Consider the following 143,572-nt stretch of genomic DNA (forward strand, 5'->3'; position numbering starts at 1 on the left):
AAATTAAGTCAATAAATTTAAATTAATAATAATAATAATAATAATAATAATAATAATAATAATAATAATAATTTATTTATACCCCACCCATCTGGCTGGGCTTCCCCAGCCACTCTGGGCGGCTTCCAACAAAATATTAAAATACCATAATGCATCAAACATTAAAAGCTTCCCTAAACTTCTACTCTGAGTGGAACTGTGTTGGATACAACCCTACGTATAGAGTGATTCTTTGGGAACTTGGTATGGGCTTTTAGCAATGAAAACTTTTTTATATGCATAAAGTTTTGATTCAGCACACAATTTGGCATTAGCACAATAATATAGGTCCACGGCCCAGTTCTTTAGGCTTGCAGTATTTCAGCATGGGGGACCAGCGGTAGCTCACTGTGTAGGAGTTCAGAACTATCAGATTGTCAGAGGCAGGTGAGCCACTGGCTGCCGTTTCATTATGGCGGGGTGAGATTTCATTTCCCCCGCGGTCAAGCTGGGGGATAGTAAAGCTATGCCCAGTTCTTTCATCTCCAAGGTTTGAAGAAGTGCCATTATCAACACCTCCTTGACCCGATTCTTCTCCTTGAGCCTGAACTATCGATCTAGCACCATGTTTTTCATCTGCACAGGATACAGCACTGTGCTTGTCGTAAGCCATCTCCCCTGAAGGTTCATCTTCAACGGCCACTAGGATTGCAGTTGCCTTTGTCATCTCCCCTGAAGGTTCCCCTTTGACAGCAGCTAGGCTGGCAGTTGCACTAGCCATCTCCCCCGAAGGCTTGACACCAACTACGTAAGTACTTGCATGATGATCAGAGCTTGGACAGGTGACATGACCCATCTGCCTTGGATCTTGCTCTTGAATGAAGACTACCTGCCCAGGTACACAAACAACGCCAAGCTGTTCATGGTGTCCAGTGTGTGGACAGGTGCAATTGTCACTTGTCTCAGCCAAAGGTTGCCCTGGAGAGCAAACTAAGTTTGTCACTGCAAAGTGTCCATTTCCATGACTCGGGCTGTCACCGCAGTTCATTCTTCCTAAATACTGATGTTAAATCTAAAAGAAACAAATAACCACATGGAACAGGATTCCAGGGGGAGAAGGCAGAATCATCTAAAAAATCTGAAGGTAGTTTGTAAAGGAGTTAAAGGCTATCAGGTTCTCCTGGAGTCCAAGAGGACAGCTCCCAGGGCTCAGGCCTGAGAAAAATATTATAGGGCTGCCCAGATGTTGTTGGCATATAACTCCCATCAATCCCAGTCAACAAAGCCAATGATCAGGGATAATGGGAGTTGAGGTCCACCAAAATCTGGAGAGCTATAGGTTCTGCACCCTTGAAGTCTGAGAACACCCATATTTCAAAAAGATTTTTGCAGTCCTCAGACTCCTGGTCCTCTTCTTCCAGAATATGTTATTCTGCTTGAAGAACAAATAATATGGTACTCTGAGGTAGCGTGGAACACTTCATTTCCATTACTTAGCTACCACATATCAAGAGCTACTTCCAGGTCAAAGGGCAAAATAATCTGATGCCTTACACCAGCGGTTTTCAACCTGTGGATCCCCAGATGTTGTTGGACTACAACTCCCATCATCCCTAGCTAGCAAGGCCAGAGCTCAGGGATGATGGGAGTTGTAGTCCAGCAACATCTGGGGACACACAGGTTGAGAACCGCTGCCTTACACAATAAGAATATGCTAGATCAGGTCAGTGGCCCACCTAGTCCAGTGTCCTGTTCTTACAGTGGCTGATGGCACCCTCTTGGGACACTTAGAAGAAGGACATGACCTTCCAGCAACTGGAATTCAGAAGCACACTGCCTCCAACAGTGGAGGGAGAACATATCAATCAAGGTTAGTAGCCATCGATAGCCTTCTCCCCTACAAATTTGTCTCATCTTCTTGTAAAGCCATCAAAATTAGTGTCCATCATTGCCTCTTGTGGAGAGCAGATGACTTGCTCTTAACCGTGTCTACTGAGAAAGAACTCCTATTGAATTCAATGGAGCTTGTCCCCAGGAAAGTGTTGCCTTAGTTTAAAAATAATAAGGAAAACCAACTTACCTGTTTCAACAGCAGCAGCTCATGGAAAGCAGAGAAGCTAAGTGATGAAAGGAGGGTTATTTAACACGGGAGAAGCCTTAAAAGTCACTCTGCTCACCCATCCCAGGAAATGAGGCACTGCAAAAAGAATGGCGCAGTGGTACAATTTGCCAGCACAACATGCTTTTATCTGGCGTTTTCATGGTCCGCTCTCTTTCGTTGTGTGTTGACTCAGTCTGTACATCACCCCCACCCCAAGTTTATTATTAAAAGGAATATATTCAGTGCTTCCCATAGACAATTAAACCCCTTTATCCAGCTTAATGACACAGTAGCTTACATGGTAATCATGCCTCCATCATGGGGCTAAAAATACCTTTGGGGAGTTATCCCAGAAGGCATGCTTAGCCCCATTTTCCAGGTAAGATGACCAGTACTTGTATGCTGTTTCTGGCTTGCTCACTGGGATTACGTTTTTAGCCAGATGATGCCCAGTTTACACATAGGAATGCAGGAAGTTGCTTTGTACTGAGCCAGAGCAATTGGTCCACCTAGCTCACTATTGACTACACTGATAGAAGAAGAGGAAGAAGAAGAAGAGTTTGGATTTGATATCCCGCCTTTCACTCCCTTTAAGGAGTCTCAAAGCGGCTAACATTCTCCTTTCCCTTCCTCCCCCACAACAAACACTCTGTGAGGTGAGTGGGGCTGAGAGACTTCACAGAAGTGTGACTGGCCCAAGGTCACCCAGCAGCTGCATGTGGAGGAGCGGAGACGCGAACCCGATTCCCCAGATTAGGAGACTACCGCTCTTAACCACTACACCACACTGGCTCCCACTGACAGCAGCTCTTTGGAGTTTCAGGCAGGGGTCTCTCCTAGCCCTATCTGGGCCTGCATGGAATTGAGCCTGGGACCTTCTGCACACAAAAACAGGAGACATAGGACTGTTTTGAAGCCATCCAAGTTGGCAGCCATCACTGCCCCTTGTGAGATCAAGTTGCATAGTTTATGGCAATTAATGGACCAATGGTCTGACTCAGTGTAAGGCAGGAACCTGAGCCCCTCTATATGTTGTTGAACATCTGCTCCAATCAGCCCCTGCTTGCATGACCGATGGCTGAGAATGATGGGACCCTAATTTCCATCATCTTCAGCCAACATGGTGAATAGCCAGGATGATGGGGCTTCAACTCCACCTGCAAATTCTGCTACACAGTTCTTGTGGGTGGATGTTAAAGAGCTACCCCCCTCTCTCCAGAAGCCAAATCTGAAAACTTTGCAAAGAGGTTCAGACATGCCTCATGTCGTGGAGGACATAAAGTCCAGGCATTCATTAAGGAGTCACTGTATAATTAACTTATAGTGCAATAATACACATGTATACTCAGAAGTGAGCCTCTTTGTGTTTAATGGGACTTACTCCCAGGTAAGGGGCCACAGGATTGCATCTGAGGCTTTCTTGTGAGGAACAGGTGGAGAAGATTTCATGGTCAGAGGGTCATAAGAATGTAAGAAGAGCCTGCTGGATCAGGCCAGTTGCCCATTTTGTCCAGCATCCTGTTGTCATCGTGTCGGCATCCTTCAGGGGTTGAGATGCCAGCTGGCTAGCCCCCGGCTGGATCATGCCCTTCCAGCCGTGATGAACCCCTGACCTCTGGTGCGACGTAAATCAGCGACTCAGACTTCAAAAGCCTGAGCACGCTATATCAGCAGAACATACTGCGCAAACAGAACAGGCATGAGGCTTGTGGAAACATACTAACAAGCTACAGATTTATTAAGCATAAATCAGGACAAAAGAAACATGTCGTCTCCCTTTCTTCTTTATTTGTGCTTCTGCCTTGTGTTTTTATCTTGCGAATCACCCTGAGATCTTATGATGTAGGGCAGTATATAAATCTAATAGATAGATAAATAAATAAGCATTTTTATACCAACCTGGGAGTTAGCTCAGGTGATCACTTACGTGTGATTTAAGCATCTAAAGATGACACAACAAATCAGGTCAGAGTAAGACTGAACACAATGTGTGGCTTGTTGGACCCCAACATTGGCCTTCTCAAACTGGAACCTGGAAATCCTGCTCTAATTCTTGATAAGTATGTCATTTCTGCTAACAGTGACCTCTTTGAGCATCTTTCAAGTGAGGCCAGGGAGCTGTCCAGCAGTGGGAGGCCAAAACTGTAGCAAAGCAGGTGGGGGAGCTGTCCAACCATGACAGAACTGAGAAATATGATGCAGGGCTCACATTTCAAACACACAAAAAGGTACAAAAGTGCTTATATGAGGGGAGAGTGTGAATTAAAATTAAAATATCCATGAAAAATTAAATTTAAAAATCCAGCCCCAAATCCATCCTTAAATTTAGTTCCGCTTTTAGGCATCATTTTTATTGGAAGGGGCTTGAAGACTACTTTGTTAATCCAAAAGCTTCAAAACCCAGGATATTTTGGAGCTGGATTGAATGAATGGGAAAAGACGTTTCGCCATTTGTTACCCATTGATGAACTTGTTAGGGATCTGCAAAGTGGAACATGTAAGAAAGGGGCCACCTGAGGACGGCCCTGGCTACATTTGAATACATTTCACACAGATGTCAGTTTCACATGGGTACCTATTTGGACATCTGGAGGTCTTGTGTTATAGGTTTAAGGGGTCACCAAATCTAAGAGTCACGAGATCTACTCTTAGATCAGGAGTAGCCAACAAGGTACCATCCAAGGGTCTGGATTACAGCTCCCATAATCCCCAGCCATAGGCCATGGTGATGGGGTTTGCAACACCTGGAGGGCACCACATTGACTAACCATCCCCTAGATAATTTGTTCCAGTTTTCCAGAATAATCTCTATGTTAAGAACTTGCCTTGACACCAAACTCCCAGGACATTCCAGTGATGGGTGCAAAGCCCCTTTGTTCTGTCGACTGTAGATTCTTGTGAGCAAAACTGTTTTTTGTTAAGCAATGACCATGACAGTTAGCATCTTGGGTGATTTTGCAATTTTTATTGTGTTTCAATCGACGTAGAAAGTGTGAAGGTGGAAGATAATCCAACCCATCAACAAGGCAATTTTGGCATCATCTGCACTTGCCAACAAACAGGCTTTCTTCACCGATCAGATCATCACCAAAGGCTTTTCAAGGATTAATCTTGCACAACGAGTAGCTGTCACAATGCTCTGTGTTTCACCAGCAATGAAATATGTAGAATGGGGGAGAGGAAAAACACTACATCAGGAAGACGGGGGTGTTGTGCTTGACACTAGGGGTGGCAGAAATGAACATGAGATTGATTTGTGACAGGTCTCATTGAGTTAGTGCATAAAGGGGTTAAGACAATAAAGGTGGATTCATAGACTAGCTAGGTAACGCCCTCTCTTCTCTGATGTAATGAGTTGTGCAGAGCAAGGAATAAGATTGGCTGTTTATGGGGCCTGGTTTCTGATGATGGTCAGCTGACCAGGCTATGGGGTCAGCAGTTAACAGTACTCATCATTCCAGCTGTTTAGAAGACACCAGCAATTCACAGAGCCTTCCCCAAACAAATGTTTCGGACTACAACTCCCACAATCATCTTCAACCCTGTCCATTGTTAATGCTGGATGGTGCTGATGGAAGTTTTAATCCAAAACAACTGGGGGATGAAACTGGTCTCATTTATCTGGCTGGCTGAGAATATGGCAAAGAAGCTTCACTGCTGGCCCTTGGTGTCTTCAAAGTCCCCCTTGGGGCCATGCAGGTAGCCACTTCCAAGGGAAATCATGAGAAATAACCAGTCATAAATCATGAGCAAAGAGTAAAGGTAAAGGGACCCCTGACCATTAAGTCCAGCCGTGGCCGACTCTGGGGTTGCAGCACTCATCTCGCTTTACTGGCCGAGAGAGCCGGCATACAGGTTCATGTGGCCAGCATGACTAAGCCGCTTCTGGCGAACCAGAGCAGTGCATGGAAGCGCCATTTACCTTTCTGTCAGAGCGGTACCTATTTATCTACTTGCACTTTGACATGCTTTTGAACTGCTAGGTAGGCAGGAGCAGGGACTGAGCAATGGGAGCTCACCCCATCATGGGGATTCAAACCGCCGACCTTCTGATCGGCAAGCCCTAGGCTCTAACCCAGCACCACCCATGTCCTAAAAAACCACACACAATGAGTTAGAAGCCCACAATCAGAAATGAGGAGTCATAAGCTATGCACAGCACTCATTATTGACTTCCTATCAAAGTCCCAGCTTGGTTTAGGAGTCCTTAACAATCCTTCCAGGACAAGGAGAGTCAATAGTCAACATCAATGTCTGGAGTCTCTCCAGAGCTTGAGGACACTTCATTGCACCAGGGAATGCCCTGACAAAACAACCCCAGGCAGTGGACACCTCACTATCCAGGTCAGGATCACTCAGTTTCATGCTATTGTTTTCCCAGGCCTGGTGGTAGCAAGCACTGGATCTTCAAGTTTGTGTCACCGAAGATCCAGTTGCTGGGGTTTATCAAACTGCCCCTAACAACATTTCTTTGTTTTGGCCCCACATGATTCAGCAGAGCAAGTTGCTTCTACTGATTGGTAGAACAGCATGGTGATGCTTGCTGGGTGCTGCATGGGCTGCAACAGGATTAGACTGGGATGCAACATGGGGTGCAGCAGGATTTTCCACAGCTTGGAGCACAACAAGTTTACACCAGAGTCCAACAGGATTACCCACTGCACAAGCAGGAGGTTAAGCTGCAGGGAGAACAGTGAGATGGCATGGCAGAGCAGGGCACAGGGCAAATACTACTGCCCCACTAGTGCTGCCGGTGGGTGCACAACAACCAGAAGAGCCCATCTTGGTGAAGTGACAGCAAGTCTAAAGAAGCCAAACAAAGATAACGAAACTGGGTTAATCAGGACAACCAGCATTCGAGTTTCACAGAATGCCTTCTCAGGCAGGACACTTTAGGTCCAGCAAGGCCATGACTTTGGAAACTGTGTGCATGTATGTTTACAGCGCTGTCTCCAACTAATTACAAGTACAAGCATTCAGAATGGACTTGCAGGAATTAATGAACCTAAGTTAGTCATATCTGGAAAAAGTTTAAAGACTATTTATAAAAATATTGTAAAATTAATGAGTGTTAGAAAATGTTGGAAAGGAGTTATATGGCTTTAGTAGAAATGTTACAAGGATTTAAGTACAAATAGATTTTTAGAGTATTAAAGGGAAAATAAGGTTAAAATATGTTAAGACAATTATATATTAAAGGGAAAAATAAGGTTAGAATATGTTAAGATAAATTACAGGACAGAAAACAGAGGAAGATGGAAAGGAATTGCTGAAACAGTTAATTAAAGTGGAATACAAAAAGGGAGGTGTGAGGAGGTCCTTGAAACAAGTGAATGAAAGTTAAGATACTGAACTTATTAGATGTGTTTTAAATTGTGTTTGTTTGGTTTTGTTAATTTAATGTTTTGGTGTTGGTGTTGTGTGGTGTTTTTGTTTTTGTATTGTATTATATTGTTTTGTTTAATTCTTTTTCTCTTCTTTTTCTCTTTTCTGTAGTTCTTAGAATGTTAATAAATATTATTTATTTATTTTTAAAAAGTTAGTCATATCCATCAGTCTCAATGAATCAACTCAGAGTAGGGCTCACATAGGGTGTAATCCTACTTTTTTGTAACAATCTCAAAACAGCTTTCAAAAATAAGGTGGAGGAGGCATCAAAATTCCTTGTAACCTTCAGAAGAAAGCAACCCATAAATGATAATGGAACAGTGACACACAATCTATTCATTTATACTGATTGATCCATCAATATAGGGTTGGATCTAAAGTAGACCTGCTGAAGTGAATGAACCTGTGGTAGCTATTAACCTCAGTGGGTCTACTCTAAGACAAATGTTGGTTATAATCCATGGATAGATGATAGATAGATAGATGATAGATAGATAGATAGATGATAGATTAGATAGATAGATAGATAGATAGATAGATGATATAGATAGATGATTAGATAGATTATAGATGATAGATGATAGATGATAGATGATAGATGATAGATGATAGATGATAGATATAGATAGATAGATAGATAGATAGATAGATAGATGATAGATAGATGATAGATTAGATAGATAGATAGATAGATAGATAGATAGATAGATGATATAGATAGATGATTAGATAGATGATAGATGATAGATGATAGATGATAGATGATAGATGATAGATGATAGATATATATAGATAGATAGATAGATAGATAGATAGATAGATGATAGATAGATGATAGATAGATAGATAGATAGATAGATAGATAGATAGATAGATAGATGATATAGATAGATGATTAGATAAATAGATGATAGATAGATAGATAGATAGATGTAGATAGCGCTGCATCCAATGTTATCCCTATTCATGTTATTTGGGCAATTCTATGTACGCTTTCCTCTAACCTAAACATTTTTTGTTTACTTTTATTGTTTGTTGGAGACCCACACCACAAAATCCCAACATTCCATTTACATCTTGTGAGGTATTCCAAGGGTCATCTAGTCCAATCCCTTGCAGTACAGGAATTACATCTCAAGAATCCCTGACCTCCAATGAAGGAGAATGCACCACCATCAAGAAAGGCAAAGTGTGTAGGTTCACATTACAATGGAATCCAACCCTCATTTCACCAGGATCCCAGAGAGAGCAGACTGAACTGGGTCTGGCTTGTAAAAGCTGAAATGAAAGAAGATAGGGCAGTCAGTCAAAGGCAGATAACCGGTGACCAAAGGAACGTATCTTTACACACTTTATACACTTCCTTTCGCTTTGGAAGTGAGGCATCAGCCAAGAATGGCTAATTTCTTGTTATTAAAGACCAGGCTACCCACTGTTTGACACATATGGAGACTGAACCCCTATCATTAAAAGCAAATATTTTCCTATCGGGGATAATTAAAAGTTCACACTCCACTGAGAACACTATAATTCACGTGCCGTACCAGGATGTACATAGAAAGTTGCGTTTGGCACCAGGATGTTAGGTTTGGTGAATACCGTGGCCAGTTGGGCTCCATGTGCCTGAAAAATCATGATAACTTAAATGTGGAATGTTCCTGGCTGTCCTTAACCACTCTGGGCTGTATCAAACTAAGTCTCACTTAGATGGGCTATAACCAGCCAAGACCCATTGAAATTAATGGACCTCTTAGCCATGGCCATCAATTTCAGTGGATCTGCTGTGAGTAGGACTAACATTAGATACAACCCTCTGTTCTTTGTTCCATTATCATTCAGTAAACCCAGCTGATTCTGCCCTCTTACATATGAATGGCAAGGCTTTGGCTAAATATGTGCAGGGCCCGGTTGCTGGATCAGGCCAGTGGCCCATCTAGCCCAGCATCCTGTTCTCTCAGTGACTAACCTTTTTGCCTCTTCAGTCTGGATGGAAAGAGTCCAGTTGTTACCTTCATGATTCATTTCAAGAGGGGCTTGCCCCCCACAGCAGTGCAGCACTCTCCCAGCCAGCCTTCAGCCAACCTGCCCAAGATGGATCTCTGTCTGCTCTCTCCCTTCTTTCTCCCAGCTGCAAAGATTCTCTTTTCCTGACACCTCAGGCACACATCCCATCACTATGGGAACCTCTGTCAACCCAGGCCCCAAAATTCTTCTCAAATGGACCATCACAGCTTTTGTCCAGACCATGGCTTGGAAAGGAGGCTTAGCTTGTCTATATTCTACTGGCCTACAATCTTCCCTTCAATACAGTGGTACCTCAGGTTACAGACGCTTCAGGTTACAGACTCCGCTAACCCAGAAATAGTACCTCAGGTTAAGAACTTTGCTTCAGGATGAGAACAGAAATCATGCAGCGGCAGTGGGAGGTCCCATTAGCTAAAGTGGTACTCCAGGTTAAGACCAGTTTCAGGTTAAGAACGGACCTCCAGAACAAATTAAGTTCTTAACCTGAGGTACCACTATACTCCAAATAATAAAAAACCCACTATTTATTAATTTCTAGAGTTTAGGGGGTTCCCCCCAAATCTATAATACAATTGACACTAAGAGCCTTCAGTGTAATTTCTTTGTCTTCCGGATACCTAAAATTGATACGAAATATCATAAAATGGAATTCCCATTAAGTGAGCAAGAAATGATGAATGAGATTTGGTAGTTTTGTGTGTGTGTGTGTGTGTGTGTGTGTGTAAGAAGCATGGCTTTGGGTTCATGAATTTTGTTAAAAAGGTCTATAGACACAAACATTATTGCCCTGAATTCTTTTAGCACTGCTGGCTGGATTAAGGACAACCCTGTTATTAGGTTAATAACCCAGCTGAAGATGTAGAATGGCAATGATGACTAGTGGCCCGGTCAAGTACCACATGGCAGAAAATAGCACATGGTCTTGTTAGGGATGTGCACACTAATGGCTAATAAGAGTTTACCATTTGGGGAGGGGGTGCCTCATTTCCTCTGGAAACATACCAGGGCGCTGTATAAAAGGTCCACAACCCCAGACCTTTTCATTCAACCACTGGGTTCCTCAACCTTACAACTCTTCATCTACCACCAAACAAGGTAAGCTGTACTTCTAAATGTATTGTGTATTTGAGAGACACACACACAGTGTGTGTGTGTATACAATGCTCAGAGTAGACCCAACGAAGTGAATGGATATGGCCATCTTTGCTCCATTAATTTAAATAGGTCTACTCTGAATGTAACTTGGGTATAGTTAAGTTGCATACATCCCTTTAACTAAACACCTCTGCATATTATTGCATTTCTGTTCTGTTCTATGTTCTGAGCTGACGTCTGTAGCAAGGCTTACCTCGATTATGAATCAGAGAAACAAACCTGATCCCATTTTAAAAATCACCACTTAAGTCCCATTCCGCAGGTGCTTCTACCATTTTAAATAAGGGGGACAGGTGTTTTGCTTCACAGAGAAGTTTGGGAGCACCCCCCCATGATATCTGATAGCTCACAAATACCTATTTGTTCTTTTGAGTTACGACTCTTTTAATCTGCTCCTTCTAGCGTTATCTTTTTCTAGTATGCCAATTTACTGCATTTTTATTGTCAGTTGCCAGGTGGCTGGAATTATGGAAATATTACTATTGAAATATTTAACATCCAAAAATACCTACCCTGTTAAGAATGTACAAAATTATGAATGTTCCAGTTACAGATAGGTAGCCGTGTTGGTCTGCCATAGTCAAAACAAAACAAATTCCTTCCAGTAGCACCTTAAAGACCAACTAAGTCAGTTCTTGGTATGAGCTTTCGTGTGCATGTGTATCTGAAGAAGTGTGCATGCACACGAAAGCTCATACCAAGAACTGACTGAGTTGGTCTTTAAGGTGCTACTGGAAGGAATTTGTTTTGTTTCAAAATTATGAAATAATAATAATAATAATAATAATAATAATAATAATACAGAGGATCAGAATAGAACTACGACTAATACTGTCACTGGACGACATTAAGAAATTTCTGGAGCTCTGATCAGTGCCAAATGGGTGGGTCTAGCCGCCATTTGGGTTTCCCACAATGCACTGGAATGACACTTCATCGGGTGCACTAGGTGAACGTAAAACAGTGGCTAGAATAGGAAGCTTGGTGCTGCTTGGAACACCGATGCCCATAGCCCAGTAAGCCCGCCAGGCTCTACCATTCCACCAGGCTTCCCTAAACCTGGTACGAGCCCTAGAGCAGTTAGCAAGTGTCAGTTCCGATTAGCCAACCCACCATGGTGCAAATGTAGTTCCTCCTCTACATCACAAACATAATGCATCTTTCACCTGTTTCAGCCTACCTTCCACGCTCAAAGATGGGTTGCTGTGGCTGTGGCTCCAATTCAAACTCTGGACCGAACGTCATTTGCATCCCCTGTTGTGGCGGTTGTGGCTGCGGTTGTGGCTGTGGTTGCGGCTGCTGTTGCTGCCCTTGCTGTTGCTGCTGCCCCAGCTGCTGCTGCAGCAGCCCCTGCTGCTGCTGTCCATGCTGCTGCTGCTGCCCCAGCTGCTGCGGTTCCAGTGGTGGATGCTGTGTCTACTACATTGGGTCTTCTAATGGCTCTTCCAGCTGTTGTGGTTGCTCATAATAATTTGGAAGTTCCACCCGGGCTGCAATAACAGCACCATCTTCCCAGCATCCCAAATGACAGCATCAGCATCCTTCGGGAAACTTGTTGGACGACCTCTTCTCTTCTTCACCAAGCTGGAAACCCTAGAGATTTTCCTCTGTATGTTTATTATAGCACTCTGATTCTCTCGTTCCCTTTAATTTCTTTAGAAGATTTCCCCCACCCATTGAGAAGCTCTAATGTGTAAAGGAAGCATGATGATGGTATAGAATTAGATAGGTAGGCTTTCTCCTCCTTCTCCTTCTTCTTCCTGAGCTGTGGAAATGCCTTGTACTTCAAACTGTTGCATAAATAAAAAATAAAACAAAACAATTATAATATATTTATTGTCTATGAGGTTTCTTGGAAATTAGCTGCTTCATGTGGTAGGGCTGTGTATTGCTAGGTGGGCATTCTACTGAGAAGGACCTTTCATGCTGGATAGCTCAGTTGGTTAGAGCATGGTGCTGATAACACCAAGGTTGCAGGTTTGATCCCCGCAAGGGACAGCTGCATATTCCTGCATTGCAGGGGGTTGGACTAGATGATCCTCAGGGTCCCTTCCAACTCTACAGTACTACAGTACTATGTGTCAGTGTCAGCCAGGCAGGAACCAGAGGCAACACCACCAAGAGGGTTTCCCCTCAGGATCACAGGGCCTGAGCTGGTTTATATTGGGGGAGCTGATCCTTTAGATACTCTGGCCCCAAGGCATTTAGGGCTTTCTGCTATCATGCCAACACATTGAACTAGACTTTGTGGCAGCCTCTGCAGACCTTTCAGGACCGGTGACATATGGTCTCCTCACTGCCATATTTACCAACCTAGCAGCTGCGTTCTGCACTGGCTATAGACTCCAGTCCATCTCTAAGACTAGCCCCATGTAGTGGGCATTACAGTAGTCTAAGTAGGAAGTCATTAGACCATGAGGTCAAACTATCCCAGTACAGGTATGGCTGTAGACATAAGCACTCCTAGTCACAGGAGCTACTTAGGAGTCTAGGAACAAGATGGAATGAAGAATATAGATAGAGACAATGAAAGAAAGAGAGGGGGGGGGGACAGATCTGGGGTAACACAATTTGGAGTGCAAGGGCACCCATAACTGCTGGAGTTTAGTGAATAAATGATAGAATTCAGATAATATTTGGAGTATTGAAGGAAAGATGACAGGCCAGTGAAAAACACAGACAAAGCTTCTTATCCAGGCCAGGATAGAAGTTATTAAGAATGATAAAAGATACTAGAAGCATGTCATTAACCCATCAACGGAAACCAGAAAGGAGGCTCTGCAGGTGAGGGAAGGATGTTGCCCAGGTGAAGGCCGGATATCACAAAGAAAAATGTCCTTAAAAAGAAAGAGAGATATGGAGATAGGGGGCAAGCAGACAGATGTGGGGGATGTGGGGGAGTTGCTTGGAGCAGCCCAGGACTGAAGTCTCAATGTGTGTGTGTGTGTGTGTGTGTGTGTGTGTGTGTGTGTGTGTGTGTGTGTCAAAAACCATCAAAACTCCATCAAAACCATCAAAACCATATCCATCTTCAAAACCATCAAAACCATATCCATCTTCTACTTCTTCCCTAAATCTTTGTATGGAGGTCATTTCCATTCCCATGTGATCTAATCATTTTTAATTGTTCAGCCATGTGGACTATATCCACCAGGTCATTACAGCCAGTGGTATATCACCGAATGAGTCTAGACACAAGCTCATCATGATTGACCCCCTTGTCCTTCAGTGCTTTATCAGTGGACATGTATGTAGATCAGAAATATAGAGGGAGAAAATCAGAAGGCATTGGACACCTTAAGAAGTGGTACAAAATTTAGTATCCTCACCTCTAAGGCTCTAAAGAAGATTCTTAATACATTGGTCCTGCTTTAGAAAGAAGACCACCTAAATCATAAGATACCAAATCTGGGCCAAATAGAATTTCAGCAAGTTTCCTATGTTAGCAAAATCAATCTTTGGCATTACACCAGGTTTGGGGGAACATTTGGTACTACAGTTCCCATGATTCCAGGCTATTGGCCTTGCTTGTTGGGGCTGATGGGAGATGTAGTTTAGCAACATCTGGAGAAGAAAAAGGATCTACATACATGCTGTATAACCTTGAGGATCATGATGGTTACTATATATCTGCCAGCTCTTCCACCTTACCTTTGTACGCTATACATTTTTTGCCAAAGGTACTGCACATTGTCTTCTTTAATGAAAATATAATTGTTGGAAAGAGTCTGCAGGAGTTCCTCACTCCTCCACATAAGCTGCTGGGTGACCTTGAGCTAGTCACACTTCTCTGAAGTCTCACTTACCTCACAGAGTGTTTGTTGTGGGTGAGGAAGGGAAAGGAGATTGTTAGCTGCTTTGAGACTCCTTAAAAGATAAAGGTAAAGGGCCCCTGGCAGTTAAGTCCAGTCGCAGACGACTCTGGGGCTGCAGCGCTCATCTCGCTTTACAGGCTGAGGGAGCCGGAGTTTTTCTGGGTCATGTGGCCAGCAGGACTAAGCCGCTTCTGGCGAACCAGAGCAGCACACGGAAACACCGTTTACCTTCCCGCCGGAGTGGTACCTATTTATCTACTTGCACTTTGGCATGCTTTCGAACTGCTAGGTTGGCAGGAGCTGGGACAAAGCAACGGGAACTCACCCTGTCACGGGGATTCGAACTGCCAACCTTCTGATCGGCAGGCCCAAGAGGCTCAGTGGTTTAGACCACAGCACCACCCACGTCCCTTGAGACTCCTTAGGGTAGTGATAAAGCAGGATATCAAATCCAGACCCCTCCTCCTCCTCCTCCTCTTCCTCCTCCTCCTCCTCTTCTTCTTCAATGTAATTCACATGAACTGAGCCAGCAATGGTGAATCAGATATTTTTTGGTGCAGTAGGTGTTTTCTTGGGTTCATCGATTCTGTTAAGCATGTCTATCGATATAAACATTCCCCTTAATCCTCTTAGTGTCCTTCAGTTAAACTGCGGATAATATAGCTATTACGTTTACTGAGGCTTTTTAAGACACAGTATGGAAATGTTGACCATGAGCCAGATCAAGGTTATTGAAGCTGACAATGGTGCATCATTTGGATAGAGATGGGTACTTCAATGGATAATAAAAAGAATTAATGATAAATTTTTATTTATGTCACGCCCTCCCCAGCCAAAGCTGGGCTCAGAGTGGCTAACCACAAGTAAAAATACCACAGTGTACATAAAATCACACAGTAAATTAATTAAAATACATTCTAAAATCAATTCATAATAAAATTAATGGCAACCATTGGGCTGGTGGAACAGCTCCATCTTGCAGGCCCTGCGGAACGATGTCAAGTCCCTCAGGGCCCTAGTCTCTTGAGACAGAGCGTTCCACCAGATCGGGGCCATGGCCAAAAAAGCCCTGGCTCTGGTCGAGGCCAGCCTAACCTCCTTGTAGCCCTGTGAAGAGTTTACCTCTTTTCTTTTCTTTTTGGCAGTAATGAGCGGTGGTATTCTGCCTGCAAATTTCATCCACTTCTTTGAAAGGGGAAAAATATAACTATTTCCCCAATAGTTATAGCCAGCGCATGAAGCAGACCCTGAAACTTGAATGGCTATCCTTGAAGAAAAGCACTGTGACATTGGACATGATTCATGCTTTCAGAAACAACAATAATACCTGCAAATGATATCCTTACCTGCTTTAAAGGGAATTTAGGGGAGCATTCCTTCTATTATTATTTTTTCTGGGGATGGAGGCTTTTACAGCAAAAAAAACACACACCTGCCCCTGTTTCACTTTAACTTATTAAGCTTTTTACATTCTGAAGAGGCTAGTAACTTTTTCAAGTGTTATCAGTCTTTGTTAAAAGGGCCAGGAAAGTTATAGCCATTTGCAATGCCATCAGTGGTGATGGGGATGAAAATGGTTCATATTAATTCCCCCCAGGGGGTGGGTGTTCATAAAAATTGATGTACCAATACTCAAACCTTGATAAAAGTGTGATGGGTGCCAGCTAATAATAAGAATAAGAATAAGAATAAGAATAAGAATAAGAATAAGAATAAGAATAAGAATAAGAATAAGAATAAGAATAAGAATAATTTATTTATACCCCGCCCTCCCCAGCCAAGACGGGGCTCTGGGAGGCTGGCACCATGTATAAAAACAATTGATTGAAATACAACGTAAAAACAAGATTAAAATACGACATCAAAACATTAAAATGAAGCCTCATTTCAGTAGGAACTCAAATAAAAAACTCTAAAAGCTAGAGATGGGGGAGACAAAAAAACCCCCCAATTTTTAATGCACCACTTCCACTATGGGGGGAAAAAGTGTATTATGAGGTTCCAAATCTGAGGTGAAGAGCATTTCAGAAGGATTTCCATGTCTGGAAATACTGTGTTTGGTTCTAGTCTTTGATGTCCCTGATTGCCACAACTGCTAACACTTCCGCACTGCCATTGTTAAAGACTAGATCTTCCATGCCAAAGGCAGCTTCTCTCCCTTAATAACAATACAATTGGCACTAAGAGCTTACTGTGTCCATTTGCGTTTTGCCCTGCATGTAGAAAATGGATATATAATATCATACAATGGAATTCACACTTAATGGGCCAACAGTGATGAATCGGATGTTTCTAGTATAAGAAGCATGGCCTTGGGTTCATGGATTTAGTTAAGCTGGTCCATGGATGCCAGCATTCTTCTCCATAATCTTCTCAGTACCCTCTGGCCAGATCAAGGACTGTTATTAGGTTTAATCATATTTTAGCTTATTAGGTTTAAGACATGGAGTGGAAATGACGAATATGAGCCAGGTCAAGGGACGTGCAGGTGATAATGGCACATTGTCCCGGTGGGGATGGATTCTTTGACAGCTAATGAAGAGTTTACCATTTTTGCCGTGATGCCTCACTTCCTCCGGAAAAAACAACAGAGATGTATAAAAGGCCCATCACCTGAGACTTCTCCATTCGATCACTGGGTTTCTGAACCTCTTACACCTCTCCATCTACTACTAAACAAAGTAAGTTGTAGTACTTTATATCTGGGATATTTTTTTTTTCTGGTGTTGGACCTACTCTGAGTAGACCTATTGAAATTAATGGATGTGGCTAACTCTTTGGGTTGGATATGTCCTTTTAACTGAACTGACCTGCATATGATTCTATTTATATTCACCTGTAATTTATGACCTTACTTTGCAAATCCCTGCCTATTAACCCTGTACCCTCTCCAGCACCTGCTTAAATCATTTTTGTTTTGTCAAGGCTATTCAGACGTGTTGATGTTGACATGCTTCAATCCTTTTTTTACTGTTAATTTCAATTATGTTTAAATGCGTTTAATTATTTTTAACCATTTTTACTGATAATTTAAATTTTTCTAGTAAACAGCTTAGAGGTTTAATACCATCAAGCAGGATAGAAATCTTGCTAACTAGATAAACAACTTACAAATCAGATCAGCAGGGCTGGTCTCATCTCACTTCATATTAACATCTGAATATAATGCCCTACCATAGATGCCTCCATTATCTCAAATGAGATGGTCCCAAACTGGAGGGGTGGGTGGGCTTTGGGAGTTGTCTTCTGCTTAGGTAATCTACTCAATGAAGATTCTTGCATGGCCTCCCTCTTGCTATCTTTCATGGGCTTTTATTCTTTCTAAGTTTTGAGCTGCTGCTTTTAGTATCACAGTCTTGGGGTTTGCCATTTTCTGTGGTGGATACCAAGGTGGACTGAAGAAACATTTTAGAAATGTTTTAATGAAGATGATCAGTGTCAAGGACCATGCAAGATTCTCTGAAAACCTTACACGGGTTGAGAATAGGTCTACTATTTATCATAATCCTAAACAGTGCTGGATTTACATATAAGCTTAACAAGCTATAGATTAGGGCCGTACTCTCTTGGGCCCCCCAAAAAAATTTAAAGGGGAAAAAACTGGATGTCCATTCCCAAAATATAAGATTAAAAAAAAAAATAAAACCTACACACAGCAAAAGTGTTTTGTGTTGTGTAGGCTCCTATTTGTTATGTGCAAATGGCTTTAGAACCCTATCAAGTCCATAAATTACCATATAACATATATTCAACACACACACAAAAAAAAAACAGTGACAATTTGTTGTTGACAAAGGAGAGCTGGACATATAAAGAGCCTCATAACCTTCAGTAGCTTAGGGCCTCATCCAGCCTAAATCCGGTCCTGACTCTGAGTTCCCATTAAAACATTTCTGGAGCTCCAGTCAGTGCCAAGTAGCTGGGTCTAGGAGCCATTTTGATTTCCCACAATGCTTTGGAACAGCACTACATCAGAAGCATTTGGGGAACTTAAAAATTATGTGTCTCCTTGGAACACTGCTGCCCATTGCCAGGTAAGTCTGCCAAGCCCCACCAATGGCACTGTTGGCATGCAACCAAGGAAGTGGGGGCAATTGGTGGGCCCCCAGCTGGCTCCATCCCACTGGCCGTTGTGCCGGGCGATCTCCAGTCTTTGGCATGAATCTGTGACTTGAGCTTCAGAAGCAAGAGCACGCTACTCAGCAGAGATAACACTACGCAACAGAAGTGGCAGGAGAGGCTGTTTGAGCATATTTACAAGAAGTTTATTCAGCATACATCAGGACAAAAGGAAACATGTCTGATCTCCTTCGTGTCCAAAGCCAGACAGCATAAGCAAAAGCTATACACAAAATGGAAGTTCCCAGCAAGCTGTGCTGGAATGTAAACAGACGTGTGGATTGTCACACGTCTGTTCTTAGAGTGGAACGGAATATCCCAACAGCACTAACAACCCCCCCGGGGGGGGGGTATCTTAAACCTGGAATAAGCCCTATACAAGTCAGCAAGTGGCAGTTCTCAATGGTTAGTCCACTAAATTGTGAACATCATTTCTCCTCTACTTCACACACACACTAAACGTAATGCATATTTCATCTGTTTCAGCCTACCTTCCACTCACAATGATGGGTTGCTGTGGCTGTGGCTCCAATTCAAATTCTGGACCCAACATCATCTGCATCCCCAGTTGTGGCGGTTGCGGCTGTGGTTGCGGTTGCGGCTGCTGCTGCCACCCCTGCTGCTGCTCCCAGGGCTGTGGTTGTGGAGGGTGCCGCATCATCTACATCAAGAGTAACAACAATTCTTCTGGTTGCTGTGGTTGATACTTCGGACGGCCCACTCAGCCTGCAATAACAACACGATCTTCTCCAACATCCAGAATAATATCCACACCATCAACCTCCTTTTGAAGACCTGTTGGGTCACCTCCACCTCTACTCTTTGCCAAGTGGGAAACCCTAAAGCTTTTGCACCTGTCACTTATAATAAGCTGCAAATTTGCTTCCCTTCCCTTTAATCTCATCGGAAGAGGTCCTCCAAGAAGAGACCTAAGAAGCAAAAGAGGCATGACTACTGCATAGAATTAAATGGGTAGGGTTTCACCACAATATCCCCCCCATTTGCTGGGCTGTGGAACTGCCTTCTGCTTTCAACTCTTGCATCAATGAAAATAAAATAAAATATATGCTATAATATAATGATTGTCTCTGAAGCTTCTTGAAAATTAGGTACAGTGGTACAGTGGTACCTCGGGTTAAGAACTTAATTCGTTCCAGAAGTCCATTCTTAACCTGAAACTGTTCTTAACCTGAAGCACCACTTTAGCTAATGGGGTCTCCCGTGCCGCCGGAGCACAATTTCTGTTCTCATCCTGAAGCAAAGTTCTTAACCTGAGGTACTATTTCTGGGTTAGCGGAGTCTGTAACCTGAAGCGTCTGTAACCTGAAGCATATGTAACCCAAGGCACCACTGTATTGTATGTTATAAGGTTGTCTAGCAACTCCAATGGTTTATCTAACACCATCTCTAAGGCATCTAAGCCAGGAGTCATCGTTGATTTTCCTACCAGCCAATTCTACACTGATTCATGTTCAGAGGCAGTGATGCTTCTGAATACCAGTTGGTAGAAACCACAGAAAGGGAGAGTGCTTCTATGCTCAGTTTCGGTTTTCCGGTTTCCTATAGGCATATGGTTGGCCTCTGTGAAAAGAAGATGCTGAACTAGATGCTGAACTAGCCTGACTCTCCTCATGTTCTTATCATCTTTGGATTACATCATGTACGCAGGTTGGGGAAATGTTTCCTTTCCTCTGTCCAGAATCTATTGGCCACGAATCTCAGTTGGCCTCCCAATATCTTCTATAGTGCTGAGAGATCATTACTAGCACAATTTTTTTGGAAATATGAGACAGGGGGCTGATATACACACACAGAACCTGAAGACGACAAAGCTTCATATCTCACATGTGAGTCCAGAAATGCTATTGTTTAGTTCGCGGAACACTCTGTACTTATCTATTGAAAAGTGGAACATATTTGGGTTCTTTCTATTTTCTGGAAGTGAACAGGACTGAGATGAAGAAATCGAGGAAATGTTTCCTCTGAGCTTCCAGTTCAGGCATAGGCAAACTCGGCCCTCCAGATGTTTTGGGACTACAACTACCATGATCCCTAGCTAACAGGACCAGTGGTCAGGGATGATGGGAATTGTAGTCCCAAGACATCTGGAGGGCCGAGGTTGCCTATGCCTGTTTTAGTTCATTGCTGTTTTTCAATTCCTCAAATTAAAGGCACGTTTCTCGGTTATTTAATATTTGCATAGGAAAAAGTCCTGCTGAATCAAGTCAAAGGTCCATTATAGTCCAGCATCTGTGGCCAAGATGTTCTTGGGGAGTCAAAATATAGATCCTAAAAGCAGCAGCTCCCAACCCCTACATACGATTCCCCAAACTAGTATTCAGAGGCACAAAGATTTTTTTTCAAAGTTTCCCCAATACAATAAAATAGCATCGAGAAGAAATAGAATCAAAATAGAGCATTTGACTGCAGTATTCTGTTATCTCAATGCATTTCTGTGGAAAAACACTGTAGGGCCAGAGCCAATACCCACACAGGTGCCTTCCCCTGTACCTCAGTGCTTTAGCAGTGCATAATGTGCTATTTCATAGCAAGTGGGAGACTGTGAAATGCAAGACCTCAAGCCAGGGTGTTGGCCTTTTAAGAATCTGAAGTCTCCACTAGGGGGCAGAGCCTAGAGGAGGTAGTCTCTAGGCAGAGGCTCGACAGAACTCAGACTGCTCTCTGACTCTGTTGGAGCAACTTACTGTATTTTTTGCTCTATAAGACTCACTTTTTCCCTCCTAAAAAGTAAGGGGAAATGTGTGTGCGTCTTATGGAGCGAATGCAGGCTGCGCAGCTATCCCAGAAGCCAGAACAGCAAGAGGGATTGCTGCTTTCACTGCGCAGCGGTCCCTCTTGCTGTTCTGGCTTCTGAGATTCAGAATATTTTTTTTCTTGTTTTCTTCCTCCAAAAACTAGGTGCGTCTTGTGGTCTGGTGCGTCTTATAGAGCGAAAAATACGGTACTCACTTGGAGCTACCTGGCATCCAAGGAAGCTGCTTGTTGGAAGAGTCACGACAGATAAAGCAAAGCACATCTTCATGCACTGCACACAGTTAAACTATGGGACTCACTCCTGCAAGAGGTGGTGGTCACCATTGTGATAGGAATTTTGAGGTCTTAGATATATGTTAAATGTTCATAAGTGTGCCAACCAAGCACATACATAGATCAGCACAGGAAGACCGACCTGGAACCATTTTGATTCCCAAACTGTCCCAAACTGACCAAATGTTTTCTCTGCAAGGTCAAAGGAAAATGGAAAAGCCTCCCCATTATCTTTTCCTTCACAAATCCTGTCTTAAGGGTATGTCTGTGTTTGAATAGGGTGTGAGCCTGTGACCTGGTCCAGGAACTAAGTATTTATCATTACAAAAGACTGGCCAGGCTCCCCAGGAAATCCAATCAAGTAACCTGCCAGACAGGAGAAAAACAACAAGAGGAGAAAAACAACATTCAAATTTCTGTTTTAAGACCGCCTTTTCTGTGATGTAGGTGTGATGTATCTGAGGGTTGGTCTTAGGTTACACCCCTTCTGTGATGTATGTATGATGTTTCTGGGGGTGGTCATGATCTACAGGGTGACAATTTCAAAAGTCTTTATAAGGCCTTGCATGCCATTTTTCTGGGTTCCTCCTCCTCCTCTCCTGTGGGTGAGGAGAGCACCCTGTTGCAACAGATCAATAAAGATCAGCCTTACCAGCTGCTTTGCTTCTCAATATTCTCTGGTTGGCCTCTGTTATTCTCTCCTACCAGTAGGGAACCTATGTAAGGACTCTATATGGGCTCTCTATACCCCATAAGGGAAAAGGGTAATTTTTGTTTACAACACCACCAACTTCGGTAGCTTTAAAAGAGAAATGGAGGGGGGAATCATGGGGGATAAAGCTATCAATGGATACTGGACACAATGGCTATACTCTGCCTTCATAGTTGGAGGTAGTAATTCCTTTGAATATGAGATGCTGTAAGCCACAGGAAGGCACAGGGTTCTTCTGCTTGAGTCCAGCTTGAGGGTTCCTGTTATGTACTGAGCTGAATCCTAGAACCATAGGATCCAGAATGCAGCAGTCTGATTGGTCCGCAGGAGCCACCCAATCAAGCTCCAGGTGAAGTGAATCAGCAGGAGCAGCCAATCAGGCTTCTGGAGGAGGTGAATCCACAACCTGATTGGCCTACAGGAGCAGCCCAGAAAAATCACCATTATATAGTTCAAATCAGGAAAATAAATAGAGTAAATGGACAAAAGCACAAAGATTCACAAGATGTTTAGGGGTATGGGTCCCCCTGCGTCCGTGTCCCCCCCCCCCGAAAAAGCAATGTGCATAGGGACTTGTGTAGAGGAACCTACCTGTTATCAAATGCTATTCAGACCTTTGTAAATTAAAATTGGCATCTTGGAAACATACCAACAGCTGGTGCACTTGGCAAAACAGGAATAGCATTTATTTATTTTTAAATAAAACATGGGCATATTTACTTATGATAGGTTATTATAGCCTTGTTCAGCTAACAAAGATAATCAGATTAGAACAGGGTGGGACTTCTTTATATTCTCTCAGAGGAAAACTGGAACACTCTCATATACTTGCAGTGCTCCAAATCATCAGTGCCCATGCATGCACATATATTTATATGTACATGAGCACTTGTCTAAAGTCAAGAAATATCAATTTCCATCCCAGAGGTTTAACTTGATGGATAGCAACCACAAAGGCCATTGGATAGCAACCACTCCTAAACAGGGAATTCACCATAACTCAGTGGTAGAACATCTGTTTTACAGGTAGAAGGTATCAGATCCCCTGCCTTAAACCACGAAGAGACACCACCAGTCGGTGCAGATAGTACTGAGCTATGTAGACCATTCCTCTCCTGCTCAAGAAAGCATCTTTATGCCATATGTTTGTTTTATCACTGCCAGCTTGATGTCACGCTATCATTCCTTTGTCATACTCCTATAAGTGCTTTCAGCTCTGATTTCAAAATAACCAGGGCACCAAGCCAATGAAGCATTAATCACCCACAATTAATAAATGCCTAGTTGATGAGAGATATGGATTAAGCAGGGGAATGCCAATTGGAATGGAGGAATACAAAAGGATGTCATCACTACATTAGGAATCAGCTGGTGTTTAGAGATGTCTCACTTCCCCTGGGATGGGTCGATAGCACTGTATAAAATAGGAGAGGGTTCTTCACTCCTTCACTGGAACTTGTTCTTCTAAGGAACTACCATTGCTGAACAAGGTAAGGTGTTTTTATTATTATTCATGCAAGATGTGGCAGGGTATGAGAGTTGGATATTTGCACTTCCCCCTCCAAATTCAGCAATTATTCTGTGTTGGGATGGACAGAATTTCAAACTACCCATTAGAGATAGGCATGGAGACCCCCATCTAAAACAACATTGGATCCATGTTCTTCCATATACTTGCTCCTTGGTGACCCATCCCAAAGAATCTGACAGAAAAAAGACAGAATTGCTTTATTGATTCTTTTACGTTTGTATCCTACCTTTTCCCCAGGGATCTTAAGGGAGTGTAGATGGTTCACACAAGACCTCTGTAGAGATTTAGGGTGAAAGAGAGTGATAGGCCAAGGGACTGACCCCCCTGTCAGGGAACTGACATCAGAGAGAAAGGCGGAGGCAGGGCTCCAGAGCGATGCCGGGGAGGGAACCAGTCGGGGGGGAGCAATTCAGCGTGACACCAATAGAGAGGAGAGGGAGATGGAGGAATCGGTGTCAGGGCTCCAAGACCCTTCAACCGAAACCAGCAGAGAGAGTGCAGGCACGCCCTTGCCGTCCCCTTACTTGCGCAGACACGTTCTGCGCAGGGAACATAGGAGGAGACTTGGGGTCAAACAGCTTTTATGCTGGAAGAGGTTCAAGAGACGCCCACTGTCGGATTCTACAAGTGACTAACAGGTCACGGAGGGTGAGCTCTAACCCTAAACATGGCTGAGCAAACGATCTAATTGAACTGGGAGCAATTTACGCACAAGTAACCCACCCACAACCATTACACCCCCCTACCCAGTGAACTTCATGATGACCAAGTGGGAATTTGAACCATGGGTTCCTGTGTCCTAGTCCAACACTTTAACCACTAAGCTACAATGGCTGTAGATGCTGTCTTCAATGCCAGACCAGTGTAGCAAATATGGAGTGGGAGGACAATAGCAGCAGGTGTTGAATAGGTTTGAGGTGTTCATCAATGTCAATCTTTGCCAAGTCTTAAGGTGGGGAGGTAGTCTGGATGTGTCCAAGTTTTCTCAGTCTTTGGGAAGGAGGGGATTGTCTACCAACTGGCAGAAGCTCACCTGCATCTCATGCAGAGGTTTCTCCCAGCTCAAACTGAAGATGTCAGGAATTGAAACTGGGACCTACTGCATGCAAAACAGCCGCTGTGTCATTGAACTATGACTGTTCTCCAAGACATAGAACTGGTATTGAAGGGTGTTGAAGAATCATTCAGAGACTGGTGGATCACACAGAGCACTAGCAGGATCCTGATGAGTCTAATTCCAGTCTATATATCAAGTCTACGTGCAGCCCATCACCCTGATTGCATGGCCCCTAGATTCATGACACAAACCTGACTGTTTTTTGCAATCCCAGTCAAGCAGCGAAGACTGACATCTCATGAGCTCATGGTGGGTCATGATAGGAGACCTACTGGTGGCCAGAATAGAAGCCTGATCTAAACGATATGTTTTGAAAAGTGTTGTGTGGTTCCTCCTCCAACCATCTCTCTGTCTCCTTTACAGGTTCACCCTTCTACTCTTTAAAAATGAGTTGCTGCTGTTGTAGAGGTCGTGGCTGCTGCTGTTGCAACCAACGTAGGCCAAGAGTGGTCTACTATGTCAGGAGGCAGGTCCCCGTTTCATCCAGCTGTTGTGGCCGCCGATATTCTTATGTCCCTTCACGAATTTGCTGCTCTCGTGGATCTCAGCTCCCCATCCAGCAATGCTGCCCACCAGGGAAGAGATGCTAAATAAATCTTTGCCGGCATTGAGAAACACCTGAAATCTCCATCTCAACAGCCGGGTGGAGAAACCCCATCATGGAGAACCCCAATTTGAAAACCTGTCTGTTCACCTCTTGCAATCGCATGTTGCTGAGTTAAATGCTTGAAACCTTCCTCACCACCATGATCACATCCTCTGCTCAAATGAACAATTTCCATTTGCTTTATTCCTTGGAACGAATTCCTGAATTAGTTCCTAACAACTGAATGAGAGGTGATACCATGCTTTTGAGCCACATGGTGTGCAAAGCAAACATTAAAAAAATAAATTGTGAAATTAAATAAGTTCTCATTGTCTTAATACTTCACCCCCACATCATCACCTCTTGTCTGCAAACTACATCTCAGGCCCTTTTAACAATCCAGACAATCCAGGATTTCCCAGGGACAATCCTAGATTTACAGAAGCCGTCCCAGTTTCTGATTTGATCCTGGAATGTCCCACTTTTCCTTTGGACGTCCCTATTTTCTTTGGGGAAATGTTGGAGGGTATGGAGTTATGCAACCCCTGAGCCAAGGAGATAAGTAGCTATACAGCCTTTAGAAGGCATCTGAAGGCAGTCCTATATAGGGAAGTTTTTACATATGTTGGAAACCACCCAGTCAAATGGGTGATGTATTACTATTACTATTACTATTACTATTACTATTACTATTACTATTACTATTACTATTATAGTGGTAGATCTGGTTACGTATTAATTTGTTCCGGAGGTCCGTTCTTAACCTGAAACTGTTCTTAACCTGAGGTACCATTTTAGCTAATGGGGCCTCCCACTGCTGCTGCTCTGCCGCCGCTGCACGATTTCTGTTCTCATCCTGAAGCAAAGTTCTTAACCTGAGGTTCTATTTCTGGGTTAGCGGAGCCTGCAACCTGAAGCGCATGTAACCCGAGGTACCACTGTACTATTATTAAGGCTGTCCCTATTTTCATTGGAAAAATGTTGGAGGGCATGACCAATCAATCCCTTTCACCAGGGAATTCTAGGGATTGTAGCTCTGTGAGGGGAATGCTCAGCACCCTTAACAAACTATAGTTCACGGGTGTCAGATAGGCCAGACTTCAAGGGAATATGAACTCCTTCCCTCACGACTGGATGCCGGAAACAGGAATCAAGAGGTCTTACCAATGTATTTATTTAAGAATCACAGAGAGATGGAAAGTGCAACCACTCGAAAGATGGCATTGCTCCAACTGGGCTGCTCCCCACTCCCTTCTTAACAACAGCGCTTCTCCTTACAGTGGCTGCCAGGGGTCAATTGTCCCTGACTCTTTTGCTCTTGCACTTTCAATGCATGCAGGCAGGGCCAGATTTAGGTTGGATGAGGCCCTAAGCTACTGAAGGTAATGGGGCCCTTTATATGTCCAGCTGTCCTTTGTCAACAACAGATTGTCACTGTTTTTTTTGTATTGAATATATACTATATGGTAATTTATGGACCTATAGGTATCTAAGGGACGCGGGTGGCGCTGTGGGTAAAACCTCAGTGCCTAGGACTTGCTGATTGCATGGTCGGCGGTTCGAATCCCCGTGGCGGGGTGCGCTCCTGTCGTTCGGTCCCAGCGCCTGCCAACCTAGCAGTTCGAAAGCACCCCCAGGTGCAAGTAGATAAATAGGGACCGCTTACCAGCGGAAGGTAAGCGGCGTTCCGTGTGCTGCGCTGGCTTGCCAGATGCAGCTTGTCACGCTGGCCACGTGACCCGGAAGTGTCTGTGGACAGCGCTGGCTCCCGGCCTATAGTGTGAGATGATCACACAACCCTAGAGTCTGTCAAGACTGGCCCGAACGGGCAGGGGTACCTTTACCTTTTTATAGGTATCTAAAACCATTTGCACATGTTGTCATGCAACCAGTCCATGCAGAATGTAGGCACCCTATATATAGAAATGAGCAAACCTGAGATATTTGAGAGAGCAGGCTAGCAGGAGAGGCCCACGACTTACACCGTAGGAGCCTACACAACACAAAACACGGTTGCTGTATGTAGGTTTTATTTTATTTGTTTTTTAATCTTATATTTTGAAAATGTACATCCAGGTTTTTCCCCCCTTTAATTTTTTTTGAGGCCCCCAAGAGAGTGGGGCTCTAAGCTATAGCTTGTTTAGCTTATACGTAAATCCAGAACTGCACGCCGGGTTCTGGGAGAAGTGGGGTCAGGAAGGCTTTCCAGTGCTAACATGTCAGCTGGATGTTCTGGCTCTGTCTCCCTTCTCCCAACACCTCCCAACTCTTCTCTTCACCTGCCTCTGAGCTGTGACCCTTCTCAAACCACTGCTGTAAATCAATACGATTTTCCCCTTCTCAGGAAGGTTCAAGAAGAGGGGGAGGGCGGTCTCCACTATTCCTCCTCAGATCTGTCCTCCTCAGTTCAGCCCCTGACAACAGGCTTCTTTGAGGGGAAAAGGTTATAGCAGACATAGGCAAACTCAGCCCTCCAGATGTTTTGGGACTACAACTCCCATCATCCCTGACTACTGGTCCTAGGGAGGATGGGAGTTGTATTCACAAAACACCTGGAGGGCCGAGTTTGCCTATGCCTGGGTTATAGTTTAAAATTGTAAAATATTGCTTTGGATGTATAGTGCAGATGGGAGCTAAAAGTCACCTGCCAGGTCTTTCAGCTTCTATATGTAAACTTGGGGTTGGTGGATGCCATTTTGTCCATCACAAGGCACGGAGGTAAACAATGGAGCATGTTCCCATAGGCCACCAACATGGATGGCTTTAAAAGAGGATTAGAAAGATTCACGGAGGATAAGGCTATCTCCATGGTCGAAGGCAGCAATGCTTATGAATGCCAGAGAGTGCTCCTGTGCTTGATTCCTTGTGGGCTCCATTTTGAGGCATCTGGGTGGCCATTTTGAGAGGAAGATTCCCCCAAAGGAAGGAAGAACTGTAGCTCAGTGGTAGAACAGCTCTTTTGCATGCAGAAGGACACAGGTTCAGTCCCCAGAGAGCGGCCGTACTGAAATGAAATGAAATGTAATGAAATGCCTCCGTACAAAATGGCTTGAGAATTGGAATTGTCAGTATTTTCTCCTTCTTAAATAACTGAAGGATGGGGGGGGGGATATTGAGGCAGATTTGAAGCAGTAATCATTGGAATCTACTTTTCCTCAGCCCACAAGGTAAACCATCAGCCTTCCACCAAACTGGGCAGTGGGAGAGGGTGTGTGTGTGTGTGTGTGTGTGTGTGTGTGTGTAAGAGAGAGAGACCTTTCAGCCAAAAACAAACAAAACAAAAACAAAACAAAAAACAAAATTCTGCACAGAAATTTATAGGGAAAATAATTGCCCCATCTTTGAAGGGGAATTTATGTGAGGTTCAGAGTGTTTTCATGAGGTAATTTTGAGGGGAATATCTGGGAAAGAATAAGAACAAATGCTTGGGCTAAGAAATTGCCAATAAGGAATTGGTGCATTAGATTTCCACTGAGGGAAAAGAGAAGTGGAGTTTACCTCATCAGGCTCTTTGCAGTCAAGTGGCTTCTAGAACTGAAGGGGGAGGACCGTAAGGGCAAAGATGCCTTCTTGTATCCCTGGTTGTGCATACAGAAAATCTTAATAATAATAATAATGGGGTAACTGTGCCCCTGAAGGACCAGGTGCGCAGCCTGGGAGTCATTTTGGACTCACAGCTGTCCATGGAGGCGCAGGTCAATTCTGTATCCAGGGCAGCTGTCTACCAACTCCACCTGGTACGCAGGCTGAGACCCTACCTGCCCGCGGACTGTCTCGCCAGAGTGGTGCATGCTCTAGTTATCTCCCGCTTGGACTACTGCAATGCGCTCTACGTGGGGCTACCTTTGAAGGTGACTCGGAAACTACAACTAATCCAGAATGCGGCAGCTAGACTGGTGACTGGGGGCAGCCGCCGAGACCACATAACACCGGTCTTGAAAGACCTACATTGGCTCCCAGTACGTTTCCGAGCACAATTCAAAGTGCTGGTGTTGACCTTTAAAGCCCTAAACGGCCTCGGCCCAGTATACCTGAAGGAGCGTCTCCACCCCCATCGTTCTGCCCGGACGCTGAGGTCCAGCGCCGAGGGCCTTCTGGCGGTTCCCTCATTACGAGAAGCAAAGCTACAGGGAACCAGGCAGAGGGCCTTCTCGGTAGTGGCACCCGCCTTGTGGAACGCCCTCCCATCAGATGTCAAAGCGATAAATAACTACCTGACATTCAGAAGACATCTTAAGGCAGCCCTGTTCAGGGAAGTTTTTAATCTGTGATATTTTAGTGTATCTCTGGTTTTTATGGAAGCCGCCCAGAGTGGCTGGGGAAACCCAGCCAGATGGGCGGGGTACAAATAATAAATTATTATTATTATTATTATACAATAGGCTTGGCTACATGCAATAGGCTCCTTTGCTGATGAGAAGGCTGTTGAAGGAATAATAGGAAACAAAGAAGTAGGAGATTCGAAGTAGTGACTGAAGGAGCCTGGTGAGAAGCTTCAGGCAATTCATCCTTTGTAATCAAGTAACCCAGCAGCCTTAACAACCAATGCTGTTGGTCGCTATTCCGGTTGTTGCATCGACTGCTTCTGGACTTTGTTTGACTCTGGACGGTCCTTTAGCACTTCTTGGTGCCACAACCTTTAGTGGCACAGCAGGGGGCACAGCATTTCTGGCTGCAGCAGGGAGAGCAGCAAGATTTGCAACTGCTGCAGGGGGAGCAGCAAGACTGGCCACAGCAGGACTGACCACAGCAGGACTGGCCACAGCAGGGGGAGCAGCAAGACTGGCCACAGCAGGACTGACCACAGCAGGACTGGCCACAGCAGGGGGAGCAGCAAGACTGGCCACAGCAGGACTGACCACAGCAGGGGGAGCAGCAAGACTGGCCACAGCAGGACTGACCACAGCAAGGGGAGCAGCAGGACTGGCCACAACAGGGGGAGCAGCAGGACTGGCCACAACAGGACTGGCCACAGCAGGGGGAGCAGCAGGACTGGCCACAGCAGGACTGGCCACAGCAGGGGGAGCAGCAAGACTGGCCACAGCAGGGGGAGCAGCAGGACTGGCCACAGCAGGACTGGCCACAGCAGGGGGAGCAGCAAGACTGGCCACAACAGGGCACAGGGCAGCACAGGACAGCTGTCCCGCAGGATGAAGAGCAGCAATCGTTACAGCCCATCTTTTGTGGAGTGCAAAGCTGAAAGAGAACCAAAATGACAATAATCCACCAACAGCATACAAATCAATATGGCTAACTTGATCCAAAACACCCACCCACCTCACTCACACACGAAAACAAAGATCACCACAGCCAATCACAAACAAACAATCACATCCTAGGCCAACCCCAACCTCTCTCACCACCAAAGGAACACAAGTGAACAACACAAGCACGCTGACACCAAACTACATACATTAAGCATAATAGAAACACCGCTACCCCACCCCACCCCCATCCATCTCCCCTCCTTCCACCCTCCTTTCTTCTTCTTTTTTCTTTTCTTTTTTCTTCTCCCCCTAATGCCTCAACAAATGAAATGGATTTGTAAAAATGTTACACGGGAAAAAAAAATACACGAGGCATTACACTTACACTGTAAAACAAGAAAACCCTTAATAAAATATATTTTAAAAAAAAAACAAAACAAAAAAACAAAAAAACAAAAGGATACATTCTCTCTCTCTCTCTCTCACTGTCTCTTGTAGGGGCTGCCACCTCTGCTCACCCCCCTCACCAACCCAGCTGTTAATTTCCCTTCCCTCACATTTGGCCAATTCATCCTCCCTTTACACAAAAACCCCTCCCCTTAAATCTACCCCCTCTACTACCCCCTCAAAGCTCATCCCAACCCCAACCCTATTTATCTGAAGAAGGAAGAGGCTTCAGAAAGTGGTTTGCCAAACCGCTCTCTGATGCACCTCCCAGTCTGCTTTAAACAATGCAGTCTACGCCACAACGTTTTGTTGTATCTAGCTTGTTGTGCAAAGTAGAATATAGGAATGCAGTAGAGGGATGGAAATAGGATGCTGTCTTATGCTGAGACAGACCATCATTCCACTGAGCTCAGTATTGTCTGCACTGCCGGATAGCATCTCTCCAGGGTTTCATAACTGGGGTCAATTCCCAGCCCTACTTGGAGATACCGAAGACTGAACCTAGAATCTTCCACATGCAAAGCACATACTCTACCACTGAGCTTCGGTCCTTCCAGGCAGATAATGGGCTGAGCGGAGAGTTCAGAACTCACTTACACTAGATTATCACATTGTGAAGGAAGGACTCCAATTCTGTCAAAGGTTCTTCCCACTTCCTCGCTTTTAAAATACAAAAGAATCAGTGGAACTTACCAGTTGTGGTAGACTGTGAAGTCAATGAGGTAATGTGGGTGTAGGACAGAGGGATGGGAGTCCTTTTATGCAGGTCCACAAGCCCATCCCCAAGGAAGTGAGGCAATGTAAAAGCATGCCCAGCTCTTCCTTGGCCATCCAAGCTCATTGCCATCCGCTGCGCCATCATCCGGTCTGTAATCCTTCTTGGGATCTTGTTGTATTTGTGATGAACAAAGTATATTTGGGGCCTATTATTTAACTTAGGTTCAGCTAATAACACTGTAATTTCCCCATGTGTCTAAGAGGCACTCAAAGGATTAATGTAATAGAAAGAATATTTAGCATGGTGGACATTTCACTCAGTGACAACAGACTCTGATTCATGAGCCGGAAGGTCTTATCCCACTGGAGATGCATGTGCAAAATGTCATCCCCCTCCCATTAGGAGATTCATGTGACTTTTCAGGTAAGTTTTACTTATTGAGGAAATATGACACCTAGCAAAGTCAAGTTGCCAGTGTACATGGGGGGGACAGTGACAATATTTAAATAATCCTGATCTATGGTATTGATGGATGCGGGCAGCACTGTGGTCTGAACCACAGAGCTTAGGGCTTGCTGATCAGAAGATCGGCAGTTTGAATCCCTGTGACGGGGTGAGCTCCCGTTGCTCGGTCCCTGCTCCTGCCAACCTAGTAGTTCGTAAGCACGTCAAAGTGCAAGTAGATAAATAGGTACCACTCCAGTGGGAAGGTGAATGGCATTTCCATGCGCTGCTCTGGTTCACCAGAAGCGGCTTAGTCATGCTGGCCACATGACCCGGAAGCTGTACACCAGCTCCCTCGGCCAGCAAAGCGAGATGAGCGCCGCAACCCCAGAGTCGTCTGCGACTGGACCTAATGGTCAGGGGGTCCCTTTACCTTTACTAGATATATCCATGAAGGATCAGGTTGTCAATTTCTGCTAACGTTGATGACTATGTTCTCCTTCCATTGTAAGTATGCCTGTGAAAGCCATTTATTGGGGAACCTAATTGGATAGAATTGCTGTTCCATTCATATTCAGTTTTCCTTGCCAATTTCCCCAGAGGCCTTTGGTTTACCACCATGAGAAGAAGATGCTAGACTAGATTTATCCAGCAACGCTTTTCTTGTGTAACTTGCAACTTTGCTTATGAAACTTTCCATGCTTGTCATGTGGGAGATTACTGATTACTGTTCGTCAACCTAGCATAGTACTATGAACTGAAACACTTCCTAAAACTTAGTTACATTTCCTGTTCATCTCCAGGACTTGGGCAGGGGAAATTTGGCTGAAATCCAACTAAGTTCTATTCAGCATAGACTCAGTGAAATACGTAATTCATTCCCATGAACTTCAGTGTAGGATTACCAGTGGATACAACCCATAATAAATAACAACAACATATGTTGTTAGTCTCCATTTCACATTGGGTCTAGTTAGAATAGTCAGTGGTCAGGGATGCTGGGAACTGGTGTCCAACAGCATCTGGTGAGGGAGTCTCTAATTTGGGTGATAACAACCATGATATTCAGCCTCGTTGGTTGTTGTTTTTTTGTGTGTGAGCTTCTAATTTACTCCTCAGTCTAGTTCATACTTCTAAGCACATGCTGGTTAGACCTGAGAATTGCTCTGCTATTAGTATAAGATGTTGTTAATGATATGCTATTAGCCAACCTTCTTTTAATGAAAGGTGTGAATATAGACAAAAAGAGAGGAGTGGAATGTGCTGTGCTAGAAAGACATCGCCTTTACTTAACCTGAATATGCCACTGTTGGTGGTATATCACTTCCTAAGGAAGGTCAAGTTGCAGCAAGAACCCTCTGTGTCAGGTGGCAGAGAAACGAACCCCCGCAGCAGGTTGCTAGGAATGGACAAGACAAGGAAAAGTCCTTGCCATCTGATTTTATCCAAAATTCACAGAGAGAGGCTCGGGAATCCATCCTCTTGGAATAATAATAATAACCCTGGCTGAGTTTCCCCAGCCACTCTGGGCGGCTCCCAATCGAGTGTTAAAAACAATACAACATTAAATATTAAAAACTTCCTTAAACAGGGCTGCCTCCAGATGTCTTTAAAAAATAAGATAGCTGCTTATTTCCTTCACATCTGAAGGGAGGGCGTTCCACTACCGAGAAGGCCCTCTGCCTGGTTCCCTGTAACCTCACTTCTCTCAATGAGGGAACTGCCAGAAGGCCCTCGGAGCTGGACCTCAGTGAAGGATGGGGGTGGAGACACTCCTTCAGGTATACTGGACCGAGGCCGTTTAGGGCTTTAAAGGTCAGCAACAACACTTTGAATTGTGCTCGGAAATGTACTGGGAGCCAATGCAGATCTCTCAGGACTGGTGTTATGTGGTCCTGGCAGCCACTCCCAGTCACCAGTCTAGCTGCCGCATTCTGGATTAATTGCAGTTTCCAGGTCATCTTCAGAGCCCCACGTAGAACTCATTGCAGTAGCCCAAGCAGGAGATAATCAGAGCATGCACCACTCTGGCGAGACAGTCTGGCGAGGCAGGTAGGGTACCAGGTGGAGCTGGTAGACAGCCTCCCTGGACATTGTCCTGAGGAAAACCCCACACCTCTTTTCTCCCACTTCCCCATTCATCAACAGCACCCTCCCACACTTTATGGTTGACACTTAGGGCCATCTGTCTCCAAGCTCTTTGCTCTCCTACTTTCAAGGCCCACCAGGTTCTGGGAGATGGTGGAATGCTTTCTACTGATAACGTGTCAGCCAGCTGCTGCTCCGGCTCTGCCTCCTCCTCCTCTACCATTATTTCCCAAATTCCCCCATCATCTTCCTCTGAGCTGTGACCTCCCTCAAACCCCTGTTGTAATTCTGAAGTGTCTTCTTCTCTGGAAGGGTCAGGCTGGGGGAGAAGGTCTCCACCATTCCTCCCCTGCTCAGTCGTTGACACAGAACAAAATAAAAGTTTTGATGGATCAGACTAAGGTGGGGAGGGGATCTATCTAGTTCAGCAGCTGATGTCTCACAGTGTCCAAACAGATGCTTCCTGGAACCCCTCCCCGCAAAAAAGGAATACAATGGTACCTTGGAACTTACTTCGTTCCGGAGGTCCGTTCTTAACCTGAAACTGTTCTTAACCTGAAGCACCACTTTAGCTTATGGAGCCTCCTGCTACTGCCGCGCCGCCGGAGCACAATTTCTGTTCTCATCCTGAAGCAAAGTTCTTAACCCAAGGTACTATTTCTGGGTTAGCGGAGTCTGTAACCTGAAGCATCTGTAACCTGAAGCGTATGTAACCTGAGGTACCACTGTATTCCTGAGGGGTGTTGTGTGTGAGTGTGCAAAGGAATGCCATTATCCTTTTTATTGGTGCCATGAGAAACAATTCAAATGAATAAGAGTGTATTTGCAAGCTTTTATTTAGTCCACAAACAGTACCTAATTACACTATTTATGGAAACATTGTGTTTCTATTTAAAAGTATTGAAGTCATTTGCATAATCAACTGCATTAGTTTTGGCCATAGCAGATAGAAGAACGGAATAGCAGAAGCTGAACTGCAGAAGAACGGAAACAATGACTGTGACTAACAAGGAATGTGACAGATATCTCTGCCTCCATACATCACTAGATACAACCTATTATAGTAATAGTAGTAGTAGCAGTAATAATGTTTTTTAAAGCAATGGTTATATTTATTAAGAGAGAGCAAGCACATGGCCATAGAAATCCAATGCCAGATGTTCTGAGCAGGCTGAGGAATCAATAAGTTTTCAGTTCTGAAATAAATTCATAGGGTTGGGATTGGAAATTGGGCCACCAGGGTATTGTAGGATTCCAGCTCCCATCAGACCTTGCCAGAATGGCCAGCAATAAAGGATGGTGGGAACTGTAGTCCAGAAACATCTGGAGGGGCCACACATTCCTCATCTGTGCCTAAGGTCCTGGACTGACCGAGCAACTCATGTTGTCCATCCATCACTATGAGTGCCATTTTGGCTATGGGGTGAGAATTACAAGGTTAACTACAAAGAAACAGCTCTAATGAAGGGTGTACGCACAGTCAAGGATCATACACCAGATGATGTTGTAGTGGAAGCTAATGCCGTGTTTTAATGGAGACATGAGTATTGTTGAGTAATGGCTCACTACTAGGGGGAGCAGTCCTAGAGCTACATAATAAGGTCCACCACCTGGTAGTTATTCACTCACTCACAGGACGCCATATTTTATCCCGTTCTTACCAGATACTACATGACATTTTTTTTGCAAATAGTTTTTGCAAATAGAGATTGTAGTGGATCAAAGGATTATCCCAGACTGATTTTGTGATGGACCTGGAGAGTTATTGTCCCAAGAACAGGCATGTCCAAAGTCCATTTTGGGGGCCTAATCTGACTGTGGTTGGCCCTTTGGTTTGCCCTCATGGCCCTTCAATTCATCAAATCTGGCCCTCTTTGAAAAAAGTTTGGACGCCACTGCCCAAGAAGTTCTATCAAATGTTCTTATTTTCCAAAAAGGTAAAGGACCCCTGACAGTTAAGTCCAGCCGTAGACAATTCTGGGGTTGTGCAAATTGCTGTGCAAAAAAACTAGAATAGCCTCCTAAGTATGTGTGTCATACATGTGCCCTTCCAATGAGATATGGCCCCCTTCCCAATATTGTATGAGATATGGAGATGTGCTCCTCAAGAACTCAGCTTCTGATCCTTACTGGCCCAGCAACCCTTCAGCTGGAGATGCTTGCCAAGCAGATGACTTATGCAGGATCTATGACACATTCTCCATCTCAAGGCAAAGGAACACAAGAACACTCTACTGTGCTTTAGAATCTTTATTAACTGCCATATGGACATATTTTTCCCCCATAGAGGAGTTATTCAAAGAGATGAAAAGAGAATGACTCCCAGGACCACCATGATGATAAAGAGAAGACAACTGGCATGGCTCCTTGAAGGAAAACAAAGCAAAGTAAGAAGGAGATGAGAAGAATCCAGGGTTGTAGAAGGAGGCAGGAATAAACTTAAGGGACAGAAATAGATGAATCCAAGGAGTCCACCAGCATGGAGGAGGCAGCAGCTCTCAACCCTTCAGTGAACTTCTTCAGCAGCAGCCTTGCTTAGGATAGCAGCAACAGGAACCACAGCCGCAAGAGTTGCAGCAGCAGGGGGAAGAGCAGCAGCAGGAAGGAGAGCAGCAACAGCAAGGAGTGGAGCAGCAGCAGCAGGGGCAGCAGCAGCACTTGCAGCAGGAGGGAGAGCAGCAACAATTGGAGCAGCAGGACATCTTAGCGGTGGAGAGGGAAGGCGGAGCTGAAAGGATTCAAGGGATTTCCCATTAAGCAAACACAACACAATATTAAGAACACCTTTGATAGCCAAACATTACAGCTTAAGACCAACATGAAACGTATGTTTAAAGTTTGCTACACATTGCATCAAGGAAAGGAATGCATAAACTGGCCTCTTCTGAGTCTCCCTTGGGAACTCACTGAAAGTCAGGCTAACATATTTGAGAGGATTCTGTCTGAGCCCCCAACATCCTATTAGGAAACAGATGACATGCTTGGCAGAAAAAAGACTATCTAAGATCCTGTGCAACACAATATTAGGCAAATGTTTTAGTCCTACAATGCTGAAAGAATTCAGGCCTAAAGGCAAGATCCCAACTTCTCCTTGAATGAATAAAAACATGTGTTGTAAGAAATGGCATTTGCAAGAGACCTTCAATCCCTTGCCCCCAAGAGAAAAGTAGGCTTTGAGTTAGAATTAACATCAATTACGCTTTTCTCCATGCACACCTCCCCATGTGGCAGGAGAACAAGATTGGTCACCAAGAATAAGAAATATAGTGAACCAGTTTCATTGCAAAACCAGAGCTGTTACACTACATCCTAAAGACCTGAAGCTCTCCTGAAATCTAGGAAACCGAAAGAATGAAGACAGAACATACCTTTTTCAGCAATAAGATTTGGTGTGGATGTTGGATCCAGTGAGTGAGTGAGGAACTCCTGAATGTTGGGCCTTTATATACCCCTCTGTGAATCCTCCTGCAAACAGTTATGCACCAACCAGTGATGACGAGGTCTTCATTAAAAGTCCTCTACCACACAGTCATCAGGTGCATGATTCTTGACTCTGTCCACAACCGTCCATTTCAAAGGCAGGTGATTAAAGTTATTCTGCAGTTGCAACACGGTAATTCCCAGTTCTGTCCAAAGGGGGCACTTATGGAATTGCTTCAGATGAACAGGCATCATATGTGTTTTTTTTTTTTTTTTTTTAAATAATTTTTATTCAATTTTCAATTTTAAAGACAAAACAAACTTACATAAAAAAAAATCAAAACAAAAGTAAAACAAACACAAAACAAAACAAAACACAACCAAATTTTCATCTCCTTCTTTCAATGACTTCCCCGCACTCCCCTGCCCACCTTCCATTTTCACTACATAGCTCAGCAAATTATTTATTAGGTCTCTTAAAAATTATTCAATTCTTTCCTTCCAATTTATCTTTTCCCCCTTTTTAACTTATCATAATTTTACATGTTCCCTTTCCCATATTGGATCTATTCTCCAAGGTCGGCGTAATTTCTCTCCCACAAATTCATCCTTTTTTTTTTTCTTTTTTTTTTAATATTAAATCTAAAATCATAATATTTCAGTTCCAAATCCCAGGTTTTTACCACCCCAAATTCCCCTCCCCCCTGCCCCCGCTTTGCCCCTACCCAAATAGATAAACAACAGTTTTAGCCTGGATTTCTGACATCCGAGGCCTTCAGGCCCCAGTTAGCCTCTCTCCGCCGATTTTGTTTATAGTCCTCTTTGTTGGTCTTCCCTTCTCCATGAAGTTCTGTCAGCAGCTCCTCATATTTTCTTTCTTCCAAATCAAACAAAGACAGTTTTTGACCAAAGACAACAAATCTCCCAAAGTCCAGCCCCAGAAAGAAGTCCCCATTGAACTTGTTCATTCTTTGTTGATTCAATATTCTGATTATTCCAGGGGCTTCTCTCTTCCTCTGGCCCTGCAGATCTGCAATCCCATAGTCATCCTCCTTGTTTCTTTGATTCCCAAAAGTTACAGGTTTCTGTTTGCATTCTTGTTGAACTCTTTCTTTTTCTCCTTCCCCCCATAGGATTATCTCTCCTTCTGCAGCTGCAAATTTTTTTTCCACTTGTTTAGTTCCATTGACAGAGTCGTTAAGTTTAAAACTGAAGGTCATCAACTGTTCAGTCATAATTGTGTTCTGTTTTTGCAAGGTTCCCACCAGACAAAACATTTTTTGTATCTCTGCCAGTAATTTTCCTTCAGCAGCCATTGCAATGTCATCAGTTCCCTCCAGAGGGATCTCCATCATGAATCTCACCCAACAGTCAGTTACTTTGTTGTTAAGAATTATTTTGTTTCCAATCAGTTCAATCAATTCAGTTTCAATGTAGCATTTAATCCAGAAAAGCAGTTATAACACAGTTCCACGTTTCGGCTAGTCGTTTGACAGCTCTTTTTGACAGCTGTCAAACTCCTTATTCTGTTTCTCGGGCTCCCACACTGGGCGCTACCCGGGTCTGGGGGGGTCAACTTAAAAAGCAAAACCCCCGGAATTCCTCTTTCTTCCACTCCTGCTCAAATTACTTCTTAATTCAGTTTGTGAAAGTTCTCCGTTTAAGCACCAAAGTCTTTCCGACCTGGTGCTATCTCTTTGCTTTAAATCTTTTGGTGGGGAGGGGGAGTGCGGACTTCCTTTTTAACACGTCCCCCCGATCATACTCGAATTCGTAAATAAGAAACTTTTAGTGCCGAAATTTCCTTTTACTCACGGGTTACATTTTCAGTCCAAATTTTAAGAAGAAAGACAGCGCTCTCCGGTCATGGCTCGCGGCTTCGCTCCGCCAAGGCAGCGATCGACTCTCAGCACCACGCCACTCTCCGGTCCACTCCGTAGCCTTTAAAAAGGCTCTTCGCGGGTCAGGGAGGGCGCTTAAGGTGCCCACCGAGTCACCATGTCCGCAGGCTTCCGCGCCTGCGGTTTCTAAGGGTCCCCGTGTCGCCGGCACGGCAAGACCCGTCCTTAGCGGAGCCGACTCCCTCCGGAGCTCAGAGGGAGTCCGCCATTACCCGTTCGCGCTATCCCGGAAGTCCGAACAGGCATCATATGTGTTTCTCTCTGAGATCTGATGCCATAGGGTATTAGTTTTTAGATCATTTACCTGTGGACAAAACCTTTAGGACATTCTTTCTGTGTACAGCATGCAACATGTACTCAGGGCAGGCCCATTAAAGTTCATAGACATGGCTGACTTTGGTTTATTCATTTTAGTGCTTCTACTCTAAGTAGAACTTCTGGATAGAAGCCAATTACTTTTGCATGGCTCAGATGTCTGGTGCAAATTACGCTGTGATATTCTTTCTGTGTGACAGAATCCTGGAAGACAGTCATCGGAGGCAGCCCAAATGTATTGCAGTAGTCTAGCACTTAATTTTTACTGTAGTAAACATTTGTGAAAGCCACATATTAAATAATAAAAAAAAATGGGACTGCTATTGTTCACCCTCCTGGGCAGCTAACCAAACAGCCACAATATGGTGGCAAATGCTATTTCCTCATTGCTCATTGCTGATAAATATGTGTTATGATGATCAAATAACAAGTCCTGTGGATCCAAACGTCAGATCCTTTGAGTTTGGGGCAGAAGGTAGAGTCAGAAGATCTGATGGTATTTCCTGGTAAAAGAAGGTGTTGGATCACGATGAGAAACTCCCACGGCACCCATTCATCTCAGCATAATTGTTTTTAAAAACAGTCCCATAACTGCCCCTTTAGTCAGGGCTGAGAATTACAGTGTTTCCAGAATACAGTTTTAATCATATACTTTTAAAAAGGGGGAGTTGTGAATACAGTCAGAGGTCATGCCCCAGATAACGGTGTGGGGCAGCATCAAGGTTTAATGCAGACCATTTAATTCTTCAGTTGTGCATCATGGATTGTGAAAGGGTTGACCTGTTAACAGGGTACATATTAAAGCAACTAAATGCAGTGGTTTCTCTTAAATTGGTATGAAATATGAATATCATTGTAAGTGGCCATTTTGAAAATCATCATGTAAAAAAACAGAACTTGGATAATAATAAACTAATATTTCTCTAACTTTTTTGTACTGGCAAACATGCAAAGTTGCAGTTGTCATTTCAGATTTGATTTGAATGTTTGTAAGTGTAGGACTAATTGTTTCAATTATTATGAAAAACCTACTAATGTACTCCTATATAGTGAAATGAATGTTGACAACTCATAGTAAAATAAGTTGCCTTTCCCTTGAAATTTTTTTGCTTGAATAAAATATATATATATATATATATAAAGGTCCACCTTCTTGGAATACTTCATCAACACACTGGATCCAATATCCTCACAGCACCTCCTATATTGAACAAAGGTAAGCTCATTTCCAATATTTATGCATTCTTCCTATTTACTGCAGGGGAGCTAAAGGTCTGAGGGAGGCCAGTGACTCTGGTCTTGTAAAATGCATCTGAATCAAATGCACAGAGGAGCCAACAGTCTCACAATTTGGATTCTGTTAGCATTTCAGATTTCAGGATCTCAACCGGCATATTTTAATACATAGATCCATGCTGTTTTAAATGACAGACTCCTTGTAGGTTCTTTGGGTTTTACCTGATCGGATCATCTAATTATCTCTTCAACAAATCTGCGTGATGGATGCTACATTTTCATAAGTTGTAGTTTTGAGGACTGACCACTTCCCTTGCCTTTGGGCTGTTGAATGGAGTCCTTATTACAGTAATGACTTCCCTAGAGATATAAATTTCTTCTCGTATCAACTGAGGAGGAATATTCCTCCCATGATATATATCAAGTATACATCAAAATTACTGATACCTACAACATAAAAAGGTGACACCTGCAAATAACCAGGGCACATGTCACATGTATTGAGCTGTGAGAGAATCAAGATTGTTTGTAGGGCCAATTGCTTTTGTAATGGGGGGGACAAATCTGAGTTTCCTTTCACGTAAAGAGGAAAATGGCCCAGGATTTAGTGTGAAGTTAAAATCAATATTGAATTCTTGGTTGGATAGACTGTTCCATTTCAACACTCAACAGGCAGTCATTTCTCCCATGTTTTATCTGACACACAAATCTTTATGTAATGTAGGCAAATAATTTCAGCTCTGTCTTGAGTAGGAGACAATGTATATGAAATATATAGTGCTTAATGCAAAACACAAGTGAAAGATGTCTTCAACACATCTGACAATGTATCGCTTAGTTAACTGGTGATCCCTTGATTTCCTGCAGCTCAAGCTTACTTCTCTTCCTCAAGATGTCCTGCTGTTGCCAGTGTGGCTGCTCCCCCTGCTGCTGCAAGCAGTGCTGCTGTTCCCCCTGCTGCAGCTGTGGCTGTTGCAAGCAGTGTTGCTGCTCCCCCTGTTGTTGCAAGCAGTGTTGCTGCTCCCCCTGCTGCTGCTGCTGTTCCCCCTCCTGTGGTTCCGGGTGCTGTGGATCTTCCTGCTGTGGCTGCAAATGCTGCTATCCCAAGCAATGCAAATGCTGAAGAACCCCAAGGAAAGCTCTCAATGTTTACAGGGAATCTACAATGGATAGTCCATTGAATAATCCCACCACCATGAGTACTGACTTCAAGGGCTACTACTTGATTCCTCACATTCAGAATTTATATCTCTCTGGAATGTGCTTAATCCTCAAGTTGTGTCTTCCTCTCCTCTTTTAGTTCTGCACTCTTTGACTCGCCTGGATGTTCTCCTAGGAGCCATCTCTAACAAAGCATTTCCCATGGTGTCATCATGACTCTCTCAATGTGTGTGACTCTTTCTCTTTCTCTCTCTTCTACATTTCTAATTCTTCTTTTATTGTACAATCTACCTGCTTGCATGCCAACTAATAAAATGGCAAACCGTCTCCTAAAGTCTTGTTTTATCTTCACTTCAAATTGAATTGAGGAGAGGCTCAATGTGTGTGAACAGCACTACTTTCAATGTACATCATACCCCACCCCAATCAATGGCATTGAATGATCCTGGGGGGTTGGGGGAAATGCACTGCTGCTTGAGTTATTGAAGGACTACTCCAAGATGATGTAGGTAGATGATTCTGGGGTAGGTAGACCAACCATATCATTGGACCATTCACATATATGGTATAGAAGCAATAGCAGAGCAACTGTTCTGTAAGCAGAATGTCCAAGGTTCAACCACTGACATCTGCAGTTAGGAAAATCTTGATCAGCAGTGTTACTCACTTCCAACCTGTGCTTGCATTCTTCCTGAAGACATCTCAATGGAGTCACTGTAGGAAACTCTTTGGTAGTGGAAAAAACTAGTTGGTCATTTCTTCTGGAGGGATCATTTGGAGCAGTCTACTTCTGTCCTTATGACTGTGTTCCAGGTAATTTAAGAACATACAAACATGGGGTTGGAATAGATGACTCTTGACTCCCTTCCAACTCTAAGATTCTATGATTCTAAGAAGAGCTTGCTCAATCAAATCAATGGCCTGTCTAGTCCAGTATCCTCATCCTGTCCTCACAATGGCGAGCCAGATGCCTATAGCAGGCATGTCCTACAAGTAGATCATAATCTACCAGTAGATCACTGGATAGCTGTGGTAGATCACTGGTAGATCGCTGGCTCCTCCAAAAGACTCTGAACAACTGTGGCTCCCCTAAAAAAAGCTCAACATTTTACCTCCTCCCTTAAAAAACTCAACAACTTTGACCTAAACCCCACTGCCACTTTTTAACTCTGTGTGTAGGTCACAGTCTCTTGGGAGCTGGCCACCCCTGGCCTATGGCACACAATCAGAACACAAACACAAGAGCACTGTGGTTTCCAGCAACTGGTATTAAGAACCATCACTGCCTAAAACTTGGAGACATTGCACAGCCATTGTGGTTAGTAGCTCTGGGAAATTCCACCTCCATGAATTTGTCAACTCCTGCTTTAAAGCCATCTAGGTTGGTGGTCAACACAGCCTCCCGTGGGAGCGCCTTTCATTGTTTTAGCTATGCACTGCATGAAGACCTTCTTGTCTGAGATATTCCAGCAGTCAGCTTTTAGACAATGAAAGGTAAAACACACACAAATACACACATGATCTTACATTACCCCAACTGATGGGAGGCTGGGAATTTACCTGGTAGGCTGAGGATAAGTAGACTCAAATGGCTACTAGTTCAAATCAGCCTCAATATCCCTCCATTCTTCAATTATTTAACAAAGAAAGTACTCTCAAAATTCCAATATACCGGTACTACCCATTTTGTATGGAGGCATTTCATTATAAGATGGACACTGACTGGCATCAGCTCTCCGGAGATGAACTTAGACCTTTCTGCATGCAAAATAGATGCTCTACTACGGAGCTATGATCCTTCCTTCCTAAATGCCCTTTGGGGTTTCCTCCCAATTCTATGATTCCTCCAATTCTATGATTCTATGATTCTATTAATTTCTGGTGGCAGGTTCTCCATCTCCATCCCATCATCAAAACACTACAACTGCCAGGGGGACTTTGTCCAAAGCCTTAGTTAAATCAAGGTACACTATTTCCGCAGCAGCCCCAACATCCACCAAGCTCGTAAATCTATCCAAAAAAGAATTGAGATTCACCTGGCATGAACATTTTTTTTTTTGAGAAATCCATGTTGAGTCTTAGTAATCACAGCATCCTTTTCTATATGCTCATAGGTCGACTGTTTAATTATCTGTGCTATAATCTTTCCTGGTATTGATGTCAAGCTGACCAGTCTGTAGCTATGTGAGTCTTCTCCACCCACACAAACTGTTTGAAGATGGGAACAGCATCAGCCCTTATCCAGTCTGCAGGGACCTCACATTTCCACCATGCATTCTCAAAATTTACAGACAGAGGCTCTGTGGTTATATCTGCAAGCTCCTTTAGTACCCTTGGGCGCACCTCATCAGGCCTTGCCAATTTGAATCCATTTAAAGTAGCTAGGTGTTCCCTTGCCACAACTTTTCCTACTTGAGGCTGCAGTTCCTTCCTTGCACCTTTTATCCTGTTGTCACCAGGTTGAGTTCTCCTTTAATTTTAAGTGACGAGAGGGACAATGTAGGGGTTCAGCAGTTTCACCTCCTTCACCCAATAGCATTTCTTTGTCCTCTCCACCCAGAGGACATACCGCTTGCTTGTTCTTCAAACATAGCTGATGAAACCACTTTTATTATTTCATTCTCTCTTGTAAGACCGAGATCATTCTGAGTTTTGCTTGCCTGGCCTTCATCTTGCAACTGTTGGCTACTGCTATAGACCCTTCCTTCATGTTTCTCATTTCCTCCATTTAGCAGATATGCCCTTCTGAAATCTCATCTCATCTCATCTACAAACTACTCATGCAGCCCCAGTGGTTTCTTTAGATGCCTCCAACTTTTCTTTCTTGTTGGTATTGTTTGCATTTGTGCCTTCAATATTTCAGCTTTAAGACTTCCGGGTTGGCGCCATCGCCGAATGGCGGACTCCCTCCGAGCTCCGGAGGGAGCCTGCTCGGTAGGGGCTGGGTCCTACCGCGCCGGCGACGCGGGGACCCTTAAAAACCATGGGCGCTAAAACCCATGGACATGGTGACTCGGCTGGCACCTTTTGAGCCCCCCCCGACCCGCGAAGGAGCCTTTTTAAAGGCTACCGAACGGGTGACGGGGGGGGGTGGTGGTGCTTTGAGTCCTCCGCTTCCCCTGCCGAGCGAAGCCGCATGCCATTCGACGGAGAGCGCTGACTTCTTCCATTGGAAATTTGGACTTAAAAGCATAACCCGTGAGTAATCGGAACTTGGATTAAAAAAGGCGAGAAATTTTTAAAGAATTCGGAACGAGCGGGGGAGGCATAAAAAGGAAGTCAGCCCCCCCCCCCGTTGTAGAGGAGCTAAAGTAAAGGACTTAACATCTAAGATTGAGCGCAACCTTATTTTGATAAAGTTATGAAATTTCGCGATGGAAATTTATAAGATTGAGCTGGAGGAGAAAAGTGGAATTTATTCAAAAAGCAACCCCCCCCCCCCCGGAACCTGGGAGCGTTTTAGTTAGAGCGCCGGGAGAAGACAAGGAGAGGTTTTGACAGCTGTCAAAGAGCTGTCAAAGCAGAAGAACAAAAATGAGAACTTTGTTACGAGGACTTTGCCGGTTATATTTGTTACAAATTGGATACAAAATGTTTAAAACAAGGAATAATAAGTTACTTTGACTGGTGGACGTGATCTGGAAGGGAACTGAGTTACTACAATCCACCTAGAGGAGCCGAGGGATATTACGAGTTGTTGGCATCGAATTTGACAGAACTTTTTATCTCCTGGGAAACTGCAGAAATGGAACATTATTTTGGCTACAGAGGTTTACACACTAAAGTAGACAATAGACTTATCTATTGAAAAATGGAAGGGACTTGGCATCATGTTTCGTTCCTGAATAACAGAGCCTCTGCAGTGGAATTTAGAAGCTTTTGGAACTAGAACATTTGTGCAGGAAAACAGGAAAAGAAAGAGGAGAGAGATTAACAAGAACAACAAGAATAATAAGAATTGGACAAAGTTGGAAGTGGGAACATTTGGGACATCCAGATTTGAAAGGTTTAAGAAATAAAATTGGAGTTTTACTCCCAAGTATATAAAAATCTAGATGGAAAAAATGGGCCTTTTTGAGATAGACTCCTTCCAAGATTGGACATTTAAAATTAAAGAAGACTGGTAAAGGACTATGGTTTAAATAAATGTGGGAGCTCCAGGAAGACATCAGATGTTGATCAATATGGGGAACGCAACCAGGAAAAGGGGGAGGGAAATTTGGAATCCAAAGGCTGCAAAATTATATTTTATTTTATTATATTTTAATCTATTATGTATATTAAAGGGGGGAACGCGCGGAAGGGAATAGGTCGATCTTAGGAGATGGGGAAATATTTTTAAATTGGGTTAATGATAATAAGGTTAAAATTTGGGATAATAAATTGCTGAATTTATTTGTAAGAATTGGAATATAAGAGGGGGAGGGGAGGGGAAGTCCTGGAAAGATGTTACGGAAAATAAGATCTTAAATTTGGATGTTTTGTTTTTTTTATATTGTTATAATTGGAAACTCTTAATAAATATTATTTAAAAAAAACAAAACAATATTTCAGATTTAAGAAACTCCCATCCCTCCTGGACTATCTTCTCTTTGAGTTTTTCTGACTATGGGATCTCACTCAGCAGTTACTTAAGCTTTTTGAAATCAGTCCTCTTAAATCCAGAGTCCATGTTCAAATACATCCAGATTTCCCTTGTCTGTGTATCATGAAACCCAAGAGGACATGATCAGTTCCTTCCAAGGTCCCCAGTACTTCTAATTCAGTGATGAATTCCTGCCAATTGGTAAGGACCAGGTCCAACATAGATGATCCCCTTATTACTTCTTTCACCTTCTGGGCAATGAAATGATCAGTGAAGGTACAAAGGAATTTGTTGGGAATTATATTCCTGTGAGTGTGTGAGTTTCAACAGGTATCCTAAAGCCTCCTCTCACTCCAATTTAAGGGAAAGATACACCAAACTATAAGAGATGCTTTTCCATTTTATTTGTTGCCGTGAAAGCAGGTAGATTCTACAACAGCAGAAGGTTTAGAAATGCAGCAGAGATAGAAAAGAGATAGAAAAGAGAAAGAGTCACAGACATTTCAAATGCCTTCCTTGTTAGAGATAGCTACTGGGCAAATGGCCGAGTGAATCAGGAAGATGAGTGCAAGGAGTCAACCAGCAGCCTTGAAGCCAGAGCTCCTGATGGTGGAATTATTTCTTGGGCTGTGTGCTGTAGACTCTCTGTTTGCATTCAGAGCTTCCCTTGGGGTTCTTCAGCATTTGCATTGCTTGGGATAGCAGCATTTGGAACCACAGCAGGAAGACCCACAGCACCCGGAACCACAGCAGGGGGAAGAGCAGCAGCAGGGGGAGGAGCAGCAGCAGGGGGAGCAGCAACACTGCTTGCAACAACTGGGGGAGCAGCAACACTGCTTGCAACAGCCACAGCCGCAGCAGGGGCAACAGCAGCACTGCTTGCAGCAGCAAGGGGAGCAGCCACACTGGCAACAGCAGGACATCTTGAGGAAGAGAAGGAAGCTTGAGCTGCAGGAAATCAAGGGATCACCAGTTAACAAAGAGCTAAATCGTCAGATGTGTTAAAAACAAATTTTACTGGTGCTTTGCATTAGGAGATGCCTAATTCGCATTGTTTTCCTCCTACTCGTGACACAGCTGAAATAATTTCCCTATATTCAACAAAGATTTGCTTGCTGTATAAAGCAGGGGAGAAACATCTGCCTGATGAATGCTGAAATGGACCAATTTGTCCAACCAAGAATTCAATAATGATTCTGCCTTCATTGTAAATCCAGGACCACTTTGCTTTCTGTGTTAAGGGGAATTCAGAGGTTTCCTCAAGTATAAAATAAACAACAGCCTAGAGGAAATCCAGATTCTATCATAGCTGGATGCATATGGGCTGGTTATATCTATGTGTTACATCTTTTATGCTGCTGACATCAATTATTATATATATCTATATATCAAAAATTCATGAAATCTTCTTCAGTTGATATGAGAAAAAGTTAATATCTCCAGGGAAGTCACTACTTCATAGTTGCCCTGACAACTCCAGTTAACAGCCCAAAGATGGCTTAAATGGTCAGTCCTCAGAACTAAAAATTGCAAATCCGTGAAACAGATATGCTGAAGAGATAATTCGATGGTAACATCTACTTTGGCCTTTGCCGTGCTAACGAAACTATAAAAAGTCCATTATAGAAAACACTTTAGCTCTTTGAAATAAAACATGCCAGTTGGGATGCTTAAATTTGAAAAACTAACAAATTCTAATTTTGAGACTGTTAGCTCCTGTGGAAGTTCCATTCAGAATGATTTTTCAAGAGCAGAGTACCTGCTTAGAATTTTCGTTTCCCTGCAATGAAAAAAACAAGAAGATTGATTAAATATTTGGAAACAAGCTTACCTTTGTTGACTATAGGAATTGGTGTGTGGATATTGGATCCAGAGAGTGACTGAAGAACTCTAGGATTGTGGTCCTTTTATATGCCTCTGTGAACCCTTCCACAAGCCATGAGGCTCTAATCATGAATGAGAAACTCTACATTAAACTTGACATTGGCCTCCAACACACATTTTTAGCTGGTGCGTGATCTGTGACTGTATTCACAACCCCTATTATTTATCTATATAAATACAGAAGAAATTAAAACTACATTCTGGAAACACTAATTCTCAGGCCAGATGAAGGGGCAGTTATAGGATTAGTTTTAAAACAATTAGGCTATGATGAACGGAAATGATGAGAGCTTCTCATTGAGATCCTGCACTGGTTTTTTGAGACAGGAAAAATGCACCAGATCTTCTGACTCTAACTCCTGCCTTAAGCTCAAAACACCTGACGTTTATTCAGTGGTACTTCGGATTAAGTACTTAATTCATTCCTGAGGTCCGTTCTTAACCTGAAACTGTTCTTAACCTGAAACACCACTTTAGCTAATGGGGTCTCCTGTTGCCGCCGCACCACCGGAGAACAATTTCTGTTCTCATCCAGAAGCAAAGTTCTTAACCCAAGGTACTATTTCTGGGTTGGCGGAGTCTGTAACCTGAAGCGCCTGTAAGCTGAAGCGTATGTAACCTGAGGTACCACTGTATTCACGGGTCTTGGAATTTGATCCTCATAACACATATTTATCAGCAATGAGCAGAAGTCAATAGCATGTGCCATCTTTTATTTTAAAAAAGTAGCTGAGGGGGACGGTGAATGATAGAAGGTGCACATGTTTTTATTTAATATGTAGCTTTAACAAATGTTCATTAGAGTAAAAAATAATTGATATATGAACACTTGGGCTCCACAGCCTAATTATCACCTGACATCTGAACCATGCAAAAGCAATTGGCTTGCATCCAGCTGAGTTCTACTTAGAGTAGGCAAACCTATGTCAGCCATGTCTATGGACTTTAATGGGCCTGTTCTGAGTGTGACTAGCAGTGGTTTCAATCCAGTGTCCTTAAAATATCTATCATCCTAAATCATTGTCTTATTAACATCACTTTATACATGCTGCAAGGTTGTACTAAGGAAGAATGGCCTAAATGTTGTCCTTACAGGTAAACAATCTGAAAACTAAATCCCTTAGGCACCAGATATTTCACAGAAGCCCATATGATGCCTGTTCATCTTAACATATTTGATTTCAAGCAATCCTATAAGTGCCCCCTTTGGACAGAAGGGAGAATTAGAGTGTTACTACTGCAGAATAGCATTAATCACCTGACTTTAGAAAGGAAGGATGTGGACACAGTCAAGGATCACGCAGCAGATGATTGTGTGGTAGAGGCCCATATTAAGGTTTAATGAAGACCTTGTCATCATTGGGTGGTTCATAATTGCTTGCGGAAGGGTTCACAGAGGTGTATATAAAGGCCCCCCATTCAGGAGTTCTTCACTCACTCACTGGATCCAACATCCACACCAATTCTGACAACTGAAAAAAGGTAAGTTCACTCCAATTATCTCTTCATTCTCTCAGTTCCAGGAAAGGTATGGTCTTGAGGATGTAGTCTAGCAGCTCTATTTTTTCAGTGCAACTTGCTCACTATTTATCTCTTGGTGACAAATCTTGGCCTCCTGCCACATGGGGAGTTGTGCATGGACAAAAGCGTGTTTTCTTGGATTCTAATTCAAATTCAGAATTTACTTCTCTCTTGGAAATGAGGGATTCAAGATCTCAAAACGGTCTTCTGGATACAAAGCATGTCTTTACTCATTCACAGAGAAGCTAGGATCTTGCCTTCAAGCCTCAATTCTCTCAGCATTTTAGGACTAGAAATTTGCCTACTATTGTCTTGCACAGCTATAAAATGGGGGGCGGGACAGGGCGGGGGTTGTCTTACCAAGCACACATTTCATATTGATCTACAACTATGATGGTTGAATATAATTCACCTGTCAAACATGTATGTTCATGAGGAAACCAGCACTGGCTCCCGGTGGAGAAGAAGGTGGTTACTGAACAATCTGTTGTGCAATTCCTGAAATGGCACAGCACACCTGACACCTGAGCAAGAATCAAGGATCAATGCGCTAGATAAGCAGAAGGGTAGAGATGCATAGCCAAGACAACAATGCATCCCATTTTGCTAACCAAAATGTACTTTTAGGATCATTCAGAGGGAAACATGATGTGAAAATCATGTCTTTTCTGGTCACCTGAATGCAGAGCATCTGTCTACAGTGTTTTTAATATGGATGAGGATGTTGTTTACTTAATGGGAAATCCCTTGAATCCTTTCAGCTCCGCCTTCCCTCTCCATCGCTAAGATGTCCTGCTGCTCCAATTGTTGCTGCTCTCCCTCCTGCTGCAAGTACTGCTGCTGCCCCTGCTGCTGCTGCTCCACTCCTTGCTGTTGCTGCACTCCTTCCTGCTGCTGCTCTTCCCCCTGCTGCTGCAACTCTTGCGGCTGTGGTTCCTGTGGCTGTGGCTGCGGATCTTGCGGCTGTGGTTCCTGTTGCTGCTATCCTAAGCAAGGCTGCTGCTGAAGAAGTTCAGTGAAGGGTTGAGAGCTGCTGCCTCCTCCATGCTGGCAGGCTCCTTGGATTCATCTGTTCCTTTGTCTTAAGTTTATTCCTGCCTCCTTCTACAACCCTGGATTCTTCTCATCTCCTTCTTACTTTGCTTTGTTTTCCTTCAAGGAGGCATGCCAGTTGTCTTCTCTTTATCACCTTGGTTGTCCAGGGAGTCACTCTCCTTTCACCTCCTTGAATAACTCCTCTGTGAAAAGAAAACCTTTCCCTGTGGCAATTAATAAAAATTCTAAAGCATAGTACATAGCCTTGTTGTCTTCATTTGCCCTGAGATGCAGAATGTGGCAAAGATCCCCAAACAGGTGATCTGCTTTGCAATCTCTAAGTATCTCCAGCTGAAGAGCTCCCAGCCTAGAAAGCATCACTAGCTCAGCTCCTAGGGAGCATATCTCCATCTCACATACAATATTGGAAAAGGGGCCATATCTCATTGGGAGAGCACATGCATGGCATCCTGTCAGGGTTGTTTCAGCTGCGGTTCAGCACCACTAAAGTGGCATATTCATGACTAAGTAGCAATGGATATGTCTTTCAAGCACAGCACATCTAATCATCACCTTTGGCTATATCCACACCTTTCATTAAAATGACAAATGAGTTGGAAAGAAGTCCTTACCAGAGAAGAATAGCAACCAAGCTGATGGAATGCAGTGAGATGGCAAAGCTGACTGTAAAACCCAGAAACCAAAAGGATAAAAACTTTATAAAAGAATGGGGAAAATGTCTAAGTTATTTAGGAGACCAATGTAAACAGATGGAAACAAAAGCAGGATTCTGACTCACTGGTAGTGTAAAAAAAATATTAAGGACAATATGGTTTGATATAAGAATTGGAGTATGGATGCAGTTGTAGACACTCAAAACAAGACTCCATGGAGGGATGTCTTGATATTTAGAGAATCTCCTTATACAGAGATGTTCTTATTAAAGTAAAGGTAAAGGGACCCCTGACCATTAGGTCCAGTCATGACCAGGTGTGGGGTTGTGATGCTCATCTCACTTTATTGGCCGAGGGAGCTGGCATACAGCTTCCGGGTCATGTGACCAGCATGACTAAGCTGCTTCTGGCGAACCAGAGCAGCGCACGGAAACACCGGTTACCTTCCCACTGGAGCGGTACCTATTTATCTACTTGCACTTTGATGTGCTTTCGAGCTTCTAGGTTGGCAGGAGCTGGGACTTAGCAACGAGAGTTCACCCCATTCAGGAGATTCAAACTGCTGACCTTCAGATCGGCAAGTCCTAGGCTCTGTGGTTCAACCCATAGTGCCACTCCATGCCCCCTCTTACACATAGGTAAAGGTAAAGGTACCCCTGCCCGTACGGACCAGTCTTGACAGACTCTGGGGTTGGCGCGCTCATCTCACTCAAGTGGCCGGGGGCCAGCGCTGTCCGGAGACACTTCTGGGTCATGTGGCCAGCGTGACAAAGCTGCATCTGGCGAGCCAGCGCAGCACACGGAAACGCCGTTTACCTTCCCGCAAGTAAGCGGTCCCTATTTATCTACTTGCACCCGGGGGTGCTTTCGAACTGCTAGGTTGGCAGGCGCTGGGACCGAGCAGCGGGAGCGCACCCTGCCGCGGGGATTCGAACTGCCGACCTTTCGATCGGCAAGCCCTAGGCGCTGAGGCTTTTACCCACAGCACCACCCGCGTCCCCTCTTACACATACCAGCTCCTAAATTGTAAATTACTTGATAGCCTCCTGTGCCTTTTTTACAACCCAAGCCACACTCAGGCCCCCAGCTGTGCCAGGGTCTGAAAATCAGATAACACTTCATCCTGCCTAGAGTCAAGTGGTAATTGACTCACACTTCTAGAGACAGGGAGTTTTACGTTTAAAGAGACCAAACACCCAATTCCTAGAAGGCCACAATTTTATCTCTCCCACCATGCCTCATTCCTGCATGAACCAGCGTTTGACATACTAAGATTTTCTAACTTCACTACAGAGGGTTTGCAGCCACCTGCAGAAAGCAGCCAGGAACAGGGAGGCTTTGATGTTAGGTAGGCAAAGAAGAGCCGGCAGCTGCAGAAATCAGCTCTTCCAGACTTTGATGGGCGAGTTGATAAGACAGTAGCTGAGAGCAGGCTAGAACACTGCCATAGCACGCTGGAAGATCAAATGGGAGCGAATAGAAAAGGAGACAGTTTATCGGGAAAGGAAGGGGTTGGCACTAATCCAATCTCTCCGAGGAGTTGGCGAGTGGGAGGGCTTCTAGATAGGAAGCAAAAGAAAAGACACAAGGGGCGTTGTTTCAATATATTATTTAGATACCGGAAGGAATCTTCAGAAGGGCCATCATGAGTAATGATGCCAGAGGCTTTGTTAGAGCCATCTAGAGATATCTGTTGGTTTTTGCAATAAACCCTTCTTTCTTTTGAATTATCTATGCTGGGAACCTAGACTCCTGACAGAATGACCCTTCTCTAAGTTCTTTGCATTAGTTGGCAAAGGAAGGAGCCGATAACGGAAGAACAACAACAGCTCCCCATGGTGGGTGCAATCGAAAGACAGAACCTGCATGCAGATCCTTTTCAGGTACTTTGGCAGCAAAATCAGGAGTTGAAGCTTCCACTAACCAGGTTGGAAGGAGTGGGAGGGGGGCAGTCCAGGCAGGTGATGGAGGTATATGGAAGGCAGATGTCCAAGAGCCTCATACCCCCCCCCCCCCGATTTTCAGGAAAGCCTTCAGAGATGTGGCCTTCAAAACAGCAAGGACAGGGTGTCATTCCTCATTAGCCTAGTAGAAGAAGAAGAGGAGGAGTTTGGATTTGATATCCCGCTTTATCACTACCCATAGGAGTCTCAGAGCGGCTAACATTCTCCTTTCCCTTCCTCCCCCACAACAAACACTCTGTGAGGTGAGTGGGGCTGAGAGACTTCAAAGAAGTGCGACTGGCCCAAGGTCACCCAGCAGCTGCATGTGGAGGAGAGGGGAAGCGAACCCAGTTCAGCAGATTACGAGTCTACTGCTATTAACCATTACACCACACTGGCTCTCAGTAGAGGCAGGGGCTCGACACTTTGTGACTCCCTCAGGTTAAGCAATGATGGAGCACTTGCCAATTAGGATGCTTTCATAAAAATGATGGGCAGTATTTATCTAGATCCTTTACCGGAAGAGGCGCTTGCCCAGAAGCTCATGAGCCTCAGACAGGGAAACCAGACTGTGCCAGAGGAGTGGGCCGATTTTCAGATGTACTTCCAGCAACTGGGATGGGAGAGAAAATCTATGCTTGCATTATACAAGGCGGGTCTGAAAGAGCAGATTCGGGATGAACTGGCTGGGATGCCCCTACAGACTACGCTGCAAGGAGATAGGAAAACCTCCTTGCAGCAAGGACTGAGATTGCTGGAGCACGCCAGGGTATGCCGAGGAAAGGGAAGTGGACATGATCACTTCCTTCCAAGGTCCCCAGTACTTCCAATTCAAAGATCAATTCCTGCCTATTAGGGAGGACCACGTCCAATGTAGATGATCTCCGACCTAGCTGCTTCCTTCACCTTCTGGACAATGAAATGATTAGTGAAGCAACGAAGGAATTTGTTGGGAATTATATTCTTGGGAGTGTGTGAGTTTCAACAGGTATCCAGAAGCCTCCTCTCACCCCAATTTAAGGGAAAGATACACCAAAATATAAGTGATGCTTTATCATTTTATTTGTTGCCATGCAAGCAGGTAGATTCTACAACAGCAGAAGGTTTAGAAATGTAGAAGCGAGAGAAAAGAGAAAGAGTCACACACATTGAGAGTGTCATGAAGGCACCATTTCAAATGCCTTGCTAGAGATGGCTCCTAGGAGAATAGCTGTACGATGAGTGCAAGGAGTCAACCAGCAGCCTTGAAGCCAGAGCTCCTGATGGTGGAATTATTTCTTGGGCTGTGTGCTGTAGACTCCCTGTTTGCATCCAGAGCTTCCCTTGGGGTTCTTCAGCATTTGCATTGCTTGGGATAGCAGAATTTGCAACCACAGCAGGAAGACCCACAGCACCCGGAACCACAGCAGGGGGAAGAGCAGCAGCAGGGGGAGCAGCAACACTGCTTGCAACAACAGGGGGAGCAGCAGCACTGCTTGCAACAGCCGCAGCCGCAGCCGCAGCAGGGGGAACTGCAGCACTGCTTGCAGCAGCAAGGGGAGCAGCCACACTGGCAACAGCAGGACATCTTGAGGAAGAGAAGGAAGCTTGAGCTGCAGGAAATCAAGGGATCACCAGTTAACTAAGCGATACATTGTCAGATGTGTTAAAGGCACATTTTAGTGGTGCTTTGCGTTAAGAGCTGCCTATTTCACATCCTTTCCTCCTACTTGTGACACAGTGAAAGAATTTCCCTATATTCAACTAAGATTTGCTTGCTGTATAAAGCAGGGGAGAAACATCTGCCTGATGAATGCTGGAATGGACCAATTTGTCCAACCAAGAATTCAATAGTGATTCTGCCTTCATTGTAAATCCAGGACCATTTGCTTTCTGTGTTAAGGGGAATTCAGAGTTCTCCTCAAGTATAAAATAAATAAGAGCCTAGATGAAATCCAGTTTCTATCATAGCTGGATGCATATCACACATGGGCTGGTTATATATATGGTTTAGATTTTTAATGCTGCTGACATCAATTATTTTATATCTCTATGTATCAAAAATGCATGAAATATTCTTCAGTTGATATGATATCTCCAGGGAAGTCACTACTTCATAGTTGCCCTGAGGACTCCAGTTAACAGCCCAAAGATGGCTTAAATGGTCAGTCCTCAGAACTAAATATTGCAAATCCATGAAACAGATATGAAGAGATAATTCGATGGTACCATTTACTTTCGCCTTTGCCGTGCCAACAAACCTATAAAAGGTCCATTATAGAGAATACTTTAGCTCTTTGAAATTAAACATGCCAGTTGAGATGCTGAAATCTGAAACACTAAAAAAAATCCAGTTTTGAGACTCATAGCTCCTGTGCACGTTCCGTTCAGAATGATTTTGCAAGACCAGAGCCACTAGAGTACGTGCTCAGAATTTTCGTTTCCCTGCAATGAAGAAAACAAGAAGAATGATTAAATATTTGGAAACAAGCTTACCTTTCTTGACTATAGGAATTGGTGTGTGGATATTGGATCCAGAGAGTGACTGAAGAACTCTAGGATTGTGCTCCTTTTATATGTCTCTGTGAACCCTTCCGCAAGCCATGGAGCTCTACTCATGAATGAGAAGCTCTACATTAAACTTGACCTTGGCCTCCACCACACATTTTTAGCTGGTGCGTGATCTGTGACTGTATTCACAACCCCTATTATTTATCTATATAAATACAGAAGAAAATAAAACTACATTCTGGAAACACTAATTCTCAGACCAGATGAAGGGGCAGTTATGGGATTAGTTTTAAACAATTATGCTATGATGAATGGAGATAATGAGAGCTTCTCATTGAGATCCTGCACTGGTGTGTTTTTTTAGCTAGGAAAAATATTCCAGATCTTCTGACTGTACTTCCTGCCTCAAGCTCAAAGCACCTGACAATTGTATTCCCACGTCTTGGAATTTGATCCTCATAACACATATTAATCAGCAATGAGCAGAAGTCAGTAGCATGTGCCATCTTTTATTTTAAAAAAGTAGCTGAACAGGACGGTGAATGATAGAAGTTGCACATGTTTTTATTTAATATGTAGTTTTAACAAATGTTCATTACAGTAAAAAATAATTGATATATGAACACTTGGGCTCCACAGCCTAATTTTCACCTGACATCTGAACCATGCAAAAGCAACTGGCTTGCATCCAGCTGTGTTCTACTTAGAGTAGGCAAACCTATGTCAGCCATGTCTATGGACTTTAATGGGCTTGCTTGGAATAAGACTTGCAGTGGCTGCTACCCAGTGTCCTTAAAATATCTATCATCCTAAATCAATGTTTTATTAACATCACTTTGTACATGCTGCAAGGTTGTACTAAGAAAGAATGGCCTAAATGTTGTGCTTACAGGTAAACAATCTGAAAACTAAATCCCTCAGGCACCAGATCTTTGAGAGAAGCCCATATGATGCCTCTTCATCTTAACATATTTGATTTCAAGCAATCCCATAAATGCCCCCTTTGGACAGAAGGGAGAATTAGAGTGTTACTACTGCAGAATAGCATTAATCAGTGGCGTAGCGTGGGGGGTGCCAGGGGTGCCGGCCGCACCGGGCGCAACTTCTGGGGGGGCGCGAGTCCAGAGGGAAGGGACAAGTTCCTTCCTCCGCCGGGCTCCCCGCCGCCACCGCCAGCCTTGCGCCATAGTGCGCGCGCGCCCCCCGCCGCCGCTGCTGCGGCTGCGCTCCACTCACTGCTCGCAGGAGGAGCAGCCGCTGCAGCAGCGCCGGCGCCGCCACCAACGCCTGGCCGGCACGGGCACCCTCCGCACCCCGCCGCCGCCATCCCTTCGGCCCAGCCACAGGCGGCGGCTGCTTCTGCCGACTGGGAGGGAGGAGAGCTCCGAGGGGCCTCGCCGCGCCCTGCTCTCCCCAAAACCCTCCGAGAGGAAGCCGGCGGGCGGGCGAGGGTCTCCCGGCGGAAGGGGGCGCCGCTGGCTCCGGCTCTCAGCGCAACTCTCAGCTGCGGGGGGTGGGGGTGGGGCGAGGACGGAGCGCGGCTGGAAGCCCCCGGTCCAGGCCGGGGGGAGGAGAGGCGCTCGCCAAGCCCCGATCTGGAGCGCCTCGGAGCGCGGGCTCCACCTACAGCCCAAGGAGAGGAGGGGGCGGGGAGGCGCCCGAGGGGAGGGGGCTTCGGCTGCCTCGGCCCGCAGGGGCGCCGCAAATAATAAATTTAATAAATTCCTGCTGATCCTTAAGGGGGGGGTCCTTGGCTCCTTCGCTCGCCCCCAGCCCCAGTGGCGTAGCGTGGGGGGTGTAGGGGGGGCCGGCCGCAACATCTGGGGGGGCGCGCTCGCACTCGAGTGCTAAAATCCAGGGGTTAGGGGGCGCAAATTACTTGCCTTGCCCCGGGTGCTGACAACCCACGCTACGCCACTGGCATTAATCACCTGACTTTAAAAAGGAAGGATGTGGACACAGTCAAGGATCACGCAGCAGATGATTGTGTGGTAGAGGCCCATATTAAGGTTTAATGAAGACCTTGTCATCATTGCATGGTTCATAATTGCTTGCGGAAGGATTCACAGAGGTGTATATAAAGGCCCCCCATTCAGGAGTTCTTCACTCACTCACTGGATCCAACATCCACACCAATTCTGACAACTGAAAAAAGGTAAGTTCACTCCAATTATCTCTTCATTCTTTCAGTTCCAGGAGAGGTAAGGTCTTGAGGATGGAGTCCAGCAGCTCTGGTTTCTCAATGCAACTTGCTCACTATTTATCTTACTCTTGGTGACAAATCTTGGCCTCCTGCCACATGGGGAGTTGTGCATGGACAAAAGCGTGATTTCATAGATGCTAATTCAAATTCAGAATTTACTTCTCTCTTGGAAATGAGGGATTCAAGATCTCAAAATGGTCTTCTGGATACAAAACATGTCTTTACTCATTCACAGAGAAGCTAGGATCTTGCCTTCAAGCCTCAATTCTCTCAGCATTTTAGGACTAGAAATTTGCCTACTATTGTCTTGCACAGCTATAAAATGGGGGGTGGGACAGGGCGGGGGTTGTCTTACCAAGCACACATTTCATATTGATCTACAACTATAATGGTTGAGTATAATTCACCTGTCAAACATGTGTGTTCGTGAGGAAACCAGCACGGCCTGCGGCTCCCGGTGGAGAAGGAGGTGGTTCCTGAACAATCTGTTGTGCAATTCCTGAAATGGCACAGCACACCTGACCTGAGCAAGAATCAAGGATAAATGTGCTAGATAAGCAGAAGGGTAGTGATGCATAGGCAAGACGATACTGTAGCGCCCTGCTTGTGGTTAACGCTTAGCTGGAATGAAATATTCAACGCAGCAATAGAGAAATTAAAATAGTAATTTATTTGTCAGACAAATAAATGAGAGGCACAGTGGTATATGGTTACCAAGCTCTGGCCTGACCTCCTGCCATTCTGGCCAGCACTTATATTTCCTTAATCCAGCCCCCTTGCTCCTCCTGTGGCTGCCTCTGTCCAATCAGCCTGGTTGAAATTCCTATTGGCTGTTTGCTAGAACCAATCACAAAAGATACACCCATTTCCTTTCGCCCTTTTATGGGACACAAAAAGCTATATATTCTTATATCTATAAATGACAAATAAGTAGTAATATATCTTACATGTGTCTCAACAAGGAATCTTAATTACCAGCTCACCTCTTGCCCTCCTTGCCCTATTGCCTTCCGAAACAGATGGTTAATCTTGAATTTTTATCTTCAAGGATCTTGAGTTCACATCAACATTGAAAGATCTCCTTCATTTGGAGGTTTCTAAACAAAAAGGCCTGACAACTATATATCAGGAGTGCTCGATGGCGTCTCCTGTCTGGCAGGAGGCTGGGCTCATTTGCCCCTCTGGTCTCCTATTGCAATATGACTCTATGAAATAAGAATTTAACATTTCTTTCTTTCTAGATCCTTTGCATAATTACATTTAAGCCACTATATTTAATACATTATCATAGGTAGCCTTTTAAAAGAATTAAACCTTCTCAAAGTGAAAAGGAAGGAACAGTTTCCAGCCTCAAAATAAAAATAGAAAGAAGCTTCTTCTTCTCCAGCCAAGCCAGTTGCCTTTTTCAGTGCTCTTGGCCTTTTTAACCTTAGGAAGAAGATATGGCTCATTTTACTATTTACCAACCCTTAATTTGTAGGGTCAGTTAACCTTGGCTCTCAGCCTGTAATTCCCTTTTTATGACTTTGAGAATTGTTTTCTGCTATAAATCAGGGGGCCCCTTTGTCTAGGAGAAATAAACATTGCCATGGTTTTTTAAGCAGCTGGTTTTCTGCCTGGCATGAAACATTTGAAAATCTTTAAGCTCATTTTAAGATTCAGGCCCTGATCAAAATATAGAAGCTTTGATAAAAAATGCAGGCTTATGATTAGATGCCTCAATACTGCATCCCATTTTGCCAACCAAAATGTACTTTTAGGATCACTCAGAGGGAAACATGATGTGAAAATCATGTCTTTTCTGATCTCCTGAATGCAGAGCATCTGTCTACAGTGTTTTTACTATGCCTGAGGACGTTGTGCTTGCTTAATGGGAAATCCCTTGAATTCTTTCAGCTCCGCCTTCCCTCTCCACCGCTAAGATGTCCTGCTGCTCCAATTGTTGCTGCTCTCCCTCCTGCTGCAAGTGCTGCTGCTGCCCCTGCTGCTGCTGCTCCACTCCTTGCTGTTGCTGCACTCCTTCCTGCTGCTGCTCTTCCCCCTGCTGCTGCAACTCTTGCGGCTGTGGTTCCTGTGGCTGTGGATCTTGTGGCTGTGGTTCCTGTTGCTGCTATCCTAAGCAAGGCTGCTGCTGAAGAAGTTCACTGAAGGGTTGAGAGCTGCTGCCTCCTCCATGCTGGCAGGCTCCTTGGATTCATCTGTTCCTTTGTCTTAAGTTTATTCCTGCCTCCTTCTACAACCCTGGATTCTTCTCATCTCCTTCTTACTTTGCTTTGTTTTCCTTCAAGGAGGCATGCCAGTTGTCTTCTCTTTATCACCTTGGTTGTCCAGGGAGTCACTCTCCTTTCACCTCCTTGAATAACTCCTCTGTGAAAAGAAAACCTTTCCCGGTGGCAATTAATAAAAATTCTAAAGCATAGTACAGAGCCTTGTTGTGTTCATTTGCCCTGAGATGCAGAATGTGGCAAAGATCCCCAAACAGGTGATCTGCTTTGCATTCTCTAAGTATCTCCAGCTGAAGAGCTCCCAGCCTAGAAAGCATCACTAGCTCAGCTCCTAGGGAGCATATCTCCATCTCACATACAATATTGGAAAAGCGGCCATATTTCATTGGGAGAGCACATGCATGGCATCCTGTCAGGGTTGTTTCAGCTGCGGTTCAGCACCACTAAAGTGGCATATTCATGACTAAGTAGCAATGGATATGTCTTTCAAGCACAGCACATCTAATCATCTCCTTTTGTCTATATCCACACCTTTCATTAAAATGACAAATGAGTTGGAAAGAAGTCCTTACCAGAGAAGAATAGCAACCAAGCTGATGGAATGCAGTGAGATGGCAAAGCTGACTGTAAAACCCAGAAACCAAAAGGATAAAAACTTTATAAAAGAATGGGGAAAATGTCTAAGTTACTTAGGAGACCAATGTAAACAGATGGAAACAAAAGCAGGATTCTGACTCACTGGTAGTGTAAAAAAAAATATTAAGGACAATATGGTTTGATATAAAAATTGGAGTATGGATGCAGTTGTAGACACTCAAAACAAGACTCCATGGAGGGATGTCTTGATATTTAGAGAATCTCCTTATACAGAGATGTTCTTATTAAAGTAAAGGTAAAGGGACCCCTGACCATTAGGTCCAGTCATGACCAGGTGTGGGGTTGTGATGCTCATCTCACTTTATTGGCCGAGGGAGCTGGCATACAGCTTCCGGGTCATGTGACCAGCATGACTAAGCTGCTTCTGGCGAACCAGAGCAGCGCACGGAAACACCGTTTACCTTCCCACTGGAGCGGTACCTATTTATCTACTTGCACTTTGACGTGCTTTCGAGCTTCTAGGTTGGCAGGAGCTGGGACTTAGCAACGAGAGTTCACCCCATTCAGGGGATTCGAACTCCTGACCTTCTGATCGGCAAGTCCTAGGCTCTGTGGTTCCACCCATAGTGCCACTCCATGCCCCCTCTTACACATAGGTAAAGGTAAAGGTACCCCTGCCCGTATGGACCAGTCTTGACAGACTCTGGGGTTGGCGCGCTCATCTCAATCAAGTGGCCGGGGGCCAGCGCTGTCCGGAGACACTTCTGGGTCACGTGGCCAGCATGACAAAGCTGCATCTGGCGAGCCAGCGCAGCACACGGAAATGCCGTTTACCTTCCCACCAGTAAGCGGTCCCTATTTATCTACTTGCACCCGGGGGTGCTTTTGAACTGCTAGGTTGGCAGGCGCTGGGACCGAGCAGCGGGAGCACACCCCGCCGCGGGGATTCAAACTGCCGACCTTTCGATCGGCAAGCCCTAGGCGCTGAGGCTTTTACCCACAGCACCACCCGCGTCCCCTCTTACACATACCAGCTCCTAAATTGTAAATTACTTGATAGCCTCCTGTGCCTTTTTTACAACCCAAGCCACACTCAGGCCCCCAGCTGTGCCAGGGTCTGAAAATCAGATAACACTTCATCCTGCCTAGAGTCAAGTGGTAATTGACTCACACTTCTAGAGACAGGGAGTTTTACGTTTAAAGAGACCAAACACCCAATTCCTAGAAGGCCACAATTTTATCTCTCCCACCATGCCTCATTCCTGCATGAACCAGCGTTTGACATACTAAGATTTTCTAACTTCACTACAGAGGGTTTGCAGCCACCTGCAGAAAGCAGCCAGGAACAGGGAGGCTTTGATGTTAGGTAGGCAAAGAAGAGCCGGCAGCTGCAGAAATCAGCTCTTCCAGACTTTGATGGGCGAGTTGATAAGACAGTAGCTGAGAGCAGGCTAGAACACTGCCATAGCACGCTGGAAGATCAAATGGGAGCGAATAGAAAAGGAGACAGTTTATCGGGAAAGGAAGGGGTTGGCACTAATCCAATCTCTCCGAGGAGTTGGCGAGTGGGAGGGCTTCTAGATAGGAAGCAAAAGAAAAGACACAAGGGGCGTTGTTTCAATATATTATTTAGATACCGGAAGGAATCTTCAGAAGGGCCATCATGAGTAATGATGCCAGAGGCTTTGTTAGAGCCATCTAGAGATATCTGTTGGTTTTTGCAATAAACCCTTCTTTCTTTTGAATTATCTATGCTGGGAACCTAGACTCCTGACAGAATGACCCTTCTCTAAGTTCTTTGCATTAGTTGGCAAAGGAAGGAGCCGATAACGGAAGAACAACAACAGCTCCCCATGGTGGGTGCAATCGAAAGACAGAACCTGCATGCAGATCCTTTTCAGGTACTTTGGCAGCAAAATCAGGAGTTGAAGCTTCCACTAACCAGGTTGGAAGGAGTGGGAGGGGGGCAGTCCAGGCAGGTGATGGAGGTATATGGAAGGCAGATGTCCAAGAGCCTCATACCCCCCCCCCCCCGATTTTCAGGAAAGCCTTCAGAGATGTGGCCTTCAAAACAGCAAGGACAGGGTGTCATTCCTCATTAGCCTAGTAGAAGAAGAAGAGGAGGAGTTTGGATTTGATATCCCGCTTTATCACTACCCATAGGAGTCTCAGAGCGGCTAACATTCTCCTTTCCCTTCCTCCCCCACAACAAACACTCTGTGAGGTGAGTGGGGCTGAGAGACTTCAAAGAAGTGCGACTGGCCCAAGGTCACCCAGCAGCTGCATGTGGAGGAGAGGGGAAGCGAACCCAGTTCAGCAGATTACGAGTCTACTGCTATTAACCATTACACCACACTGGCTCTCAGTAGAGGCAGGGGCTCGACACTTTGTGACTCCCTCAGGTTAAGCAATGATGGAGCACTTGCCAATTAGGATGCTTTCATAAAAATGATGGGCAGTATTTATCTAGATCCTTTACCGGAAGAGGCGCTTGCCCAGAAGCTCATGAGCCTCAGACAGGGAAACCAGACTGTGCCAGAGGAGTGGGCCGATTTTCAGATGTACTTCCAGCAACTGGGATGGGAGAGAAAATCTATGCTTGCATTATACAAGGCGGGTCTGAAAGAGCAGATTCGGGATGAACTGGCTGGGATGCCCCTACAGACTACGCTGCAAGGAGATAGGAAAACCTCCTTGCAGCAAGGACTGAGATTGCTGGAGCACGCCAGGGTATGCCGAGGAAAGGGAAGTGGACATGATCACTTCCTTCCAAGGTCCCCAGTACTTCCAATTCAAAGATCAATTCCTGCCTATTAGGGAGGACCACGTCCAATGTAGATGATCTCCGACCTAGCTGCTTCCTTCACCTTCTGGACAATGAAATGATTAGTGAAGCAACGAAGGAATTTGTTGGGAATTATATTCTTGGGAGTGTGTGAGTTTCAACAGGTATCCAGAAGCCTCCTCTCACCCCAATTTAAGGGAAAGATACACCAAAATATAAGTGATGCTTTATCATTTTATTTGTTGCCATGCAAGCAGGTAGATTCTACAACAGCAGAAGGTTTAGAAATGTAGAAGCGAGAGAAAAGAGAAAGAGTCACACACATTGAGAGTGTCATGAAGGCACCATTTCAAATGCCTTGCTAGAGATGGCTCCTAGGAGAATAGCTGTACGATGAGTGCAAGGAGTCAACCAGCAGCCTTGAAGCCAGAGCTCCTGATGGTGGAATTATTTCTTGGGCTGTGTGCTGTAGACTCCCTGTTTGCATCCAGAGCTTCCCTTGGGGTTCTTCAGCATTTGCATTGCTTGGGATAGCAGAATTTGCAACCACAGCAGGAAGACCCACAGCACCCGGAACCACAGCAGGGGGAAGAGCAGCAGCAGGGGGAGCAGCAACACTGCTTGCAACAACAGGGGGAGCAGCAGCACTGCTTGCAACAGCCGCAGCCGCAGCCGCAGCAGGGGGAACTGCAGCACTGCTTGCAGCAGCAAGGGGAGCAGCCACACTGGCAACAGCAGGACATCTTGAGGAAGAGAAGGAAGCTTGAGCTGCAGGAAATCAAGGGATCACCAGTTAACTAAGCGATACATTGTCAGATGTGTTAAAGGCACATTTTAGTGGTGCTTTGCGTTAAGAGCTGCCTATTTCACATCCTTTCCTCCTACTTGTGACACAGTGAAAGAATTTCCCTATATTCAACTAAGATTTGCTTGCTGTATAAAGCAGGGGAGAAACATCTGCCTGATGAATGCTGGAATGGACCAATTTGTCCAACCAAGAATTCAATAGTGATTCTGCCTTCATTGTAAATCCAGGACCATTTGCTTTCTGTGTTAAGGGGAATTCAGAGTTCTCCTCAAGTATAAAATAAATAAGAGCCTAGATGAAATCCAGTTTCTATCATAGCTGGATGCATATCACACATGGGCTGGTTATATATATGGTTTAGATTTTTAATGCTGCTGACATCAATTATTTTATATCTCTATGTATCAAAAATGCATGAAATATTCTTCAGTTGATATGATATCTCCAGGGAAGTCACTACTTCATAGTTGCCCTGAGGACTCCAGTTAACAGCCCAAAGATGGCTTAAATGGTCAGTCCTCAGAACTAAATATTGCAAATCCATGAAACAGATATGAAGAGATAATTCGATGGTACCATTTACTTTCGCCTTTGCCGTGCCAACAAACCTATAAAAGGTCCATTATAGAGAATACTTTAGCTCTTTGAAATTAAACATGCCAGTTGAGATGCTGAAATCTGAAACACTAAAAAAAATCCAGTTTTGAGACTCATAGCTCCTGTGCACGTTCCGTTCAGAATGATTTTGCAAGACCAGAGCCACTAGAGTACGTGCTCAGAATTTTCGTTTCCCTGCAATGAAGAAAACAAGAAGAATGATTAAATATTTGGAAACAAGCTTACCTTTCTTGACTATAGGAATTGGTGTGTGGATATTGGATCCAGAGAGTGACTGAAGAACTCTAGGATTGTGCTCCTTTTATATGTCTCTGTGAACCCTTCCGCAAGCCATGGAGCTCTACTCATGAATGAGAAGCTCTACATTAAACTTGACCTTGGCCTCCACCACACATTTTTAGCTGGTGCGTGATCTGTGACTGTATTCACAACCCCTATTATTTATCTATATAAATACAGAAGAAAATAAAACTACATTCTGGAAACACTAATTCTCAGACCAGATGAAGGGGCAGTTATGGGATTAGTTTTAAACAATTATGCTATGATGAATGGAGATAATGAGAGCTTCTCATTGAGATCCTGCACTGGTGTGTTTTTTTAGCTAGGAAAAATATTCCAGATCTTCTGACTGTACTTCCTGCCTCAAGCTCAAAGCACCTGACAATTGTATTCCCACGTCTTGGAATTTGATCCTCATAACACATATTAATCAGCAATGAGCAGAAGTCAGTAGCATGTGCCATCTTTTATTTTAAAAAAGTAGCTGAACAGGACGGTGAATGATAGAAGTTGCACATGTTTTTATTTAATATGTAGTTTTAACAAATGTTCATTACAGTAAAAAATAATTGATATATGAACACTTGGGCTCCACAGCCTAATTTTCACCTGACATCTGAACCATGCAAAAGCAACTGGCTTGCATCCAGCTGTGTTCTACTTAGAGTAGGCAAACCTATGTCAGCCATGTCTATGGACTTTAATGGGCTTGCTTGGAATAAGACTTGCAGTGGCTGCTACCCAGTGTCCTTAAAATATCTATCATCCTAAATCAATGTTTTATTAACATCACTTTGTACATGCTGCAAGGTTGTACTAAGAAAGAATGGCCTAAATGTTGTGCTTACAGGTAAACAATCTGAAAACTAAATCCCTCAGGCACCAGATCTTTGAGAGAAGCCCATATGATGCCTCTTCATCTTAACATATTTGATTTCAAGCAATCCCATAAATGCCCCCTTTGGACAGAAGGGAGAATTAGAGTGTTACTACTGCAGAATAGCATTAATCAGTGGCGTAGCGTGGGGGGTGCCAGGGGTGCCGGCCGCACCGGGCGCAACTTCTGGGGGGGCGCGAGTCCAGAGGGAAGGGACAAGTTCCTTCCTCCGCCGGGCTCCCCGCCGCCACCGCCAGCCTTGCGCCATAGTGCGCGCGCGCCCCCCGCCGCCGCTGCTGCGGCTGCGCTCCACTCACTGCTCGCAGGAGGAGCAGCCGCTGCAGCAGCGCCGGCGCCGCCACCAACGCCTGGCCGGCACGGGCACCCTCCGCACCCCGCCGCCGCCATCCCTTCGGCCCAGCCACAGGCGGCGGCTGCTTCTGCCGACTGGGAGGGAGGAGAGCTCCGAGGGGCCTCGCCGCGCCCTGCTCTCCCCAAAACCCTCCGAGAGGAAGCCGGCGGGCGGGCGAGGGTCTCCCGGCGGAAGGGGGCGCCGCTGGCTCCGGCTCTCAGCGCAACTCTCAGCTGCGGGGGGTGGGGGTGGGGCGAGGACGGAGCGCGGCTGGAAGCCCCCGGTCCAGGCCGGGGGGAGGAGAGGCGCTCGCCAAGCCCCGATCTGGAGCGCCTCGGAGCGCGGGCTCCACCTACAGCCCAAGGAGAGGAGGGGGCGGGGAGGCGCCCGAGGGGAGGGGGCTTCGGCTGCCTCGGCCCGCAGGGGCGCCGCAAATAATAAATTTAATAAATTCCTGCTGATCCTTAAGGGGGGGGTCCTTGGCTCCTTCGCTCGCCCCCAGCCCCAGTGGCGTAGCGTGGGGGGTGTAGGGGGGGCCGGCCGCAACATCTGGGGGGGCGCGCTCGCACTCGAGTGCTAAAATCCAGGGGTTAGGGGGCGCAAATTACTTGCCTTGCCCCGGGTGCTGACAACCCACGCTACGCCACTGGCATTAATCACCTGACTTTAAAAAGGAAGGATGTGGACACAGTCAAGGATCACGCAGCAGATGATTGTGTGGTAGAGGCCCATATTAAGGTTTAATGAAGACCTTGTCATCATTGCATGGTTCATAATTGCTTGCGGAAGGATTCACAGAGGTGTATATAAAGGCCCCCCATTCAGGAGTTCTTCACTCACTCACTGGATCCAACATCCACACCAATTCTGACAACTGAAAAAAGGTAAGTTCACTCCAATTATCTCTTCATTCTTTCAGTTCCAGGAGAGGTAAGGTCTTGAGGATGGAGTCCAGCAGCTCTGGTTTCTCAATGCAACTTGCTCACTATTTATCTTACTCTTGGTGACAAATCTTGGCCTCCTGCCACATGGGGAGTTGTGCATGGACAAAAGCGTGATTTCATAGATGCTAATTCAAATTCAGAATTTACTTCTCTCTTGGAAATGAGGGATTCAAGATCTCAAAATGGTCTTCTGGATACAAAACATGTCTTTACTCATTCACAGAGAAGCTAGGATCTTGCCTTCAAGCCTCAATTCTCTCAGCATTTTAGGACTAGAAATTTGCCTACTATTGTCTTGCACAGCTATAAAATGGGGGGTGGGACAGGGCGGGGGTTGTCTTACCAAGCACACATTTCATATTGATCTACAACTATAATGGTTGAGTATAATTCACCTGTCAAACATGTGTGTTCGTGAGGAAACCAGCACGGCCTGCGGCTCCCGGTGGAGAAGGAGGTGGTTCCTGAACAATCTGTTGTGCAATTCCTGAAATGGCACAGCACACCTGACCTGAGCAAGAATCAAGGATAAATGTGCTAGATAAGCAGAAGGGTAGTGATGCATAGGCAAGACGATACTGTAGCGCCCTGCTTGTGGTTAACGCTTAGCTGGAATGAAATATTCAACGCAGCAATAGAGAAATTAAAATAGTAATTTATTTGTCAGACAAATAAATGAGAGGCACAGTGGTATATGGTTACCAAGCTCTGGCCTGACCTCCTGCCATTCTGGCCAGCACTTATATTTCCTTAATCCAGCCCCCTTGCTCCTCCTGTGGCTGCCTCTGTCCAATCAGCCTGGTTGAAATTCCTATTGGCTGTTTGCTAGAACCAATCACAAAAGATACACCCATTTCCTTTCGCCCTTTTATGGGACACAAAAAGCTATATATTCTTATATCTATAAATGACAAATAAGTAGTAATATATCTTACATGTGTCTCAACAAGGAATCTTAATTACCAGCTCACCTCTTGCCCTCCTTGCCCTATTGCCTTCCGAAACAGATGGTTAATCTTGAATTTTTATCTTCAAGGATCTTGAGTTCACATCAACATTGAAAGATCTCCTTCATTTGGAGGTTTCTAAACAAAAAGGCCTGACAACTATATATCAGGAGTGCTCGATGGCGTCTCCTGTCTGGCAGGAGGCTGGGCTCATTTGCCCCTCTGGTCTCCTATTGCAATATGACTCTATGAAATAAGAATTTAACATTTCTTTCTTTCTAGATCCTTTGCATAATTACATTTAAGCCACTATATTTAATACATTATCATAGGTAGCCTTTTAAAAGAATTAAACCTTCTCAAAGTGAAAAGGAAGGAACAGTTTCCAGCCTCAAAATAAAAATAGAAAGAAGCTTCTTCTTCTCCAGCCAAGCCAGTTGCCTTTTTCAGTGCTCTTGGCCTTTTTAACCTTAGGAAGAAGATATGGCTCATTTTACTATTTACCAACCCTTAATTTGTAGGGTCAGTTAACCTTGGCTCTCAGCCTGTAATTCCCTTTTTATGACTTTGAGAATTGTTTTCTGCTATAAATCAGGGGGCCCCTTTGTCTAGGAGAAATAAACATTGCCATGGTTTTTTAAGCAGCTGGTTTTCTGCCTGGCATGAAACATTTGAAAATCTTTAAGCTCATTTTAAGATTCAGGCCCTGATCAAAATATAGAAGCTTTGATAAAAAATGCAGGCTTATGATTAGATGCCTCAATACTGCATCCCATTTTGCCAACCAAAATGTACTTTTAGGATCACTCAGAGGGAAACATGATGTGAAAATCATGTCTTTTCTGATCTCCTGAATGCAGAGCATCTGTCTACAGTGTTTTTACTATGCCTGAGGACGTTGTGCTTGCTTAATGGGAAATCCCTTGAATTCTTTCAGCTCCGCCTTCCCTCTCCACCGCTAAGATGTCCTGCTGCTCCAATTGTTGCTGCTCTCCCTCCTGCTGCAAGTGCTGCTGCTGCCCCTGCTGCTGCTGCTCCACTCCTTGCTGTTGCTGCACTCCTTCCTGCTGCTGCTCTTCCCCCTGCTGCTGCAACTCTTGCGGCTGTGGTTCCTGTGGCTGTGGATCTTGTGGCTGTGGTTCCTGTTGCTGCTATCCTAAGCAAGGCTGCTGCTGAAGAAGTTCACTGAAGGGTTGAGAGCTGCTGCCTCCTCCATGCTGGCAGGCTCCTTGGATTCATCTGTTCCTTTGTCTTAAGTTTATTCCTGCCTCCTTCTACAACCCTGGATTCTTCTCATCTCCTTCTTACTTTGCTTTGTTTTCCTTCAAGGAGGCATGCCAGTTGTCTTCTCTTTATCACCTTGGTTGTCCAGGGAGTCACTCTCCTTTCACCTCCTTGAATAACTCCTCTGTGAAAAGAAAACCTTTCCCGGTGGCAATTAATAAAAATTCTAAAGCATAGTACAGAGCCTTGTTGTGTTCATTTGCCCTGAGATGCAGAATGTGGCAAAGATCCCCAAACAGGTGATCTGCTTTGCATTCTCTAAGTATCTCCAGCTGAAGAGCTCCCAGCCTAGAAAGCATCACTAGCTCAGCTCCTAGGGAGCATATCTCCATCTCACATACAATATTGGAAAAGCGGCCATATTTCATTGGGAGAGCACATGCATGGCATCCTGTCAGGGTTGTTTCAGCTGCGGTTCAGCACCACTAAAGTGGCATATTCATGACTAAGTAGCAATGGATATGTCTTTCAAGCACAGCACATCTAATCATCTCCTTTTGTCTATATCCACACCTTTCATTAAAATGACAAATGAGTTGGAAAGAAGTCCTTACCAGAGAAGAATAGCAACCAAGCTGATGGAATGCAGTGAGATGGCAAAGCTGACTGTAAAACCCAGAAACCAAAAGGATAAAAACTTTATAAAAGAATGGGGAAAATGTCTAAGTTACTTAGGAGACCAATGTAAACAGATGGAAACAAAAGCAGGATTCTGACTCACTGGTAGTGTAAAAAAAAATATTAAGGACAATATGGTTTGATATAAAAATTGGAGTATGGATGCAGTTGTAGACACTCAAAACAAGACTCCATGGAGGGATGTCTTGATATTTAGAGAATCTCCTTATACAGAGATGTTCTTATTAAAGTAAAGGTAAAGGGACCCCTGACCATTAGGTCCAGTCATGACCAGGTGTGGGGTTGTGATGCTCATCTCACTTTATTGGCCGAGGGAGCTGGCATACAGCTTCCGGGTCATGTGACCAGCATGACTAAGCTGCTTCTGGCGAACCAGAGCAGCGCACGGAAACACCGTTTACCTTCCCACTGGAGCGGTACCTATTTATCTACTTGCACTTTGACGTGCTTTCGAGCTTCTAGGTTGGCAGGAGCTGGGACTTAGCAACGAGAGTTCACCCCATTCAGGGGATTCGAACTCCTGACCTTCTGATCGGCAAGTCCTAGGCTCTGTGGTTCCACCCATAGTGCCACTCCATGCCCCCTCTTACACATAGGTAAAGGTAAAGGTACCCCTGCCCGTATGGACCAGTCTTGACAGACTCTGGGGTTGGCGCGCTCATCTCAATCAAGTGGCCGGGGGCCAGCGCTGTCCGGAGACACTTCTGGGTCACGTGGCCAGCATGACAAAGCTGCATCTGGCGAGCCAGCGCAGCACACGGAAATGCCGTTTACCTTCCCACCAGTAAGCGGTCCCTATTTATCTACTTGCACCCGGGGGTGCTTTTGAACTGCTAGGTTGGCAGGCGCTGGGACCGAGCAGCGGGAGCACACCCCGCTGCGGGGATTCAAACTGCCGACCTTTCGATCGGCAAGCCCTAGGCGCTGAGGCTTTTACCCACAGCACCACCCGCGTCCCCTCTTACACATACCAGCTCCTAAATTGTAAATTACTTGATAGCCTCCTGTGCCTTTTTTACAACCCAAGCCACACTCAGGCCCCCAGCTGTGCCAGGGTCTGAAAATCAGATAACACTTCATCCTGCCTAGAGTCAAGTGGTAATTGACTCACACTTCTAGAGACAGGGAGTTTTACGTTTAAAGAGACCAAACACCCAATTCCTAGAAGGCCACAATTTTATCTCTCCCACCATGCCTCATTCCTGCATGAACCAGCGTTTGACATACTAAGATTTTCTAACTTCACTACAGAGGGTTTGCAGCCACCTGCAGAAAGCAGCCAGGAACAGGGAGGCTTTGATGTTAGGTAGGCAAAGAAGAGCCGGCAGCTGCAGAAATCAGCTCTTCCAGACTTTGATGGGCGAGTTGATAAGACAGTAGCTGAGAGCAGGCTAGAACACTGCCATAGCACGCTGGAAGATCAAATGGGAGCGAATAGAAAAGGAGACAGTTTATCGGGAAAGGAAGGGGTTGGCACTAATCCAATCTCTCCGAGGAGTTGGCGAGTGGGAGGGCTTCTAGATAGGAAGCAAAAGAAAAGACACAAGGGGCGTTGTTTCAATATATTATTTAGATACCGGAAGGAATCTTCAGAAGGGCCATCATGAGTAATGATGCCAGAGGCTTTGTTAGAGCCATCTAGAGATATCTGTTGGTTTTTGCAATAAACCCTTCTTTCTTTTGAATTATCTATGCTGGGAACCTAGACTCCTGACAGAATGACCCTTCTCTAAGTTCTTTGCATTAGTTGGCAAAGGAAGGAGCCGATAACGGAAGAACAACAACAGCTCCCCATGGTGGGTGCAATCGAAAGACAGAACCTGCATGCAGATCCTTTTCAGGTACTTTGGCAGCAAAATCAGGAGTTGAAGCTTCCACTAACCAGGTTGGAAGGAGTGGGAGGGGGGCAGTCCAGGCAGGTGATGGAGGTATATGGAAGGCAGATGTCCAAGAGCCTCATACCCCCCCCCCGATTTTCAGGAAAGCCTTCAGAGATGTGGCCTTCAAAACAGCAAGGACAGGGTGTCATTCCTCATTAGCCTAGTAGAAGAAGAAGAGGAGGAGTTTGGATTTGATATCCCGCTTTATCACTACCCATAGGAGTCTCAGAGCGGCTAACATTCTCCTTTCCCTTCCTCCCCCACAACAAACACTCTGTGAGGTGAGTGGGGCTGAGAGACTTCAAAGAAGTGCGACTGGCCCAAGGTCACCCAGCAGCTGCATGTGGAGGAGAGGGGAAGCGAACCCAGTTCAGCAGATTACGAGTCTACTGCTATTAACCATTACACCACACTGGCTCTCAGTAGAGGCAGGGGCTCGACACTTTGTGACTCCCTCAGGTTAAGCAATGATGGAGCACTTGCCAATTAGGATGCTTTCATAAAAATGATGGGCAGTATTTATCTAGATCCTTTACCGGAAGAGGCGCTTGCCCAGAAGCTCATGAGCCTCAGACAGGGAAACCAGACTGTGCCAGAGGAGTGGGCCGATTTTCAGATGTACTTCCAGCAACTGGGATGGGAGAGAAAATCTATGCTTGCATTATACAAGGCGGGTCTGAAAGAGCAGATTCGGGATGAACTGGCTGGGATGCCCCTACAGACTGCGCTGCAAGGAGATAGGAAAACCTCCTTGCAGCAAGGACTGAGATTGCTGGAGCACGCCAGGGTATGCCGAGGAAAGGGAAGTGGACATGATCACTTCCTTCCAAGGTCCCCAGTACTTCCAATTCAAAGATCAATTCCTGCTATTAGGGAGAACCACGTCCAGTGTAGATGATCTCCGACCTAGCTGCTTCCTTCACCTTCTGGGCAATGAAATGATTAGTGAAGCAACGAAGGAATTTGTTGGGAATTATATTCTTGGGAGTGTGTGAGTTTCAACAGGTATCCAGAAGCCTCCTCTCACCCCAATTTAAGGGAAAGATACACCAAAATATAAGTGATGCTTTATCATTTTATTTGTTGCCATGCAAGCAGGTAGATTCTACAACAGCAGAAGGTTTAGAAATGTAGCAGCAAGAGAAAAGAGAAAGAGTCACACACATTGAGAGTGTCATGAAGGCACCATTTCAAATGCCTTGCTAGAGATGGCTCCTAGGAGAATAGCTGGACGATGAGTGCAAGGAGTCAACCAGCAGCCTTGAAGCCAGAGCTCCTGGTGGTGGAATTATTCCTTGGACTGTATGCTGTAGACTCCCTGTTTGCATTCAGAGCTTCCCTTGGGGTTCTTCAGCATTTGCATTGCTTGGGATAGCAGCATTTGCAGCCACAGCAGGAAGACCCACAGCACCCGGAACCACAGCAGGGGGAAGAGCAGCAGCAGGGGGAGCAGCAACACTGCTTGCAACATCCGCAGCCGCAGCAGGGGGAACTGCAGCACTGCTTGCAGCAGCAAGGGGAGCAGCCACACTGGCAACAGCAGGACATCTTGAGGAAGAGAAGGAAGCTTGAGCTGCAGGAAATCGAGGGATCACCAGTTAAGTAAGTGATACATTGTTAGATGTGTTGAGGACACATTTTACTGGTGCTTTGCGTTAAGAGTTGCCTATTTCACATCCTTTCCTCCTACTTGTGACACAGTGAAATAATTTCCCTATATTCAACTAAGATTTGCTTGCGGTATAAAGCAGGGGAGAAACATCTGCCTGATGAATGCTGAAATGGACCAATTTGTCCAACCAAGAATTCAATAGTGATTCTGCCTTCATTGTAAATCCAGGACCATTTGCTTTCTGTGTTAAGGGGAATTCAGAGTTTTCCTCAAGTATAAAATAAATAAGAGCCTAGATGAAATCCAGATTCTATCATAGCTGGATGCATATTACACATGGGCTGGTTATATCTATGTCTTGCATTTTTTATTCTGCTGACATAAATTATTATATATATCTATGTCTCTAAAATGCATGGAATATTCTTCAGTTGATATGAGAAAAAGTTGATATCTCCAGGGAAGTCATTACTTAATAGTTCCCCTGAGAACTCCGGTTAACAGCCCAAAGACAGCTTAAATGGTCAGTCCTCAGAACTAAAAATTGCAAATCCATGAAACAGATATGGTGAAGAGATACTTCGATGGTACCATCTACTTTGGCCTTTGCTGTGCCAATGAACCTATAAAAAGTCCGTTATAGAAAACACTTTAGCTTTATGAAATAAAATATGCCAGTTGAGATGCTGAAATCTGAAACACCCCAAAAAAATCCAGTTTTGAGACTGATAGCTCCTGTGCACGTTCTGTTCAGAATGATTTTTCAAGACCAGAGCCACTAGAGTACCTGCTTAGAATTTTTGTTACCCTCCAATGAAAAAAATAAGAAGAATGATTAAATATTTGGAAACAAGCTTACCTTTGTTGACTATAGGAATTGGTGTGTGGATATTGGATCCAGAGAGTGAATGAAGAACTCCAGGATTGTGGTCCTTTTATATGGCTCTGTGAACCCTTCCGCAAGCCATGGAGCTCTACTCATGAATGAGAAGCTCTACATTAGACCTTGACCTTGGCCTCCACCACACATTATTAGCTGGTGCGTGATCTGTGACTGTATTCACAACCCCTATTATTTATCTATATAAATACAGAAGAAATTAAAACTACATTCTCAGGCCAGATGAAGGGGCAGTTATGGGATTAGTTTTAAAACAATTAGGCTATGATGAACGGAAATGATGAGAGCTTCTCATTGAGATCCTGCACTGGTTTTTTTAGCCAGGAAAAATGCACCAGATCTTCTGACTCTAACTCCTGCCTTAAGCTCAAAACACCTGACGTTTATACAGTGGTACTTCGGATTAAGTACTTAATTCATTCCTGAGGTCCGTTCTTAACCTGAAACTGTTCTTAACCTGAAACACCACTTTAACTAATGGGGGTCTCCTGTTGCCGCCGCGCCGCCGGAGAACAATTTCTGTTCTCATCCTGAAGCAAAGTTCTTAACCCAAGGTACTATTTCTGGGTTGGCGGAGTCTGTAACCTGAAGCGCCTGTAACCTGAAGCGTACGTAACCTGAGGTACCACTGTATTCACGGGTCTTGGAATTTGATCCTCATAAAACATATTTATCAGCAATGAGCAGAAGTCAATAGCATGTGCCATTTATTATTTATTATTTTTTAAAAGTAGCTGAGCAGGACAGTGAATGATAGAAGTTGCACATGTTTTTATTTAATATGTAGTTTTAACAAATGTTCATTATAGTAAAAAATAATTGATATACGAACACTTGGACTCCACAGCCTAATTTTCACCTGACATCTGAACCATGCAAAAGCAATTGGGTTGCATCCAGCTGAGTTCTACTTAGAGTAGGCAAACCTAAGTTAACCATGTCTATGGACTTTAATTGGCCTGCTCTTAGTGTGACTAGCAGTGGTTTCAATCCAGTGTCCTTAAAATATCTATCATCCTTAATCAATGCCTTATTAACATCACTTTATACATGCTGCAGGTTTTTTTTTAAGAAAGAATGGCCTAAATGTTGTGTCCACATCTAAACAATCTGAAAACTAAAACCCTTAGGCACCAGATATTTCAGAGAACCCCATATGATGCCTTTTCATCTGAACATATTTGATTTCAAGCAATCCCATAAGTGCCCCCTTTGGACAGAAGAGAGAATTAGAGTGTTACTACTGGAGAATAGCCTTAATCACCTGACTTTAGAAAGGAAGGATGTGGACACAGTCAAGGATCACGCACCAGATGATTGTGTGGTAGAGGCCCATATTAAAGTTTAATGAAGACCTTGTCATCATTGCGTGGTTCATAATTGCTTGCGGAAGGATTCACAGAGGTGTATATAAAGGCCCCCCATTCAGGAGTTCTTCACTCACTCACTGGATCCAACATCCACACCAATTCTGAGAACTGAAAAAAGGTAAGTTCACTCCAATTTTTCTCTTCATTCTTTCAGTTCCAGGAGAGGTATGGTCTTGAGGATTTAGTCTAGCAGCTCTGGTTTCTCAATGCAACTTGCTCACTATCTATCTTACTCTTGGTGACAAATCTTGGCCTCCTGCCACATGGGGAGTTGTGCATGGACAAAAGCGTGATTTCATAGATGCTAATTCAAATTCAGAATTTACTTCTCTCTTGGAAATGAGGGATACAAGATCTCAAAATGGTCTCCTGGATACAAAGCATGTCTTTACTCATTCACAGAGAAACTAGGATTTTGCCTTCAAGCCTCCATTCTCTCAGCATTTTAGGACTAGAAATTTGCCTACTATTGTCTTGCACAGCTATAAAATGGGGGGCGGGACAGGGCGGGGGTTGTCTTACCAAGCACACATTTCATATTGATCTACAACTATGATGGTTGAATATAATTCACCTGTCAAACATGTGTGTTCGTGAGGAAACCAGCACTGGCTCCCGGTGGAGAAGGAGGTGGTTCCTGAACAATCTGTTGTGCAATTCCTGAAATGGCACAGCACACCTGACCTGAGCAATTATCAAGGATCAATGCTCTAGATAAGCAGAAGGGTAGAGATGCATAGCCAAGACAACAATGCATCCCATTTTGCTAACCAAAATGTACTTTTAGGATCACTCAGAGGGAAACATGATGTGAAAATTACGGTATGTCTTTTCTGGTCACCTGAATGCAGACCATCTGTCTACAGTGTTTTTAATATGCCTGAGGACGTTGTGCTTGCTTAATGGGAAATCCCTTGAATCCTTTCAGCTCCGCCTTCCCTCTCCACCGCTAAGATGTCCTGCTGCTCCAATTGTTGCTGCGCTCCCTCCTGCTGCAAGTGCTGCTCCTGCCCCTGCTGCTGCTGCTCCACTCCTTGCTGTTGCTGCACTCCTTCCTGCTGCTGCTCTTCCCCCTGCTGCTGCAACTCTTGCGGCTGTGGTTCCTGTGGCTGTGGATCTTGCGGCTGTGGTTCCTGTTGCTGCTATCCTAAGCAAGGCTGCTGCTGAAGAAGTTCAGTGAAGGGTTGAGAGCTGCTGCCTCCTCCATGCTGGTGGACTCCTTGGATTCATCTCTTCCTGTGCCTTAAGTTTATTCCTGCCTCCTTCTACAACCCTGGATTCTTCTCATCTCCTTCTTACTTTGCTTTGTTTTCCTTCAAGGAGCCATGCCAATTGTCTTCTCTTTATCACCTTGGTTTTCCAGGGAGTCACTCTTCTTTCACCTCCTTGAATAACTCTTTGTGAAAATAAAACCTTTCCCTGTGGCAATTAATAAAAATTCTAAAGCATGGTACATAGCCTTGTTGTGTTCCTTTGCCTTGAGATGCAGAATGTGGCATAGATCCCTGAATAGGTGATCTGCTTTGCATTCTCCAAGAATCTCCTGCTTAAGGGCTCCCAGCCTAGAAAGGATCACTAGCTCAGCTCCTGGGGAGCATATCTCCATCTCACATACAATATTGGAAAGGGGGCCATATCTCATTGGGAGAGAGCACATACATGGCACCCTGTCAGGGCTGGTTCACCTGCGGTTCAGCACCTCTAATAGTGGCACATTAATGACTAAGTAGCCATGGAGATGTCTTTCAAGCACAGCACATCTCTTTTGCCTATATTCACACCTTTAATTTAAATGACATTTATTTGTGGCTGCTGTTTTTTTAAAAAAGTGTACTCAAAGCAAATTACAGAAATACAGTGGTACCTTGGGATGCGAACGGGATTCATTCCAGAGCCCTGTTTGCACCCTGAAGCGAACGTAACCTGTGTCCACACGTCTGCACGTGCGCGGGTCATGTTTCAGCACATCTGTGCATGCACATGATGTCATTTTGACCGTCTGCGCATGCACAAGCAGTGAAACCCGGAAGTTCCGTTAGTTCGAAGTCACCGCGGAGCGCGACCTGAATTTGCCTAACCTGAAGCATATTCATCCTGAGGTATGACTGTATACATTTAATATAAGTATAATTGAAGCCCAGAGTTGGAAAAAAAGACAAAGATCAGAGAAGAATAGCAAACCAAACTGATGGAATGCACCGAGATTGCAAAGCTGACTGGAAAACTCAGAAACCAAGAGGATAAAAGCTTTATAAAAGAATGGGAAAGATGTATAAGTTATTTAGACCACCACTGCAAACAGATGGAAACAAGAGCAGGATTTTGACTCACTTGTAGTGTAAAAAATATTAAGGACAATATGGTTTGAGGTAAAAAACGGAGTTCGGATGCAGTTGTAGATGCTCAAAACAAGACTCCATGGAGGGAAGAATCTAGATTCGGAGAATCTCCTTATACAGATATATTCTTATTAGTTTGTGTTTATTTGTACTTTGGTTTTAGAAAACCAATAAAAATGATTTATATAAAAAAATAAGCATAATAGCAATTAAAGCAAGAGGAATATGTATAAAAAATCTGACTCAGCCTCACCCTATTAAAAGATGAGCAGAATATTAAGGCCCAATAGTATAAGTGAATGATGAAAAAAATGCCTAAAAGCAAATAGTGATGGTGACAGGGATGCCTCCTTGGGGAAAGCATTAGACATAGGGAGAGCCATCACTGGGAAGGCCTATTCTTATGTCTCCACCCTCCACGAACTTCACTACAGAGGGTTTGCAGCCCAATGCCAGGAACAGGGAGGCTTTGATGTTAGGCAGGCAGAGGAGAGCCGGCAGCTGCAGAAATCAGCTCTTCCTGACCTTGATGGGCAAGCTGATAAGGCAGAAGCTGAGAGCAGCCTAGAACACTGCCGAAGTGCACTGGAAGCTCAAATGGGCACGGATAGACAAGGAGACAGTTTATCGGGAAAGGAAGCAGTTGGCACTAATCGGGAAAGGAAGGGGTTGGCACTAATCCAATCTCTCTGAGGAGTCGGCGAGTGGGGGGGCTTCTAGATAGGAAGCAAAATAAAAGACACAAGGGGTGTTGTTTCAATATATTATTTAGATACCGGAAGGCAGTGGAAGAAAGGAGTGCCTGGTATGCTCTGGTCCATGGGGCCATAAATAGTCAGACACAACTAAATGACTAAATAACAAACAAAGGAATTTTCAGAAGGGCCATCATGAGTAATGATGCCAGAGGCTTTGTTAGAGCCGTCCAGAGCTATCTGTTGGTTTTTGCAATAAACCCTCCTTTTTAATTATCTACCCTCACTGTGTTCTCAAGCTGGGAACCTGGACTCCTGACAGAATGACCCTTCTCTAAGTTCTTTGCCTTAGTTGGCAAAGGAAGGAGCCGATAACGGTAGAACAACAACAGCTCCCCATGGCCGTATCGGTGGGTGCAGTCGAAAGACAGAACCCGCCTGCAGATCCTTATCAGGTTCTTTGGCAGCAAAATCAGGAATTGAAACTGCCGCTAACCAGGTTGGAAGGAGTGGGAGGGGGGCAGTCCAGGCAGCTGATGGAGGTATATGGAAGGCAGATGTCCAAGAGCCTCATAACCCCCCCCCCCCCGATTTTCAGGAAAGCTTTCAGAGATGTGGCCTTCAAAACAGCAAGGACAGGGTGTCATTCCTCATTAGCCTAGTAGTAGTAGAAGAAGAGGAGTTTGGATTTGATATCCCGCTTTATCACTACCCGAAGGAGTCCCAAAGCGGCTAACATTCTCCTTTCCCTTCCTCCCCACAAGAAACACTCTGTGAGGTGAGTGGGGCTGAGAGACTTCAAAGAAGTGTGACTAGCCCAAGGTCACCCAGTAGCTGCATGTGGAGGAGAGGAGACGTGAACCTGGTTCACCAGATTACGAGTCTACTGCTCTCAATCACTACACCACACTGGCTCTCAGTAGAGGCAGGGGCTCGACACTTTGTGACTCCCTCAGGTTAAGCAATGATGGAGCACTTGCCAATTAGGATCATTTCATAAAAATGATGGGCAGTATTTATCTAGATCCTTTACCGGAGGAGGCGCTTGCCCAGAAGCTCATGAGCCTCACACAGGGAAACCAGACTGTGCCAGAGTTTGGGGTGGATTTTCAGATGTACATCCAGCAACTGGGATGGGAGAGAAAATCCCTGGTTGCATTATACAAGGAGGGTCTGAATGAGCAGATTCTGGATGAACTGGCTGGGATTCCCCTACAGACTACGCTGCAGGGTGATGGGGAAGCCTCCTTGCAGCTAGGACAGAGATTGCAGGAACATGCCAGGGTATGCTGAGGACAGGCAAGAGGACACGATCACTTCCTTCCAAGGTCCCCAGTACTTCCAATTCAAAGATCAATTCCTGCCTCTTGGTGAGGACCAGGTCTTCTTGCTGCTTCCTTCACCTTCTGGGCAATGAAATGATCAGTGAAGCAACAGAGGAATTTGTTGGGAATTATAGTCTTGGGAATGTTTGAGTTTCAACAGTTATCAAAAAGTCTCCTCTCACCCCAATTTAAGGGAAATATACACCAAACTATAAGAGAGGCTTTATCATTTTATTAATTGTCATGCAGGCAGGTAGATCCTACAACAGTAGAAGGATTAGAAATGTAGCAGCAAGAGAAAAGAGAAAGAGTCACACACATTGAGAGTGTCATGAAGGCACCATTTCAAATGCCTTGTTGGAGATGTCTCCTAGGAGAATAGCTGGAAGATGAGTGCGAGGAGTCAACCAGTAGCCCTTGAAGTCAGTACTCATGGTGGTGGGATTATTCCTTGGGCTGTATGTTGTAGACTCCCTGTTTGCATTCAGAGCTTGCCTTGTGGTTCTTCAGCATTTGCATTGTAGCACCCTGCTTGTGGTTAACGCTTAGCTGGAATGAAATATTCAACGCAGCAATAGAGAAATTAAAATAATAATTTATTTGTCAGACAAATAAATGAGAGGCACAGTGGTATATGGTTACCAAGCTCTGGCCTGGCCTCCTGCCATTATGGCCAGCACTTATATTTCCTTAATCCAGCCCCCTTGCTCCTCCTGTGGCTGCCTCTGTCCAATCAGCCTGGTTGAAATTCCTATTGGCTGTTTGCTAGAACCAATCACAGAAGATACACCCATTTCCTTTTGCTTTTTATGGGAAACAAAAAGCTATATATTCTTCTATCTATAAATGACAAATAAGTAGTCATATATCTTACATTTGTCTCAACAAGGAACCTTAATTACCAGCTCACCTCTTGCCCTCCTTGCCCTATTGCCCTCCAAAACAGATGGTTAATAGTTTTAAATTTTTATCTTAAACAGATGTCAGAGATATTGGGTTCACATTCTCATGCGTCATCAATGAAAGATTTCCTTCTTTGGAGGTTCCTTTAAACAAAAGCCTGACAACCACATGTCTAGAGTGCTCTGATGGTGTTTTCCTGCTTGGCAGGGGGGCTGGGCTGGTGGCTGACTTAATTTCAGGATAGTTACAACTCTTACAACTATATGAAATAAGAATCCAACATTTCTTAAATCCTTTCCATAATTACATTTAAGCCAATATATTTAATACATTATCATAGATAGCTTTTTAGAAGAATAAACCTTCTCAAAGTAAAAAGGAAGGAACAGTTTACAGCCTCAAAATAAAATAGGAAGAAGCCTCTTCTTCTGTTTACACCCCACTTCTCCAGCTAGCTGCTTTTTCCATTTGCTCTTGCCCTTTAACCTTAGGAAAATATGGCTCAAGTTTAATGGGAGGCACATGGTTTTATTTTACTATTTACCAACTCTTAATTATGTTTTTTCTCAGCTTTTTTATATTCTGTAATATGTAGGGTCAGTGTAACCTTTGCTCTCAGCCTGTAATTCCCTTTTTACGACTTTGAGAATTGTTTTCTGCTATAAATCAGGGGGCCCCCTTGTCCAGGAGGATAAACATCTTGCCAAAGTACTTAGGCAGCTGGTCTTCTGCCTGGCATAAAACATTTGTGAATTTGAGCTCATTTTTAAGATACAACCTTGATCAAAAAATATAAGCCTTGATTTAAAATGCAGGCTATGATTAGATGCCTCAGCATTGCTTGGGATAGCAGCATTTGCAACCACAGCAGGAAGACCCACAGCACCCGGAACCACAGCAGGGGGAAGAGCTGCAGCAGGGGGAAGAGCAGCACAGCTTGCAGCAACAAGGGGAGTAGCCACACTGGCAACAGCAGGACATCTTGAGGAAGAGAAGGAAGCTTGAACTGATCAGGTCCAATGTAGATGATCTCCTAGCTGCTTCCTTCACCTTCTGGGCAATAAAATGATCAGTGAAGCAATGAAGGAATTTGCTGGGAATTATAGTCTTGGGAGTGTGTGAGTTTCAACAGGTATCCAGAAGCCTCCTCTCACCCCAATTTAAGGGAAAGATACACCAAAATATAAGTGATGCTTTATCATTTTATTTGTTGCTATGCAAGCAGGTAGATTCTACAACAGCAGAAGGTTTAGAAATGTAGCAGCGAGAGAAAAGAGAAAGAGTCACACACATTGAGAGTGTCATGAAGGCACCATTTCAAATGCCTTGCTAGAGATGGCTCCTAGGAGAATAGCTGGACGATGAGTGCAAGGAGTCAACCAGTAGCCCTTGAAGCCAGAGCTCCTGGTGGTGGAATTATTCCTTGGGCTGTATGCTGTAGACTCCCTGTTTGCATTCAGAGCTCCCCTTGGGGTTCTTCAGCATTTGCATTGCTTGGGATAGCAGCATTTGCAACCACAGCAGGAAGACCCACAGCACCCGGAACCACAGCAGGGGGAGGAGCAGCAGCAGGGGGAGCAGCAACACTGCTTGCAACAACTGGGGGAGCAGCAACTCTGCTTGCAACAGCCACAGCCACAGCAGGGGGAACTGCAGCACTGCTTGCAGCAGCAAGGGGAGCAGCCACACTGGCAACAGCAGGACATCTTGAGGAAGAGAAGGAAGCTTGAGCTGCAGGAAATCAAGGGATCACCAGTTAACTAAGCGATACATTGTCAGATGTGTTAAAGACACATTTTAGTGGTGCTTTGCGTTAAGAACTGCCTATTTCACATCCTTTCCTCCTACTCGTGACACAGCTGAAATAATTTCCCTATATTAAACAAAGATTTGCTTGCTGTATAAAGCATGGGAGAAACATCTGCCTGCTGTATACTTGAAATATATCATGGGTGAAATATTCCACCTCAGTTGATATGAGAAACAGTTTACATCTTTAGGGAAGTCACTACAGTGGTACCTTGGTTTACAACCTTAATCCGTTCCGGATGTCCTGTTGTAAACTAAAACAGGTTGTAACCCAAGGTACGCTTTCGCCAATGGGGCCTCCTCCCTCCAAAATGTGGTGGTAATAAAAAAAGGGTTGTAATCCAAAAAAGGGACACACACTTCCGGGTTTGACATGGTTGTAATCCAAAACAGTTGCAAACCAAGGTACCACTGTACTGCCATAAGAAGTCCATTCAACAGCCCAGAGGCAGGGAAAATGGTCAGTCCTCAGAAATACAACTTAAGAAAATGTATCATCCATTATGCAGATATGGTGAAGAGATAATTACATAATCCCATCAGGTAAAACCCAAAGAACCTACAAGGAGTCTGTTATTCAAACCACTTTTCATCTATGTATTAAAATATGGCAGTTGAGATGCTGAAATCTGAAACACTAACATAATCCCATTTTGAGACAGTTGAAGAAGAAGAAGAGTTTGGATTTGATACCCGCTTTATCACTACCTGAAGGCATCTCAAAGTGGCTAACATTGTCCTTTCCCTTCCTTCCCCACAACAAACACTCTGTGAGGTGAGTGGGGCTGAGAGACTTCAGAGAAGTGTGACTGGCCCAAGGTCACCCAGCAGCTGCAGGTGGAGAAGCGGAGAAGCGAACCCGGTTCACCAGATTACGAGTCTATCGCTCTTAACCACTACACCACACTACTCTGTGCATTTGATTCAGATGCATTTTGCACGACCAGAGCCAGAGTACCTGCTCAGAATTTTCGTTTCCCTGCAATGAAGAAAACAAGAAGAATGAATAAATATTTGGAGACAAGCTTACCTTTGTTGACTATAGGAATTGGTGTGTGGATATTGGATCCAGAGAGTGACTGAAGAACTCTAGGATTGTGGTCCTTTTATATGTCTCTGTGAACCCTTCCACAAGCCATGAGGCTCTAATCATGAATGAGAAGCTCTACATTAAACCTTGACGTTGGCCTCCACCACACATTATTAACTGGTGCGTGATCTGTGACTGTATTCACAACCCCTATTATTTATCTATATATATAAACACAGAGGAAATTAAAAGTGCATTCATGAAACACTGTAATTCTCAGCCTGGATTAAAGGGTGAATGGTAGCAGTTGCACATGTTTTTATTTAATATGTAGCTTTAACAAATTTTCATTACAGTACAAAATTAATTGCTAGACGAATGCAAAACATTTGGGCTATATCTAATGACTGTTTTCCAGCTTTCAATCACCCAGAAAGAACATTACAGCCTAATTTGTACCAGAGATCTGAGCTGTGTAAAAGCAATTGGCTTGTATCCAGATGAGTTCTACTTAGAGAAGGACCACTGAAATTAACAAACCTAAGTTAGCCATTTCTATGGAGTTTAATGGGCTTGCTCGGAATAAGACTTGCAGTGTCTGCTACCCAGTGACCTTAAAACAACTATAATTTTAAATCATTGTTTAATTAACATCACTTTATACATTCTATGAGGTTGTACTAAGAAAGAATGGCTTAAATGTTGTGTCCACAGGTAAACAGTCTGAAAACTAAATCCCTTAGGCACCAGATCTTTGAGAGAAGCCCATATGATGCCTGTTCATCCTAACATATTTGATTTCAAGCAATCCCATAAGTGCCCCCTTTGGACAGAAGGGAGAATTAGAGTGTTACTACTGCAGAATAGCCTTTGTCACCTGACTTTAGAAAGGAAGGATGTGGACACAGTCAAGGATCACGCACCAGATGATTGTGTGGTAGAGGCCCATATTAAGGTTTAATGAAGACCTTGTCATCATTGCATGGTTCATAATTGCTTGCGGAAGGGTTCACAGAGGTGTGTATAAAGGCCCCCCATTCAGGAGTTCTTCACTCATTCACTGGATCCAACATCCACACCAATTCTGACAACTGAAAAAAGGTAAGTTCACTCCAATTATCTCTTCATTGTTTCAGTTCCAGGAGAGGTATGGTCTTGAGGATGGAGTCTAGCAGCTCTGGTTTTTCAGTGCAACTTGCTCACTATTTATCTTACTCTTGGTGACAAATCTTGGCCTCCTGCCACATGGGGAGGTGTGCATGGAGAAAAGCGTAATTTCTTAGATGCTAATTCAAATTCAAAATTTACTTCTCTCTTGGGCATGTAGAATGCAAGATCTCAAACATGTTTTCTGGGTACACCATTTCTTATAGAACATGGCAGGGGGTTGGACTCGATGGCCCTTGTGGGCTCTTCCAACTCTATGATTCTATGTCTTTATACATTCATAATGAAGCTAGGATCTTGCCTTCAGGCCTCAAGTTTGTCAGAATTTTAGGACTAGAATGTTTGCATACTATTGTCTTGCACAGGATTTAAAATAGGTTTGGGGTTTTTCTGACCAAGGACACATTTCAAATTGATCTACAACTATAATGGTCAAATGTAATTCACCTGTCAGACATGTATGTTTTGAGAAAACCAGCATGGCCTGTGGCTCCTGATGGAGAAGGAGGTGGTTCCTGAACAGTCTGTTGTGCAATTCCTGAAATGGCACAGCACACCTGACCTGAGCAAGAATCAAGGATCAATGCTCTAGATAAGCAGAAGGGTAGAGATGCATAGCCAAGACAACAATGCATCCCATTTTGCTAACCAAACTGTAGTTTTAGGCTCACTCAGAGGGAAACATGATGTGAAAATAATGGCCACCTGAATGCAGAGCAAATGTCTACAGTGTTTTAATATGCCTGAGGACATTGTGTTTACTTAAGGGGAAATCCCTTGCTTTCTTTCAGCTCTGCCTTCCTTCTCCACCGCTAAGATGTCCTGCTGCTCCAATTGTTGCTGCTCTCCCTCCTGCTGCAAGTGCTGCTCCTGCCCCTGCTGCTGCTGCTCCACTCCTTGCTGTTGCTGCACTCCTTGCTGCTGCTGCTCTTCCCCCTGCTGCTGCAACTCTTGTGGCTGTGGTTCCTGTGGCTGTGGATCTTGCGGCTGTGGTTCCTGTTGCTGCTATCCTAAGCAAGGCTGCTGCTGAAGAAGTTCACTGAAGGGTTGAGAGCTGCTGCCTTCTCCATGCTGGTGGAGTCCTTGGATTAATCTGTTCCTGTGCCTTAAGTGTATTCCTGCCTCCTTTTTCAACCCTTCATTCTTCTCATCTCCTTTTTACTTTGCTTTTTTTTACTTCAAGGATGCATGCCAGTTGCCTTCTCTTTATCATCATGGTGGTCCTGGGGGGTCATTCTCTTTTCATCTCTTTGAATAACTCCACTGTGGAGAAAATAATCTATGTATACAGCAGTTAATAAAAATTCCAAATCATGGTACAGAGCCTTGTTGTGTTCCTTTGCCTTGAGATGGGGAATGTGTCATAGATCACTGCATAAGTCATCTGCTTTGCAAACATCTCCTGATGAAGGGCTGCTGGACTAGAAAGGATCAGAAGCTGAGCTCTTGAGGATGACATCTCCATCTCACATACAATATTAGGAAATGGGCCATAGTTCATTGGAAGGGCACATGTATGACACACATAACATCCCAGGTTCACTAGCTGTTATCTCTCCTTGAATAAATGGATGTAGGAAAACCCAGTAGCAGCAAGACCCATTGTCTGAGATCTGGTGTTGGAACACTAAAACCTGATTTAATTGATGTATAGTAGGGATTTCCTGATAGGCACAATCTGCAGGAGGCTCTCTCTTGCAAACCACTCTTTAGTGGTGCCGCACTTCATAGGGAACTTCAGGGTGAGTTGAAGCAAGAGCCCTCTGTCTCAGAGCCCTGGAAGAAAAATGCTAGATCAGACAAAAATGGGGGTTCAGCATGGTTTTTCACAGTGTCCAATCAGATGCTTCCTGGAAACCCATTGAAAGAAACATTTCTGAGGGTTGTTGTGTGTGAGCATGAGTGCGTGGAGACATGTCATTATCTTATTCATTTCCTTGGTACCATGAGAAACCATGCAAGTGGCATTCACGCTAGTGGCATTCACTAGCTTTTGTTTAGCCCACAAACATTACTTAAATTATTTCATTATTTCCTGCAGTGTTTTCAGTGTTGCCGTTCCATTTATATGCACCAAAGTCAATTACATAACTCACTGCATTAGTTCTGGCCATATCAAATAGAATGATGAAGAACAGAATAGTGGAAGCTGAACTCTTGAAGATCAGAAACACTGACTGAGACTGACAAAGGATTGCTGCCTCCTTAGATCTAACCTAGGGTAATAGTAGTGTGAAGGACATGGCTGAATTGAATGCCTGGGAAGAGTCTGACTCTGGAGATGAAGGGATGCTAGTACAGAGGGAGCCACAGTCTGACTATCGAGATGAGGGATTGCAGTCACAGACAGAGCAGGAGTGGGTTAATTCGCTGCCCCCCTTCATCAAGAGTTCCCAGGCTCAGATAGAGCAGCAGACTCGGAAGGCTTGCAGTCAGAGGGAGGGGAGGAGATAGATGACATTGAGGAGTTTGCTATGCAACCAGGAGGTAGGCAATATTTAGAGGGATCTTCGTTTGATAGCGGGGGGGGGGGAGTTCACCCACCTTCTCCCTGAACCAAAAGAGCTGAAGGGTTAAAATGCAACGGAAGTACAAGAGAGGAAGGCCTGGACTTTGGCGCCCTTCGTTCTGAGAAAGGGGCGGAGACTCAGAGCGACCAACTCATAGCTAAGAGCAGCAGGCTCGGAGCCATGCTCTGGATGTTAGTTGTAAATAAACGTGCCATGAACCTGCCAGAGACTCATTAATTCTTATTGGAGCTTGCTTGCCTGCCTGAGATCATTACAAGTAGTAGCCGTAGCAGCAGTATTAATAAATGTTTACAGTGATTTTGTTTATTAAGAAGGAGAGAGTCTATGGCCACAGGAATCCAATGCCAGATGTTCTGAGCAGGCAATAAGCTTTCAATTCTAAGACAACTGGGGATTTGAGACTGGCGATTAGGCCACCAGGATATTGTAGGATTCCAACTCCCAGCAGCCATTGCCAGAATGGCCAGTGATAAAGGATGGTGGGAATTGTAGTCCAGAAACATCTGGAGGGGCCACACATTCCTCATCTGTGCTTAAGGTCTTGGATTGACCGAGCAACTCATGTGTTGTCCATTCATCCCTATGGGTGCCATTTTGGCTAGGGGGTGAGAATTACAAGGTTAACTACAAAGAAACAGCTCTAATGAAGGGTGTGTGCACAGTCAACACCAGATAATGTTGTAGTCATCTTCTTCTCCGGAAGGGTCAGGCTGGGGAGGCAGCCTCCACCATTCCTCCCCTGCTCAGCTGCTGACACTCTGTCACAGAACCTTGAAGGACAAAATAAATGTCCTGATGGATCAGACTTAGGTAGGGGTGGGTCTATCTAGTTTAGCAGCTGGTATCCCACAGTGTCCAAACAGATGTTTCCTGTTTTCTGAGGGGTGTTGTGTGTGAGTGTGTGAGTGTGTAGAAGTGTGCCGTTATCCTTTTTATTGATGCCATGAGAAACAATACAAATGAATATGAGTGTATTTGCAAGCTTTTGTTTAGTCCACAAACATTACTTAATTTTGTTATTTATTGAAATATTGTGTTTCTGTTTAAATGTATTGAAGTCATTTGCATAATTACTGGTAACTGCATTAGTTTTGGCCATAGCAGAAAGATGAAGAACAGAATAATGGAAGCTGAACTGTAGAAGAATGGAAACAGTGACTGTGACTAACTATTCATGTGGCAAATATCTGTCTCCATACATCACTAGATACAACCTAGTAGCAGCATTAATAATATATATTTTTAGCAGTGATGAATATATTTATTAAGAGAGAGCAAGCACATGAGCAGAAAAATCCAATGCCAGATGTTCTGAGCAGGCTGAGGAATCAATAAGCTTTCAGTTTTGAAATAAATTCATAGGGTTGGGATTGGAAATTGGGCCACCAGGGTATTGTAGGATTCCAGCTCCCATCAGACCTTGCCAGAATGGCCAGCAATAAAGGATGGTGGGAACTGTAGTCCAGAAACATCTGGAGAGGCCACACATTCCTCATCTGTGCCACACATTCCTCATCCTGGACTGACCGAGCAACTCGTGTTCTCCATTCATTCCTAAGAGTGCCATTTTGGCTAGGGAGTGAGAATTACAAGGTTAACTACAAAGAAACAGCTCTAATGAAGGGTGTGCGCACAGTTAAGGATCATACACCAGATGATGTTGTAGTGGAAGCCAATGCCGTGTTTTAATGGAGACATGAGCATTCTTGAGTAATGGCTCACTACTAGGGGGAGCAGTCGCAGAGCTGCATAAGAAGGTCCACCACCTGGTAGTTCTTCACTCACTCAGAGAATACCATATCGAATCTTGTTTCTCATACTAGACAACAAGGTTAGCTGTATGACAGCACTTATGCAGAGATATTAGTGAATCAAAGGACAATCCCAGACTCACAGCTGTGATGGACAGAGTGAGTTAAGGTCCCAAGGAGGTCTATCAAAAGCTCTTTTTTTGCCAAGGGTCTCATAATTGCTGCAAATAAAGCTAGGATATCCCACTGAGGTATGGATTCATTTAGGACCCCAGTGTTTATGAACTTAGAGTATAGTTCAGTTCATAGTGGGAGGCAGAATTCATATACATGGGTGAATAAATCCATGGGCTAAGAGAGGAGATCTTGGAGGAGGAGGGGTGATCAAATCAGTTGCTATCTTCAATGTTATCAAAATACATTAGCCTGGATCCACAAGTAGCACTCAAAATGATGCACTTCAAAGTATAATCTCTTCCCTTCAATAGCCATCCAATCAATGAGGTTTGCAGGAGAGAGCCTCATGCAAATAACACCTATCAGGAAATCCCTACTACACACCATTTTAATCAGGTTTTTAGTGTTCTGTTTTTAGAACTCCTTCCTGCTACACACCAGACAGGTGCCTCTGATGGGGAACTGTCCTAGACTTCAGAGAAAGGGAATTGCTTCTCCCCATTCTCAATTCATCCATTTGTTCAAGGAGAGATAAGATCCACTATCCTGTAATATGACATATGGTATGTACAGTTGTTCATGGTTTTTTATATTAATTTTGCTGTAAAAATGTGTGAGATTACGATACTGTATTTATTTGCATTACCTACAGCCTGTTCTACTGATGAAGCCTAGGATGGCGAAACAAGGCTAATATTCCGGAAATCCTTGTCTTAGACTCTGTGAAAGGATTCTGTGGAACTGTAACAACCCTTCATGTGGATTATTGGACTCTGTGAACAGACAGGTGGAATAGACACTTATACATGTATGGACCTTATGCATGAACTGACCAGAGAATGAACTGATCCACTGGGTCTTCTGCTTTTTTCGTTGAACTTTATGAGACTTTCATTGGAATTTATTCAAAAGTGCAGCTGGTTACGTCTTGTGTGTTTATCAAGGAGAGATACCGGCTAGTGATCCTTGGATGTTACATGTGTATCAGGGCCTGGCTAGATGAGGAGGAATGGTGGGAGGCTACAGCCAGCGGGAAAAGGAACCGCCAACAGGGGAACATCAGAACTGGAAGCCTCTGAGCCAGGACAATGACGGTGGGATACAGGACAGTTCAGAGAAAGAAGGGGAAGAGACAGGCTGGAGACTGAGCAAGCCACAGTTTTAAGTTAGAGTAAAGCAGCTGAGAAGGAGGAGGAGGCTGAGGCTGTGACAGATCCATAGCAACCTGCCAGTTCCACTATTTTCCCCTCTCCTCCTCCCCTGTCTCCAAGAATGAGGATGGTGTTACATGCAGCAGAACGAAAGGTGCAGAGAACCTCTCCTCAAAGGCATTTGTGACTGTCGGGAAGGCAGCTGGCTGGGGAAGAGGCATAGGAGGCTCAGGTTATCAGTTCTGGCAACTGTTTCATCAGGCTAGTCCTGCCAGTGGAGACCTCTTGTTTGTGTTTCATATCTCGAATAGAGAATTAACTTTACTGATCCTCTCTAAGTCTCAGTGCTGAACCGCAACTGAACCAGCCCTGACAGGGTGCCATGTATGTGCCCTCTCCCAATGAGATATGGCCCCCTTTGCAATATTGTATGTGAGATGGAGATATGCTCCCCAGGAGATCAGCCATTGAACTTTTCTAGGCTGGGAGCTCTTCAGCTGGAGATTCTTGGAGAATGCAAAACAGATCACCTATTTGAGGATCTATGCCGCATTCTGCATCTCAAGGCAAAGGGACACAACAAGGCTCTGTACCATGATTTGGAATTTTTATTAATTGCCATAGGGAAAGGTTTTCTTTTCACAGAGGAGTTATTCAAGGAGGTGAAAGGAGAGTGACTCCCTGGACAACCAAGGTGATAAAGAGAAGACAACTGGCATGCCTCCTTGAAGGAAAACAAAGCAAAGTAAGAAGGAGATGAGAAGAATCCAGGGTTGTAGAAGGAGGCAGGAATAAACTTAAGACAAAGGAACAGATGAATCCAAGGAGCCTGCCAGCATGGAGGAGGCAGCAGCTCTCAACCCTTCACTGAACTTCTTCAGCAGCAGCCTTGCTTAGGATAGCAGCAACAGGAACCACAGCCGCAAGATCCACAGCCACAGCCACAGGAACCACAGCCGCAAGAGTTGCAGCAGCAGGGGGAAGAGCAGCAGCAGCAAGGAGTGCAGCAACAGCAAGGAGTGGAGCAGCAGCAGCAGGGGCAGCAGCAGCACTTGCAGCAGGAGGGAGAGCAGCAACAATTGGAGCAGCAGGACATCTTAGCGGTGGAGAGGGAAGGCGGAGCTGAAAGAAAGCAAGGGATTTCCCATTAAGTAAACAACATCCTCAGGCATATTAAAAACACTGTAGACAGATGCTCTGTATTCAGGTGACCAGAAAAGACATGATTTTCACATCTTGTTTCCCTCTGAGTGATCCTAAAAGTACATTTTGGTTAGGAAAATGGGATGCATTGTTGTCTTGGCTATGCATCTCTACCCTTCTGCTTATCTAGCGCATTGATCCTTGATTCTTGCTCAGGTGTCAGGTGTGCTGTGCCATTTCAGGAATTGCACAACAGATTGTTCAGGAACCACCTCCTTCTCCACCGGGAGCCAGTGCTGGTTTCCTCATGAACATACATGTTTGACAGGTGAATTATATCCAACCATCATAGTTGTAGATCAATATGAAATGTGTGCTTGGTAAGACAACCCCCGCCCTGTCCCGCCCCCCATTTTATAGCTGTGCAAGACAATAGTAGGCAAATTTCTAGTCCTAAAATGCTGAGAGAATTGAGGCTTGAAGGCAAGATCCTAGTTTCTCTGTGAATGAGTAAAGACATGTTTTGTATCCAGAAGACCGTTTTGAGATCTTGAATCCCTCATTTCCAAGAGAGAAGTAAGTTCTTAATTTGAATTAGCATCTATGAAATCACGCTTTTCTCCATGCACAACTCCCCATGTGGCAGGAGGCCAAGATTTGTCACCAAGAGTAAGATAAATAGTGAGCAAGTTGCATTGAGAAACCAGAGCTGCTAGACTCCATCCTCAAGACCATACCTCTCCTGGAACTGAAAGAATGAAGAGATAATTGGAGTGAACTTACCTTTTTTCAGTTGTCAGAATTGGTGTGGATGTTGGATCCAGTGAGTGAGTGAAGAACTCCTGAATGGGGGGCCTTTATATACACCTCTGTGAACCCTTCCGCAAGCAATTATGAACCACCCAATGATGACAAGGTCTTCATTAAACCTTAATATGGGCCTCTACCACACAATCATCTGCTGCGTGATCCTTGACTGTGTCCACATCCTTCCTTTCTAAAGTCAGGTGATTAATGCTATTCTGCAGTAGTAACACTCTAATTCTCTCTTCTGTCCAAAGGGGGCACTTATGGGATTGCTTGAAATCAAATATGTTTGGATGAACAGGCATCATATGGGCTTCTCTGAAAGATCTGGTGCCTAAGGGTTTTAGTTTTCAGATTGTTTAGATGTGGACACAACATTTAGGCCAATCTTTCTTAAAAAAACCTGCAGCATGTATAAAGTGATGTTAATAAGACAATGATTTAGGATGATAGATATTTTAAGGACACTGGATTGAAACCACTGCTAGTCACACTCAGAGCAGGCCCATTAAAGTCCATAGAAATGGCTAACTTAGGTTTGCCTACTCTAAGTAGAACTCAGCTGGATGCAAGCCAATTGCTTTTGCATGGTTCAGATGTCAGGCAAAAATTAGGCTGTGGAGCCCAAGTGTTCGTCTAGCAATTATTTTTAACTGTAATGAACATTTGTTAAAGCTACATATTAAATAAAAACATGTGCAACTTCTATCATTCACTGTCCTGCTCAGCTCCTTTTTAAAAAATAAAAAATAAAAGATGGCACATGCTATTGACCTCTGTTCATTGCTGATAAATAAGTGTTATGAGGATCAAATTCCAAGACGTGGGAATACAATCGTCAGGTGCTTTGAGCTTGAGGCAGGAAGTAAAGTCAGAAGATCTGGAGAATTTTTCCTGGCTAAAACAACAACAACAGTGCAGGATCTCAATGAGAAGCTCTCATTATTTCCGTTCATCATAGCATAATTGTTTTAAAACAAATCCCATAACTGCCCCTTCATCTGGCCTGAGAATTACAGAGTTTCCAGAATTCAGTTTTAATTTCTTCTGTATTTATATAGATAAATAATAGGGGTTGTGAATACAGTCACAGATCACGCACCAGCTAATAATGTGTGGTGGAGGCCAACGTCAAGGTTTAATGTAGAGCTTCTCATTCATGATTAGAGCCTCATGGCTTGCGGAAGTGTTCACAGAGGCATATAAAAGGACCACAATCCTAGAGTTCTTCAGTCACTCTCTGGATCCAATATCCACACACCAATTCCTATAGTCAACAAAGGTAAGCTTGTTTCCAAATATTTAATCATTCTTCTTGTTTTCTTCATTGCAGCGAAATGAAAATTCTGAGCACGTACTCTAGTGGCTCTGGTCTTGCAAAATCATTCTGAACGGAACGCGCACAGGAGCTTTCAATCTCAAAACTGGATTTCTTTTAGTGTTTCAGATTTCAGCATCTCAACTGGCATATTTTATTTCATAAAGCTAAAGTGTTTTCTATAACTGACTTTTTATAGGTTTGTTGGCATGGCAAAGGCCAAAGTAAATGGTACCATTGAATTATCTCTTCATATCTGTTTCATGGATTTGCAATTTTTAGTTCTGAGGACTGACCATTTAAGCTGTCTTTGGGCTGTTAACTGGAGTCCTCAGGGCAACTATGAAGTAGTGACTGCCCTGAAGATAATAACTTTTTCACATATCAACTGAAGAATATTTCATGCATTTTAGATGCATAGATATATATAATAATTGATGTCAGCAGCATAAAAAATGTAACACATAGATATAACCAGCCCATGTGTAATATGCATCCAGCTATGATAGAATCTGGATTTCCTCTAGGCTCTTATTTATTTTATACTTGAGGAAAACTCTGAATTCCCCTTAACACAGAAAGCAAAATGGTCCTGGATTTACAATGAAGGCAGAATCACTATTGAATTCTTGGTTGGACAAATTGGTCCATTCCAGCATTCATCAGGCAGATGTTTCTCCCATGCTTTATACAGCAAGCAAGTCTTTGTTTAATATAGGGAAATTATTTCAGCTGTGTCATGAGTAGGAAGAAAGGATGTGAAATAGGCAAAGCACCTATAAAATGTGTCTTTAACACATCAGATGACGTGGCACTTAGTTAACTGGTGATCCCTTGATTTCCTGCAGCTCAAGCTTCCTTCTCTTCCTCAAGATGTCCTGCTGTTGCCGGTGTGGCTGCTCCCCTTGTTGCTGCAAGCAGTGCTGCTGTTGCCCCTGCTGTGGCTGTGGCTGTTGCAAGCAGTGTTGCTGCTCCCCCAGTTGTTGCAAGCAGTGTTGCTGCTCCCCCTGTTGTTGCAAGCAGTGTTGCTGCTCCCCTTGCTGCTGCTGTTCCCCCAGCTGTTGCTGCTCCCCCTGCTGTGGTTCCGGGTGCTGTGGGTCTTCCTGCTGTGGCTGCAAATGCTGAAGAACCCCAAGGGGAGCTCTGAATGTAAACAGGGAGTCTACAGCATACAGTCCAATGAATAATCCCACCATCAGGAGCTCTGACGTCAAGGCTGCTGGTTGACTCCTTGCACTCATCTTCCTGATTCACTCGGCCATTCTCTAACAAGGAAGACATTTGAAATGTGTGTGACTCTCTTTTCTCGCTCTTTTCTATCTCTGCTACATTTCTGAACCTTCTGCTATTGTAGAATCTACCTGCTCTCATGGCAACAAATAAAATGATAAAGCATCTCTTATAGTTTGGTGTATCTTTTCCTTAAATTGGGGTGGGAGGAGACTTCTGGATAACTGTTGAAATTCTCACACTCCCAAGAATATAATTCCCAACAAATTCCTCACTTTCCTTCACTAATCATTTCATTGGCCAGAAGGTGAAGGAAGCAATAAGGGGATCATCTATATTGGACCTGGTCCTTTATAACTGGCAGGAAATCATCATTGAATTAGAAGTACTGGGGACCTTGGAAGGATCATGTCTTCTTGGCTTTCATGATACAGAGACATGGGAAATCTGGATGTATTTGAAAGTGGGTGAGATCCCATGGTCAGAAAAACTCAAAGAGAAGGGAGTCCAAGAGGGATGGGAGTTTCTTAAAGGCGAAATATTGAAGGCACAAAGACAGAGAATACCAACAAGTTCCAGACAACTGCAGACTATTCCAACAAGAAAGAAAAGTTGGAGTCCCAAAGAAATCAGTGGCTTATAGATGAAATTTCAGAAGGGCATATCTGCTAAATGGAGGAAATGAGAAATCATGAAGGAAGGCTGCCAGTAGCCAACAGTTGCAGGCTGAAGGTCAGGCAAGCAAAAGCTCTGTCTTGCAAAAGAGGTGAAACTGCTGAACCCCTACATTGTCCCTCTTTTCACTTATTATTAAAGCAGAACCTAACCTGGTGACAACAGGATAAAAGGTGCAAGGAAGGAACTGCAGCCTCAGGTAGGAAAAGAGGGGGCAAGGGAACACTACTTTAAATGGATTCAAATTGGCAAGGCCTGATGAGTTGCGCCCAAGGGTACTAAAGAAGCTTGCAGATATAACCACAGAGCCTCTGTCCATAATTTTTGAGAATCCATTGAGGAAACGTGAGGTCCCTGAGGACTGGACAAGGGCAGATGCTGTTCCCATTTTCAAACAGTTTGTATGTGGGGAGAAGACTCACGTAGCTACAGACTGGTCAGCTTGACATCAATACCAGGAAAGATTATAGCACAGATAATTAAACAGTTGGCCTATGAGCACATAGAAAAGGATGTTGCGATTACTAAGACTCAACATGGATTTCTCAAAATATTGTTCATACCAGATGAATCTCAATTCTTTTTTTGATAGATTAGCTTGGTGGATCACGGGGCTGCTGCAGAAATAGTGTGCACTGATTTAACTAAGGCTTTGGACAAAGTCCCCCATGGCAGTTGTAGTGTTTTGATGATGGGATGGAGATGGAGAACCTGCCACCAGAAATTCATAGAATAATAGAATCATAGAATTGGAGGAATCATAGAATTGGGAGGAAACCAAAAGGGCATTTAGGAAGGAAGGATCAAAGCTCTGTGGTAGAGCATCTATTTTGCATGCAGAAAAGTCTAAGTTCATCTCCGGAGAGCTGATGCCAGACAGTGTCCATCTTATAATGAAATGCCTCCATGCAAAATGGGTAGATTATTGGAATTTTGAGAGTATTTTGTTTGTTTGTTAAATAATTGAAGGATGGAGGGATATTGAGGCTGATTTGAACTAGTAGCCATTTGAGTCTACTTATCCTCAGCCTACCAGGTAAATTCCCAGCCTCCCATCAGTTGGGGTAGTGTAAGATCATGTGTGTATTTGTGTGTGTTTTACCTTTCATTGTCTAAAAGCTGATTGCTGGAAGATCCCAGAGAAGAAGGTCTTCATGCAGTGCATAGCTAAAACAATGAAAAGTGCTCCCACGGGAGGCTGTGTTGACCACCAACCTAGATGGCTTTAAAGCAGGAGTTGACAAATTCATGGAGGTGGAATTTCCCAGAGCTACTAACCACAATGGCTGTGCAATGTCTCCAAGTTTTAGGCAGTAATGGTTCTTAATACCAGTTGCTGGAAACCACAGTGCTCTTGTGTTTGTGTTCTGATTGTGTGCCATAGGCCAGGGGTGGCCAGCTCCCAAGAGACTGTGACCTACACACAGAGTTAAAAAGTGGCAGTGGGGTTTAGGTCAAAGTTGTTGAGTTTTTTAAGGGAGGAGGTAAAATGTTGAACTTTTTTTAGGGGAGCCACAGTTGTTCAGAGTCTTTTGGGGGAGCCAGTGATCTACCAGTGATCTGCCACAGATATCCAGTGATCTACTGGTAGATTATGATCTACCTGTTGGACATGCCTGCTATAGGCATCTGGCTCGCCATTGTGAGGACAGGGTGCAAGACCAGACAGGCCATTGATTTGATTGAGCAAGCTCTTCTTAGAATCATAGAATCTTAGAGTTAGAAGGGAGTCAAGAGTCATCTACTCCAACCCCATGTTTGTATGTTCTTAAATTACCTGGAACACAGTCCTAAGGACAGAAGTAGACTGCTCCAAATGACCCCTCCAGAAGAAATGACCAACTAGTTTCTTCCACTACCAAACAGTTTCCTACAGTGACTCCATTGAGATGTCTTCAGGAAGAATGCAAGCACAGGTTGGAAGTGAGCAACACTGCTGATCAAGATTTTCCTAACTGCAGATGTCAGTGGTTGAACCTTGGACATTCTGCTTACAGAACAGTTGCTCTGCTATTGCTTCTATACCATATATGTGAATGGTCCAATGATATGGTTGGTCCACCTACCCCAGAATCATCTACCTACATCATGTTGGAGTAGTCCTTCAATAACTCAAGCAGCAGTGCATTTTCACCAACCCCCCTGGATCATTCAATGCCATCGATTGGGGTGGGCTATGATGTACATCCAAAGCAGGGGCTGCTCACACACATTGAGCCTCCCCTCAACTCAATTGAAGGCAAAGATAAAACAAGACTATAGGAGACACTTTGTCATTTTATTAGTTGCCATACAAGCAGGTGGATTGTACAATAAAAGAAGAATTAGAAATGTAGAAGAGAGAGAAAGAGAAAGAGTCACACACATTGAGAGAGTCATGGTCATACCATGGGAAATGCCTTGTTAGAGATGGCTCCTAGGAGAACATCCAGGCGAGTCAAAGAGTGCAGAACAAGAAGAGGCGAGGAAGACACAACTTGATGAAGAAGGACATTCCAGAGAGATATAAAGTCTGAATGTGAGGAATCAAGCAGTAGCCCTTGAAGTCAGTACTCATGGTGGTGGGATTATTCAATGGACTATAAACTGTAGATTCCCTGTAAACATTGAGAGCTTCCCTTGGGGTTCTTCAGCATTTGCATTGCTTGGGATAGCAGCATTTGCAGCCACAGCAGGAAGATCCACAGCACCCGGAACCACAGGAGGGGGAACAGCAGCAGCAGGGGGAGCAGCAACACTGCTTGCAACAACAGGGGGAGCAGCAGCACTGCTTGCAACAGCCGCAGCCACAGCAGGGGGAACAGCAGCACTGCTTGCAGCAGCAAGGGGAGCAGCCACACTGGCAACAGCAGGACATCTTGAGGAAGAGAAGGGAGCTAGAGCTGCAGGAAATCAAGGGATCACCAGTTAACTAGGTGCCACGTCATCTGATGTGTTAAAGACACATTTTACTTTTCATTAAGCACTACATAGTTCACATACCTTTTCTCCTACTCGTGAGGGAGCTGAAATTATTTGCCTATATTACACAAAGATTTGTGTGTCATATAAAATATGGGAGAAATGTCTGTCTGTTGAGTGTTGAAATGGAGCATTCTGTCCAACCAAGAATTCAATATTGGTTTTACCTTCACACTAAATCCTGGGCCATTTCCCCCTTTATCTAAAAAGAAACTCAGATGTGTCCCCCCATTACAAAAGCAAAAGGGCTTTGCAAACAGTCTTGATTCTCTCACAGATTGATATATATGACATGTTCCCTGGTTATTTCCCTGTGTCACCTTTTTATGTTCTAGATATCAGTAATTTTAGATGTATACTTGAAATATATCATGGGTGAAATATTCCTCCTCAGTTGATACGAGAAGAAATTTATATCTCTAGGGAAGTCACTACTGTAATAAGGACTCCATTCAACAGCCCAAAGGCAAGGGAAGTGGTCAGTCCTCAGAAATACAACTTATGAAAATGTAGCATCCATCACGCAGATTTGTTGAAGAGATAATTAGATGATCCCATCAGGTAAAACCCAAAGAACCTACAAGTAGTCTGTTATTCAAAGCACTTTTCATCTATCTATTAAAATATGCCGGTTGAGATGCTGCAATCTGAAATGCTAACAGAATCCAAATTGGGAGACTGTTGGCCCCTCTGTTCATTTGATTCAGATACATCTCACAAGACCAGAGTCACTGGCCTCCCTCAAACCTTCAGCTCCCCTGCAATAAATAGGAAGAATGCATAAATATTGGAAATGAGCTTACCTTTGTTCAGTATAGGAGGTGCTGTGTGGATATTGGATCCAGTGTGTTGATGAAGTATTCCAAGAAGGTGGACCTTTTTATATACCTCTGCCAACCCTTTCACAATCCATGATGCACAACTGAAGAATTAAATGGTCTGCATTAAACCTTGATGCTGCCCCACACTGTCCTCTGGGGCATGACCTCTGACTGTATTCACAACCCCCCTTTTTAAAGTATATGATTAAAACTGCCTTCTGGAAACACTGTAATTCTTAGCCCTGATTAAAGGGGCAGTTATGGGACTGTTTTTGAAAACAATTACGCTGAGATGAATGGGTGCCGTGGGAGTTTCTCATCGTGATCCAACACCTTCTTTTACCAGGAAATACCGTCAGATCTTCTGACTCTACCTCCCGCCCCAAGCTCAAAGGATCTGACATTTGGATCCATGGGACGTTATTTGATCCTCATAACACATATTTATCAGCAATGAGCAAACATGAATAACATTTCCCACCGTATTGTGGCTGTTTGGTTAGCTTAGCAGGAGGGTGAAAAATAGCAGTCCCATTTTTTAAAAAAATTATATGTGGCTTTCACATATCTTTACTACAGCAAAAATTAAGTGCTAGACTACTGCAGTACATTTGGGTTATCTCTGATGCCTGTCTTCCAGGCTTCTGTCACACAGAAAGCATATCACAGCCTAATTTGCACCAGACATCTGAGCCGTGTAAAAATAATTGGCTTGTATCCAGAATTTCTACTTAGAGTAGTAGCGCTGAAATGAATAAACCAAAGTCAGCCATGTCTATGAACTTTAATGGGCCTGCCCTGAGTACATGTTGCATGCTGTACACAGAAAGAATGTCCTAAAGGTTTTGTCCACAGGTAAATGATCTAAAAACTAATACCCTATGGCATCAGATCTCAGAGAGAAACACATATGATGCCTCTTCATCTCAACATAATTGATTTGAAGCAATTCCATAAGTGCCCCCTTTGGACAGAACTGGGAATTACCGTGTTGCAACTGCAGAATAACTTTAATCACCTGCCTTTGAAATGGACGGATGTGGACAGAGTCAAGAATCATGCACCTGATGACTGTGTGGTAGAGGACTTTTAATGAAGACCTCGTAATCACTGGTTGGTGCATAATTGCTTGCAAAAGGATTCACAGAGGGGTATATAAAGGCCCAACATTCAGGAGTTCCTCACTCACTCACTGGATCCAACATCCACACCAAATCTTATTGCTGAAAAAGGTATGTTCTGTCTTCATTCTTTCGGTTTCCTAGATTTCAGGAGAGCTTCAGCTCTTGAGGATGTAGTGTAACAGCTCCGGTTTTGCAATGAAACTGGTTCACTATATTTCTTATTCTTGGTGACCAATCCTGGCCTCCTGCCACATGGGAGTTGTGCATGGAGAAAAGCGTACTAATTAGATGCTAATTCTAATTCAAAACTTTCTTACCTCTTGAGTGCAAGGGATTGAAGATCTCACCCAGGTCTCTTGCAAATGCCATTTGTTACAACTCATGTTTTTATTCATTCAAGGAGAAGTTGGGATCTTGCCTTTAGGCCTGAATTCTTTCAGCATTGTAGGACTAAAACGTTTGCCTAGTATTGTGTTGCACAGGATCTTAGATAGTCTTTTTTCTGCCAAGCATGTCATGTGTTGCATAATAGGATGTTGGCGACTCAAAGAGAATTCTCTCAAGATATGTTAGCCTGACTTCCAGTGAGTTCCCAAGGGAGACTCAGAAGAGGCCAGTTTATGCATTCCTTTCCTTGATGCAATGTGTAGCATTCTTTAATCATACATTTCATGTTGGTCTTAAGCTGTAATGTTTGGATATCTATGGCGTCCTTAATATTGTGTTGTGTTTGCTTAATGGGAAATCCCTTGAATCCTTTCAGCTCCGCCTTCCCTCTCCATCGCTAAGATGTCCTGCTGCTCCAATTGTTGCTGCTCTCCCTCCTGCTGCAAGTGCTGCTGCTGCCCCTGCTGCTGCTGCTCCACTCCTTGCTGTTGCTGCTCTCCTTCCTGCTGCTGCTCTTCCCCCTGCTGCTGCAACTCTTGCGGCTGTGGTTCCTGTTGCTGCTATCCTAAGCAAGGCTGCTGCTGAAGAAGTTCACTGAAGGGTTGAGAGCTACTGCCTCCTCCATGCTGGCAGACTCCTTGGATTCATCTGTTCCTTTGTCTTAAGTTTATTCCTGCCTCCTTCTACAACCCTGGATTCTTCTCATCTCCTTCTTACTTTGCTTTGTTTTCCTTCAAGGAGGCATGCCAGTTGTCTTCTCTTTATCATCATGGTGGTCCTGGGAGTCATTCTCTTTTCATCTCTTTGAATAACTCCTCTATGGGGGAGAAATATGTTCATACAGCAGTTAATAAAGATTCTAAAGCACAGTAGAGTGTTCTTGTGTTCCTTTGCCTTGAGATGGAGAATGTGTCATAGATCCTGCATAAGTATCTGCTTGGCAAGCATCTCCAGCTGAAGGGCTGCAGGGCCAGTAAGGATCAGAAGCTGAGTTATTGAGGAGCACATCTCCATCTCTCACACAATATTGGGAAGGGGGCCATATCTCACTGGAAGGGCACGTGTAGGACACACATAACATCCCAGGTTCACTAGCTGTGAATTCATGTGTGTAGCAAACACCAGGAAGCGCAAGGTCCTTTGTCTGAGGTTTGGGACAGAGGTTTTGGGCCATTCAGAGGCACCTGTCTGGTATATAATTGGAGAGAGTTCCAAAAATAGGTGCTGCCATGTGCAAAACCTGATTAAATCAGTGTGTGGTAGGGATTTCCTGATAGGTGCTATCTGCAGGAGACAATGTCTCATAGGAGCCAACTCCTACGAAGCCCCCACAAGAAAATATTTTAGGGGGCTGGGCCATTCAAATGGTGTGTGTGCATTCATGTCAGGTGGGGCATATCTAGGCCTCCACAATATTTTATTCAAGTTGGCATCCCTGATCTTTCTCCTGCAAACCAAATTGATTGGGTGGCTATAAAAGGGAAGACGTGATAATTTAAACTGCATCATATTGAGTGCTACTTGTGGATCCAGCCTAATATATTTGGATAATGTTGATGAAAGCAACTGTTTCGACCACCCCATCTCCTTTGAGATCTTTTCTCAAATTCCTCCGTTGCTTCGGTGATCATTTCATTGCCCAGAAGGTGAAGGAAGCAACCAGGGAATCATCTATATTGGACCTGGTCCTTACCAATTGGCAGGAATTGATCTTTGAATTGGAAGTACTGGGGACCTTGGAAGGATCATGTCCTCTTGGGTTTCATGATACACAGACAAGGGAAATCTGGATGTATTTGGACATGTACTTTGGCTTTAAGAGGGCTGATTTCAAAAAGCTTAAGTAATTGTTGGGTGAGATCCCATGGTCAGAAAAACTCAAAGAGAAGGGAGTCCAGGAGGGATGGGAGCTTCTTAAAGGTGAAATACTGAAGCCAGAAATGCAGACAATACCAAAAAGAAAGAAAAGTTGGAGGCATCTAAAGAAACCAGTGTGGATGTCTAAGTGTAAACAGATGAGATAGGATTCCAGAAGGGCATGTGTGCTAAATGGAAGAAAGGGGGAATTATAACAGAAGGGTATACACAAGTAGTGAACAGTTGCCGGATAAAGGTCAGGCACGGTCAATGATCACAGTCTTATTAGAGAGGTTAAGAATTATAAAAGAGGCTTCTTTGACTGGGTTTGAAGAAGAGGAAGGACAAGCAAGTAGTAGTTCCTGTGCATGGATAAGATGAAGAAAAGCTATGGAAAGCAGGACTGCTCAACACCTATGTTGCTCTCCTCCCCACCTAAAATTAAAGCTGTTCGCAACCTGAAAACACGATAAATGGAGCAAAGAGGGAGCTGCTGCCTCAGGTAGGAAAAGTGGTGGCAAGGGAACACTACTTTAAATGGATTAAAAATGGCAAGGCTGATGAGCTGTGCCCAAAGTACTGAAGGAGCCTGCAGATATAACCGCAAAGCCTTTGTCCATAATTTTTGAGAATTCTTGGAGAAAACATGAGGTCCCTGCAGCCTGGAGAAGGGCAGATGCTGTTCCCATCTTCAAAAGGGGGGTGGGAGAGGAGGGAAGAAGACCCAGAAAACTACTGACTGGTCAGCTTGAGAGCAATACCAGGAAAAGTCCTAGAAAAGTCCTATTTAACATATAATTAAATAGTCAGTCTGTGAACACTTAGGAAAGCATTCTATGATTAATCGAGTCCTCCTCACAGAGGGCACGTGTTGTGGTGAGATCATCAGGACTGACCTCACTGTTTCTGTGGCTGGGAGTGATTGGCTAGCCACAACAACCTGATTGGTGGCGCCTCATTAACCGTCAAGGTTTAAGGTAGAGCTTCCCATTCATGGTTAGTGTATCATGGCTTGTGGAAGGGTTCGCTGAGACCTATAAAAGGACCACAATCCTGGAGTTCTTCATTCACTCTCGGGATTCAATATCCACACACCAATTCCTACAGTCAACAAAGGTAAGCTTGTTTCCAAATATTTAATCATTCTTCTTGTCTTCATTGCAGGGAAATGAAAATTATGAGCAGGTACTCCAGTGGCTCTGGTCTTGAAAAATCATTCTGAACGGAACGTGCACAGGAGCTTTCAGTCTCAAAACTGTCAGCATCGCCCTTGAGCCAGTGCGCCAACTGGACTCATGCACTACAGCCCCGACTGGGCTAGGCGAGCTGGGTAGCACTGCCAGAGACCACCTTTCTCACAGGAACAGGTCACAGTGCTGTGGACTCACAGCTTGGAGCTGAGAGCACCGGATTCACTGTCTCAATAATGCAGTCGTTGCGCAGCAGCGTTTTGCAGAGTCTTGCAGAGTATAAACCACTCGGAGAGCAGCTCTGTAGAATATCTTCCTTTTATTCTATAACTACAGCTATGATACAAACTATATACCGAGCTACAAATTCTAAGCATAAATCAATGCTATACTCTGAGTGCCTGCAGCTGTTCTTAGCAGCAATCTTATCTATAAACACGATCTCTTGCACTCACTCTCCGACACACTGACTGACTCTCTCTCTCACACAGAGACTGACTCACTCACTTGACTAATTAAGTAGAGAGCAGTACATTGCTCCTCCTCTCTGTAGAGTCAGGAGATTCTTGGATATGGGAGGGGTGAAATCTCCTCAAAAACTGGATTTTTTTTAGTGTTCCAGATTTCAGCATCTCAACTGGCATATTTTATTTCATAAAGCTAAAGTGTTTTCTATAACTGACTTTTTATAGGTTCGTTGGCATGGTAAAGGCCAAAGTAGATGGTCCCATTGAATTATCTCTTCACCATATCTGTTTCATGGATTTGCAATTTTTAGTTCTGAGGACTGACCATTTAAGCCATCTTTGGGCTGATAACTGGAGTCCTCAGGGCAACTATGAAGTAATGACTTCCCTGGAGATAATAACTTTTTCTCATATCAAATGAAGAATATTCCATGCATTTTAGAGAAATAGATATATAAAATGATGTCAGCAGCATAAAAAATGTAACACATAGATATAACCAGCCCATGTGTAATATGCATCCAGCTATGGTAGAATCTGAATTTCCTCTAGGCTGTTGTTTATTTTATACTTGAGAAAAACTCTGAATTCCCCTTAACACAGAAAGCAAAATAGTCCTGGATTTACAATGAAGGCAGAATCACTATTGAATTCTTGGTTGGACAAATTGGTCCATTTCAGCATTCATCAGCATTCATCATGTTTCTTCCATGCTTTATAGAGCAAGCAAATTTTTATAGAGCAAGCATATCTTTGCTTAATATAGGGAAATAAATTCAGCTGTGTCACGAAAATGATGAGAAATAGGCAACTCTTAATGCAAAATACCACTAAAATGTGTCTTTAACACATCTGACGATGTGGCGCTTAGTTAACTGGTGATCCCTTGATTTCATGCAGCTCAAGCTTCCTTCTCTTCCTCAAGATGTCCTGCTGTTGCCAGTGTGGCTGCTCCCCCTGTTGTTGCAAGCAGTGCTGCTGCTCCCCCTGCTGTGGTTCCGGGTGCTGTGGGTCTTCCTGCTGTGGCTGCAAATGCTGCTATCACAAGCAATGCAAATGCTGAAGAACCCCAAGGGGAGCTCTGAATGCAAACAGGGAGTCTACAACATCCATCCCAAGGAATAATCCCACCACCATGAGTACTGACTTCAAGGGCTACTGGTTGACTCCTTGCACTCATCTTCCAGCTATTCTCCTAGGAGACATCTCTAGCAAGGCATTTGAAATGGTGCCTTCATGACACTCTCAATGTGTGTGACTCTTTCTCTTTTCTCTCGCTGCTACATTTCTAATCCTTCTACTGTTGTAGGATTTACCTGCCTGAATGGCAACTAATAAAATGATAAAGCATCTCTTATAGTTTGGTGTATCTTTCCCTTAAATTGGGGTGAGAGGAGACTTTTGGATAACTGTTGAAACTCAAACATTTCCGAGACTATAATTCCCAACAAATTCCTCTGTTGCTTCACTGATCATTTCATTGCCCAGAAGGTAAAGGAAGCAGCAAGAAGACCTGGTCCTCACCAATAGGCAGGAATTGATCTTTGAATTGGAAGTACTGGGGACCTTGGAAGGAAGTGATCATGTCCTCTTGCCTGTCCTCAACATACCCTGGCATGTTCCTGCAATCTCAGTCCTAGCTGCAAGGAGGCTTCCCCATCACCCTGCAGCGTAGTCTGTAGGGGAATCCCAGCCAGTTCATCCAGAATCTGCTCATTCAGACTCTCCTTGTATAATGCAACCAGGGATTTTCTCTCCCATCCCAGTTGTTGGATGTACATCTGAAAATCCACCCCAAACTCTGGCACAGTCTGGTTTCCCTGTCTGAGGCTCATGAGGTTCTGGGCAAGCGCCTCCTCCGGTAAAGGATCTAGATAAATACTGCCCATCATTTTTATGAAAGCATCCTAATTGGCAAGTGCTCCATCATTGCTTAACCTGAGGGAGTCACAAAGTGTCGAGCCCCTGCCTCTACTGAGAGCCAGTGTGGTGTAATGGTTAATAGCAGTAGACTCGTAATCTGGGGAACCGGGTTCACGTCTCCGCTCCTCCACATGCAGCTACTGGGTGACCTTGGGCTAGTCACACTTCTTTGAAGTCTCTCAGCCCCACTCACCTCACAGAGTATTTGTTGTGGGGAGGAAGGGAAAGGAGAATGTTAGCCGCTTTGAGACTCCTACGGGTAGTGATAAAGTGGGATATCAAATCCAAACTCCTCTTCTTCTTCTTCTACTAGGCTAATGAGGAATGACACCCTGTCCTTGCTGTTTTGAAGGCCACATCTCTGAAGGCTTTCCTGAAAATCGGGGGGGGGGGGGTATGAGGCTCTTGGACGTCTGCCTCCCATATACCTCTATCGGCTGCCCCGACTGCCCCCCTCCCACTCCTTCCAACCTGGTTAGCGGCAGTTTCAACTCCTGATTTTGCTGCCAAAGAACCTGATAAGGATCTGCAGGTGGGTTCTGTCCTTCAATTGCACCCACTGACACGGCCATGGGGAGCTGTTCTTGTTCTTCCGTTATCGGCTCCTTCCTCTGCCAACTAAGGCAAAGAACTTAGAGAAGGGTCATTCTGTCAGGAGTCCAGGCTCCCAGTTTGGGAACACAGTGAGTGTAGATAATTAAAAAGGAGGATTTATTGCAAAAACCAACAGATAGCTCTGGATGGCTCTCACAAAGCCTCCAGCGTCATTACTCATGATGGCCCTTCTGAAAATTCCTTTGTTTGTTGTTTAGTCATTTAGTCGTGTCCGACTCTTCATGGCCCCATGGACCAGAGCATGCCAGGCACTCCTGTCTTCCACTGCCTCCCGCAGTTTGGTCAAACTCCTTCCGGTATCTAAATAATATATTGAAACGACGCCCCTTGTGTCTTTTGTTTTGCTTCCTATCTAGAAGCCCTACCACTCGCCAACTCCTCAGAGAGATTGGATTAGTGCCAACCCCTTCCTTTTTCGATAAACTGTCTCCTTGTCTATCCGTGTCCATTTGAGCTTCTAGCACGCTTTGGCCATGTTCTAGGTTGCTCTCAGCTACTGTCTTATCACCTCGCCCATCAAGGTCAGGAAGAGCTGATTTCTGCAGCTGCGAGCTCTCCTCTGCCTGCCTAACACCCAAGCCTCCCTGTTCCTGGCTGCTTTCTGCATTGGGCTTCAAACCCTCTGTAGTTAAGTTCGTGGAGGGTGGAGACATAAGAATAGGCCTTCCCAGTGGTGGCGCTCCCTATGTCTAATGCTTTCCCCAAGGAGGCATCCCTGTCACCATCACTATTTGCAAATAATTTTTTCATTCACTTATACTATTGTACCTTAATATTCTGCTCATCTTTTAGTAGGGTGAGGCTGAGTCAGATTGTTTTATACATATTTCTCTTGCTTTAATTGCTGTTATACTTTTTTATATATAAATCATTTTTATTGGTTTTATAAAACCAAAGTACAAATAAACACAAACTAATAAGAACATATCTGTATAAGGAGATTCTCCGAATCTAGAGACTTCCCTCCATGGAGTCTTGTTTTGAGCGCCTACAATGCATCCATACTCCAATTTTTATATCAAACCATATTGTCCTTAATATTTTTTTACACTACCAGTGAGACAGAATCCTGCTCTAGTTTCCATCTGTTTACATTGGTCTCCTAAATAACTTAGACATTTCCCCCATTCTTTTATAAAGCTTTTATCCTCTTGGTTTCGGGGTTTTCTAGTCAGCTTTGCCATCTCACTGCATTCCATCAGCGTGGTTGCTATTCTTCTCTGGTGATGACTTTGTTTTCTTTCCAACTGATTTGTCATTTTAATGAAAGGTGTGGTTATAGCCAAAGGAGATGTTTAGATGTGCTGTGCTTGAAAGACATCTCCATTGCTACTTAGTCATGAAGGTGTCACTCTTTAGTGGGGCTGAACCAGCCCTGACAGGGTGCCATGCATGTGCTCTCCCAATGAGATATGGCCCCCTTTCCAATATTGTACGTGAGATGGAGATATGCTCCCCAGGAGCTGAGCTAGTGATCCTTTCTAGGCTGGGAGTTCTTCAGCTGGAGATACTTAGAGAATGCAAAGCTGATCACCTATTTGGGGATCTATGCCGTATTCTGCATCTCAAGGCAAAGGAACACAACAAGGCTCTGTACCATGCTTTAGAATTTTTATTAATGGCCACTGGGAAAGGTTTTCTTTTCACAGAGGAGTTATTCAAGGAGGTGAAAGGAGAGTGACTCCCTAGACAACTAAGGTGATAAGGAGAAGACAACTGGCATGCCTCCTTGAAGGAAAATAAAGCAAACTAAGAAGGAGATGAGAAGAATCCAGGGTTGTAGAAGGAGGCAGGAATAAACTTAAGACAAAGGAACAGATGAATCCAAGGAGTCCACCAGCATGGAGGAGGCAGCAGCTCTCAACCCTTCACTGAACTTCTTCAGCAGCAGCCTTGCTTAGGATAGCAGCAACAGGAACCACAGCCGCAAGATCCACAGCCACAGGAACCACAGCCGCAAGAGTTGCAGCAGCAGGGGGAAGAGCAGCAGCAGCAAGGAGTGCAGCAACAGCAAGGAGTGGAGCAGCAGCAAGGAGTGGAGCAGCAGCAGCAGGGGCAGCAGCAGCACTTGCAGCAGGAGGGAGCGCAGCAACAATTGGAGCAGCAGGACATCTTAGCGGTGGAGAGGGAAGGCGGAGCTGAAAGGATTCAAGGGATTTCCCATTAAGCAAGCACAACGTCCTCATCCATATTAAAAACACTGTAGACAGATGCTCTGCATTCAGGTGACCAGAAAAGACATAATTTTCACATCATGTTTCCTTCTGAGTGATCCTAAAAGTACATTTTGGTTAGCAATATTCTAACATTTCTGCTGGGGTGCAGTATTGTCTTGGCTATGCATCTCTACCCTTCTGCTTATCTAGAGTATTGATCCTTGATTCTTGCTCCGTTCAGGTGTGCTGTGCCATTTCAGGAAATGCACAACAGATTGTTCAGGAACCACCTCCTTCTCCACCAGAAGAAGCAGGCCATGCTGGTTTCCTCATGAACACACATGTGTGACAGATGAATTATATTCAACCATTATAGTTGTAGATCAATATGAAATGTATGCTTGGTCAGGAAAAACAACACTATTTTAGATTCTCTGTAAGACGATAGCAAGCAAATTTCTAATCCTAAAATGCTGAGAGAATTGAGGCCTGAAAGCAAGATCCTAGCTTCTCTGTGAATGTATAAAGACATGTTCTATAAGAAATGGTGTATCCAGAAGACCTGATTGAGATCTTGAGTCCCTCATTTCCAAGAGAGAAGTAAATTCTGAACTTGAATTAACATCTAAGAAATCAAGCTTTTGTTCATGCACAACTCCCCATGTGGCAGGAGGCCAAGATTTGTCACCAAGTGTAAGATAAATACTGAGCAAGTTGCACTGAAAAACCAGAGCTTTCCTGAAATGTAGGGGACCAAAAGAATGAAGAAATAGTGGCACAGAACATACCTTTTTCAGTTGTCAGAATTGGTGTGGATGTTGGATCCAGTGAATGAGTGAAGAACTCCTGAATGGGGGGCCTTTATATACACCTCTGTGAACCCTTCCGCAAGCAATTATGAACCACCCAATGATGACAAGGTCTTCATTAAATCGTAATATGGGCCTCTACCACACAATCATCTGGTGCGTGATCCTTGACTGTGTCCACATCCTTCCTTTCTAAAGTCAGGTGATTAAGGATATTCTGCAGTAGTAACACTCTAATTCTCCCTTCTGTCCAAAGGGGGCACTTATGGGATTGCTTGAAATCACATATGTTTGGATGAACAGGCATCATATGGGCTTCTCTCAAAGATCTGGTGCCTAAGGGATTTAGTATTCAGATTGTTCACCTGTGGACACAACATTTAGGCCACTCTTTCTTAGTACAACCTTGCAACATGTATAAAGTGATTTTAATAAAACAAGGACTTAGGATGATAGTTGTTTTAAGGTCACTGAGTAGTAGCCATTGCAAGTCTTATTCCGAGCAAGCCCATTAAACTCCATAGAAATGGCTAACTTAGACTTTCCTACTCTAAGTAGAACTCAGCTGGATGCAAGCCAATTGCTTTTGCATGATTCAGATGTCAGGTCAAAATTACGCTGAGGTGTTCTGTTTTGTATTTGTCTAGTAATTAATTTCTTAGTTTAATGAACATTTGTTAAAGTTACATATTAAATAAAAACATGTGAACTGCTACCATTCACTGTGCTGCTCAGTTACTTTTTTAAGAAAAATAAAAGATGGCACATGCTATTCAGTTTTGCTCATTGCCTATAAATATGTGTTATGAGGATCAAATTCCAGGACCCATGAATACAAACGTCAGGTGCTTTCAGCTTGAGGTGGGATGTAGAATCAGAAGAACTGGAGGATTTTTCCTGGCTAAATAAAAAAAGTGCTGGATCTCAATGAGAAGCTCTCATTATTTCTGTTCATCATAGCATAATTGTTTTAAAACTAATCCCATAAATGCCCCTTTCTGAATACAGTCACAGGTTGTTAATATAGTCACAGATCACACAACCAGCTAATAATGTGTGGTGGAGGCCAACGTCAAGGTTTAATGTAGAGCTTCTCATTGATGAGTAGAGCCCCACGGCTTGAGGAAAGGTTCACAGAGGCATATAAATGGTCCACAATCCTGGAGTTCTTTATTCACTCTCTGGATCCAATATCCACACACCAATTCCTATAGTTAACAAAGGTAAGCTTGTTTCCAAATATTTATTCATTTTTCTTATTTTCTTCATTGCAGGGAAACAAAAATTCAGAGCAGGTACTCCAGTGGCTCTGGTCTTGAAAAATCAATCTGTTAACAGTCTCAAAACTGGATTTTGTTAGTGTTTCAGATTTTGTGAAATGTCTTGTGAAATGCATCTGAATCAAATGCACAGAGGAGCCAACAGTCTCACAATTTGGATTCTGTTAGCATTTCAGATTTCAGCATCTCAACTGACATATTTTAATACATAGATCCATGCTGTTTTAAATATCACTCCTTGTAGGTTCTTTGGGTTTTATCTGATGGGATCATGTAATTATCTCTTCACCATATCTGCGTGATGGACGCTACATTTTCATAAGTTGTTTTTTTTGCAGACTGGCCATTTCCCCTGCCTCTGGGCTGTTGAATGGACTCCTTATTGCAGTGGTGACTTCCCTAGAGATATAAACTTTTTCTCATATCAACTGAGGTGGAATATGGTTCTCCCATGCTATATAGAGCAAGCAAATCTTTGTTTAATATAGGGAAATTAATTCAGCTGTGTCACGAGTAGGAGGAAAACAATGTGAAATAGGCAGCTCTTAATCCAAAACACCACTAAAATGTGTCTTTACACATCTGATGATGTAGCACTTTGTTAACTGGTGATCCCTTGATTTCCTTCTGCTCAAGCTTCCTTCTCTTCCTCAAGATGTCCTGCTGTTGCCAGTGTGGCTGCTCCCCTTGCTGCTGCAAGCAGTGCTGCAGTTCCCCCTGCTGTGGCTGTGGCTGTTGCAAGCAGTGTTGCTGCTCCCCCAGTTGTTGCAAGCAGTGTTGCTGCTCCCCCTGCTGCTGCTCCTCCCCCTGCTGCTGCTCTTCCCCCTGCTGTGGTTCTGGGTGCTGTGGGTCTTCCTGCTGTGGTTCCAAATGCTGCTATCCTAAGCAATGCAAATGCTGAAGTACCCCAAGGGAAGCTCTGAATGCAAACAGGGAGTCTACAGCATACAGCCCAAGGAATAATTCCACCACCAGGAGCTCTGGCTTCAAGGCTGCTGGTTGACTCCTTGCACTCATCGTCCAGCTATTCTCCTAGGAGACATCTCTAGCAAGGCATTTGAAATGGTGCCTTCATGACACTTTCAATGTGTTTGACTCTTTCTCTTTTCTCTCGCTGCTACATTTCTAAACCTTCTGCTGTTCTAGAATCTACCTGCTTGCATGGCAACTAATAAAATGATAAAGCATCTCTTATAGTTTGGTGTATATTTCCCTTAAACTGGGGTGAGAGGAGGCTTTTGGATAACTGTTGAAACTCAAACATTCCCAAGACTATAATTCCCAACAAATTCCTCTGTGACAGAAGAGTTTAATATTGAAAAAGGAACACGGCAAGGTTGCCCTATCTCTCCCCTGTTATTTATTTCGGTCCTGGAGGTGCTCCTGAACATGATTAGAGGAGACCGGTTGGTTGAAGGAATTCAGGTCGGAGCGAAACAGTACAAACTTAAAGCTTTTGCAGATGACCTGGTTTTGACTTTACAGGAGCCAGAATCTAGCACGAAAAGGGTATTACAATTGATTCAAGAGTTTGGTCGGGTGGCGGGATTTAAACTAAACAAGCAAAAAACTAAGGTACTGGAAAAAAACCTAACAGTTACAGAGTCAGAAAGGTTTCAGAAAGAGACAGAGTTAAACGTGGTTAATAAAGTAAAATACCTAGGGGTGAACATAACAGCAAACACCTTCTGTAAATTTGGGTATACCTGCTCCCAAAAGACTCAAATGGTCCCCAATACTGAATGAAAATCTAACCCTCCTTCTTCAGTCAGCGGAGTTAAAGCTTATTCGCTCCGCTATTGTGTCAGGCAATTCAGTAGATGCGATTATGGAACGCTTTAAATTACTTTTGGAAAGATTGAAATCCCATTTAACAACAGTGATACATAGCGCCGCTACAAAGAGGGCAAAGGACGGAGCTAGTTGGTTTGACCTGGAGTGCAGGCAAACAAGGAGTCAAATGAGAACAGCCTACCAGAGATATAGGAAATCAGGGACTGCCCTCCTACTTAATGCTTATATTTATCTGAGAAGGTCTTACAAACAATTACTAAGGAGAAAGAAACTGGAAGCTGAAAGAGCCGCATGGCACAGTCTGGTTAAGGCATCGCACGAGAAAGATACTACTTGCTTTTGGCGAACCATATCTGGTCTACTGGGCCAGGAGCGTACTAATTCCATCTGTACAGTGGAACCAATGGAGTGGTTGCGCCATTTTCAATCTTTGTTCTATGACCAGGAAGTCCAACACTACAAATTATGTATTCAATTGGAGGACCTACCTCATTGGCCACCAGTAACTGTAAAGGAAGTTGAGAACTTAATCGCACAATTAAAGAACAACAAGGCCCCAGGGAATGACTACATCCCTGCCGAACTTCTGAAGTCCAACATTGGCTGGTGGGCCCCCCTGCTGGCGTCTTTATTTTCTTGGATCGACTCAACGGGTTTACTCCCAGATGGTTGGACTGAGGCAATAGTTATTCCAATCTACAAAAAAGGACCTATGCCAGACCCGGCGAGTTATAGACCAATCAGTCTTCTGCCTATACCCAGCAAACTATATGCCAAACATCTTTATATTAAGCTAACTAGCTGGCTGGAAACTGAAGCTATTCTAGCGGAAGAGCAAGCGGGTTTCAGGCAAGGCAGGTCCACCATAGACCACTGCTTCACCCTAGCCTACTTTATTGACAAATATGCCAAAAAATCCCGTGGGGTGCTATATGCAGCCTTTATCGATCTAAAGGCTGCTTTCGATTCAATTCCACGTGCAAGACTCTGGGATAAATTGAGCACATCAAGTATAGACAAAAGACTATTATTTCTGATCAGCTGTTTATATAAAGACACGGTGTTGCATGTAAGAACTTCGTCAAATGGCCATCTTATAGGACCAGTTCCTGTCTGCAAGGGGGTCAAGCAAGGTTGTATCTTGGCCCCAGTTTTATTCAACTTTTACATCAATGATATGGTTAATTGTTTGTCATCTCCGGACTTCCACGCCCCCAAACTGGCTGACAAATCAATATCAGTACTTTTGTATGCTGATGATGCGATACTCCTATCTCGAACAAGAATAGGCTTAAATAGGCTCATAGGTGAATTTTCAGCATACTGCAGGAGAGAGCAACTGGTAATAAACTACCAGAAAACCAAAATTATGGTTTTTGCAAGGAAACACAGACAGTACAGCTGGAGGATGGATAACCAGACAATTGAACAGGTTAAAGCCTTCAAATATCTGGGTATCGTTTTCCAGTCGACCGGGTCCTGGGATGTCCATCAAAAATGTGCCAAAGAAAAAGCAGCTCAAAGTATTAAGATGCTGTCCCGCTTCTTTTATACGAAGGGGGGCAGATACATCCCAGCAGCCTTTGAAGTTTTTCAAGCAAAACCTCTGGCGCAGTTACTGTATGGGGCACAAATCTGGACGGGGAACCACTGCTCCAGTCTTGAAACTGTTCAGTCTAAATTCCTAAGGCAGATATTCGGCGTCCCCTCCTGTGTTCCAAACGCAGTATTACGACTCGAGGCCTGCCTTCCATCTGTAGAAACTCAGACCTGGCAAAGAACATTTAACTATTGGCTTCGTCTTAATCTAAATCCACCTGGTTTACTGCCTCTAGTAATGCAAGACCCTTACAAAAGCAAGTGGTTCAAAACTGTGCATCAAAAACTTCTTACATGCGGTCTGCATTCACAGTCCCTACTATCAATGGGCCTCATTAAAGCAAAGAGTCTAATAGGCCAGCGCCTGAAAGACATTGAACGGCAAAACAACCTGACTATCTTAAAGAAACTGTGCCCATGGTATACCTACTTTCCCCCTTCTCATTTTGATTCTCCAGCTTCATATTTGTTTAAATTAACCATCCCAAAATACAGACGTGCCTTTACATTGGCTAGATGGGATGTTCTCCCTTCTGCCGTACTCGAAGGTCGCTACCAAAAGACTCCATTTGAAAAACGACTCTGCCCATGTGGAGATGGTAACACGGAAACAATGTCCCACGTCCTCCTATCCTGCCCCCTTTACAAAGACCTAAGGAATGAGATTATTACTCCACTCATTCTCGCCAACCCCGGCCGTTCACCAGACATCACACTGTATTTCCTCTTATCTGATACGGATAGTCAGATAACAGAGAAGGTCGCGAGGTACATCGAGAGAGCTATGAAATTGAGGGCCACCATCTGAGTGACAGACTTGTTCATCTGACGGACCTCCTTTTGCTTGTTCTTTTCTCCCTTTTATCCTTATTTCTATTTTTAATTCTTGTATAGCTGTGGCCTGTTGGCTTTGCTAATAAAGTTTTGATTTGATTTGATTTGATAACAGCAAAAAAATTGAGTCTATTTAAGGATAATTATGAGAAATGCTGGCTAGAAATTAAGAGAGATTTAGAAAGTTGGTCAAGACTGAAACTTTCCTTGTTAGGCCGGATTGCTGCTATAAAGATGAATGTATTGCCAAAAATGCTGTTTTTGTTTCAAACTTTACAGATTGTGGATAAAACAGAGTGCTTTGGACAGTGGCAGAGAGATATTTCTAAATTTGTCTGGCAGGGCAAAAAGCCCAGAATCAAGTTTAAGATATTAACTGATGCGAAAGAAAGAGGGGGCTTTGCCCTGCCAGACTTAAGGTTGTACTACGAATCAGCAGCTTTCTGCTGGCTAAAAGATTGGCTGCTTCTCGAAAACACTGATGTACTGGATTTGGAAGGTTTTAATAATGCTTTTGGTTGGCATGCATATTTATGGTATGACAAGGTTAAGATTAACAAGGCTTTCAAGAACCATATTGTCAGAAAAGCAGTGTTTAATGTCTGGACAAAATACAAAGACTTATTGGAAAATAAAACTCCAAGGTGGCTTTCACCATTGGAAGCTAAGGCCCGGAAAAGACTCAATATGGAGGCCGAATGGCCGAAGTATTGGGAAATATTAGAAAAAGATGGAGATAATTGGAAATTGCAGAGTATGGAAAAAATGAAAGACAAAGTGCGAGATTGGCTACATTACGCTCAGATTAAAGAAGTTTTTAAACTTGATAAAAAGTTAGGATTCCAGGTGGAAAAATCGAAGTTGGAAACAGAATTGTTAGAGCCTAAGACTAAGGTACTTTCAAGAATGTATAACTTGCTGTTAAAATGGAACACACAAGATGAAACGGTCAAATCGGCTATGATAAAGTGGGCACAGGACATTGGGTATAATATCATGTTTGAAGACTGGGAAAGGTTGTGGACCGTTGGGCTGAATTTCACTGCATGTAATGCTTTGAAAGAAAATGTTATGAAAATGATATATAGATGGTATATGACCCCAGTCAAACTTGCAAAAATATACCATTTGTCTGATAATAAGTGTTGGAAATGTAAAGAAAACGAAGGAACTTTCTTTCACCTCTGGTGGACCTGCCCTAGAGTGAAGGTTTTCTGGGAAATGATATATAATGAGCTGAAAAGGGTATTTAAGTATACCTTCCCTAAGAAACCAGAGGCCTTCCTTCTGGGTATTGTCGACCAGAGGGTGTTAAAGAAGGACCGAACATTTTTTATGTATGCAACAACAGCAGCAAGGATACTCGTTGCTAAGCATTGGAAAACCCAAGATTTACCCACACTGGAAGAATGGCAGATGCAACTGATAGACTACATGGAATTGGCTGAGATGACAGGCAGAATCCGAGACCTGGGAGAGGAGACGGTAGAAGAAGATTGGAAGAAATTCAAGACCTACCTACAGAAACATTGTAAATTATATGAATGTTAAGAAGGATGCTAGATCATAAATAATTTGGCACCATCAAGCTAGATGAAGTGAAATATGAAGATAAGTTAAATTTAAGAAAAGACAAATTTTGGATAATTATTAGGCTAAATTTAATTTTTTTAGATTTGAATAAATGATATCTAAAACTAGAGATATAACATTGGAAAAATAGATAATAAGAATGGAAATAAGGGGATAAATTGCTGGTTGGATATTTATAAATTAGGAACGCAGGAGCGGGAGATGTGAGGGAGTCCAAAGAAGTTAAGAAAATATGTTATGATATGTGTTATTCTGTTTTTTATTTGTATGGCAATTAAAAAATCTTCAATAAATATTTATTAAAAAAAAAGAAAAAAAAATTCCTCTGTTGCTTCACTGATCATTTCATTGCCCAGAAGGCGAAGGAAGCAACAAGGAGATAATCTATATTGGACCTGGTCTTCACCAATAGGCAGGAATTGATCTTTGAAATGGAAGTACTGGGGAAATGGGAGGAAGTGATCGTGTCCTTTTGCCTGTCCTCAGCATACCCTGGTGTGCTCCAGCAATCTCTGTCCTAGCTGCAAGGAGGCTTCCCCATCACCCTGCAGTGTAGTCTGTAGGGGCATCCCAGCCAGTTCATCCAGAATCTGCTCATTCAGACCCGCCTTGTATAACGTAACCAGGGATATTCTCTCCCATCCCAGTAGCTGGATGTACATCTGAAAATCCACGCAAAACTCTGGCACAGTCTGGTTTCCCTGTTTGAGGCTCATGAGCTTCTGGGCAAGCGCCTCTTCCGGTAAAGGATCTAGATAAATACTGCCCTGTTACGATATGGATGCAATGCAGCTGCAAAGTGCTAGCTTGAAAAGTAAGCATGATGGGAATGTTGGGACTGCCCGTGGGAAACAGAGGGACGTCAATTCACAGTGCGAAGCACCGGAATTAGCTCAGAGTGTAATATGAGCTATTCCGTTTGTTCCTGTCCAGGAAGTGTTTTTCACTAGACTGCTGGAGCTTGAAGAGAGCAGTCACGTTTTTTGTAATGCTGCAAAGACAGAAATAAAGGCATGTAAATACATTTCTGTCTATCTCTTTCCCCTGCCAGGGGGCAGAAAAGAGAGGGTGTGTTATTCTCACGTTTGAGAAGAATCGCCTATCGAGACCTCGCCTGGATCTTGCTGGGGAATGCAGCCAGGGAGGTCAACAGAGAATCATGCCGGGTGCCTGGGAGAGTTGCCAGTTTCTACTGATAAAGGCTTGATTTCCGACATGCCCATCATTTTATTGCCAAATAGGCAAGCACTCCATCATTGCTTAACAAGCAATGCTGCTGCTCCCCCTGCTGCTGCTCTCCCCCCTGCTATGGTTCCGGGTGCTGTGGGTCTTCCTGCTGTGGTTCCAAATGCTGCTATCCCAAGCAATGCAAATGCTGAAGAACCCCAAGGGAAGCTCTGAATGCAAACAGGGAGTCTACAGCATACAGCCCAAGGAATAATTCCACCACCAGGAGCTCTGGCTTCAAGGCTGCTGGTTGACTCCTTGCACTCATCTTCCTGATTCACTCGGCCATTTGCCCAGGAGCCATCTCCAACAAGGAATGGTCCCTTCATGACGCTCGCAATGTGTGTGATTCTTTCTTTTCTCTCTCTCTGATACGTTTCTGCTGTTGTAGAATCTACCTGCTTTCATGACAACTAATAAAATGACAAAGCATCTCTTATAGTCTTGGTTCATCTTTGCCTTAAACTGGGGTGAGAGGAGGCTGTTGGATAACAGTTGACAGTCAGTCACTCCCAAGAATGTTACATCCAACAAATTCCTCACTTTCCTTCACTAATCATTTAATTGCCTAGAAGGTGCAAGAAGCAATAAGGGGATCATCTATATTGGACCTGGTCCTTTATAACTGGCAGGAATTCATCATTGAATTAGAAATACTGGGAACCTTGGAAGGGAGTGATCATGTTCTCTTGGGTTTCATGACACAGAGACATGGGAAATCTGGATGTATTTGAAAATGGGTGAGATCCCATGGCCAGAAAAACTCAAAGAGAAGGGAGTCCAAGAGGGATGGGAGTTTCTTAAAGGTGAAATACTGAAGGCACAAAGGCAGAGAATACCAACAAGTTCCAGACAATTCCAACAAGAAAGAAAAGTTGGAGGCCTCAGTGGGCTGCATGAGTATCTTATAGATGAGATGAGAGTTCAGAAAGGCATATCTGCTAAATGGAGGAAATGATAAATCATGAAGGAAGGGGATACACCAGCAGCTAACAGCTGCAAGATGAAGGTCAGGCAAGCAAAAGCTCTGAATGACCTCGATCTTGCAAGAGAGAATGAAATAATAAAAGAAGTTTATTCAGCTAAATTTGAAGCAAAAGGAAGAACAAGCAAGCCGTATGTCCTCTGGGTGAAGAGGACGAAGAAATGCTATTGGGTTTACCTGGTAGGCTGAGGATAAGTAGAGTCAAAGGGCTACTAGTTCAAATCAGCCTCAATACCCCTCCACCCTTCAATTATTTAACAAAGAAAGTTCTTTCATTATAAGATAGACACTGACTAGCATCAGCTCTCTGGAGATGAACTTAGACCTTTCTGCATGCAAAATAGCTGCTCTACTACGGAGCTATGATCCTTCCTTCCTAAATGCCCTTTGGGGTTTCCTCCCAATTCTATGATTCCTCCAATTTTATGATTCTATTATTTATGAATTTCTGGTTCTCCAGCCCATCATCAAAACACTACAACTGCCATGGGGGACTTTCTCCAAAGCCTTAGTTAAATCAAGGTACACTATTTCCGCAGCAGCCCCATCATCCACCAAGCTCGTAAATCTATCCAAAAAAGAATTGAGATTCACCTGGCATGAACAATTTTTTTGAGAAATTCATGTTGAGTCTTAGTAATCACAGCATCCTTTTCTATATGCTCATAGGTCGACTGTTTAAATATCTGTGCTATAATCTTTCCTGGTATTGATGTCAAGCTGACCAGTCTGTAGCTATGTGAGTCTTCTCCCCCCACACAAACTGTTTGAAGATGGGAACAGCATTTGCCCTTGTCTAGTCTGCAGGGACCTCACGTTTCCACTATGAATTCTCTAAAATTACGGACAGAGGCTCTGTGGTTATATCTGCAAGCTTCTTTAGTACCCTTGGGCGCACCTCATCAGGCCTTGCCAATTTGAATCCATTTAAAGTAGCTAGGTGTTCCCTTGCCCCCTCTTTTCCTACTTGAGGCTGCAGTTCCTTCCTTGCACCTTTTATCCTGTTGTCACCAGGTTGAGTTCTCCTTTAATTTTAAGTGACGAGAGGGACAATGTAGGGGTTCAGCAGTTTCACCTCCTTCACCCGATAGCATTTCTTTGTCCTCTCCACCCAGAGGACATACTGCTTGCTTGTTCTTCAAACATAGCTGATGAAACCACTTTTGTTATTTCATTCTGTTTTGCAAGACCGAGATCATTCTGAGCTTTTGCTTGCCTGGCCTTCATCTTGCAACTGTTGGCTACTGGTGTAGACCCAAGCTTCATGATTCTCATTTCCTCCATTTAGCAGATATGCCCTTCTGAAATCTCATCTCTTCTATAAGCTACTTATGCAGCCCCACTGGTTTCTTTAGATGCCTCCAACTTTTCTTTCTTTTTGGTATTGTCTGCATTTGTTCCTTCAATATTTCAGCTTTAAGAAACTCCCATCTTATTGAAATCAGCCCTCTTAAATCCAGAGTACATATCCAAAATACATCTAGATTTCCCTTGTCTGTGTATCATGAAACCCAAGAGGACATGATCACTTCCTTCCAAGGTCCCCAGTACTTCCAATTCAAAGATCAATTCCTGCCTATTGGTGATGACCAGGTCCAATATAGATGATTCCCTGGTTCCTTCCTTCACCTTCTGGGCAATGAAATGATCAGCAGATCAACAGAGGAATTTGAGAAGAGATCTCAAAGGAGATGGGGTGGTCAAAACAGTTGCTTTCATCAACATTATCAAAATATATTGGGCTGGATCCACAAGTAGCACTCAATATGATGCAGTTTAAATTATCACCTCTTCCCTTTCATAGTCATCCAATCAATGTGGTTTGGAAACTTCCGGTCGGCGCCAGCGTCTTAATGGCGGTCTTTGCCTCGAGCTCCGAGGCAGGACTGCTTCACGAGTTCGGGTCTGACCCGCTACGGCGAGCGGGGGACCCCTAAAATCACAGGCGCAGAAGCCTGTGGACAAGGAGATTCGGTGGGCACCTTTGCACCCCCCGGTATCGCAAAGGAGTCTTTTTAAAGGCTCCGGAGCGGCATCGGGTGTGAGTGCGGTGCTGAGGATCGCAACCCAGCTCGTGGAGTGAAGCCGCGTCGCCATTGACGGAGAGCGCCGATTCCTTCCTGAAATTACCGATTGGCAACAAACCTGTGAGTAGGAATTACAAAATATTAAAAACGGACTATTTTTAAGAAGATTTGGCCGAAAACGGGAAAGGCAAAAATTAAGGAAGTCAGCCTCCCGGAACTGCACGATTAACGTAGCAATGAAAAAACTTGCTGTATTTAAAAGGAACGTCTTGGTTGAACTTTGCTAAACCCCGACATTGAAAGGACCTTCCCCCCACGAAGCGGGAGTAGGGGGGAAGGAAAAATTGGCTCAATTTAAACCGCTAGAAGAAGTAAATTGTGAACGGAAACTCTCCGCTGCCGATACCTTTGATCAGGCTGCCTGAACGGAGAGCGCTTGAAACGAACTGTCAAAAAGAGAGGACTGTGGATACAAAGTAAGAATATATCTGGAACATAATAACGGGACCTTACTTAGTAGATCCAGACTTTTAAATTGCAACAAAGTAAGACTTTGGGTTGAATTTTATTTCTTGGGACATTGTATGGCTACTTGCTTCACTGTTTTTTTTGTTATTTCGGCTTGGATACAATTTCCCCCTCTAGAGGACTAAAAGAGAGACTGCAGCATTGAAGTAAAGAACTGGGATTTTCCACTTGTAACTTTCCTGTGAGAACGACCTTGAGTTATGAGCACGCCACTTGATGAAATATCAACAAGAAGTAAAACAAAGCAAGCTCAAAAGCAGGCTCAGAAAAGAACCTCTATATCAGGAGCAGCAGCTGGACAAGAGAGAGTAACAACAGCATCAATGGATTCTATGACACAGGCACTGCTCAAAATAAATCAATCTTTGGAAGTACTCACTAAGCAATCTACAGAAAACTCCAAGAAGTTGACAGAATTAACAACAAGACTCGACTTGAACACAACGACTATATCGTCTAACACAGAGTCTATAAATCGTTTGATACAAGAAAGTACTGAAACAAGGAAAATAGCTGAATCTGCTAAAATTACTGCCGAGGAAGTCAAGGGAAAATATGTACCTATTGCAAAGAAGGTACATGAACATGATGCAACCTTAGCTCTTATGGAACTGGAGAGGAAAGGCAAAAATCTGAAATTGAGATTGGTACCAGAGGAGGAAGAGGGCAACCTTGGGGAATTTCTCACAGATAAATTTCAGGAATTTTGGACTGACGAACTAGAAGGAGAAGAAGATGAATTCGTAATAACTACAGCCTTCCGGATTGGCAGAAAGCAAGGCAAGAAACCAAGGGATTGCCTAATCACCTTAAGATCCAAGGAAGAAAGAGATAAAATATTGAACTTACATTTCCAGAAGGCATTGATTATCAAGAATTCTCAAATACAGATTTATAAAGATATCCCTAAATATTTTTTGGAGGTGAGGACTCAATTTAAAGATTTAGTGGATTTGCTGAAAAAAAAACAATACTCCATTCAGATGGGAGTTCCCACAAGGGTTGTCCTTTAACTTCAAAGGGAAGAAAATCAAAATAAAAACAATTCAAGATAAGGAACACTTTTTGGAGAGAAACTTTGAGGATTTTCAAAAAGGAACTGTGACTGAGGGAGAAATACCAGATATTGCAAACTTATCATTTGGACTGAACCCAGCACCGACTGATCAGGAACAAGAACTTGGAGCGGTTGGTGGAAAAGACACCCAGTAACAAAAATGTCTCTGCAACTCCTGAGTTGGAACTGTAACGGCCTTAACCATCCCCGAAAAAGGACCCAAGTTTTTCATATACTAAAGAAAGAGCAACTGGACATAATATGTTTGCAAGAAACTCATATTGCCAGAATACATAGAAAACTCTTGATAAATAAAAGATTAGGACTGGAATTTATTTCCTCAGATAAAGTTAAGAAAAGAGGAGTCGTGATCTATGTTAAGGAAAAATGGGAACCAAAAATGATCTTTAAAGATGAACAAGGAAGGTTTCTGGCAGTGGAAATTCAAATACAAGGAGAAAAAATCTTGATTGTAGGAATTTATGCACCTAATGAGGGGAAGGCTGAATTCTTCAAGAAGTTGCATGAGACATTAACGGACTTTATGGACTATAAAATAATAATGATGGGCGATATGAATGGAGTCGTCTCCACAAATATGGATAAAGCTCAAAGACAAGTAATCTCTAAGGATGGGAGACTACCAAAGATCTTTTTTGAACTGACTGACACAATGGACTTGATTGACATTTGGAGAACAAGGAACCCTCTGGAAAGGGAGGGGACCTTCTTCTCTGAAGCAAAAATGACATGGACCAGGATTGACCAAATATGGATTTCCAGCAATCTGGCACCAAGGGTTAAAAATACAGAAATCTGCCCAAAAACCTGCTCTGATCATAATGCAGTAAAGATGGAAATGAAATTGACAACAGCTGGAACTTTCAGATGGAGAATGAATGACACCCTTTTTAGAGATGAAGAAATTTTAAAAAAGGCACAAAAAACTCTGAAAGATTACTTTGAAATAAACCTTAGAACAGATCTGGAAAGAAGAATAATATGGGACGCAAGTAAGGCTGTCATGCGTGGTTTTCTAATTCAACAAAATTCGATAAAAAGGAAACAACAAAATGAGAAGAAAGAAAAAATCTGGAATCAGATGAAAGAAGGAGAAAAGAAACTGAGGTCAAAACCAAAATCCCAGGAGATTTTAAGAGAAATAAAATACTACCAGACCCAATACATGGAACTGATGAACCAAGAAATAGAATGGAAAATAAAACAAATGAGGCAAAAAACTTTTGAATCAGCAGACAAATGTGGGAAATTGCTGTCATGGCAATTGAAAAAGAGGCAAAAGTTGAATACTGTGATGTCCCTTGAAGTAGAGGGGAAATTTGTAAACAAACCAAATGAAATCAGTAATTGTTTCCAAAGTTTCTTCAAGAAATTATACGCACAAGGGCCGAAAGATGAACAAGAGATAGAAGAATTTATTAAAAAATATGGACTATCAAAGATCTCGGAAAAAAATAAAAGGACTTTAAATGAAAAAATTACGAACCAGGAAATTGAGGGTGCCATCCAGAATATGCAATTGGGAAAATCACCAGGGCCAGATGGACTGACGGCGAGATACTACAAAGCAATGAAGGAATGGTTAATACAACCATTGAAAGAAGTGTGTAATCAAATCTTGGAGGGGAAAAAGGCTCCCGAATCGTGGAAAGAAGCATTCATCTCACTTATACCGAAGACAGAAACTGAGAAACATCAAGTTAAGAACTACCGCCCTATATCACTTTTAAATGTGGATTATAAAATTTTTGCAGACATTTTAGCAAAAAGATTTAAAAAAGTGTTGGTAGAGGAGATTCAGAAAGACCAAACAGGCTTTCTCCCAGGGAGACATATGTCAGAGAATGTAAGGAATATTATAGACATTTTGGAACTATTGGAGACTGATTTAAATAGAAAAGCAGTATTGATTTTTGTGGACGCGGAGAAAGCCTTTGACAATATTTCTTGGAGTTTTATGAGGAAGAATCTCCATGGGATGGGGGTAGGCCAAAGCTTTGAAAACGGTATAGGTGCAATATATTCAGAGCAAAAAGCTAAATTAATTGTGAATGGTGTAGTTATGGATGAAATCCCAATAGAAAAAGGGACACGACAGGGTTGCCCAATATCCCCTCTATTATTTATATCGGTCCTGGAGGTGTTGTTGAATATGATTAGAAGGGATCAGCTGGTTGAAGGAATACACCTCGGAGCTAAACAATATAAGTTAAGAGCATTTGCAGATGACCTAGTTCTGACATTACAACAGCCAGAAGTCAGTACAAAAAGAGTTTTAGAATTAATTGAAATATTTGGTCAAGTGGCTGGTTTTAAACTAAATAAGCAAAAGACAAAGGTACTGGAAAAAAATCTAACGATGGGGGAAAAAGATAGCTTTCAAAGGGAAACTGGTTTGGAGATAACAAAAAAGGTGAAATATCTGGGGGTGAATTTAACATCCAAAAATATGAACCTGTTTAAAGACAATTATGAGAAATGTTGGTTAGAAGTGAAGAAAGATCTTGACACATGGTCTAGATTGAGATTATCCTTGTCAGGCCGAATTGCTGTTATTAAGATGAATGTATTGCCGAGATTGTTGTTTCTGTTCCAGACATTGCAAATTATAGATAAGATGGATTGTTTCAAGAAGTGGCAGAAAGATATATCTAAATTTGTCTGGCAGGGCAAAAAACCCAGAATAAAATTCAAGATTTTAACTGATGCAAAAGAAAGGGGGGGTTTTGCGCTGCCGGACTTAAGACTTTATTATGAAGCAGCAGCTTTTTGCTGGTTGAAGCAATGGCTACTTCTTGAAGACACAGATATTTTAGACTTGGAAGGGTATGATAACAATTTTGGCTGGCATGCATATCTATGGTATGACAAGGCAAAGATATACAAAGGTTTTAAAAATCATATTGTCAGGAAAGCTTTATATAATGTTTGGAATCGATATAAGGATTTGTTGGAAAATAAAACACCCAGATGGTTGTCACCAATGGAAGCTAGAGCGGTAAAAAAACTTAACATGGACTCTAATTGGCCAAAATATAGTGAAATTATAGAATATGATGGCGAAAAAGTTAAATTACAGAGCTTTGAGAAATTAAAATCCAAAGTTCGAGACTGGTTACATTACTATCAGATAAATGAAACTTTTAAGCAGGACAAGAAACTAGGATTTCAGAAAGAGAGGTCAAAATTGGAAACAGAACTGTTAGAGACCAATACTAAGAATTTGTCTAAAATGTATAACTTGTTGCTGAAATGGAATACACAGGATGAAACAGTTAAATCAGCAATGATTAAATGGGCACAAGACTTAGGTCATGATATTATGTTTGCTGACTGGGAACAGTTATGGACCACAGGACTTAAATTTACGGCATGTAGTGCCTTGAAAGAAAACATAATGAAAATGATCTATAGATGGTACATGACTCCAGTCAAGCTTGCAAAGATATATCATTTGCCCAGTAACAAATGCTGGAAATGTAATGAATGTGAAGGAACTTTTTATCATCTTTGGTGGACCTGCCCAAGGGTTAAAGCCTACTGGGAAATGATCTATAATGAAATTAAGAAAGTCCTTAAGTGGACATTTGTAAAAAAACCGGAGGCTTTTCTCTTGGGCATGGTCGGCCAATTGGTACCAAAAAAAGATAAGATCTTTTTCATGTATGCAACTACAGCAGCAAGAATACTCCTAGCAAAGTATTGGAAGATGCAAGAACTACCTACTCTGGAAGAATGGCAGACGAAGGTGACTGAATTTATGGGACTGGCAGAGATGACCGGCAGAATCCGTGATCAGAGGAAGGAGACGGTGGAAGAGGACTGGAAAAAATTTAAATCATATCTTAAGAACTGTTGCAAAATTTCGGACTGATAAAATGTCAAGGGTTAAGAAATAGAGAATTATAGTTGGAAATATTTAAGTTAGGAAAATCATGAAGGGAATCAAATTTTGAAAAGGAATGAAGGATTGCTAAAAATTTTGGACACAGGGGTGCAGTGAAGGGGAGGCATGGGGAAGTCATGTATTGTTTGTTTGTTTGTTTAATTTTGTGTTTTTTGTTTTATGAAAATTAATAAAAATTATTTCAAAAAAAAAATCAATGTGGTTTGCAGGAGGAAGATCAGGGATGCCAACTTGAATAAAATATTGTGGAGGCATAGATATGCCCCACCCGACATGAATGCACACATACCATTTGAATGGCAATGCCCCTCAACTTGGGGGAGCCCAGCCCCCTAAAATATTTTCTTGTGGGGGCTTCATAGGAGTTGGCTCCTAAGAGACAGTGCCACCTGCAGATAGCACCTATCAGGAAATCCCTACCACACACTGATTTAATCAGGTTTTGCACGTGGCAGCACCTATTTTTAGAATTCTCTGCTGTTACATACCAGACAGGTGCCTTTGATGGGCATCTGTCCCAGAACTCAGACAAAGGACCTTGCTCTTCCTTGTGTTCACTACACCCATTAATTCAAGGAGAGATAATAGCTGGTGAACCTGGGATGTTATGTGTGTCATGCATGTGCCCTTCCAGTGAGATATGGCCCCCTATCCAATATTGCATGTGAGATGGAGATGTGCTCCCCAAGAACTCAGCTTCTGATCCTTTCTAGGCGAACAGCCCTTTAGCTGGAGATGCGTGCAATGCAGATGACTTACGCAGGATCTATGACACATTCCCCATCTCAAGGCAAAGGAACACAAGAACACTCTACTGTGCTTTAGAATCTTTATTAACAGACATATGAACATATTATCCTCCCCCCATAGAGGAGTTATTCAAAGAGATGAAAAGAGAATGACCCCCAGGACCAACATGATGATAAAGAGAAGACAACTGGCATGCCTCCTTGAAGGAAAACAAAGCAAAGTAAGAAGGAGATGAGAAGAATCCAGGGTTGTAGAAGGAGGCAGGAATAAACTTAAGGCAAAGAAATAGATGAATCCAAGGAGTCCGCCAGCATGGAGGAGGCAGCAGCTCTCAACCCTTCACTGAACTTCTTCAGCAGCAGCCTTGCTTAGGATAGCAGCAACAGGAACCACAGCCGCAAGATCCACAGCCACAGGAACCACAGCCGCAAGAGTTGCAGCAGCAGGGGGAAGAGCAGCAGCAGCAAGGAGTGCAGCAACAGCAAGGAGTGCAGCAGCAGCAGCAGGGGCAGCAGCAGCACTTGCAGCAGGAGGGAGAGCAGCAACAATTGGAGCAGCAGGACATCTTAGCGGTGGAGAGGGAAGGCGGAGCTGAAAGAAAGCAAGGGATTTCCCATTAAGTAAACACAACACAATATTAAGGACGCCATAGATATACAAACATTACAGCTTAAGACCAATATGAAATGTATGTTTAAAGATTGCTACATGTTGCATCAAGGAAAGGAATGCATAAACTGGCCTCAGTTCTGAGTCTCCCTTGGGAACTCACTGGAAGTCAGGCTAACATATCTTGAGAGAATTCTGTCTGAGCCCCAAATGTCCTATTAGGAAACGGGTGACATGCTTGGCAGAAAAAAAAGTATCTTAGATCCTGTGCAACACAATATTAGGCAAACATTTTAGTCCTACAATGCTGAAAGAATTCAGGCCTAAAGGCAAGATCCCAACTTCTCTTTGAATGAATAAAGACATGTGTTGTAACAAATGGCATTTGCAAGAGACCTGGGTGAGATTTTCAATCCCTTGCACCCAAGAGATAAGAAGGTTTTGAATTAGAATTAGCATCTAATTAGTACTCTTTTCTCCATGCACAACTCCCATGAGGCAGGAGAACAAGATTGGTCACCAAGAATACAGTGAACCAGTTTCATTGCAAAACCGGAGTTGTTAGACAACATCCTCAAGAGCTGAAGCTCTCCTGAAATCTAGGGAACCAAAAGAATGAAGAAAGAACATACCTTTTTCAGTGATAAAATTTGTGTGGATGTTGGATCCAGTGAGTGAGTGAAGAACTCCTAGCTGGTAGGCCTTTATATACCCCTCTGTGAGTCCTTCCGCAAGCAGTTATGCACCACCCAATGATGACGAGGTCTTCATTAAAAGTCCTCTACTACACAATCATCTGGTGCATGATTCTTGACTCTGTCCACAACCGTCCATTTTAAAGGCAGGCTATTAAAGCTATTTAGCAGTTGCAACACTGTAATTCCCTCTTCTGTCCAACGGGGGCACTTATGCAATTGCTTTAAATCAATTATGTTGAGATGAACAGGAACCATATGTCTTTCTCTCTGAGATCTGGTGCCTAAGGGTATTAGCTTTTAGATTGTTGACCCATGGACATTCTTTCTGTGTACAGCATGCAACATGTACTCAAGGCAGGCCCATTAAAGTTCATAGACATGGCTGACTAAGGTTTGTTCAATGCTTCTACTCTAAGCAGAACTTCTGGATACAAGCCAATTATTTTTGCACGGCTCAGATGTCTGGTGCAAATTAGGCTGTGATATTCTTTCTGTGTGACAGAATCCTGGAAGACAGTCATCGGAGGCAGCCCAAATGTTTCGCAGTAGTCTAGCACTTAATTTTTGCTGTAGTAAACATTTGTGAAAGCCACATATTAAATAAAAAAAAATATGGGACTGCAATTGTTCACCCTCCTGGTCAGCTAGCCAAACAGCCACAATATGGTGGCAAATGCTATTCATGTTTGCTCATTGCTGATAAATATGTGTTATGATCATCAAATAACAAGTCCCATGGATCATGGTCTGCATTAAGCCTTGATGCTGTGCCACACTGTCATCTGGGGCATGACATCTGGGTGTATTCACAACCCCCCTTTTTAAAGTATATGATTAAAACTGCATTCTGGAAACACTGTAATTCTCAGCCCTGATTAAAGGGGCAGTTATGGGACTGTTTTTAAAAACAATTATGCTGAGATGAATGGGTGCCGTGGGAGTTTCTCATTGTGATCCAACACCTTCTTTTACCAGGAAATACCATCGGATCTTCTGACTCTACGTCCCGCCCCAAGCTCAAAGGCTCTGACGTTTGGATCCATGGGACGTTATTTGATCCTCATAACACATATTTATCAGCAATGAGCAAACATGAATAGCACTTGCCACCATATTGTGGCTGTTTGGCTAGCTGACCAGGAGGGTGAACAATTGCAGTCCCATATTTTTTTTTATTTAATATGTGGCTTTCACAAATGTTTACTATAGCAAAAATTAAGTGCTAGACTACTGTAAAACATTTGGGCTGCCTCCAATGACTGTCTTCCAGGCTTCTGTCACACAGAAAGAATATCACAGCCTAATTTGCACCAGACATCTGAGCCGTGCAAAAATAATTGGCTTGTATCCAAAAGTTCTACTTAGAGTAGTAGCGCTGAAATGAATAAACCAAAGTCAGCCATGTCTATGAACTTTAATGGGCCTGCCCTGAGTACATGTTGCATGCTGTACACAGAAAGAATGTCCTAAAGGTTGTGTCCATGGGTCAACAATCTAAAAGCTAATACCCTTAGGCATCAGATCTCAGAGAGAAACACATAGCCAAATAGCTTTAATAGCCTGCCTTTAAAAATGAAGGATGTGGACAGAGTCAAGAATCATGCACCAGATGATTGTGTGGTAGAGGACTTTTAATGAAGACCTCGTCATCATTGGGTGGTGCATAATTACTTGTGGAAGGATTCACAGAGGTGTATATAAAGACCCACCATTCAAGCGTTCTTCACTCACTGGATCCAACATCCACACCAAATCTTCTTGCTGAAAAAGGTATGTTCTGTCTTCATTCTTTCGGTTCCCTAGATTTCAGGAGAGCTTCAGCTCTTGAGGATGTAGTGTAACAGCTCCGGTTTTGCAATGAAACTGCCTCACTATATTTCCTATTCTTGGTGACCAATCTTGTTCTCCTGCCTCATGGGAGTTGTGCATGGAGAAAAGCGTAATTTCTTAGATGCTAATTCTAATTCAAAACTTTCTTATCTCTTGAGTGCAAGGGATTGAAGATCTCACCCAGGTCTCTTGCAAATGCCATTTGTTACAACACATGTCTTTATTGATTCAAAGAGAAGTTGGGATCTTGCCTTTAGGCCTGAATTCTTTCAGCAATGTAGGACTAAAACGTTTGCCTAGTATTGTGTTGCACAAGATCTTAGATAGTCTTTTTTCTGCCAAGCATGTCATGTGTTGCATAATAGGATGTTGGCGGCTCAAAGAGAATTCTCTCAAGATATGTTAGCCTGACTTCCAGTGAGTTCCCAAGGGAGACTCAGAAGAGGCCAGTTTATGCATTCCTTTCCTTGATGCAATGTGTAGCATTCTTTAATCATACATTTCATGTTGGTCTTAAGCTGTAATGTTTGTATATCTATGGCGTCCTTAATATTGTGTTGTGCTTGCTTAATGAGAAATCCCTTGAATTCTTTCAGCTCCGCCTTCCCTCTCCACCGCTAAGATGTCCTGCTGCTCCAATTGTTGCTGCTCTCCCTCCTGCTGCAAGTGCTGCTGCTGCCCCTGCTGCTGCTGCTGCCCCTGCTGTTGCTGCTCTCCTTCCTGCTGCTGCTCTTCCCCCTGCTGCTGCAACTCTTGCGGCTGTGGTTCCTGTGGCTGTGGATCTTGCGGCTGTGGATCCTGTGGCTGTGGATCTTGCGGCTGTGGTTCCTGTGGCTGTGGATCTTGCGGCTGTGGTTCCTGTTGCTGCTATCCTAAGCAAGGCTGCTGCTGCTGAAGTTCAGTGAAGGGTTGAGAGCTGCTGCCTCCTCCATGCTGTTGGACTCCTTGGATTCATCTGTTCCTTTGTCTTAAGTTTATTCCTGCCTCCTTCTACAACCCTGGATTCTTCTCATCTCCTTCTTACTTTGCTTTGTTTTCCTTCAAGGAGGCATGCCAGTTGTCTTCTCCTTATCACCTTAGTTGTCCAGGGAGTCACTCTCCTTTCACCTCCTTGAATAACTCCTCTGTGAAAAGAAAACCTTTCCCTGTGGCAATTAATAAAAATTCTAAAGCATGGTACAGAGCCTTGTTGTGTTCCTTTGCCTTGAGATGCAGAATGCGGAATAGATCCCTGCAGAGAATACCAACAATTAAGAAAAGTTGGAGGCATCTAAAGAATCCAGTATGGATGTCTAAGTGTAAACAGATGAGCTGAGATTCCCGAAGGGCATGCATGCTAAATGGAAGAAAATGGAAGGAATCATAATGGAAGGGTATACACAAGTAGGGAACAGTTGCAAGCTAAAGTTCAGGTAGGCTGAAGTTCAGAATGCGCACAGTCTTATTAGAGAGGTTAAGAATTATAAAAGAGGCTTCTTTGGCTGTGTTTGAAGAAGAGGAAGGACAAGCAAGTAATAGTTTCTGTGCATGGATAAGATGAAGAAAAGCTATTGGGTGGCAGAGGCAAAGCAGGACTGCTCAACACCTATGTTGCTCTCCTCCCCACCTAAAATTAAAGCTGTTCGCAACCTGAAAACACGATAAATGGAGCAAAGAGGGAGCTGCTGCCTCAGGTAGGAAAAGTGGTGGCAAGGGAACACTACTTTAAATGGATTAAAAATGGCAAGGCTGATGAGCTGTGCCCAAGGTACTGAAGGAGCCTGCAGATATAACCACAAAGCCTTTGTCCATAATTTTTGAGAATTCTTGGAGAAAACATGAGGTCCCTGCAGCCTGGAGAAGGGCAGATGCTGTTCCCATCTTCAAAAGGGGGGTGGGAGAGGAGGGAAGAAGACCCAGAAAACTACTGACTGGTCAGCTTGAGAGCAATACCAGGAAAAGTCCTAGAAAAGTCCTATTTAACATATAATTAAATAGTCACACTGTGAACACTTAGGAAAGCATTCTATGATTAACCGAGTCCTCCTCACAGAGGGCACATGTTGCGGTGAGGACTGACCTCACTGTTTATGTGGGTGGGAGTGATTGGATAGCCACAACTACCCGGTTGGTGGTCCCTTGTTGCTGGGCAGATCTGGCCAATGGGGAATTGGCCAGGGACTTTTATATACCGTTGCACGTTGCGTAGAGCTTTCTTTTTCACTTTGTGCACCAGATCACCCGCCCACCCTCCCTAAATTTAGGGTCTTGCCATGACCTTGCTATGCCATTGGGGGTCATCTGCTGTTGGGGCAGGGGCCCAGTAGGAATTTGCCCATTTGACTGATTGACTGGTGCCACTTGGGTTTCGTCTGCTGCATAGCCAATCGTCACAACTTTGTAAGGTTTGGAAGTTAGGCATTGGTTCAAGGTGGTCTGGAGGGGGGGTTGGAGCACCTATCCCCTCCAATGCGCAAAGGTATTCTATTAGAGGAATCCAGGGATTCGCCATGCTTTTGTCGACCCTTTTTTGGGGGTAGGGCCACACAAGACTCCCTGGGAGCATTTGGGGTGAACTTGAGTCTGATCCTGGACCATTGCTCCCCCGCGATGTTTACCTGGTGGGGCCCAGTCATCAGTGCTGCCCTGCTGAGGTCAGATGCAGCTAGTCGGGAACCAATGCCTAAACAAACCACTCACTATCTGTAATCAATAAAGTTGTGGCCAAAATTATGCCAATAACCTAAAACTAAATTCCGTGTCAATTGTGTCTTTATTTATTGGGAAGCTCCTGGGGATCTTAACACGCAACTAAGATATCTCAAAAACAATTCATGCCAGATGAATCTCATTTCATTTTTTATTAGATTTACAGTGGTACCCCGTGTTAAGAACTTAATTCATTCTATAGGTCTGTTCTTAACCTGAAACTGTTCTTAACCTGAAGCACCACTTTAACTAATGGGGCCTCCCTCTGCTGCTGCGTCGCTGCTGCCCGATTTCTGTTCTCATCCTGAAGCAAAGTTCTTAACCCGAGGTACTATTTCTGGGTTAGCGGAGTCTGTAACCTGAAGCATATGTAACCCGAGCTACAACTGTATAAGCTTGGTGAATCAGGGGAATGCTGTGGTCATAGTGTGTCTTGATTTCAGTTAGGCTTTTGACAAAGTCCCTCATGGCAATTATAGTGCTTTAAGGACAGGCTGGAGAATCTGTAGCCAGCTATTCATAGAATTTAGTGTTGAAAAGGACCCCAAGGGAAGGCATGTAGCTTAGTGTTAGGAAAGCTCTTTTGCAAACAGAAGTTCTCAGGTGACAAAGCCCCCCATTATATTTTCATGGAGAAGCTGGTAAAATGTAGGCTGGACCGAGTTACTTTATAATGGATTCGTAGCTAGTTGACTGATCATATCTAAAGTGCCTCGTTTCCAAAACATTCTACAGAAAAAAATGCAAGTGGAGTTCTGCTGAGTTCTGTCCTGGGCCTGTTGTTGTTCAACATCTTTACAAATGCCTTGGATGAAGAAAGTGAGGGGATGCTCATTCAAACTGGGAGGAGTAGCTAATGCCACAGAAGTCAGAATTAGGACTCAAAATGCCCCTAACAGATTGGAGAACTGGGCCCAAACTAACACAATTAATTTCCTGAAGCCAAACTTCGTTAATTTCTCTAACAAAGTCAAAACTTGGGGTGAGCATGAATTGTCCTTGAAAGTAATCACATGGTCAACACTACCCAGATCAAAAGATGTGTCTACATTGCAATTGTTTGAGGGGGAGGAACCCCATGGCTGTGTCACATTTATCACCCCTTCAATTCATCCTCAGAACCAACTTCGCCTTGGCATGTCATTGCCACATCCTTCCTTCGTGCTGGGACCCATAGACAGCAGCAAAATATGGGGCAAGATTTTGTCCAGTATCTTGCCCATGAGGTGGGCTCATGGGAAAAAGCTGTCCCGTGGTGCCTTACAATGGGGAGGGTAAAGCCTATGTGAGGCTGCTTCCGATGGAGCTCAGCTCCTTTTTGCATCAAGAGCTTCCTGCCCACCCACCCTCAGATTAGAGCTTTCACTGAGCAATTTTGGGTCACTGATTGACAGGGGCAGAAAAGATTCCCCACCCCCTCTCAACTAGATCAGCACTTGGTTGACCACCCCCCCCGCCTTTCTCTCAGTGAAATTATGACCTGCCTTTATTAAGTGGGAAAACATTGTTTGCCTGGTTGGAATCTGTACCCTTGTCACTCAGTGATACCTTGCTTGCTTGACTTGCACCACAGCAAAGTTCAACACTGGCTGACTCCCATGTAATGGGTTTGGGGTGGTCCAAACCTGGTGGGCCCATTTCATCAACATGAGGTTTTTGTGGAATGATTAATAGATCCTGGCCCAAATTACATTCCTACCCTTGCCCTGCCTGTCTCACGGTCCAGTCTATGGGTGATTGAAGTCCTAGCTGTCGACACTGGGACTGGGTCAAGATGGCGGGGTGAGAGCAGGAATGAGAGTCCAGAAGCCAGGGGTCTGAGGCTCAGGAAGCAGGGAGTCACAAAGTTAAGGGTCCGAGGGTTGAGAAGCAAGGAGTCACAAAGTCAAGGGTCCGAGGGTCAAGAAGTAAGGAGCCAAACACAGCAAGGCAGGAAATGTGTTGCTGTGGCAAAGAGCCAAAGGGAAATGCTGACTTTATATCCCTTCCCGGCTCTTGCCACCAGGTGCAGTGAGTTACCAAGTGGCCTCACCTGTGCAGCCCCACCTTGCCTCTTCAGAACAAACTTAGGAAGGCCCCAGTCCTGCGAAGCCCTACTGGTCACAGGGCCTGGCTCCTGCACGCACTCCTGACAGTCTGCTGCTGTCAATAAAGATCTGGCCTGATTTTATTCCATCACTGTTGCACAAGTCTGGCTATTTGCTACTCTCATGAGTGATATAATGCACCTGCCCATGTCGCGATACAAAACCAGAATTGAATTGATCTTGGAGACCAACGGAAGTCAACCTAGGAATGTGAACATGGGCAGAAGTCAGTCTCTTGGTTGCACCTCAGCAAAAACACCGTTGGAGACTTTCTGAGTCAAACAAAGCAGTAGATGGTCATAATGAAAAGTTAAAACCAGAGCATTGAACTGTGCCCAGGGGAAAAGCAGCAATTGGGAGTACTGAAGCAATGCTGGAATGAGCATTTTTTTTAATCCACTTGAGCCTATGGATTTGTCTTCCACCAAATCGAACTCCCAAATATTCATGAAGGGAAGCCCAGCATAGAACATGTCCAAATTTGAGTCCCTCTAATCATGTGCTTTCTTAAAACTTTTTTATTTTATTTTGACGAAGTAATAATCATAAATAAATAAGAATAAAAATATGTACCCCACCACTGAGACCATTCCATTGTAACTATCAAACATCTCAAATTTCAATACCACTTGCGATGGTTTGACCCCTTTCCATTTTAACAATACAAATTCAACAAACACCCTCCATATCAAGTTAATTTATCATTAATAGCTATATCCCAGACCTCTATATACCATTCTTCCATTTTTTATTCTGCTTGCCCCTTCCACTTCCTAGCTATAATAATTCGTGCAGCTGTCAGTAAATTTGTGAGCAAGTCCTTCATAGCCTATGTATCTTCCACCCCATTGTAAATTGTTAACAATGCTACCTCTGGATTTTTGGTCAGCTTTAACCCAGTGATTTCTGTTATCTCCTTAAACACCCTTTGCCAAAACAATTGTACATATTTACACCCCCACCACATGTGAACATAATTCCCTGTTTCCTGGCATCCCCTCCAACATAACACTGAATATTACTTGTTTATTTGATTTAATCATGTGCTTTTAAAAGCCATGCGCTGGATCTTAAAATCCCTTCTTAATTGCTCAACCCATGTCCAGTCTTACAATGGTTACATTCTCTCTCTCTTATTTGTTTTAAGTGAGACATGCCATTCCCGTGTGTTCAGCCGTTCATTAAATTTATTACTGTGAAACAGATGACCCCTGGAGACAACTGGTGAGAAGTCAGGAGATTTTTCATTAATAAAACCCTTAGGCTCTTGACCATTGTGAGGAACACGTGTGATGTTCCTACGTTAATCCATCTCATCGCAAATATTTGCAAAGCTATTAGATACATGCTACAACTGCAAAGTAGAAGAATAGTGATCTGGGTCCACCATACTTTTTGACATACGAAAAACACTTTTCTGTTTGTTGCATGTATGCTGTTGTTGTTGCTTAGTCGTTTAGTTGTGTCCGACTCTTCATGACCCCCTGGACCAGAGCACGCCAGGCACTCCTGTCTTCCACTGCCTCCCGCAGTTTGGTCAGACTCATGCTGGTAGCTTCGAGAACACTGTTCAACCGTCTCGTCCTCTGTCGTCCCCTCCTCCTTGTGGCCTCCATCTTTCCCAACATCAGGGTCTTTTCCAGGGAGTCTTCTCTTCTCAGGAGGTGGCCAAAGTATTGGAGCTTCACAATCTGTCCTTCCAGTGAGCACTCAGGGCTGATTTCCTTCAGAATGGAGAGGTTTGATCTTCTTGCAGTCCATGGGACTCTCAAGAGTCTCCTCCAGCACCATAATTCAAAAGCATCCACTCTTCGGCGATCAGCCTTCTTTATGGTCCAGCTCTCACTTCCATACATCACTACTGGGAAAACCATAGCTTTAACTATACGGACCTTTGTTGGCAAGGTGATGTCTCTGCTTTTTAAGATGCTGTCTAGGTTGCATGTATATCCCACCCTTTTCTTCAAGGAGCTCAAGGTGTCCTGCATGGTTCCTCAGAGGCATGTCTCACTCCTCAGTTAGTTCAGGCTGAGAGGCAGTGATTGGCCCAAGGTCAAGCCAGCAAGCTTCATAACCAAATGGGGAACTGAACCCTGGTTTATCAGGTCGTGGTCTGATATTCAATATCCACAGGTGCCTTATATGTGCCATGTGTAATACAAAGAAAGAAAAAAATATAGATAACTAGCTTTATAAAAAGATTTCCATGCTCCCCAGCAGCAAGTCTGAAATCCTTAGGCACTATATCACGGGAGGAAATTCACATGATCTCCATTCATCTCAATGTAATTCATTTTGAAGCACTGCTGTGAGAACTGAAGGGTAGGAATTAAAGATTTGCTACTGGGAAATAGCTTTAATTACATACAGTTTAAAATGAAGGATGTGAACACAGTCAAAGATGACACATTGGATGTCGGTGTGACAGAGGCCAACTGCTGAACTTTAATGAAAGCCTAGTCATTCTTAAGTAGAGCCTCACTCATTGAGGAAGGATGCACCGAGATGTATAAAAAGTCCCACCATCCAGGAGAGATTCATTCACTCACTGGATCCAACATCCATACCAACACCTGTTGAAGAAGGTGAGTCTCATAGCAAGGTTTGTTTAGTACTGAGGTTTCCTTGATTGCAGGAGAACTAAGATCTTGAGCAGCACTCCAATAATCCTGGTTGCTCAAAGGCTTACACTATTGGTTTTACGATTGTTATTGACCCTGGTTCTCTTCCCACATAATGTGGGAAATAGCCCAGGGTATAACCAGGCAAAAATCCAGATTCTGTGCTTCCACATTGGTTCTCAAGAAGAAGGCTTTACCTCAGTGTTTCCTGGCCTTGGGTCTCCAACTGCTTTTGGACTACAAATCCCAACACCTCTAGCTAGCAAGCCCAGTGATCAGGGATGATGGGAATTGTTGACCAAAAACAACTGGGGACCCAAGGCTGGGAAACACTGCTCTAGATGGATAGCCATGGAGACATCAGATCAAAACCTTGGACAATGGCAGCCGACAATATCCAATCCCTTAACCAACATAGACAGGGCGCTTCATAATATAGTCTCAAATCTGGCAGAGAGAAACCACCTCTTTCTTTCAGCATATGAGGAATTTGATGTGTCTGACTGGTTCATTTCTTTCAGTTGCACCTCCCTTCCCCATTGCAAAGATGTCGTGCTGTTCCCCCTGCTGTTGCCACCAGTGCTGCTGCTGCCCCTGCTGTTGCCACCACTGCTGCTGTTCCCCCTGCTGTTGCCACCAGTGCTGCTGCTCCCCCTGCTGCTGCCAGCATTGCTGCTGCCACCAGTGCTGCTGTCCCCATTGCGGCTCCCCCTGCTGCTGCCACCAGTGCTGCTGCTCCCCTTGCTGTTGCCAGCAGCCCTGCTGCTGCCCCTGCTGCTGCCAGCATTGCTGCTGCCACCAGTGCTGCTGCCCCTGCTGTGGCTGCCCTTGCTGCTGCTGCTGCCCTTGCTGCTGCCACCAGTGCTGCTGCCACCCTTGCTGTTGCGGGCACTGTTGCTTCTACACCTGCTACCCCTCCCCTGCTGCTGTGGACACTGATGCTGCCCCTGATGCTGATGCAGGCAGAGCTGCCGCCCCTCCTGTTGAAGCTGCTGCCGATACCCAAGATGCTGAGACCAGTACGCCTGGTGCCACTGCTCTTGCAGTCAGTGCCGCTGCCCCCCCTGCTACCCCTGCCCCTCCTGCTGCAATTCCACGTGCTCCTCTGGATTCCTTCCGTGACAACCCAAGTCGCTCCCTGATGGAATGCAAGTGCTGAAGAACACCAGTGCAAGGCATCGCCGCCGCCACTACCATGAGCAATGGATTCTCGGACCACTCCCTGCGCTCACCTTGCTGAGCTCAGCGCTGCAACCTATGTACCTTCCTCCTTTAATGTGGTTTACCCCTCTTGTTGTCCACCCCTCTTGTTGTCTCTTTGACTATCAGACATTTCCAGTGGTTTCACTGGGGGCCATCTCATTTCCCCCTCTTCTGTTCTTTTCCTAACTCCTCTATTGCTGTAGAATCTCCTTGCCTGCATGGCAAATAATAAAGCAACAAATCGCTAACACAGGATCTTCACTTACTACTTTTTACTTAAAGAGAGCAAGAGCGAGAGAGTGTGTGCGCACATGCATTCATGTGCATGAGGAAGAGGGAGAGAGAGAGAGAGAGAGAGAGAGCGCCAAGCTCCATAATCAGGTTAGAGTGACTCCATTTAGCAAGATCACTATTCATTTATTTCTCTCGGAAGGAATCATATACTGCTCAAACACAATAGGCAGCTTAACAAAAATGCAATGCAAAAAAAATAATCAATTTTTAAAAATATCTGTCAGGGAACTGCCATCAGAGCCAAGAGTGGAGGTAAGGCTCCGCAATGACGCAGGAGAGGGGATCAGCAGCGGGAGAGAGAGCACTTCCTCTGGGGAAGGAAATCAGCGTGACGCCAGGAAGAAAGGGGAGGCTGAGAGGGCTTCGGAGGGAGGGCTCCGAGACTCTTCCAGCGAGACCAGCGGGGAGAGCACCCGACCTCTGCTAGGGACACCCACTCTGCGTAGAAAGCTTCCGCGCAGGGAGGCTAGGCGGAGACTTGGTGTCAAAGAACTTTTATGTTAGAAGAAGTTCAGGAAACGCCCACTGACGGATTCTGCCAGTGACTAGGACAGCCACGGTGTAAGGGCTGTCCAGCCAGGGAAAGGTTTAGCCAGACAACACAGTCTGCAGCAGTTGTGGCTTACGCACAAGCAACCCCAATTCCCATTACAATATCCTTTATTTAATTATAAGAATACATACAGCTAATTTGTTGTTTTCAAGAAATCAAAGTGCTTTACAATGACAGTACTTAAAAAACTATACAGTAAAAACCATACAAAAAAAGTTAAAATTGGAAATGAGGTAACTATTGTGGTAAGATGTACAGTGGTACCTCGGGTTACAGACGCTTCAGGTTACAGACGTTTCAGGTTACAAACTCCGCTAACCCAGAAATAGTACCTCAGGTTAAGAACTTTGCTTCAGGATGAGAACAGAAATTGTGTGGCAGCAGCAGGAGGCCCCATTAGCTAAAGTGGTACCTCAGGTTAAGAACAATTTCAGGTTAAGAATGGACCTGCAGAATGAATTAAGTTCTTAACCCGAGGTACCACTGTATTCTTAACTGTCTGCATAGAATAGAAAAGATTTTCAGGAAGCATTTAAAAGTTGACACAGAAGGCACCTGCTGAATCTATACTGGCAGAGTGCTCCACAGACCTGGGGCAATGACACTGAAGGCGCAGTTTCTTATTGTTGTCGAATGAGCGTCACCAACTCAGGTGAAATCAAACTTAGGTGAAAATATCTGCTAGGGGCATGTGTGCACTGAACAGCCCAAAGAAACATATATCACCCCACCAATTCTTTGCAACTGATGTCAACAGATTAACCTGAACTTTAAATCTTTCTAAATATATATTTGATTTTGCAAATGAAAGCAGCAAACAACATCCTCCAGAACTGTGAGTCCTCTCTTTTTGGCTTGCTATTTTGTCGGGACAAAATGGCCAACCAGAGAGGAAAATCTGGACTAGGAAATATAGCTCCTGAAACAGCGAAGATGCAAGCAGTTAATGTCAAAGTACAAAATCTTTTTGCCTGCTTACTTGTAGAATGGCAAAAAGCCTTTGACATTATTAAAGATCAATAATAATAATAAAAATAACCCAGAAGACACAAGCAATAGAAATAACTGCAAATGAAGCTATGGAATTGTGTGAAAATTTCATTAAAAATCCAAACCCTTCTATGATATTATAAAAAAGCTACCTGGCCATGGGGTTGATCAGGAAAATTGGGAATTTAAAATTTAGATCAATTCCAGAGGATGCAGAACAAGGAGATATTAAAATATTCGTAATAAGATGGTGGCATACCCTCCAACGTTCATCAGATGAAGATGGGATCATTTTTCACTCGCCCTCCCACTTTTGTATCCCATCCTTCGCAGAATATTTCCTTTCAGAAGAAGCATGAGTGACACCCACATCTGCTGCACCATCCAGAGAAAACTCCATGGGATTGGAAGTCAGTTCCTTCCAACAAAAGTAGGCTTTGCTTTGGAAAAACTGGAGAAGAGCCCAGAGACATCAGACCCCGCTATGGTCAAACTCCTTCTCCACAAGCAAGAAATTATACATTTCATTAGCCACGCCTGTTTTCCCATATCTCACTGTTAAGGAAATTAATGACATGCATTTTAATGACCGCTCCCCATATCAAATGGGGGGCACCTTTTGCGTGGTCATGCACAGCCCCCCGGATCCCAGTGCAGCTCCCGGTAGTGTGGGCAGACTTCACCCTCCTCAGGCTGGATACCTGGAAGTCTCAGCCAATCACCCAATCCCGCCTGGGGAGGCGTTGCCAGGATATCGGCCAGGTAGAGGCACCTTCTGCCCACACAACAGAAGGTGGATCTTACCTGTGAAGCATCAGTTGGCTCCAGAGCTTCTCCCGCCCTGCCCTCCCTCAGTTAAGTCTTCTCTTGCAGGTTAACCTCTTCTCCACAGGTACGCGGGTGCTGCTATGTCAGGGTCGCTGTCGAAGGGCCGGAAAGGAATTTTCCTGCACTGGCAGGTTTTGCCTTTCCTGTAGCAAAACATCACAACTTTGGAGGTTTCAGGCCTTGAGCGGAATCCTTTAGTCTATCTTCCTAAAAGGGGGGGGCATGAAGCAGTGACCTAC

General features: G+C 43.9%; 20 long non-coding RNA genes across 21 annotated transcripts; 10 read left to right on the forward strand and 10 right to left on the reverse strand.

Moving 5' to 3' along the window:
* Window positions 1-10,546: 10,546 nt before the first annotated feature.
* Window positions 10,547-12,476, forward strand: LOC309330591. The gene is made up of 2 exons (XR_014151498.1): window positions 10,547-10,588; window positions 11,824-12,476. It is a non-coding gene; the product is annotated as an uncharacterized lncRNA (long non-coding RNA).
* Window positions 12,477-17,098: 4,622 nt separating this feature from the next.
* Window positions 17,099-19,661, forward strand: LOC309330220. Its single transcript, XR_014151388.1, has 2 exons — window positions 17,099-17,144; window positions 19,069-19,661. It is a non-coding gene; the product is annotated as an uncharacterized lncRNA (long non-coding RNA).
* Window positions 19,662-23,698: 4,037 nt separating this feature from the next.
* LOC309329783 lies at window positions 23,699-25,504 on the forward strand. Of its 2 annotated transcripts, none has more exons than XR_014151219.1 (2): window positions 23,699-23,837; window positions 25,354-25,504. It is a non-coding gene; the product is annotated as an uncharacterized lncRNA (long non-coding RNA). The 2 variants fall into 2 exon arrangements; XR_014151220.1 differs by having other exon boundaries at window positions 23,699-23,832.
* An 11,211-nt stretch (window positions 25,505-36,715) lies between these two features.
* On the reverse strand, window positions 36,716-37,891 carry LOC309330787. The gene is made up of 2 exons (XR_014151581.1): window positions 37,849-37,891; window positions 36,716-37,208 (listed from the first exon to the last, which is right to left on the reverse strand). It is a non-coding gene; the product is annotated as an uncharacterized lncRNA (long non-coding RNA).
* Window positions 37,892-38,510: 619 nt separating this feature from the next.
* LOC309330125 lies at window positions 38,511-93,870 on the reverse strand. Its single transcript, XR_014151289.1, has 3 exons — window positions 93,774-93,870; window positions 92,441-92,969; window positions 38,511-38,521 (listed from the first exon to the last, which is right to left on the reverse strand). It is a non-coding gene; the product is annotated as an uncharacterized lncRNA (long non-coding RNA).
* On the reverse strand, window positions 47,486-48,975 carry LOC309330224. The gene is made up of 2 exons (XR_014151391.1): window positions 48,930-48,975; window positions 47,486-48,046 (listed from the first exon to the last, which is right to left on the reverse strand). It is a non-coding gene; the product is annotated as an uncharacterized lncRNA (long non-coding RNA).
* On the forward strand, window positions 50,358-51,796 carry LOC309330129. The gene is made up of 2 exons (XR_014151293.1): window positions 50,358-50,464; window positions 51,265-51,796. It is a non-coding gene; the product is annotated as an uncharacterized lncRNA (long non-coding RNA).
* LOC309330615 lies at window positions 55,196-56,676 on the reverse strand. Its single transcript, XR_014151513.1, has 2 exons — window positions 56,631-56,676; window positions 55,196-55,747 (listed from the first exon to the last, which is right to left on the reverse strand). It is a non-coding gene; the product is annotated as an uncharacterized lncRNA (long non-coding RNA).
* LOC309331060 lies at window positions 58,693-61,270 on the forward strand. Its single transcript, XR_014151714.1, has 2 exons — window positions 58,693-58,800; window positions 60,745-61,270. It is a non-coding gene; the product is annotated as an uncharacterized lncRNA (long non-coding RNA).
* LOC309330164 lies at window positions 64,672-66,152 on the reverse strand. The gene is made up of 2 exons (XR_014151332.1): window positions 66,107-66,152; window positions 64,672-65,223 (listed from the first exon to the last, which is right to left on the reverse strand). It is a non-coding gene; the product is annotated as an uncharacterized lncRNA (long non-coding RNA).
* On the forward strand, window positions 68,235-70,746 carry LOC309330140. Its single transcript, XR_014151305.1, has 2 exons — window positions 68,235-68,276; window positions 70,221-70,746. It is a non-coding gene; the product is annotated as an uncharacterized lncRNA (long non-coding RNA).
* Window positions 74,144-75,747, reverse strand: LOC309330158. The gene is made up of 2 exons (XR_014151325.1): window positions 75,558-75,747; window positions 74,144-74,659 (listed from the first exon to the last, which is right to left on the reverse strand). It is a non-coding gene; the product is annotated as an uncharacterized lncRNA (long non-coding RNA).
* Window positions 83,416-85,116, reverse strand: LOC309330225. The gene is made up of 2 exons (XR_014151392.1): window positions 85,071-85,116; window positions 83,416-83,962 (listed from the first exon to the last, which is right to left on the reverse strand). It is a non-coding gene; the product is annotated as an uncharacterized lncRNA (long non-coding RNA).
* On the forward strand, window positions 86,128-87,552 carry LOC309330160. The gene is made up of 2 exons (XR_014151327.1): window positions 86,128-86,171; window positions 87,029-87,552. It is a non-coding gene; the product is annotated as an uncharacterized lncRNA (long non-coding RNA).
* Window positions 93,871-95,036: 1,166 nt separating the features above from the next.
* Window positions 95,037-96,239, forward strand: LOC309330616. The gene is made up of 3 exons (XR_014151514.1): window positions 95,037-95,079; window positions 95,964-96,137; window positions 96,174-96,239. It is a non-coding gene; the product is annotated as an uncharacterized lncRNA (long non-coding RNA).
* Window positions 96,240-99,279: 3,040 nt separating this feature from the next.
* On the reverse strand, window positions 99,280-100,827 carry LOC309330619. The gene is made up of 2 exons (XR_014151519.1): window positions 100,785-100,827; window positions 99,280-99,902 (listed from the first exon to the last, which is right to left on the reverse strand). It is a non-coding gene; the product is annotated as an uncharacterized lncRNA (long non-coding RNA).
* A 1,167-nt stretch (window positions 100,828-101,994) lies between these two features.
* LOC309330645 lies at window positions 101,995-103,182 on the forward strand. Its single transcript, XR_014151528.1, has 2 exons — window positions 101,995-102,034; window positions 102,690-103,182. It is a non-coding gene; the product is annotated as an uncharacterized lncRNA (long non-coding RNA).
* Window positions 103,183-109,959: 6,777 nt separating this feature from the next.
* LOC309330187 lies at window positions 109,960-111,348 on the reverse strand. The gene is made up of 2 exons (XR_014151356.1): window positions 111,310-111,348; window positions 109,960-110,503 (listed from the first exon to the last, which is right to left on the reverse strand). It is a non-coding gene; the product is annotated as an uncharacterized lncRNA (long non-coding RNA).
* A 17,649-nt stretch (window positions 111,349-128,997) lies between these two features.
* On the reverse strand, window positions 128,998-130,293 carry LOC309330620. The gene is made up of 2 exons (XR_014151520.1): window positions 130,174-130,293; window positions 128,998-129,523 (listed from the first exon to the last, which is right to left on the reverse strand). It is a non-coding gene; the product is annotated as an uncharacterized lncRNA (long non-coding RNA).
* Window positions 130,294-131,966: 1,673 nt separating this feature from the next.
* On the forward strand, window positions 131,967-133,248 carry LOC309330194. Its single transcript, XR_014151363.1, has 2 exons — window positions 131,967-132,009; window positions 132,666-133,248. It is a non-coding gene; the product is annotated as an uncharacterized lncRNA (long non-coding RNA).
* The last annotated feature ends 10,324 nt before the right edge of the window (window positions 133,249-143,572 follow it).

This window comes from Podarcis erhardii (genome assembly GCF_964252035.2).
Source record: "Podarcis erhardii genome assembly, chromosome: 15".
Classification (NCBI taxonomy): Eukaryota; Metazoa; Chordata; class Lepidosauria; order Squamata; family Lacertidae; genus Podarcis; species Podarcis erhardii.